Source organism: Ammodytes marinus (assembly GCF_949987685.1).
Source record: "Ammodytes marinus genome assembly, chromosome: 14".
Lineage (NCBI taxonomy): Eukaryota > Metazoa > Chordata > Actinopteri > Uranoscopiformes > Ammodytidae > Ammodytes > Ammodytes marinus.
This window is the reverse complement of record NC_137218.1, coordinates 11,871,804-12,015,982: the sequence shown is the minus strand read 5'-3', so window position 1 is coordinate 12,015,982 and position 144,179 is coordinate 11,871,804. Positions and strand designations below refer to the sequence as shown.

At 40.5% G+C, this 144,179-nt stretch overlaps 2 protein-coding genes across 2 annotated transcripts; both read left to right on the top strand.

Moving 5' to 3' along the window:
• The first annotated feature begins 28,516 nt into the window (after window positions 1–28,516).
• cpeb4b (cytoplasmic polyadenylation element binding protein 4b) lies at window positions 28,517–58,047 on the top strand. The gene is made up of 10 exons (XM_080040718.1): window positions 28,517–28,917; window positions 29,744–31,005; window positions 41,420–41,510; window positions 46,243–46,293; window positions 49,747–49,917; window positions 50,173–50,262; window positions 50,643–50,761; window positions 51,100–51,214; window positions 52,114–52,295; window positions 53,309–58,047. Exons 2-10 carry the CDS (start codon window positions 29,794–29,796, stop codon window positions 53,534–53,536), a joined length of 2,259 nt encoding a protein of 752 aa, XP_079896844.1. The 5' UTR covers window positions 28,517–28,917; window positions 29,744–29,793; the 3' UTR covers window positions 53,537–58,047.
• Window positions 58,048–61,462: 3,415 nt separating this feature from the next.
• Window positions 61,463–93,544, top strand: nsg2 (neuronal vesicle trafficking associated 2; the record flags this gene model as incomplete). Its single annotated transcript, XM_080041525.1, has 4 exons — window positions 61,463–61,591; window positions 71,425–71,535; window positions 90,390–90,500; window positions 93,347–93,544. 4 exons carry the CDS (start codon window positions 61,463–61,465, stop codon window positions 93,542–93,544), a joined length of 549 nt encoding a protein of 182 aa, XP_079897651.1.
• Window positions 93,545–144,179: the final 50,635 nt, after the last annotated feature.

Sequence of the window (144,179 nt, the reverse complement as noted above, 5' to 3'; positions counted from 1 at the left end):
CCTCTGCAGCCGCCCTGATGCTATTTATGGCACATATGCAGCAGCAGCGTGGCTGAGAGGGAGGCAGGGATTGGGAGAGCCTTGAAGGGAGGAGGAGGAAGAGGGGAGGGGTGGGAAGTGGAGGGCTGCATCAATGGAAAGCACTACGCTATACTCTGCCTGCGCACTGCCATCAATAGCTTGAATTTGGTCAGGTTATAGCAACGTTAGGGCCAAGGCCATCCCAGTTTGCTCGTTGGAGCATGTTAGGCTGGCTTTACACTGGTGCGCTAGTTCTAGATTAAGACCATTTGAATCAGGCTGAAAGAGCTCAGGCTGGTTCTAGTCTTAAATAATGTATAGTGCAAACAGGGTCAGACAACATTCCTCTGCACCACCAGTAGGACTGTCTACTGCCTAGCAAGCCACATTATCTTCACAGCTCCAGCCAGCCATGTATGTGCGGTGCCTTCACCAACCCCGGAATGGGAACAGCACTATCAGCACTTTGTCTACGCTCAGCTGCTGTGGTTGTGGGTGTGTGTTTTTGGTGTGTGTGTGTGTGTGTGTGTGTATGCGTGTGTGTGTGTAGGGGGGTTGATTGTGGGTCGACATGTTAACAAAACACCATGCATCTCCCCCTCCCTCTCTCTCTGCTCTTCTGTCTTCGCCCTCCACTCCTCTGCTGCTGCCCCGCTAGTGAGTTTGTTTGTGTCCAGCCAGCAGTCCTGAGAGTGAAAAGCTTGATCAGCTGAATTACTGGAAGTTAGCTGTCTCAATTAATTAGGTCTTCCTGGCCCGGGCAACATGGCCAGAGCTGCAGTTGCTGCCTTACATCTCCTCTCTCCTGCCATTTTGTCACCCTTTATATAGTGTGATCTCCTCTCCTTCATTGCAGCACTCCTCCCTTCGCACAACACCCTCTCTCCCCTTTCGGTTTAAGCTGCTAATCCACATACATATGCAGCAAATTACATTATCAATACACAGCACACAAGACTGTTGTTTTCGAGGACAAGCCCCGGGTACAATTTCCCTATTAGTCATCCAAACAAGTCGCAGCACATGACGAGAGAAGGGTGGAAAGAGGAAGGAGCAAAGGAGCAGAGGGAGAGAAGTGTATGGCAGGGACGAGGAGACCCTGAGGTCCCGAGATAAGCAGTGATCCCTTTCTTTCATTCTTCACATCCTCTATGAGCGCTCTGAGGATCCTCACAAGGGCAGTGTCAGCCACACTATCACACACACACACACACACGCACGCGCGCACACACACACACACACACACACACACACACACACACACACACATGCACAAACGCACATACAGTATACACACAATCCTGCAGCTACACCCTATCATGTGGTTATTCTAAAGACTAACGTTGTGCTGCTGCCTCCTGACTCAAACGTTTTTCCCTACATCGCACAAAATTTGCACTGGGCTTGAACACAAATGAATAGATAATGAATAAGAGAATCAGTAGAAGCACACAGCACTGTGCAAGTGTATGGTATGACCCATTTACAGGTTTTAAACTCTTAAAGCTCAGCCTTAAACCTGCAGGAATGCATTTTTCATTAACTCACCCAGTGTGCATTTTGGAAAGAAATTGCAACACAAAAGGATGAGTATATGAGGAGCCAACACACATGAAACAAATAAAGCCCTGACCGTGTCACTCAGCTCCAAGTTTAAGCCCCCCAATGAGTACACAAACAGCACAAGTGTGAAGAAAAAAAAAAGTTTGTAGTTGAGAAAAAGCGTATGGCATTCATACACAAACACAACAGAGGCTGCTGCCACACAGTGTCCTTATATTATTAGGTTACATATTAACAGTATATGGACTGTATCATACCAAATACCCCAGATATGTGTAGTAAAGTTACAAATGTATCAACTAAGCAGGACACAACAATATTTTCAAAAACAACAGAAGGTAAACTTTTTTCTTATATTTACTTTAAAGAAATATATAGAGAGCTGGAACTTCTGTCTAAAGTATTGGATGTCCTCCATTTTCCTCTAAGACAAAAATAAACTAAGACGTTTTGTTCCTTTTCATTTGTAACATTTAGTCACGTTGATTCGAGCCGTTGTGCTGCTAATCCACCGTTCTTCGTCATTAAACCTTAGGCTCCTTTCACAAATTAGTTGGCACGAACATTGGACTATGTCAGCCTGCAGATGGACATACTGTATAACTGTGTGTTACTTTGTATTCCTGAGTTATTTGCATTTGGTTTGAGCAATATGTTCGCTATCATACTTTATTTCAGAATCTATCCCTATGTCCCTAGCAGGGCGATGAAATTCCTCATCACACATGACTTTTAGGTTGATCGAATTGTGTTTGCAAATAGTCACTTGGCTTGTTTCCAAGACAACGCTGCGCTTATATCAGCTGTCATTGCCGAGGTAACTTAATTTATTATGCATTGAGATGGCATGCAGGTTGGTCATGTGATCAGGGTCACGTGCATCTCAAAGTTTAGTCTGATTCATGGTACATAATATGTTTTACTCTCTGCCTGTGTTAAGTTAAAGCACTGTTGAGTATAGCTGTATCAGATGTTCTGTATCTTCAAGCCTGTATCTATGCAGATGTGCCAGAGAGAGAGAGAGAGAGAGAGAGAGAGAGAGAGAGAGGTCATATGGTTAAGGTCACATGGGCTCACCATGTGCTGCTGCTTGGGGCCTGGTGAACTGGCTTCACACAACAATCCTCTTGCTGTTTTTCTGTGTGTCAGTGTGTGATTGTGCTGATAAAAAAATGGCACAAGGCCTTCAGTATGTCTTGTTCGAATGATAAGGTCTCTTTGATGTTTGTCTGAGGGTAAGGGTTGACTGTGAAACAGGCGTTATGTGTCATTTTGTTATGCTCAATTGAAAACAAAGTGTTAACTTTATACCAGGCTACATACAGTTTTTTACGATTGCTAAACCACAGTGGGCACAACTGGAACGACAAGTGCAAAACTCTAACAACAGTATGCAGAGCAGCGGTTCATTCGGACCAAACTGTAGCTCGTTTTAGCTCGTTTTTCATTGCTTATACACAACGTTCAAAACTCTACACACCTATCTCATGGCTTAACCACAGCCTGCACAACACTGTGGATTTCCAGCACTTTTTTCAAATGCTAACACACTGCTGCCACAACTATAAACCACACATTCAAAACAGAATGAATCCCTTTTAAACACTGCAGATTGCAATTTCAACTCAAACACTAAGATGTCTTTTTTAGACTTGTTAGTGAACATATATACAGTATAAAGGGAAAGCTCAAAAATATATATATATTTTTGGAAATGGACCCAGGAAGACAGGTTGTTGGAGGTAGAAGAGTGGCAGTGAGAGTGTGGATGTGTGGAGGAAGACCTAGAAGACATAGAGCTGTAATGTCTGATGAAATACAGTAAGCGCTACACTGATAGACCCTGTTGTGAATCATGGTCTCTCATTGGCCCTCATTTATCAATTTTGCGTGGAAACTGGTGCAGATTCTGGCGCAAATACCTCCCTACGCCAGGTGTCGCGTGGGATTTATCAAACAGGCGTATCTCGCCAATCTCAGCGTACGCCAGGCCATTATTGATAAATGCGGCGGATGAAAACTAGCGTATCACGCCCCTATATTTTCTCAGTTTAGAGGCCTCGCCCAGAGGTTTTACGACATGGATATGCGCAATACGGCACTTCCCAGAAGTAGAAATTGACAGAATAACAGCGAAAGTAGAAGAAAAAAAGAGTTTCATTTCGGAGCATTAGCCTACATTAGCATCAAAGAACGACAGAAGGCAGCAGTTAGGAAGGAAATAACTGCTGCGGTCAACAGCGTTGGTGTTGACTCAAAATCGCCACTAAAAAAAGCGTGTTGCTGTTCTGAAATGCAACCAACTGGTGGTGCGGGGCTGCGGGCATAATATAAGTGGTGGAGGAGAAAAAGACGCACCAACTGTCCGATAATGGTCCCCATAAAATAAATAGGCTACACGTCTGCAGAGATTTGAATGATTAGAATGTATTGGCCCTTTTAGATAGCACTATTCAAAAGGGTTTTAAAAACTAAAAATAACACATTTAGCGTTTTACTGTATGACAGCATGCGCTTGGCACGAGTGGTCAGCCCGGCCGTCAGCTGCACAAGCCGACCCGGCAGCGATCAGCTGTGAGAGCGCACCGTCCTGCTCCACCAGCAGATAGGAACAACGTGCCGGTTAACGGTGGAAATAAATCGCTCGCTTTAGCATTAATGACACATTAAAAGAGGAACTAACATCTACAAAGTGCGTCAAATAAATAAAATGTTAAGCTGAATGTTGTGCCGTGTATTTTTTTGTATCATAAAGAGCAGTGTATGTCTTCTACATATTTAATACTTAGGCTAACATTTTGAATGAATGCAGCCCCCGTGCCTCAGTGTCCCCCCAGCTGCTCCAAGACGGAGACAACTGCCCATACGCAGTCCCATGCAGCCCTCCTAAGTGGCCGGTGTGCGCACTATTGAATCAGCTCTCCTACTCAGTTGCACACCACAAGCTGCTCATTTTTAAGTGATTAATATCTTTATTTCGGTCTTATTTGCACTGCATTTGTATTATCTTCTAATAATTGTCCAACAAAGTCATCGGCTACCCGGCACAGCCTGCACTGCGAGTCCAAGCTGTTTTCAAATTTGCGTACACGAGCTGATAGCTGGCGTGGGATTTGAGCGTACCCTACGCTCACGTCCATATTGATAAATGCCGAGATTTGCGTGGAAATGTACGTACACCCATTTTTCTGGTCTACGCAAGATTGATAAATGAGGGCCAATGAGAGAGGCAGGGTTGAGAGTGCAACCCAATCTGCAAAAATCTAAAGTTGCATCTGTAATACGAATTTTCCAGCAAACAAACAGCTTAGAGTTGCATCCTTACAGTAAATGACAACATTACAGGAATTGATTTCTGTATTACAATTTTAGAATATTTACACAGATAAATACTACATTTGGAAATGTTTTCAATAAAGTATACAAAATGTGTATCTATTGAAGAAAACTTCTGATTTTCATTTCTTTTTGTTTTCCTAAAAAAAATGGTATGTTATAAAATAAACAATTTCATGTGAAAGAATTTCACCCTTTCATCAAAGAAAATATTACGTAATTTGTGTGAAATAACTCATATTATTCAAACTGTAAAGATTAAAAGTTTGTAATTTGTGTATTGGGGTTTGATGCTAGTGTTTATACTCTGAGCAGGTTCTGAGTGACAGAGTGTTATCTCAATGAGGCTGGCTCATAGTGTTTGCTGCACTGAACCTGTTTTGCAGGTGAAGTGAACTGTTCAGCTCCAATGACTGTTGGTAGTGCAGACTGTAGTTATAGTTTTGCACATTGAGCTACAGTTGTGCCCACTGTGGTTTAGCGATCGAAAAAAACTGTAATAACAGCCCAAAAGAAAGCCCCCTAAAAAGGTGGCTGAATCATTTGTTTCTGCAAAGTTCAAGACATCATTGATAAAACAAGATATGATCCCACACACTATAATTGAAAAAAATGTTGAGACATCAACAAGTATCCTGACGTCACTGTAGATAATCTCATTCTCAAGTCATTTTAGGCTGTGGATAATGATTTTAAGGTGTGCCATAACCAGTCTTTCTGGGCACTTCATGAAGTTTAGAATGAGTGCAAGACCTCACAGTGATGAAGACAACTTATTCTTCGTCTTGGTCATGTAGTTTTTTTCATTTTTAAAATGAATAGAAAGGCAGCTATTTACCTTTTTACATGCAACACCATGTCAAGTCTCTTGTGTCTTTTTGTCACTGCAATGAAGTTTCATCGAGTCTGATTCAAACGGCTTCAGATAATGATTTCTATCGGACAAAACAGATTTATCTTGAACTATTCACATATTTTTTTATACTGTATGTCTCAGGAGAAGCTTGCCCTCCTGCCTGTTTCTCTGTCATGGTTCTTTGTCCATCTTTCCACACCGCTGTGTTCCTCGCTCTCATCTGACTCCAGCTACAGTGACCACAGAGAAGAGGGCGAGGGAACATGGAATGTACAGAGACAAGGGAGGTGGGCAGACAGGCAGTCAGAGGCCAAGAGGGACCTGAGGCAAGTGAAAGTAGGGGAAGGTCACAGGTTTGAAGCAACAGCCTCTCTGAGTCACAGTGTTCAATCAGTGGTTGGAGCTGAGAGACAGAATGTGGTTGATTGATAGAATAGTACTCAATACCACACTCTTTCACTGTATTGGTTTTTTTTCAGCAAATGTTCCTCTCTTCTTATTAAGGCGTAAATAACAAATAACATGTAGCAGCAGCTCTTTGCATGTTTTTTATGTAAATGTGTGTGTGGTGACTTTTAGTCATTTATTGTCACGAGTGGGCCGACATTTATAAACGTGTTAGCCAACAATTGCTTCAGCGGTTAAATGCTACACTATGTTCAACAGCTAGTCGCTTCCTTTCTCCGACTGCCATTTGGTGTTGTGCAAGAAACATAGTGTTGGTTATTTCAGCTCCCTCATCAGAACAAATGGCACCTTTCACATACAAGTAGCTACATGCGCCATTGTTAATTTAAAAAAACGCTTGATTAAGGCGTTTTTAAAGTAGGCTACTATATAATACTACCCTGAATTTACTCATTGCACATGTTGTCCTTACTACTGCAATAATAACTTAGTATATTATTACGCTTTTTAGAGATAACATATGACACTTTGTTCCTGCAGATAATTAGAAGAACAGGTGGTGTGTAGTCGCCAGGCTTAGAATCAATCAGTGTTCTGCCTATATGTTTGTGAATATTTGTGCTTCTGTGTGTTTGTGTTTGTGTGTGTGTGTGTTTGTGTGGGCCTTTGTTGTTTCCCTCAGCTGCTTTGTGGTGTCCTAATGGAGCAGGAATAACTACATGAGATCAAAAACAGCAGCTGTGCCCGGTCAGACCACACAGTGCAGTAAAAAACCAGCAAAATCCACTCTAAGGTGACAGAGTGCTGGAGGGGGTGACACAGGACATGATGAAAGCTATGGGAGTGGGTTATATGGCATACATTGCATAGATGCATTATACAGAATTTTGAGCCACACCAGTGCATACTGGTTGCCATATCTTTGGGTCGGCTGGTCGGTCCAATTGGAAATATCTCAGCAAACAATAAGTGGATAGCAATGAAATTTGATGGAGAAATATAGATATTCATGGTCCCCATAAAAATGAATACATCAATCCTTATCCTGCATCTACCGATCCCGTGGAATATTGTAACTACTACTAACTAGATGGATTAGCATTACAATCTCTCCTTTTCTCACTCTCCCCCTTTCTGAAACCCCCACCCCTCCCCCCCAATATACTCCAGTCAGAATTCTCCTCGTTTCTGACCTCACAAACTGGAAAGCCAGAAGCTTCCACTGTGCAGCCCACACCCCTATTTCTTATTGGTCCACGGCCCTGACAGACAGAGGGCGAGGCGTATCTGGCTTCGCTTCCGGACAGGGGGCGGGGGGAGCTCAAAGATTGTATATTTACGAGGGGAGCTGCAGCTCTTTTTAAAAAATAGGCCATTGTGAGATTGGCTGAACATCAGCATAGTACAATAAATTATCTGAAAGTTTTTTTCAGCAAACAATTAAAGAAAAACGTATTAGGGACCACTAAGACCATATAATATGGTGTATAATAGAACCGAAAAGTGTATAATATGGGAGCTTTAAATTGTCTCAACAGCTTTTGGATGCATTTCTATGAAATTTGATGTCTTTGTTCTCCCCTCTTTTGTACTAACTTTGGTGATTTACCAACAGGTAATGCTAGCAGTATCATTGAACTGAAATCACTACTGATGTGTAGAGAGCAAGAGAGAGCTGGCTTTCCAAACTTTTGAAAAGAAGAAGATTAAAGATGCGGTAGCTCTTTTATGAAGGCACCTTTTCTGTCCTTCTTGGATAAATCAGACAGTGTTATCAGTGCAGCTGTAATTGGTTCAGTCTGAAAACAGACAGACTATAAAAGGCTGTTGAAATGCTATATTCTTCTTACTGTCAACAAACCCCGTGAAGAGATGAAAAGAAAAACTATCTGTCCGCACTCAAGCGCATTGGTATCTCGACTGAAGATGTAAATCTCTGAAAACAAATCATGGATGTATACATTCATGTTCAGTCTGAGAGGAAGGCGTGAAAAAATAAAAGCATTTGGTACTTGGCAGAGCTCTACAAAAATCTGAGGAAGTGAGATCCACACATTGATTGATTAAAAACATCGGGAGCTACTGTATTAGTGCAGTGTGTGGATCTTTGGTCTGGTTTCTGCCTTTGGTGCACATTCTCAGTGGCATGTCTGATTTAATGTTTTGAAATTTTACACAATGCATACGATTGTGTGATCCCATTTATTTTCCGTTCTCTGTTTATTTTCCCTATTCTGCCCTTATTAAGAACATGTTAATATATTTACACAGCTTATGGAATCAGAAGAGATGAGGAAAACCGGCCTCATCACCCTGCTGGTACTGGCAATTAAAAACGCTGGCACATGGTGGCACAAAAGTATTCATGAAGTTGTTTTCTTTAATCTTTAAGCATATTCTAATTAGCCTGGCCGAAAAAAGACAAAACCAACAAGGAATCCTTACTCTTTTCATGCAGAGAGTGACAGAATCGAAGTGCCAGTTTGAAATAGATAAAGGGAGGATAGTGCGGGGTCAGGAGAGTTAATGGAAAGCATAAAAAGCAAGATTGTGCCGATAGGGCGGGATTAACTGTCCAAACCAGGCTGTCATCATCAACACAGATACATGCAGCATTAGCTTTCGTTGCTACGACAACAGTAACCAGAGATACCAGTGTTAGTGGTTCAATCGCACGGTGAGGTCACCCATTGTCCTGGGGAATCAGATCACCCATTACAGGCTGCCCTATGTGATTTGGAGCATGTATAAATCAAACTGGGAAACCAAAAAAAAAAGAAGGAAATAGCAGCCCGCAGTTTCTCAATGCTTTTATATTGTAGAGCCACAAGTCTTAGACTTTTGTAATGTGTTTTTAAGGGAATTTGAAGACAAATTAAGGAAATGTGAGGAAAACATCCTTCAATACTGTCAAAACCGCAGCAGAAACAGTCAAGTGTCCTGAGAGACAACCTATATATTCAATTACACTACCTAAATATACATGGCGATCCATTCATTTTGGTGTGACTGGCGTAAACAAGAGGACTAAGCCACTGCAAAGTGAGATTAGGAAACTAAAGCCTAATGCCATTAGGGAAGGTGTTGTCGGCTGCATGGGTCCACAGCGGTCTTTGTTCAGTTAGTCATTGTCAGCCCACAGAGAAATAAAAGGTGCCTTTATGACTCCACATTAGAGCAAAGGAAAATAGACCCAATCAGTAGAGTAGTTAATGACAAGGAGCCGTGTCAGGCAGCACAGCAGCATCCCAGATATCAGTGCGGGGTCAAGCACAGACTGTGTTGTTCCTCAGAGCAAGATGTATGTTATGGAGGCAGGATATTAAAAGCGAGCCATGACACTGGAGTCAGGAGAAGATCCTAATGGTAGAAATTACTGTGAAATTAGGCTACATGAAAGGGGGGTGACATCAGGAAGAGAAAAATATACATTTCAAGCTCTTTATTTGCATTTAACCCTATGTCACATGAGATGTAGAAATGTGTCCTCTTAACGTGGTTCAGGGAGTCTGTGAAAGGGCCCATATGTATAAACAAGATTATTTTATTTATTTATTTGATGAGAAACTGACACGTTAAACGCCCTACAGTAGGAGAAATTGTTGGCACCATGCAGGGATGAAAGATGGACTACCTGGGGGGCAGAGAATGGGGCTGGGGGGGGGGGGCACCATGAATTGCACCATCCCCCTGTCTCTCTTGGTTTTTCCCAACTGCAGGGAAGAAAAGTGTGGGAGATTGTATATTATTATTTTCGACATTATGCACTTTCTTTCCCGAGTGTGAGCTGTAACGGAAGCGTTTTCGCACTTCTGTTTATGCATGAGAAAAAAAACTGTGCGTAAATAATTCAGCATCAGAGGTGTAGTTAGGTGTAGTGTTGAATTTAAGGCAAAACAAGCGCCCACTCCAGCACTGTAGTCCTCACACTTGAAAAGAAAAGAAGAAAGAAAGAAGCATTGTTTCCGAAAATGTGAAACTATTCTTTTAAAATAACAACTCTAATGTATTATTTTATTGTCAAAAACTACATATCTCTAAAAAAAAATCAGGAAGCACAATGCTTTCCTCTCTTCTCCTCATCCTCGTCGCCCAGTACCAGATGTGACCTATCACATGCCCCATCTGTCTAATGCACCTCATATATCCATTGATGCCCTCTCCTTCCAACAAAGCAGGCTTATCTTTCTCTCTCGTACACACAGACCACACACTTACAGTGACCAAATTTGCTACTGATTACCTCCTCACTATCTGCTGTATCTCAGCTGTCGTACGTTCAACTTCTCCAGGCTATGCACAACATCTGCCTCGATCACCACATGTCCATTTGTCAATAAAATGTCTGTGAGGACATCACTTGTGTATACAGTATGTCCAAGTACAGTGCAGAGGGATTTCATATTTACAGGGTTTTCACTGTGAAGCTGGCTTCATTATTTATTTATATGCTAAACTCAACCCCAGATTAGGACTGACCTACTTATCTTTTTCGGGTATACCAAAGCTGGCGTTTCCCCCTCAATATTTTACCTCAAGCAGAGGACTGTTTCATCAACCACTCTCTCCATCCCTCAGCTCTCTGTCTTCTCTCCTGCCTGCTTCTCATCCCCCTGTCTCTCTTGTCTCCTTCTGCAGGCTGTCAGGCAGTAGCTTCTGTTTTCAAAAATGGAGGACTGCATTTGCGAGACCTTGCACCGCAGAAGCCAGAAAGCAAAATGCTAGGATAATGGTGATGATGGCGATGAACAGGAAGTGGAATACAAAAGGAAAAATTGCGATATGAGACAGCAGGAGGGGAGGAAACCGCGGGAAGAGATAGAAAGGTCAAGGAAATGAAGTCAGATATACTGTATATAGTTGCAAAAATGGTAGACTTTGAATATTAGTGTTAAAGACGACAGTTTGGTCCAACTCACCTAAATCTAAAAATCAGTGTGGGGAAACTGAATGAGTAGGGCTCCCCTCTCCCTCGAAAACCTGCTGACAAGGTGCCCTTGAGCAAGGCGTTCAACCCATAGATAGGTTCAACCCCACTGAGTGTGACATCTTGTCAGCAACAATGTGAATCAGGGTAAAGCTAGAAGAACAAAAAAACAATGTTCAATCATTTAGGCTACCTAAAAAATAATATAAATACAGTATATACACACACACTACGTATTTCTGTGCTAGATAGGCCTAAGGCTTAACTCTCTCAGCTCTAACAGTGAACATAGATGCATATATACAGTACATGCATGATTTCATGTTGATAAGCATTTGTACTGTTCTTTTCTCAGTGATTCAACACTACCATCAAGTTGGTCGCTGCAAACTGTATGACCTCAAAAACAAAGCAAGGTTTCTCCCTCATGTTGTCACGCTAATCTCATCATCTTATTTTGTGCTGCATGGCAATGGGTGGCATCATGACATAAAAAAAGACAGAGAGAAAAAAGAGAGGTGGAGAGAGTGAGTGAGAAGATAAGAGCGGGTGTGTCAGGAAAATGCATGCTTGTAATTAAAATTGCAACTGCTTAAATTGAAATTTAAGCAGTTTCTTATTGTGTATACATTTCAAGAGATAGGCACAAATGCTTTCAATAAAAAATATTTGAAACGAGAATGAGAGAGATGGGCATGCTGATAGACAATTTTGTGCCTCTACATTTACATGGGTACTGACCCTTGTGCTGCTGAAACAAAACGGCTGCTCTGTTGTTGGAGTGATGGGGCACCTTCTCTTTAACTGAGGGTTCTTCTGAAGAACTCCCTTGAAAATGAGGATGCGTGTATACCATCTAAGGTATCTAAATATATTGTATATACTATCTATCTATGGTGTTTACTGACAGTGCAGTTATATTGTTGGTACTGGCCTGTTCTTCCCTTTGTCTCTGCCTTCAGCTCTCTGCCTGTGTCTATGGTCTAGTTTTTAGGGGCCTCGGAGACATTTCTGTCAGGTGCCTATGTGGGACAATAAACCTTAGATTGGGCCTTTTTAGGTGACCACACACACACACACACACACACACACACACACCCACACACATACACACACATGGATATGAATTGGAGTGGAACAGCAAGGTCACCGTTTTTTCTCCACGACACCCTTTGCCAGAAGATGATAAAATAGAGAGAAAAAGCGGGAGGTGGATGTTTCTTCATAAATGATGAGTTCTCCTTGACCCCAATTATAACAGCAGGATCAGGTGATCATCATTTTTCAAGAAAAAAAATAGAGTTGGACATCTACTCTGTTGTGAGGGGTTGCAGGCAAAGGGGAATATTAACTGACTGAATACTAAATAGCACATTTAAAGAAGAAATAAAATGCAAATTCTTCCAAACTGAGGCAATACACTTTTCCTGTCAAGTGCCCTTGTGCATGACACTCAAGAGCCAATGTTATGTGTCTTACTGGCAGCAAATCTCAAGTGAATGCCCAAAATAAAACTGCCCATATATGGTTTGAATGGGGTAAATAATACTATATCACAAGTATATTTCACAGTTCTCAGATAATAGCCGAATATACAACTGTATATATTGGGCCCTGCTAGAGGCTGCAAAATACATTCCATAATACAGTATGTCGGTTGAATGGTGATGAAACTAAACAACGTATTTGCTGTTTTGGTACTTTTACAGCCTTATAAATAGCAAAGCATCCAATAGCTGCCAAGACATTTCCCTCTGAACCCAAAATCTCAACCTGCTGATGGCACTGGGGGGAAAAGTGAGGAATTACCAAATTAATCGCAATGTATTGCCTGAAAACCACAAGTGTTTGTATTTTTTTTTACAGCAACCAATCAAATGGTTCGTCAATATCTGTGTCTGGACAAAAGTGGTGGACTGACTAATGGACCGTTACATATTGTACAACATGAATAAAAACTTTCGAAAAAAAAAAGTTTGGAGTTATGTGGGTACCATTTGGAGATAGGAAAGGAACAAAGGAACTTCTTGCTAAGTTCCCCAAATGACCAATGATGAAAATGTTTGCTACATCAACCTGTAAACTCAGATTGATGTTGATGAAACTCACTCATCACCTCGAGCCTCCACACAAAGAAGCTTGTTGAAGTGTTTCTGCATTCTTTCGTCATCCCTTGGAGGAGTGCTGTTGACTTGTGCTATTCCTGCAAGAGCTGCACCATTTATCTTTTTTAAGGAGTAGCAGAGGAAAACCGGTCCAAATAACTGCTTTATAGTGCTAATATTCATTATTTATTTGTTTACTATGGCTGAGAGGAGGCAGGAGATACAAATAAGCCAACAGGTAAACCCTGAGTGTATTCTTTGCTCCAACAAAGGACAACGCTTCTAAGGAAAAAGAACACTGTCTGACATTCATTGTCATTGGATGATGAATCCTACACACTTTGATGATCCAACACTTTCGTTTGTGACCAAATATCATGAAAGCTAGTGGAATTCCAGTCAGCCTCCTGCAGCTATACTTTGTGTTTAGTGCCTGCTAACATGCTACACTAAGATGATGCACATGGTAAGCTTTATCCCTGCTTACCATCAGTGGTTTAATACTGTCACTGTGAGCATCTTAGCATTCTGACATTAGCATTTAGCTCAAAGCATTACCATTAAGTATAACCTCACTGAGCTGCTAGCGTAGCTGTAGAGTGAAAAAGGAAAATATAACACGTAGCCTACAATGGATGGCTTTGCATCGCTCCTACTATACGTTAGCCTTCTGATTTTTTGTTGTTAAATATTTACAGAACAAATACACAAGCTTTTTTCTAAATTAACATCACAGACACAAAAGGTTTCCAGTTAATTGCCTTTTCACGTGTGCCTTGTCTCTGCATTTCTCTCTCCCCATGAATTGTCTGCATGCGTGTTGGTGGTGGTTAAATGGCTGCCTACCTTGGCAGAACTGTGTTGGGAGCTCACTATGCATCTCAATGATGGCAGGCACGCTGCAGAATGAGTCAAGCACTGTCAACACTCGGAGAGCATTCAGACTCACCACTGGCTCTGGGTTACAGTTTCTAAGTGCAAAGTTACGTGTGTGTGTGTGTGTGTGTGTGTGTGGAAGAGAAAGAGAGAGGGGAAAAAATGAAAAAAATAAACATCTTGTTACTGTGACCTCTGTGTCATCTTGTGCCTGACCTATCCTGGTGATTTGCAGTGTCATTATGGGTAATTACCAGTTTCAAAACAAAAATTGGCATGGTGACTCACACAGCTTTTTATAGTCCGAGGTGTGACAAAAAGCAGCGAAAAGTGGATGAGTAATTGAATCCATGCGTGTGTGAGCAGGCATAGGTTTTCTATGTTCATGCAGGGCTTCGGTCTGTTCATACTTTGACTCCTACACTGTGCTCTTCTAAAGCTCTTCAAATGCCTACAGCCTGTAAACAAAGAGTAATGTATACGATTTCATACATACACAACTGTGAGATTATGCAGCAGCCAGCCTGTATACTACCAGTGTTTGTTACTCTCAGTGGACAACATTTTATGACTGATAGTAAACTTTTGCAGACTCAAGGGCAATCAATTTTCTATTAATAAAACTTTAAAGCTACACTATTTACAGTTTTTTCCGATTGCTAAAGCACAGTGGGCACAACTAAAACCACATGTGCAAAACTCTTAACACAGTGTGCACTACAGAAGTCCATGTGTTCCAAACTGTGTTTCATTTTTCATTCATTTCACACAAAATGCATTCAGTAACCACATTTACCAAAACTCAAGAGCTCTTCTCCCATTCATAGACAACAACCTGCAAAACACTGTGTATTTCTGGCAACATGTTCAATTGCTAAGACACTGTTTTCAAATCTCTTAGGAACTCATTCAAAACAAATATTGGATTCTACATTTACCTTATTGAAGTTGTGGAAGAATATTACCAATAATATGACTAATATGTCAAATAAATTGCTTATTGAATTTCAGCTAAAAGCACGAAACTTGAAAATAAAATATTACAATTATTTATTTTACGTAATTGTTCTGCCAGGATAGAAATCGAAGGGCAAGAAACTCTCCTGTTTTTGTAGTTGTCAGGGATAATGTGGCTTTCCACTGAATCTCAGACTGGTTTGCTGCATAACTCCATACAGAGAAAAAGAAAATACACGTACAATACGATGTTTATCACTGTAAAATTTGAGGCTCAATGCTGAAGATAGGGAGGAACCTAGTTCTCACCCCCTCTGTATGAGAGATTATACTCTATTTCATTTTTTTTGTCGTATGTATTACAGCCCTGGAAAAAGGAAACTATTGAAACCAAACCTAACAATCATTTTCCAAAACAGTTTTTAGCATCAAGATGATACACACATGCACCATTTGAATTACTCTTTCAAAGCAGCAACAGCACGTGGATGTGCTTTATGCAAAACACAGATGTTTTTAGAACTTTGTAAGGTTTTTGAATTTAAAAATATCATACAGACTTTTTGAAATATTGATATACTTGCCTACAGTAAAGTTCTTCTAGACACATGAAAATAAAAATAGAAAAGCTTCAAAAAGCACATTGCCTTATCCGGTTGCAACCCGGTCCTCTGACTAGCAAGTGGAAAAATATTGCCTGTTGTCCAGTCCAAATGTCCTAGTTATGGAGCTACTGTGTAGTAAGTCAAGTTGGACTCACTCAGGCCATGAGATACTGAATCAAATTGCTCTGTTTTTTCATTTACTCTTTTTTTACCTAAACAATATGGTACGGTCAAATTAAAATATGTTACTCTTACAGTATTTTCTAATGAAAGTGTTTTATTTGAAACCACTCATTTATACTTCAAATATTTTCAATATCAAAAGTTCATATTTTATGTTTTGCTGCTTGTTAGTGTTTTGTAGGTCTGTGTGTTGTGTGCCAATGTGTGTTTTTCATTGTAACATGTTGCCAGTGTTTGCACCAGTGAGCTTGTTTTGAGACATGTATGAAGAGTTTTGTTGCTGTGAGTGACTTTTGGAGGCAAAATGAACTGAATTGCACAGGTGCATTTTAGTGATGCACACTGTGTTAAGAGTTTTGCACATGTGGTTTCAGTTGTGCCCACTGCTTTAGCAATCGAAAAAAACTGTAAGTGTAAACACACCCTCTCATCAAAGCTGCAGTAAAAAAGGCTCCAGTCTCCAAATAGATATGTTTACCTAAATTAGAACTGATGTGTTGGTTACATATACTCATTCATCCAAACTATATCATATCAAAAGATAGAAGTAAAAAAAAAAGAAAAGAAGGCATGAGCATGTTGTGGGCCAATTCTCAAAATCCCATTACATAATAGTGGAGTACAACTTTTTCAAACAGCACAACTTTTGTTGCATCTTCAGAGACACTAAAGCATATTTTTTTTGGAATAAAATCTCCACTCACATTGCTGCACACACAACATCCTCATTAATTCCTTCATTAAATGTTTGATCATTTTCATATTGTAGTATGTGTTCCTATCCCACGATAAGCTCCACTAGGCGATGCTCCAGAATTTAAAGGCAGCTTTTCTCCACCGAGGTACAGTACATTTTACCAAAATCCTGTGCAATAATTACTCAGCATAAAATTCCCAGAATATCACTGCCTCGTTTTCATCCATCATCATTAGTGTGGCTCTGTATACTAGCTCACTGTAATGACACCCCACTTGTGTGTTAGACACAGGAATGAATTATAAAACGTGGTGTTCCAGGACGGGGTCCATTCATTCAAGCAAAAGTTGCTTACCCAGTGCACAAGCCTGGTTTACTTCCTCAGTCCTACACATGCAGGGAAGTGTCTCCTCTCGGAAGGCCATCCCATGAATTCTGGATTGAGATGACGTTCAGAATGTTCAAGAGAGTTTGGCCACAACAACTGTAGACAGCAGGGCTGACTAACTGCACCATGTCCAGTTCTCTTAAACAGTCACTCCACCAATTTTACACGTGACACATGACTACAGCACATCCTCTTTTATTTATCTGGTTCTCACAAGCCACCATGCTTTACACCGTGGTTTAGGTGGTAGAGCGGGTTGGCCAATGATCCAAGGGTTGGCGGTTCGATCCCCACTCTGCCACCTGTGTCATGGTTGTTGTGTCCTTGGGCAAGTCACTTCACCCACCTTGCCTGGTGTGAATGTGTATGACTGCTGTATGTTTGAGGTGGTGGTCGGAGGGGCCGTAGGCGCTGAATGGCAGCCACGCTTCCGTCAGTCTGCCCCAGGGCAGCTGTGGCTACTATCGTAGTTTACCACCAAAGCTATTCATTTCACTCTAATAGTGGCTAAAATATACCGTTAATTTAATACATACTTTTGAGGCTATTTGTGGTTAGACCTATATGTTATAGAGATTTGGACAGTTCTCTTTGACCAGTCATCATATCAGATTCTTAAAAGCTCTAGAACAAATCAAGCCAAACTGAAAGTGAGGGATTTGACTCACTGTTGCAAGAGCTACAACGTAGGTTGAACATACATTGTAATCTTATGATCAAAACCAGGGATTTAATCATGCCAGCCTGTCACGATTCCTAAGGTCACTTTCAAAGAGAGGAGAATCAAAATACAGATTCATGATGAGAAAAGCAGCGAGCACAACTTAGTTGAATATGCAGCCAGACTGACTGCTAGATGGTTGTCATCGAAGTGGCCGTGGTTGACTTGGCAACCAATTCTCTGTGGGGTTGATAAAAACAGACCGATCATTATTACGATTTTTTTTAAACATGTTTCTATTTGTCTCTGTGTTAATTTGCCTGTCTGTGTGTATGACCTGTGTTCTTCTGCCTGGACTGCAGCCTACAAAATGATATTTTTCTGACCAAAAGAAATCACTGCGTGGAAACGTCGAAAAACTACAAATTATGTTCGGCTAGGTAGCGTTTTTCAGTTCAGCTCAGCGTGTAGGATTTTTCTTTTTTAAAGGCTGAACCTGAAGATACATACATTTTTTTATTTTATTCTGCAAGTCATGTTTTATCCATGTGAAAGAGTTTGCTGCATATCAGCATCATCATCATCCAGCGGATGCTTGTTGTTTCATTGGAAAAGCCTGAAGGACACTGTAGCATGACAGCGATGCAGCTGCCCATTTTACTTCCTGTGTGCCTTCTCCACCTCTCTCCTCCTCCCCCTCTTTCTCCCCCGCCTGCTAATCATCTGTTTTACTCTCTTCCCATCCTCCTCGACACTGTCATCCTCCTCCTCCACCTCTAACTCTCTCTCTCCCTTGACTCATCATCCTTGTCCTCCCTTCTTCTCTATCGTCCCTTTTTTTTGTCGGAGATAAAGGACCTTGGGGACTCAAGGCTGCAATAAAACAAGCCTGATGGATTCAGTATGGCCGGATGGAAGTCCTTGAGCAAAATTCTCAACGATGTACCGTAAACACGCCGTTAAGCTGAAGTATCTCTAAGCATGTGGGATTTTGCTTGAAACAAATCCAGTGGGTCATTGTTGATGAAATAATACACTTCTGCCAAAGCTCCATCAAACTCTTAATAAAAAAAATATATATAGACTAGGCTATATATTTAATTCTGAACTTGCGCATAAGGCAGGTGTGTGCTTGTGTGTGTGTGTGTGTGTGTGTGCGCGTGGGGGGGTGGTAAGGGTAGACCTCTCTGATGTCAGGGAGTGAGTGCGATGAGGCTTGTGTCTGTGAGGTTGTAAATGTTTGATGGGGTTTGATCCGACCATCTGTCCACTATACTGCTGGCTAAGAGGAAGGAGAGAAACAGAGAGACTATAGGGTTACAATATAAAGCACGGACACTGACAAATGATGTTAAAAGAGATAGGGATAAAATGTAATTGTGTAAGAAGCATTACAGTAAACTAACCACTCATCTTCAATATGGAATGTTTGTGTGACACGACAAATACATAATCTAGAATCTATTTGAGAAAGTGGTGTATAAATGGCAGAAGAGTTAATACCCCTATCTTAGTTTAACATTTTAAAATTGTGACCTGCTAGTGGCACAACATGGAATGTCAGGATTTCCCTAGTTGGATTAACCAAACTCTCTTAACTTAATTTGTTGTTACCTACTTGTTTTCGCCTGATGGATGCCACTTGGCCATGAGGGCTTCAATGTGTCCAGTAGTTGTTAGGATATATTGGTACTGGACCTTGCCAACCCTATAGCCAATGCAGCTATAGGATGCCTAATAAATAAAATAGTGTCATGGAAGAGAGAATATACCGTGACATTTGCTTTCCATTCATCTGCTTCAAAGAGTTCCTCCAAGGGGAAACTTGCAGATGATCAAAGAATATGCAAAACAGGATATGGATTTTGTGAGCTATTGATTGTTTTGTGCCATGACATTTGTGAGTGTGTGTGTGTGTGTGTACACAGAGTATACATAGCATGTTCGTGATTAATGTATGTTAACAGAGTGCATACGCTGCGTGTGTCATGAATGTATGATGAACAAGAAATGCATTAATGTGCACAAAATCCTCTTTGGTTTGCAAGCAAGCAGAGACCCACACCCCCCTCTCTCCCCCGGCCCCTGGACAGTTACGTTGCTGTGCGAAACCAAGAGGCTGGTGACTGGCTGAGCTCCCAGCCAGTGTGATTTTAACAGATTGATCATCTATGTGTTATACTCCAATCAATGTCCTCGTAACTCTGCAAACTGAGGTCAATAAACACAACAGATCCAGGGGGACCCTGAGGGGTTGGGATGTGCAGGGGGGGGGGGTCAGGGGAGGATCAATCTCTATACTAAAGGCCGTCGCCTCGCACTGTCGCTCACTGGAAAGGTCACACAGTCTTTCTGTTTGATAATAATGCTAACGCAGCTCGTACAGCAATCATCACCCTCCCAGCCATCAAATAGGATTAATGAAATCCTGTAAGTCCGGTGACCTCTTGTGCAGCTGTGACCTAGGCTTTACAGTAGCCCTCCCTCAGACATGTCTGAAAGTCCTGAGAATTTTGATCATGTTGTATAACTTTGCCCTTTTATTCAGCAACCAGCAAAGTAAGTTAATGCCCTTTTGGTGCAAACCCAGGCAAAAATTATTAGTGATTGTCAAGTGTGCATAAAGTAAGGCTTGAATCGTGCTTTGAACAGTTTGATTTTTATGAAGTTCACCCTATTTAGTCTCCTTCCAAGGTTCCCAACTCCCACTGATTCCTCATTTAGAAGATTGTGCCAAATGAGCCTGATAAAAACCCATCACGTTGAAATTTCTAGGCAGAGTTGCAAAAAGCACAATATTGATTTGAACTTCAATGAACTTTGATTGATTTATGTTCTGTCAGATTTCCACATGCCACATAAGACAGGAGGGCATTTGTCAAAAATGCTCTTCAATACATTGAAATACATATCCTCACCTACATGTTTGGGTGCCTTAAAATTATAAGTTTGTTATTTTGGGAAATGCACTTACTTGCTTTTTCTAGGTTTAGATGAAAGGATCAATACCACTTTCATTCCTCTGGTGGTAAATATATAAATATAACAGGGCCAGTAGCTTCCTGGAGTCTCCAGTGATTACCAACGGATGTCATCCATGGAATAGTACTGCACGAAATACTCACAACTACAAACTGTATTATAATCAGCACAATTGCAAATCAGCCTTGAAACGCTGAAACATTTTCTGCCATTGACATTTTTCTGGTTCATGGCCTAGTTTATTCTTAAGAGAAACTGCTTCTTTTTAAATTACATGAAATACCTCAGGATCTGTGGACCTGCATCTGTCTTCCTCCCTTTTATAATTTCTTGGTAGCGTTATATCAAGAAGAAGGTTTTTACATCAGAAAGGATTTTTTTAAACTTCTTTAAAATGATAATTTTGCAGTTTCATGCGTTAGTATATCCTTGAAGAAATGAATTCCCTTGATATACATGTAACACATATATGTTGTCCTCACTTTCTCCCTTTACACCGCAGCTACAGATCAGAATACACTTCCTCATGCTCAAATCTTTCATCCCATCCCCCTTAATGAAAGCCTATATGGAAGTCAACTCATGCGATGATAAGAATGTGATGATCCAAACGATTATATCTAAAAAAAGTAAAGAATAGACGCATTTGGTGCATAGGTTCTGAAAAAAACAAGTGGATTCAATGAACCGAAAAGCTTATCTGTAAGTATACGGAGCCCTCTGAATCCAAGCAGCTTCTTATTTACTGCACCACATTTACCCCTAAGACTGAGCACATCAAGGACATTAATCTCACACATTTGCATACTCTCCAAAACAACTCATCCTTGAAAGGAATTTCAAAGACCTATGGTAAGAGGAAGAAACATAAGGGGCAGAGTTGTTAGAACATTTTCTCTGAAGTCTCCAAACTGACAGAACAAAAAAAATCGAAATAATTCAACCAACCCTAGTGCCAATGGGAAGAAACATCAGCATCAAGAATCTGTATTACCTACAAAACAAGAAAGGTTGGTTATATGACCATGACACACCACCCATGTGGTGACATTTTAATGAGTGAGATATTTTGTTCACTTAAAGAGCTGATTATTAAATGCATGAGCTCCATCGAGAAGAATGATGGAACCAGTCCATTTACAAGACACTTCATTGAAATGCAACATTTAATAAGCAAAGTGCTTAAGCTTATAGCCTAAAAGGTCACAATGGCAATGTCCTCAGAGAGAAAAGAGAGGCATTGTGAATTGTTTTTCATCTGGGGACACAAATAAGGACCTCTCAGTGAATTAGTGCCCATAAAGGTGCCTAATGAGTTCTTCAACGCCTGAGGGAGTAACGTATAGTCATGTCTGAATACAGTACTTCTGACTGGCTAGTCACAGTGTTGGGCTTCCTCATCCACACTGGCTCTCACTACATCTGCCGGCAAACACACACACATCGCGGTACATCACGTATCCTCGGAGGCACATCTGTGTCAACTGATAAGAGACACTTGGAGCTCCACCTCACAGTTAAAGTGATCTGTATGTACTATTAGCCTAGCCATTTCTGTTATAGCCCCACCACACACACACACACACACACACACACACACACACACACACACACACACACACACACACACACACACACACACACACACACACACAGAGACACACATAGACACACCAAAATATCAGTGACTTTCAGGGCTTTAAGGATGACTTTCCATTATTGATGAGGCCACATGCTCTGTACCTTTATTGGGGCAGGGGTGGCTCAGGGCTGCTTGACTCAGCATTCCTCTGTCCATTGCTCTGTCTTTTAGCCTCGGTCAGCATTGTGTGTGTGTGTGTGTGTGTGTGTGCACGCATCTGTACAGAGGAAAGAGAAAACAAGAGAAAGACAAACACAGACACTGAACCCCACACAGACAAGACCTTGCAAGAGGCAGCCCAAGTCGGTGTACAACTAGCAGGTCATAGGAAGACAAACAGACATTACCAACCACAATTTGCAGGGGCTTCATGGAAATCAAAGGTTATCCATGGCAAACATCTGGTGTTGTTGTAAGACCCTCAGCATCGGAGGGTGAAGACTCACAAGAACACCAATTTGTTCACCAACTGCCAACTACTTCAATGCATCTTGGGCTTTGAGACGAGTGGCTGCGGTCATTAATATGACAACCAGGGTGGCTATCAGCTCAGTGGGAATGTCAGCCTTGTTATTTCAAGTCAGAGATTTGAAAAAGTTCTTCAAGCAGAACAAGTACTGTATCTCCTGCATGGTGAAAAAAACTACACAAATGTCCAAACGGGGGTAAAATGACTGCAAATCAGCCTTCGCTGGCAGTAAGATTGAAACAAAATCCAACATCAACACTAAAATCAAGTGAGCTAATTGTCACTAACAAATGTCTGATTCAGGCTTTAATCTTCATTTATCTCGACAACGAGTCAAGATTACATGGCATTACATTGAGCTAAATGCTCACGTAGGACACACTTATGTGTACAGCAAATGTCTGCTAGCATGCTGCTAGCTGAAAATCAGTCTGGGAAACAAAGGAAGTGACTAAATTAAAAAGAAGTGGACAACGGTGTATTAAGGAAATGGGATTACACCGTAATATAACATAGTGTGGATGTTTTTAAGCCATATTAAAACACTTTCTGAGAAAGACTTGAAAATCATAAATAGGCTAGTTTTTTTTTATTATGGTACCTAAACCATCCAGCTGCTGTTGCCCTGGCTCCTTTGAGCCTCATCAGCCAGCCAGACTCATCAGCCATGGAGAAGTGGCCACAAGGTATATAATGAAACCACTCCTACTTCAGTTCCTCAATTTATTTCAAAGGCGCACTCACGTCTCACACATTCTTTATTATACTCTATAACAACACACACACACACACACACACACACACAGCCCTTTTTGCAAATCGATCTTGTGTTGATTAATGCAAATAGATGAAAGTAAGCAGCATCAGAATCTCTTTCTGTATGTCACCAACAGTGAACAGATGAACAAGTAGCCACATATTTGACATCGCCATGGCAACTACAAATTCACACATTGCAGACTACCGTACATAATATATAATCCACTCAAGATCCAGGGATGTAGTGGAAGAGGTTGGTACGTTAGAAAAACACAATTATGCGCTACATCCTTGACCCTGTTTCCCCACTGGGAGAGATCAATACCATTTGGGCTAAACCAAGACCCTGTTTGGAGTGTCAGTTTGTGTTTAAGGTAAAATATACATTCACATTGTTCTTAGTGAAAATATTAGGGATAAATGTGTGCAGCCCACATCTGATTATCCCACCACCTGGACAAATGGATAGTTCACTTATTGTGTATGCTGGTTGTAGTAATTATGGTAATGTTGCCAATTTATCCCTGAAGATGGTTTCTCTCTAAAATAAATTCATTAAATTTTTAGCACTTTATGAATTGACAAACAAAGGCAGTGTTTGTCCCCTTTCCTTAATATTAGGCAATAGGTTACATAAGTTACGCTATGATATGTCTGGTTTTCCAGCTTATATACGGGGCGAAATGTTGAATATGCTTTAACTAACTTATCTTCATATTTGTTCACACACACACACACACACACACACATTGACACCCACATCACAGACGACCCCCAGCTGCTGCTCTGTTGTAATTTATTATCCCTCCTGTACCCAGTGGAGTCATGAAATCACCCAGGCCTTTGTGACACACACACACACACACACACACACACACACACACACACACACACACACTCTCTCTCTCTCAATCCACGTGTCTTTTTTTTTCTTACAGTCATTGTGACCCGCCCACTATCCGGCAGAGACCTCTTTGGCTTAATTAGTAGAGTCCCCGGGGAGAGCACAACAGGGAAAACTACACTGGACTGATGAAGGATGTGAAATGTAATGAAAAAAACTGAGTTGTTTTCTGTTGTATTTCTAAAATAAGACCTTTTCGATTTAGGGCATTTTCGTTCATGTAGATTGTTATTAGTATTTGCATCTATCCGTGATCCTTTTGTGCCACAGCTCTTCAATCCCTCCATCCTCCTCTGACACACATACACACACACATGCACACCCCACCTTGTACCCAGAGGCCCTTGTGTGTGTGTTCCAAAGCCACCCAGGAGCACGTCCACACCATTTTGTTAGCAACATACACTCTCTGAATATTTCATAGGGCACAAACACAAACCTAGAACAGCACATCACAAGGCTTTGTTACATCGTTCCCAAACCATCCATCTTCCTCTCAGCACATGCAAACATCTACCTTATTTACATAAATACAATTGCTGTCAGGTAAACTCCATGTATTTCCCAAATGTCAACATGAAAAACAGACAATTTATTTTGGGGATAGAGTGGACTCAACAAGCCCAAGCCAAGCGAGCTGCAGAATTTTCTTAACCATTACAGTAGAAGGAAATTGTTCAAATTTGAGATTTTAAGATATTAATCATCAACATTGGAGTTGCGCACTTAGCACTTAGTAGTATGTCCAAACGTACAAATGCACACCACGCACTCACCACATGCACTCTTGGAAGAATTGCACCATAATTACGCCTAAGGTAAAAAGGCGATTAATTTTTTAATGGATTCAATGTTTTATTCATAGCGCCTATCCAGTCCTGGCCATGGCAGAGAACACACAAAACCGCTGCCAGGAAAAGAACACATAGTTAAACTGTATATATTTTAACAGTGGACAAATTGCATATCTCTATATGTACGCTTTTTCATGTGTGTGTGTGTGTGTGTGTGTCTTTGTCTGTGACAGAGAGGTAAAGTCAGTTGGAGAAAAGGACAGAAGGAGGAGAGGGTGTTGACTCCTATAAGGCCAGTAAGACCGGTTATTCTGTCCTGGAAATCCATTTACTGTACTGAGCACTCGGCCTAATCATCCAACCCAACTGCGAGAGGAATACTCTGATCGTGTAAAGCCGGAGCACATTTAGGACTCTCAAACATTACTAACCCTCCCTCCGCACGCTGATTCTCGCCCTAAAGTGTATTATTAAGACATTTTTATTTGTGGAGCAGAACGAATATTAGAAAATGAGGATAGTAAAATGGAGGGCTCGATAACAAATGGAAACACAAGATACAAGTGTTCATGTGTGGAGCCACCGTACTGTACTGGTACTATTACACTGATTGAAAAGCTATGTGGGAAAAATGAGAAGATGGCTGCTGCCTTATTGCATCATTATCATTAGACAATTAAGACTAATTATGACATGCCAAATAATAAGAAAAGAGGACAGAATATTTCGCATTTTAAATCCGGACGGAGGAATATTTTTCAGATGATGAACATCAATGGCAAGTGCCTCATGTTACATTTAGAAGGGACGGACAAATTGATGTGGAAGTCTTCTGTTTTATCTGGAAGTAGTGATAGAGCTTTTGAGCTGGCGCTGCTCCATTTTCAATAATAATCATAATCAGTTGGGTTCCCTATTGGGGCCAACACATTTGCATACATTTAAATCTCTCACAGTTACCCGCACTGTGGTTAAAGGAATGGTCTCAAGGAACAGTCAAAAGTTTGACATTTGTCTTCTCTTTAAGGTCGGTGTGGAGCTTGCGTTTAAAAAAATTATCCAGCCTCAAATTGTGTCTTTGAGAAATAAAGGATTAAAATTCTCCTTTGAGGTTATTTGCATCCAAATTGTATCGCATGCGAGAGGATTGGCGCAGCTCACACCAATTCGCAAACCGTGAATTGTGTTACTATCAGACATCTGTAGTGTGTATTTTTAACCGGATTTGAGTCGGCCCACACTTTACCATGCTAATACCTGCCATGCACCTCCCATGGCCTGCTCATCCCTTAAGTGTAATGTAAAACGCTGCAGTTTTCTCTAGTTTATCACTCTCTCGCAGTAGTGACAGTTTGTTAGATAGCCATGTGCTGCCGCATGTAACATGACTGACAGAGTCAAAGCCGAATGATGACCTCTAGGTGATAATGACCGCACAGGAGAGAAGGACAGAGGGGGAGATGAAGGGATGGAGGCAATGGTGTGGGCGGATGAAGGGAAAAGGATAGAATGGTCAGACATCTGGCAGAGCAGAGAAGAGGAAAACACATCTTTTTGATGGGCTGAAAATAGTGTCATATACTGTACAGAAAACAAAAAAAGATTATGATTCAAATTATTGTATCAGATAGAATCCTGTGCAGGCAGGGAATAGATGTAATGCTTATAGTTCCTAAATAGAAGAGGTTCATTCTTTAAAAGAAAAGTTTTTGTGGCATTATGGCAAATACTGGGGTTGTCTATGGTTGCCTCCTAACCTCACAATGACAACACTACGCTCAACCAGGAAGTCATCCAGCTTTACACTTCAGTCTTTGTGAAAATGTAACAAATTAGATATATTAACATTTGTCAACTATAGAGATGCTGCTCAGGAGATTTTATTTCTTACTGTGGGCTGGTCAAGGCTACCTGTTTCCCCCTGCTTCCGGTCCTGATGCAAAGCTACTCGTCTTCTGGCTGTAGCGTAATACTTAAAGGGATGCGTATATATTCAAACGTCAAACTTTTCGGGGATCCCGAAATTAATATCCAATCACAAGAGAGAACGCTACAAACCGACACCCGTCTCACTGCCGGTGCATGTGCAGAGCAACAGACGGTTGAATGTGTATGCGCCTACAATGGCGGAGCAGGTAAAAATACTTATCTGAGATGGTGGTAGATAACTCACTGTTTGAAGACCGCAGTGCATTAATGTGGTGACGTGGGGACGAGGGAGGGGACTGCTAACAGCAGTCAGTGACAGGAAGTTAGCTAAACTGACCATTCCACTTACTGAACCTTTAAATAATGCCACCCTAAAGACATTATAGCACTACAAATATACAATAAACAAATCAAATAAAAGGATGTGTTAATGTATACTAAATGAAACATATTTCACACATTCGTCATATACAGTATGGAATATTCACTTGTGATAAATTCACACGTTTGACGATGTTTGCATGAGATTAATTCAAGTGACATGATGTCATTTACATATATTTCACATGTAAAATAGGTGTGATTAATTCATATAGGCACGTATGGTTTTCAGGGAGATCTACTTACATATAACTACGGTCCTACACACAATATTGTTAAACATGTGTGAACATAGGCTAATGTGTAGGCTATGTGTGATTTCAATAATGCTATACAATAGCTGTTTTAAAAGGCGCACTTGTACATCCAAAACTAATAAAACAGTCTTTCCACAATATCTAGTGTTCATTTTTGTGTTGACATTGTCGAACATGTGTTTAATTAGGCTAAATAATGTTAGGCCTACTACCTTACTGGGTTCATAGTTACTGTTGGTGTTGTAGCCTACTTGATAGGCTACTTACTACATGATGAATTGGTAAAACACCTCTGAATAAAAATAATGTAGTCCACATACCCTAGCCTAGGCCTATATAACGTAGTAGGCCTATATGTAGGCTATATAGGCTAGGCTATATGCTATATTCAATGGTACAGTAGGCTATATGGACAATGAAAAAGATGGGCCAAGGATTCTCTTTTTCGGAGGCATCTTATCTTATCATATAAGGGGTTGGGTTTCTCATTTTTCTCACGACCTGATACCGGCTGCGTCGTGAAAGGACAGGACCATGCTGGGAGGATTTTCTTTTTCCTTTTTTTTTAATCAGTTCTGACCTCAGTGGGCAGTTCTTACGGGTGACTTGGCTGTATCATTGGTGCATGGCCGTTGATTGTCGTAGAGGCAAAACAGAGACTGGGAGAGGCTGCCGATCGTCTGGCCAATGGCGTACCGAGGTGTGGCCCTCGGAGGGAGTGGTGACGGAGGGAAGGGCGGCGCTAGAAGCGGAAGTGAGTTTCGGCTGATCTCTCGCTGTCATTCGGCCACGGTCGGTTCCAAGAGATAGGGGCAGCCAAGAAGCACATAGGAATCGGCTGGCTCTGTAGGAAAGACAGTTAGCGAGAAAAATATATTGAAATCAAACGAACAATGAAACACATCGACTTTGGCTTTTAAAAGAACCGCGGCCGAACATTTTGAGCAAACTGCCACGTTAACAAAGCTCTTTGATTACACAGTCCAGATTAGAGGCAGCGGACAGAGAGCTGTGTCATTGAGCAGGCAGGACACGTCAGGAGAAGGGAGAGGAAAAAAAAAAAGCTGACCGACTGCACTGTACTCTACTGTCAGCTATCACACCGCCTCTGAAAAGCTTTACCTGACGTTTTTTATCCAAGGACATCAACTCGCTTCACACCCCGGGGAAGGATCTCGACAAAGACATCGCCGAGGTCGAAAGGTGCTGAGCAGAAGGTGAAAAAGAGACATTTTATTCCCCTGTCCAGCTAGCTAGCATTTGCGCTAACGGTTGATAGCTAGCTAGCTAATGTTAGCAACGTTAGCTGGACAGCTATCATTTCCAGTTGATCTAAACCACCTGCCTCGTCAGACTGATACCTCGAGTGTAAAAATAAATAAATCAACGAAGGATAATGTGTGACACTATTCACCGAACAAAATAAACCAGTGTATGACCTATGTGTGATACATTTAGAGGTTGGACTCTCAAAATACTCCTGACAGCTGTCAAACAAGGTCGAAGGTTTTTTTTTCTGAACGTTACGTCGGCTAATTGTTTATAATATTTCCAACACAAATTGATATAGTGTACTACTTTGTTTTATAAAAGGTTATTCTGCGGGTATTTAATTGTCTGTCTGTCAGTTGGGTTTGCTTCAGGTAAAACGTCTCCAAATGGAGATTGGGTCGGCTCCACACAGCTATATAGCGGTGGCTGCCAGCAGCTCAGCTGTAGACTTACGAGCTGGCAACGTCACGGGGTTATAATTAGCTAAAGATGTAACGTTAACTGGTTGGCTGTTTTCAGCTGGCCAGAGTAATAAGGGCAGATTGTTCGACGCAAGAATGAGCTCATTCATGACGCTGATGTGATTATCATATGCCTAGGCATTTTCTGAGGGAGCAAAACATAAAACAAAACAAAATCTTTTATGTCAATAGAAAATGTCTGTGGCCATCACCTAGTCGTTTGTAAATCCCTTGATCTATAGTGGAGTGTGAGTGAAGGCCGACTGCTAACTCAGTGCATGCCATCCTGTGTGTGCTCTTCTCTCAATAGGACCAAACGATCACGGAGATAGCATTTGTGTGTGTGGGGGGAGCAAACAAATGGGGGATTACGGGTTTGGAGTCCTAGTTCAAAACAACACTGGCAACAAGTCTGCATTCCCGGTCCGAATCCACCCGCACCTGCAGCCCCCACACCACCACCAGAATGTGTCGCAGAGCCCCGCCGCTTTCATAAACGGCAGCACGGCCGCGGGGAATGGCACCGCGGGAGGCTCCCCCTGGCTCTTCCCCGCCTCTGCCACCCACAGCAACGTGCAAGACGAAATCCTGGGGGGCTCGGAGAAGCCCAAAGCACAGCAGCAACAGGAAATGCAAGAAACGCAAGAAAAGCAACAGCAGCAGTTGTCCCCCGGGAGTCACCAGGAGGGTGGAGGAGGAGGAGGTGGCGGCGGTGGGATCATTTCAGAACTGGAAAAGGCCCGGTCAGAGGACGCCAAGACAGACAACGGCGTGTCCGAAGGAAGCAACGGAAAGGAGAAGCAGCTGCGCCTGGAGTCTCCTGTCCTGACGGGCTTTGACTACCAAGACACGACCGGTCTGGGAGGTTCTTGCCCGGTCCAGTCCAGCAACAACTCCTCGTCACTCACCGGCTTCAACAACTGGTCGGCCGCCATCCCGCCGGCGCCGTCAACCATCATCAACGAGGACGTGAGCTTCTTCAACCCGGCCTCGGCCAACAACGGGCCCCTGCTGTTCCAGAACTTCTCGCACCACGTCAGCCCGGGCTTCGGCGGGAACTTCTCCCCCCAGATCGGACCTGCGGCGGCCCTGTCCCAGCACCACCCGGCTCCTCCGCCTCACCCCCACTTCCAGCATCCCCACAGCCAGCACCAGCAGCACCGGCGCTCCCCGGCCTCGCCGCACCCTCCGCCGCCCTTCCCGCACAGGAACCCGGCGTTCGGCCAGTTGCCACACCTGTCCAACACCCTGAACAAGCCCCCATCCCCCTGGGGTCCGGCCAGCTACCAGAGCCCCTCCCCTTCCCCCGGCTCCTCCACCTCCTGGAGCCCTGGAGGAGGAGGCTACGGCAGTGGGGGTGGCGGCGGCTGGGGAGGGTCCCAGGGCAGAGATTATCGCCGAGGGATGAACGGTGGCATGACCCCCATCAACTCCATCTCCCCGCTGAAGAAAACCTTCCCCAACAACCACGTGGCGTCCCAGAAGTATCCGCGAAACAGTCCGGCGGGCTTCAACCCCAAGTCCTGGATGGATGACGGAGTGGGCCGCAGCGATAACATCTTCCCCTTTCAGGTCAGTTTTGGTCTCATTGTATGATTTCGCAATCAGTGTGGCATAAACACTGACTACATTTTTTTTTCCAGTGGGCATTGTGTGGGTCGATACTTTTGTACGTTCCAGCAGTGGCGGCCTGCTGCTTGAATGATTAAACATCATGGTGTCATTTATGTTAGCTGTTCATTTTTATTACAGTATGTGGTATAGCTGCTATTCTTAGACATGGAGAGGGGGGGGGGAAGGCATGGATTTACGTCAGGCATTTATCTCGTGCGTTAGCTTAAAAATCAGTCGTAGATGGGCTTGGTTCTTCCACAGCTGTATGTTCCCTGATGATGACTAATGTGGCTCTGTCACTGCAGTGGTGTGTGTTAGTGTGTGTGTGCCTCATACTTATGCTTGGGGGACTGGAGTGGGGGAGGGAGGAGTGGGGTGGGGTGGGGTGGGGTGGATGGAGCGGAAAAAGATGCGGAGAAGGATATGGAAACGAGAGAGTGAGAGTGAGGTTAGAAACGGGGGAGAGCAAGAGAGAATGTTTGAGGAGACCGGTCGGCAGAATTAACAACAGACGACTGAGAATGACGATGTCTAAATACGATACACCAGTGAACATGAAGAAATGACATGGGATTTAATATTCCATCCAGAAACAATGAAGTAAATACATTACAGCGTCATTACTGTGGATTGATGGCCCGAGCTTAAATGCCTAATGATTTTTTTCAGGATTACTGCTTTATTAATCACGCAGGTCATGGCTGCCAAAGCCAGGCAACTCGTTTTCAAAATGCCAGCCCTATTCATAGAGTTATTTTGATAGCCGGGGTCGACACACAACGAAGATGGCTCCAATAATTGTATTACCACATGTAGAGAACAGCTGATAGGATTGATGGAAAGAGGTAGAAGGGGACACGAGATAAATTCATTTTATTGATCCAGCTGGTGATTGATTGTGTCAGTCGTTAGGAGGAGGCGGGGTGAAGAGAGGAAGGTCACTAAAGGCCCAGCTAGGCCTGATGAAAGGTTTCTCTAAGTGCTGTCTACATCCTTTTGCCATCTTACCTCTTTTCTTGCTCCCTTTGCTCTGTCAAATTTGGTTCCCTATGTCATCTCTGATGGTGAAGAATGTATTAAATTGTCTGAATGATTGCTTGTCTTTGCTGTCTCAGCTGTTTGTCGATAGCCTAACAGCATTACTAATTGGCTTTACAGACCACCAGTGAGCTCATCCACGGGGCAAGTCTAAGATATAATCTTTTGCCCTGAGACATTTTATTAAGGAATGAATTAGAAATACTCCAAACATTCAACTTTTAACTTTAATATTAAATGTAGCAAGTGATGCTTGCTGTGACGTTTCCAGGTATTTCCTCGTCTCCACGTGTATTAATGACTCACAGTGCACCACAAGCCAAACAGTAAGGTTGTTGTACTGACATGTCTTGACATGTTATTTTTGCTGAATAAGTAGCAAAGCTTACCTCTGAGCAGCTATTTACAGCTAACAGCCTTCTGTAGGTTGTCACTGGGTCAGGTTTATGTGACCAGCTTGAAATCACAAGTCATCCTATTTTGGAGTCATATTATGGCAAATTAATTAACAACATTTTATGGTTGTAGATGCTAAATAGAAATGGTCATAGATGGATCTAGCGCCTCTGTTCTGTTAACAGATTCTCTTTCATCTTCATGCGTCCATTTTGAACTGTGGCTTCTGTTACATCCCCATGTCAGGTTTGTGCTAAAGCTAGCATTACTCGCTCTGCAGTGTGTTGCTCTGCCTTGTGGTTGAATTAGATCAGCCAAAGTAGCATTGTCCTCCTGCTGCAAGGGCAGATGGAGGATGGGCATAGAATGGTCTTAGTGTGTGTGGTCTTAGTGTGTGAGTGTATGTGTGGGTGAGTGTGTCTGTCTCGGCTTTTCCTCCTGAACTTCTCCTCTCTGCTCCTGTATCGATGCATTTAGGTAATAGTAGGTCTTTGTCGCAAAAGTTACCACTCGTTCAACAATTTAGGGCCTCACTTTGTGCTTCTAAATGCGGATCTGAATCATCTTGCCTACGTTCACATCTTTTTCTGACGTCTGTATAATTTTTACTCATAAATATCGCTTAATGTTGTGTATAATGCAACTGCTAGGAAGCATTTACCACCTCTCCTTTTGAAAATTAGGTTTGGTCTATATAAGGTGTTAGTTTCCTGCTCGTAAAATAATATTGTAAGTATATCAAGTTATGAACCATACATCATGTGTTCCTCCAAATGGTATTGTTACACCCCAGTCAATGAGAAAATGTGTGATTTTGGGCTGAGCTCATGTTGCAGCACAGACCAAAATTGAAGCTGTCACTATGGAAACCCCTGTTAAATTATTACAGACAAGTGTCAAGTTTATTCCTCAGGGGCCTCCGTAGTGTAGTTCGGGAGACATTAGGCCAGTGTCTTTTCAATCACTACAATTGTATTGCCTCTGCTGAAGAATTGCTTCAACTGAGACCAGTAGATCTGTTTTGGAATTTAAAAACTTTACTCAAAATGGTGCTTGTCAGTGCTTGTCGATATCATAGACTGTTCAGATGACTGATGACACATGTTGCCTTACACAAGGCGCCCCAAGGTTTGGGTTAGTGAAATACCGTAGCGCCTATAGCTCTAAACTAAACAGACACTGTTCACTATAAGCCATCTCCAACTGCCTCACATAGCTTCCATTTTATCACTGACACGACAGATGAAAGATTAGTGGCTTATGCTCTGGATTTCCCATTGTTCTGGCTGTGTGCAATCAAAGTAAGTTTGTCATTGTGTCAGTTGCTTTGTCACTTTTGGATTAGACTTCATTGCAACACACAACATACATTTGAAAGCTATATCAGATTTGCCTCAACGTGAGTACCAAAAAATGAAAGAAATCAGATTTATGACACTGGTCAGGTATGGCTGGCTGCTAAAGAAAGAAATTCCTAATTCTGTCCAGTTTTTAGCATGTAAGCAACTGTGTATATGCAAATGTATAATTTTAGAACAAGGTCATTTGCCACTCCATGGATGTTTTATCCAAAACATTTTATCCTAGCCTGGCATTCCCAGACCTGCCACTAAGCGCTGGCAAATTAAATTTGCTGCGCCTGTTGGTCTGGAAACTCTCCGTTGAAGCTTTTTCAAAAAGACCAGAAATCCGGGCTCACGTTTCAATTGGTTCTGTCTAATATGGGCGCGCCAGAGCCCTTTGTATGGTGCTCTGGGGCGGACGTAACCGGATGACGACAGTGACGTGCATGCGCCGTCGAAGCCGTGATAGTAAACATCAAAGATGGCTGCGGATATGTTGTGTGAGTTTGAGACTGCTTTGGCCTCGACCCTTTACGATTTGGAAGACGGCACTCAAATCTTTCATTAGCAAGTAAGTGGAATGTTCTGTTTTGCCGACCAACCACGGCAAACGTTTAATTTAACAGTTTAACAGCTGTTCGCTAAACGAATGGGGCTTACGTCACCTTGTGCATCGCTCTGATTGGTTGTAGTGCTATCCAACTGCGTGCAGTGGCATTTGAAATGCACGAGTAGGAGCCGCCCCTTGAGTTGGAAATTACTATTGATCGTGGCAAGACCCTCTATCGTTCAAGATATCAGGGTCTGGATTTCCAGGCTAATTGTATCCATCAAGACAGAAAGGGAGAAAATGTTCCAACATTTTGGGTGTTGCTGCAGAGCAGCGTTAGTATCTGGGCTGGGCTACAGGCCAGGTGCTAACTGCTAGTACTGTACACTGGTTAGCTACTTGCCTTGGACCATAAATGTGTACCGGTATTTGAGTTCCCAAATATCCTATGGGAAGCAAACTGAGAACCTGGAGAAAACTTTGGCAAATGTTCTTTCTTTCTTTGATCCTTAATTCCTCACCTGCTGTTGTGTCAGGTGCGCTGTACTGATTCGGATTGGTAAATTTGGCCAGTGACCTGCAGGGCATGCAGGGCCAGAAGGCGAGTAAGCTGGGACAGGATATTGTCTCAGTAAGCCACTTGGGTAACTGTTGGTTACAGCTCCTCCCTCACTGTTTGTGTAGCTTAAATATACTGCATCCTCTAACAGTGCAGTCATATGAAGGTATGTTATTAAATAACCTCCTCAGGAAACAAATGTTGAGCATCTGTTGTGTGATTTCAACTTAGAGCCTCTTTTCAGATGAATTAATTAGACAACATAAGAAAGCATACCAGGATTGTGGGTACCATGTTTTCGCGATGAGACTTCCATGATGAGGACAGGACCATGTTTAGGCTGACGGGTTCACTTTAAAGAAAGAAGCTTTGTTCTTCCCAGGCATCCATCCCTCCCATATTCATGATGTGTGCATGCAAATCCTCTTGCATGTGCTTACAAACACTCCGAGCCATTAAGCTGTAGGAGCCCAAGGTTTAAGCCATTACACCCGGTCCTTGTGACATTGGTGTTAAATGAGAGAAATGTTTTTAGACTAATGAGAGGCCTGAGCTGGGCTGGCAAGCGCATAACTCTGCTGCTCATACAGCCTCATACAGCCTCATTGTGCCTCATTGTGCCCTTCTCACACCCTTGACGGACGCTCAGAAAACGGAAAGAAAGACAGCTTGTATGTATGTGCACAATGTGTGCACAAGCCCTAATGTGTCCCTGGCCTATGTCTTCTTCATATGTGTGACTTTAACAAAGTAAGAAGACAAAGTAGAGTGTATGTCGAAGTGTCACATTGTATTTAGAGTAGAGGGTTCACTTTGAGCCCATAGCGGCTCAAATACTGCAGGAAACCCCTGCCTGTGGCACTCCTGTTAAAACCCCAAATGTACACACACACACGCACACACACACACACACACACACACACACACACACACCATTTAGCCAACACTGGTTAACAGGTTGTTTTTGACACTCAGGGGTATTTAATGTCATAGCAGACCTTTGAAATACTTCGACCAGGAAGAAACATAATCTCAAGCACCAAAAGCTCAACCTGCTTCCCTTTCCTGCCCTCCGTCCTTTCTTCTTTCTTTTTTTTACCTGGCCCCTTACCCTCACTACTCACTTTCACCATCTCCATCTTCCACTTTCTTTCATCTGCCATTTTCCCCTTCCTTTCTTTGCTTCAGGCTTCCTCCCTCTGCATGCTGGAGGCACACAAAAATAATGGACAAACTGGCCACTTTCCCACCAATTAATTCAGAAATGGATGTCGAAAGTAATCTCTATCTTGTAAAATCATTAGAACTTATACTGCACCCATAGAATCGTATTCGCGTACCCTGTTTCTTTCTCCACTCTTTTCACCCTCCCTCAAATTCCATTTTTCATTAACAGGCAGGTGACACGGCTAATGTCTAAATTAATCACCCACAGCATGGTGGATTTAATCATTCTTTACTTCCCTACATGTAATCAAACTGTGGCCGAGGTTGCGCGGTTGTTCTGGTGCTTAAGATAAAAACCCATTATGAGCTGAGAGGCCGTGTTAGTTATGATTCAGGCAATCGGGGCCATTTTGTTATTTCGACCCATTTTTATTCACTTTTAAGGTTTCATCTAGTGAATGTTTAGGTACAGTTGCACAATACTACCTAATGTTGCTGATGTGTGACAGCTGACCAATTTGTGTTATGCGCATCTGTGTTATGTTGTGAGCTGCCCTGCACATTGAGTTTATGTTATTATTCTATTGCAGGGTCACCTATACCACCCCTTATTAATATTTAGTAATCTTCAGGCTTCAGGCAGCTAAGCTACTAAATTAGCATCTACCGTGGACTGCCTCGTGATGAACCAGTTAAGGCCCGTGTCCACCTAACGCCTTTTTCCAGCGTTAAACGCTGGCTGTGCGCTCGGGAGTGTGTCTACTGGGCGTTTTTTCAAGCGTTTTATGCGCTGGGAGAGAGAACGCTGTGAGCGGGGGAGAGAAAAAGTTGATCGTCATCTGTCACTGTCAGACCTATGATCAACACTGGTTTAACTGTTTAGGCTGGCTGTTTTCTATTTAAAATCGTTACATTTTAATATGAGTAGTCTTATGAAACAGAGAATACTTTCCCGATCCTCTGTTTGGATAAGGAGTTATCGCGGCTCCTGCAAACACACACGGAGCAAGTTGTAGACTGATGTGTGCGCATGAAACGATCCGTAGGAGATCAAAATACAGCGAATCAAGTGTCCGCCTAATCTTCTCCCACAAACGGGCTCTCCTCCCTCTGTTGTGGTAAAGTCACTATTTTCGTACAGTTTCGGGTAAACAGAGACGGAAAAAAGCAGTTTCTCTTACGTCTCTTTGGTTGCCAAGGCGACGAGTCCCAATGATCTACTATCTGATTGGCCCGTTGAAAAAAGCGGTGGTGACATCCCCACCGCTTTTCTGAAAAATTGAGCTTTTTTCAACTGGAAAAGCTCGAAGCGGCCGCACAAAAAGGCAAACACGCTCGGGGAAAAAAACGCTGGGCGCTGCGCCTTTTCTCTGAGCGCTTCTCATTTGGAATCAATTGAAAAAAGGCGCTTGCGGTCGGAAAAAGGCGTCAGGTGGACACGGGCCCTTAGTGTCTTCATAAAGTGACATGATGTTATTTTCCATTTATCCGAATACACTAGGCTACATGACACTGTTGCCTGCACATAATAGAGTATGTCATTCCATGTCTTCTGTGTATGTAGCTTTGGCCTTGGGTTAGCGTGGGCAAGCTTTTATTGATACACTGACGTGGAGTGCACTATGAATTGTTTGCGTCTTGCTTGCGGCAAATCTGTGTGTGTTTGTGTGTGTTTGTGGGCCCTGTTAACTGCCAGGGGTGATTACTTTACTGGCCAGTTTTTAAGAGCGAAGGATACACGGACGTGATGATTAATCACTGTCTGCACCTATCCGGGCTAATGCCTAGCAACTGCAGAACACCAGAAGCCAGGCCACAAAATGAATTCCTATTCTCCTAAAACGATCTTAACAGGATTTACAATGCATTACTACTGTGCATCAGCCACAATATACTTGTACAGAGGGGATGTTGAAATTAAGGATAACTATACCCAGTGAAATCATTCTATTTTTGAAGCTTTTAAGGCACAAAAATAGGAAGAGCTTCAGCTTACTGCTTCTGCTCAATCATCATATGACACAGAATTAAGATAACACTTAAGAAATGCAGCAGCAGCTCCTAGATATACTTCACTTTGCCGCTACCTATCTGTTTGTTGCCTAAGTTAGGATATATTCACCGTCTGCCAGTGGTAAACTTCCCACTAGGGCGGCAAAAAAACAACTATTTTGATAGTTGATGTAATCTATCGATTATTGAAACGATTAGTCGACTATCGGATCATGAATAGCAAAATTACTCAATAGTTCTTAAACAGCAGTCAGCCTACTAAATGAATTGCCAAACTATTAAGTTGATTAGTTGTCGATTAGTCAGTTAGTTGTTGTACCCTTAATTACCACAGTAACCAGTCTCTCACTTTTGTCTGCCTCCACTGTCTTTTCTTCTGCTTGGTTTTTTTATCTGACCTAGAGCAATAGCCTCGGTCCACATCAGATACTGAGGCGGATATGAGAAAATAGTAGACGCAGTCTGGCCCGTATCCCTGTGTTGATATTTGTTTTGAGGGAGAGCGCGTCCACTGGGTGTGTTCTTCTTTAACATGTTGTCTCTGTTGTATTTATCTTCTTTCAGTCTGTGTTGAACATCTACACCAGCCAGAAAGCTTCATGGTAAGATTTCTTTGGCTGGTTAACCAGCCCGCGTGGCAGACATCCAACCACGCTCTCTGGCTGATCACAAAGTAAAAGCAGCTATAACATTTTTGGTAAAGCCTGCAGACACCAGACAGTAGATAAAAAAAAAAGTGAGCTGCCTGCCTGCCCCGACCGCTTGGTCACATGGTTCACTGAGGCAAGTTTGTTTTTCTGAACCCTTTAGCATTTGACCCCAGCGGAGTTCATATGCGTAACATATGCTTTGAGCTTTTCCTCCCGAGGAGGTACTGCCTGCAGGCTGTCCCCCCACCCCCCACCCCCCACAGACATTGGAAAACAGTTTTTTCAACAAGTTGTGACCTGGTTCTTGGATAAATGAGCACACAATAAAGAGGTTGAGCCACAGATTCCTTTTGTTTGCAAAGACAAAGTGGTGAATGGAGAGAGTGACTTACAGGTTGACAGACACCTTGGGTAATTCTTGTTGTGCAAAGCTTTTATCTGTCAAGTCGAGGGCAGAGCTGAGCGTTGATGACAGGGAAGCCTTTTTCTGACTTTTGAAGATGGTTGAATTTGACATAAAAGCTACGCACTCAACTGTTTTATTTTGTGACATGATTGTACATTTTCTTTTGACCTCTTACAGCTTTAATTAACAGGCCTCAAGTGTTGTTTTTAACCTGCCCACAATTTTCACTTTGTGTTTCCCTGTGACCAATGTGATCTCGCAGGCTGTATAATAATAGCCCCTCTTTTTACACTCAGACCTCTATGTAAACTGTTGCTACAAATATTGGATGAACAGAAAACTTGCTGAGCAGACCCTGGTCTTTGCTTAGTTTTTTAATAAAAACAAAAAACAAACATGCATTTGCTTTCAAGATTAGTCCACAAAAAAAGGCTGTGCAGCTGCAGAGTGAATCTTAATTACATCATGAAATACTTTTAACGTCAAAGGCTGTGAGTCATGTCATCGTATAAAAAGAGTTCCCTGATTTGTCCTTCTGTCAGCATCTTGTCAGGCTCAATCAGCTGTAAGTGGAAGATTTCTGGAAATTATATTTTATGACCATGTAATATTCTAGCTCCACTTATCCATATGCCAGCTCTTCAATTTTTTACTCTATCAAATGGCACGTGTGTATTTTTTACAAATGACTACAGATACAGCTCAAACTGTACAGCATGTTTAGTTTGACAGTATTTCAGCAAAAGGTCATGGAAAGTCATGGATTTTGCAATTGATATTCATCTATTTCATTAGGTTTTGCAATTGCAGTTGATGCAATAAATATGCTGTAGGGAAAGGATTATTTCAGTCATCACCAGACAGCTCAGAAGAATATACTCGTGACTAAACATTTTATTCACGATGTGCAGCCTTTTAGACAACAATGCAGAGCGAGCTCTCTGACGCATATGTTTTTTTTAAAGGTCTTCCTGCTTTTTAAGATGGCAGGCATTGGAGTATGACTGGAAATATTGAGGAAGAGATGAGTTGACGACAGTCACATGATGCCCTGACCTTTAGCAGCAAGTGTACATGTAAACAAGAAGGATATGGATTTCACATCGTGGTCCTTGGCAGCGTTGTCTTTTTGAGTTGTGCTTGTCCTAGATAGAAGGAAGCCCAAAGAGTTTATCAGCGTGTCAACAAGTTGTTGTCTGTGGCTGCATATTTAGTTTGGTTGAGGTGGAGTCAAGACAGAAGCCTTATCAGCATGGTACTTTGACTGTTTGGCTGTTTGTGTATGGGTACATATCATTGATGGGTGTGTGTTTATATGTTTGTCTGCACATACAAATATTTCCAGTATGGTTGGTATGCCAAGGATGGCCTTGTTGTAGGTGACAAAGCTGTCTCTCAAGAATTGGCTGGTCTACTGCTTGGTTCTACCGCTCGTGTTGCTGTTCACTTTCCATGGCGCTGCCCGGCTGAATGAGTGAGAGTACTGCTTAGTTAGTTGTTCCGTTAACTTTTTACAAGATACTTAGCAGTTAAACCCAAAATAAGCACATGAAGTGGGGTAGGAAATAAGACCAGGAGGGGTCAAACACAGACAGAAAGCAGATTGATCCAACACAGGAGTGTCCTATTTCACAAACAAACAAACAAGGAGAAAAAACACTGATAATGTAAAATATTTTGAATAAGTTGATCTTCACCTCCTTTTTTAACTTTTAGTTTTTACTAGAATTTACTAGTGAATCTCTTCAGATTCCATCTTTGTTCATCATTCCTCCTATTTAGGGCCAGTGCCAAGTGTGTCAGAATCTGCAGTGACGAGAGAGACCATCATGCAATTTTAAATCCTCATATCTTTCTATGGCATTTATTAAAGCATGTTTGAAAATGAAATATGTATCGACTCAAGTGAATCTCCGTATTTTTCTCTTTAATAAGCTCCAGCTAAAGCGAGAAGGAAGTGAGAATCCTTCACTAATAAGTGGTAAAGCATCTGGCTGCTCCCTTTTTATTAATAGCTTACCTTCGGCCCTGAATGTCCAGTCTATGTTTAGAGTGTGGAGCGGTGACATTGCAAAACGTAACATTTCTTGTGTAAGCTATCACGAATGCTGACTTTATCCTCTCGAGTGTGTAACTCTTGGGTTGATTGGGGTAACATTAAAAGATAATGATCGGTGGAAAAACAGCATGACTTCGAAGCAGGGAAAGAAAAGTAAACAAGTGTTTCTCCTCTTCCTCCCCTCTCTATAGGAACGCACCAGGTCATTCGACAGCTTCAACATGAACACGCTGGAGAGCTCCCTGATCGACATCATGAGAGCTGAGCAGGACACCCTGAAAGGTGAAACAGCCAGCTGTCAATCAAGAAGATGAAACGCTAAGCACACAAGCAGAAATACCTGTGTTTTCTTTATTTTGCACGTTGTTAAGTAAGGGGTAATGTATAGCGCGTCGGGCTCCTGTTCACATTGTCGGCCTTTATTTCTCCAGAGTGACCCATTCGCTATACATTATCACGCTTATAGCAGGGCTACAGACTAAATTAATTCATTCATTGAAGCAAAATATTGTTTGGTTTGATTGATTTGAAATGCCTTTTGGTACAACAAATAGTCTTCTACTGTCAGAACTTTGTCCATAGCAAAGGTAACTACGTAAATTGGTGGCCAAACTTACTCACATAGTCAAGACTGGAGTCTTTTTAGACATTAACAATGACCCTGAAGTTCCCTGCTATCCAGATACATTTAAATTCACGTTGAAAAATGATTTTATTTTACTTTTATTCATTTTTTAAGATATTTTTTGGCATTTTTAAGCTTTATTGACAGTGTAGAGACAGAGTTGAAATTGGGCAGAGAGGGGAGTGACATGCAGAGAACGACCGCGGGCTGGAATCGAACCCGGGTCTGCTGCTGGCCGAGGCCCATGGGGGGGACGCCCTACCAACTGAGCTAAGGACGCCTCCCCCCATTTTATTGTTTTTTTGAAGGAAAGTTAGTCTACCTATTTTTAGACGTCCGTCTACAGATTGAAATGGCAGGAAGTGATGCGGTGAATTATCCTTTACAATGGGCATTATAGAAAAAATAAATTGCCCGCAGAATGCCGTGATTAACCAATCAGAACACAGCATTTATCAGTGCCGTGTAATAACATGAGAGAATCCCTCTGTGTACTTTATGATCACCTCTTGCACACTCAAAAATATGACATATTTCCCCACATAACTTTAACATGAATATAAATACTCTTGCTGCACGTATTGCTTTGTGAGTAGGCCTACATGGCTAGTGCACAAGTGCACACTTACTGACCAATTTAACACAACTCTTAGAGACGTTTCACTTCCTCCACAAGTCTAGACATTGTGTTTTGTTTTTGTTGTGCAGATGAACATATAATAAGATTGTCAGCCTGTGTATCAGTCAGCTCATGACTCTGCGCTCTAGTTCCTCCTCTTTCCTTTTAACATTGTTTTGAAGAAAAAGAAACTGGTGAAAAAAGGGTTTTTAACTTGTGAGAACAATTATTTTGGTAACATGTGTGACTGAGCGTGGTGCAGTGAGTGTGACCTCCTTTTTGGTTTTTCTCATGCATATTGAGAAGGAGATGCAAAGAGAGCACGGCGCTGCTGGAAGTGTAGGCTTTGTATTTAAGATGGGATTTGGGAGAGAGATGGAAAGACTCCGACTGAGCTCAACTGAAGTTGTTGGCCATCATTAGTTTTTAATGATCACAGCCTTACATGTGTCTGTGGGATGATAACAAAGACAACGCACAGTTGTTGAATCCAAAAACCTCTATACTGTTACCATGAGTGTGAAACAGATGGTTTTATCTAAGTCAAATCAGAATGACCACATGGTGCCATTGCGAGAGAAGTACATTTTTGGTTTGCAAGTACAGTATAGACACTCCGTTGCCAGGATATCACGTAAACCTGGCTAAAGCAATTGCATTCTAATACAGCACAAAGAGAAATCATTCTTTGTAAATTGGACTCTGACTTTGGTTATTGATTAATAGAGACAAAAGCCAATGTCTATTATTGACTGAATGATGCACAACATTGGCCAATGGTAACCCAGAACAGGGTTATAGAATACAGCAGGTAGCCAGTGTTGTTTATTCTTCCAAAGGGTGTAGCCGACAGTAATTATAGACAAGGAGTGCCTAGCTAACGAAAATGACTCGCCGAGAGGGAGTAGGTTGTATGAATAGTTCAAGTAATGATCATTGTTTGAAAGGAAACACCTTTTTAAAAGGTATCACTGGGGCTTGATTGATCGGAAACCAGAGTTTAGCATGTCTGCCACATTACTTTTTTTTATCCAACCAATGCTTCATCCTAGATATGGACCACTACCCAACCATCTTTTTAAAACGTTTTTTTATTTAAGGTCACTGCAGTCTAATGGTCTGATTAAGTCTAATCAAGTGAAACGTACTAAAATACCTCAAAATAGCATGCGACAAGATTTGTCTTTTCAGTAATGTAACACACACACACACATACACACACGCACACCAGCTTCACTGCTGCACGAATAACAAGATGAGTGGAAAAACTCGGAGCCCCAGACACTTCACTCTCAGCTCTTATTTATCTCAGCCTCACACCCACTGAGCTCAGCCACCTCCAGCTGTGTTCTAATGCTCTGCTGTCAAACCTTAGTAAATCCTCCCTCAATATTAAGAGGGGGAACACTGGAAGGTTATCTCATTAAGCATGTTGCGCAGTCTTAGCGCAGATTCCTTGGACTGTGAGAGATCCAGGAGCATGGCACCAGAAGACAAAACAAGTTCCCCTCTAAATGAAAAAGCATAAGCTACAGCTTCATTAAGAAATCAAACCCATGCAGGGTTAAGACATTATGATGAAATGAAATGTAGTTTAGCAGAAGTAGTGTTGATCCCAACTTCCTCTTCGTAGATGACAGTGTATGCTCTGTAATTCAGCAAATGAATCGTCGGATGCCTTGTCCAGTATCTCGTATGGCAACATGTATATCTTTCCTCTCAGTCCTCTCTTTGACCTGCTTTCTCTCCATCTATCTTCAGCCGCCCTCTTCACGTTTGTTTCTTATACAGTGGTCCATTCTTCACTGCTTTCACATGATGCATCACACCACATCCCGCCCCATAATCCTTATCTTCCTTCGTCTCGTGGCCCCCTTGGCCTGCAACAAAATATTATTACATTAATTCCATGTTTTCACAATTACATTCCAGGCTTGTACAGTGTCGTGCCAAGTGTAGCAGTGACTAAAGTGAGTCCTTTCCTTTTTCCCTCTCAGCAAAGTAAGAAGAAAACATAATTACAGCATATTTTCTCCGAGTGCTGACTCCTCTCCAGGCCAACTATCTCCTGCTATCCCTTGCTCTCTGTCACACGCACATACATGCACTTTCACACAAATGTAACCAACACGGACATGATTGCGCACACACTTCGAGCACATTTGAACACGCATACGCAGAGCGCACATTTCTCATTCCAGCAGAGCATATTGAACAAAGTGAGAGTGACGAAGCCGGGGAAACGGGCGAAGCAAAATGTCCACAGTTAGAAGTGGCTTTGAATCGCTTCCAGCATTGTCCCGGCTGACAGAAAGGATCCCTCTGTTCAGCCATTACACACAACACACAACACACACACGCATGCACACACGCACACACACATGCACACACACACGCACACACACACACGCACACATCAACCACTGCCATGTGGTGTTTGCTCGTACATGCATGTGCTTTAGCTGTTACTGTGCTGTACATGTAGGCAGCCAGCAAGCATGCTAATGAGGTTCACAGAGCGGGCACACACCACCCTGCAGACACACAGGGATGTGGTGTGTGTACGTGCCTGCACACTTGCTCCTCAGAGAATACTAAAGGCTCTCAAAATCCAATATGACGGTGGTTGTGCTCGGGTGGACTTTGATTTTGGGTTGGCGAAGGTGCACCTATCAGCACATATATGACCGGGTTAAATTACAGGGGGAGATAAACTGCTGAAGTGTAAAGGACTTGAGGTTGTCTGTGTGATATTGGTTGGCACTTGCCACTTGCCACCTCTGATTTGATGTATTTTTGATGCCGATAATGTCCGGACTGAAATGACTGGGCTTGTGCATATGGAAAATCCCTGATATAGTAGTAGTAGTAGTAGTAGTTCCCCTGAGTCCACGGGTGGTCCGCCCTGGTTTCTGTGGTCCGCAATTTCTAGTTTTCTGTTCCATGCACCACATCTACTGCGTACTGAGGGGCTCAATAGGCGAGCTGTGGGGGAGGGGCTTGCCGATTTCCATGTGACCGTGGCATTGGAATGCACCAATCACAGGGCGGTCCGTACCCGCAAAACAATGGTTGTACTATTTGAGCTCTTTCATCTCATTATCCTCTCTGCAGCGAGAGGGCCGTGCATAACTTTGGAGCTTGTTTGGCATCATAACATGTATTTGTGTGGGTGCGGGTGTGTATGCGTGTGTCTATGCATGCGTGTGAGACGGGCCTGGAAAATAGCTCAATGTAAAATGTGTGATATGAGGCTCAGAGAGAGAGAGAAACAAACATAGGGAAATGGAAGTTGAGGTAGAAAGATGGTAGGTGTCCCACAGATTCACTCTGTAATGAGATTGATGTGGAAGCAACACTTGTTCTCATATCTGTTGTGGCCTATTCTTTGTGTGCACTGTTCATGAACTGACTGAGGCACAGAATTTTTAATACCATATTCTGTACAGATCGGTTCAGTTTTCAAAGCAACATTTTGCACTTTAAAAAAAAAATTGGAACATGTCGTACATTTTGTGCAGAACTGTCAATAAAAAGTTGCATCTAGCAATAATGAGTAATCTTATTAGGTGACAGGCTTTTATGCCGTCAAATATCTTTCTGGTAAATCTCAATAAAATACAGAATAATGATTATAACTTACCCCATTCCTAGACAAACTGGCATATAAGTAATGCCAAAACTTCCGGATTTCTTTTCGATTATTTGAAAACTCTTTATCCCTTTTTAATGTGATGTTGAATGTTTCTGTTCTGTGTCTCCTTGTTCAGGTCGTCTAGGCTTCCCCCATCCAGGAGGGGACAACCCACTGCCCCTCAATGGTACGTACGGCAACCTACAAAGGTTTTCAAGGGCCCACTAAAGCAAAAAAAAAATATATAGAATTATAGTAGTTCTTTAAATAACCTTTTCATCTTGTCCCTCCAAACAAATACATTTGACGAATAATTGAATTGAAAAGGAAAAGGTAGATGGAGAGAGGACGTAGTGTTTGTTTTTTTGTTTTTTTTACACAATGGAAATAAATGGACGGTTGGAGGGTTAGTTTGAATTAAAAACAAATAGTTCCTAGTACCCGAAACTTAATTTTAAATTTCTCTTTCTCAGTATATGGTTTAGTGTTTGTGGTGGATTTTTTCCATATTAGCATTTTGCCTTTTGTTTTCATAGATAACAGTAGAGACAGACAATAAATATTGGGGTCGACTTGCCGTATTAAAAGCGGGGATGTTGTTGTGTTTATATGGTATGCGTGTTAGATCAATAGGCTGTCATGATATCCTTGATTTTAGTGTTTTGGTACAACATTTTAGTGTCTTTTTTAAAATAAAAAAAAAACATGAATTGATATATAGAAAGTTGATTTTAAATTTGGAACAGGATATAAAACAGCATAGAGGGCCAGTAGTTTCCTCACAAGATCGCACGTAGGTCACGTGTTGAGATCACATGTTCCGGAGCTGTCATCAAGCCCTGAGACAGATGGTGCCAGCGGATAGGCAGGATTCAGATTTAGAGGTTGCACACCAGCGCTCTCTCTCACTCTCTTTGTCTCTGTCTCTTTTTGTCTCATAAGCGTACACAGATTGCATTCCCCATTCTCTTGATCTCTCTTGCTCGCTCTCATTTTCTGTCACTCCCTCACGGCCTTTTTCATCAGCTTCTCTCTTTATTTCCTCCAGTCTCCCCCCCCTCTTTCACACACACACATCTTTTTATAGCTCTCTCTCTCTATATCTCTCTCTCTCTTTCTAACCCCCCTTCCTCCCCCCTCTCGAGCTGTGTCCATCTGGGTCGGAAAGTCCACTGAGGGAGCCGAGGATTATTGCTTGTGTGTTCTGGCCACTTCTTCTTCATCGACTCTGTGTTCTTAACTGTATTCTTCAGTATTTTCCAGTTGGCGCATTAAATGGAATGAGTAAAAAAAGAGCACCATCTCATTTGTACACACACAGGACAGTGCACCACATTGAAGGCTGATGGTTCTAAAGGGGGACACAAGAAATTAGATTTATTTGGACTGAATTGAAAATGCATACAGGTACAGCATCCTGTAATCACAGTACATATAAAATTCAATTTTTTTTTCTTAGATTCAATGCTGTCCATGGTTTTGGAAAATGTTACTGTGCTTTCAAAAAGTCAGCAGTTTTACGGTATTTATTCCCTTTGTTGCCATGGTCACACAGCCAGCACACAGCAGCTAGCTACCTGTAAAAGTTAGACTATTATCAACTGAGGCACACAGATCTCTGCTTGGTGCCACTGTTGCCTCCCCTTGCCGCAGGGCTGCTAATGTTATTTACGTTGGAAACGATTGAGGTATGGTAATGGTAATAGTGAGCTCTCTGTCATAGATGAGGTTTTGTTTACAAGTCGAAGGCACGACTGTTAGGAGAGGAAATCACATATTGTGGACTGGCCATATCCAGAATACACTCACTGGCAACTGCTGTGCTATTACTTCTGGTGCTTTCATTTGGTTCATTGTGAAAGAAAGCTTCACCCCCCCCCCCCCCCACCCCCCCACCATAGCCTAGCCACACTGGTGTTTCTTCTGTACTGGTACCAGCAGCAACAGGCTCTTACAAAACCTCTGCCGCTAGGAAAGCCATGGATTCTAGTGACACAGACTTGATGAATTGCAGTGTTGTCAGTGAGACTGTGTGGACTGTTATCGGGCATGCGCTTGGATCTTGTTTCAATTCTAATGCAGATGTTAGTGCCACAGCAACTTGACCGTGATGAAACGCCTTGCTTCATTGACTGAAGCAGTGTTCCGTCCGTGGGCAATTCAGTATGATTGTGTTTTCACTTTTCATTGGTACAGTGTTTTATGCATCTTTTTGTAATTCAAGCTCCTCTTTGATTTGTCCTTATTCCACACGCAGCCAGGAATTATAGCAGGAGACGAGGTAAAAATATAATCATGATTTTACTGTGTCACTTTTCAAGCTTAAATGGTCAGTCTCAATATTTTGACGTTTTTTTGTTGTGACATTATTAATAGGATTTTATTGGTTCTGGGGCGTTGGTTTGTGAAGTGAATGCTGAAATAAGTGCTGAATGACTCTGCACTTTGTGTCCGTACAGTGGCATGTTTGTCTGCATGACTATGTCCATGTGTGGAGCCTTGCTTGGAGCTTGTCAAGTGATCTTATGCATCTTTCATCCTTTTGTGTGTGTGTGTGTGTGTGTGTGTCTTTCCTTGTGCTTGACTCAATGTGTGCTTTATTAAATTTTTATTTTAAACGTATTTCCACACAGTTTGCGAGATTGTTCATTCGGACAACAGCTGTTAGCGGGAGGTTAATGAGACAGAGAGAGAAATATGAAAGTGCAGTATGTGATTCACACACTGATACGCACGCGCACGCTCGCACACACACAATGCAACAAAAGCACATAGACATTGTGAGGCACAGGGCTGGACAACACACACACATACACTCACTCACACACACAGCACTGTGAGCTCAGGCTAACTCCCTTGCATAAATCTTTATAAAGTAGCTCAGGGCAGGTTGTAAAGGAGCAGGAGTAGGCCAGGGAGGGCTTAACCTTTACAACACACCCACATGCACAAACATGCACGTCCACTGTGAAACTATTTATCCTTGACACTGCGTTGGTTTGAGGGAACCTGCCTGCATGCTCAGTCCCCCATGGACATTACTGTTGCTGAACATGTGTGTGTCATGGTAACTTATCAACAAGTGTCCCGTGAGATTGAAAGTACATTTGTTACTTTTTGTGTTTTTTCGTTCAGTCCAATCCGTTTGGATATGACTCTGGTTACGTACTGTCAAACTGCATCTCCTAACATCTCCATGCTATATGTTGGAATGAACTCATCACCAGTTGACTTCATTATGTTTTTTTTCCTTATTTTATTTTAGTTTACAATGATCCCCTACTAACCCTTTGTTTGCTGCATGCTCCCCTCCACTGCTGAGGTTTTCAACCTGTTTGCAGATGTTGGAGGGGTTTTGAAATATCTGTAAGATTCCATTCAGAATCGGAAGGTGTTGAGGCCACACGGCACCCAAGAAAATGAAGATGTTTTGAATGTTTCCCAGAAAGTGTGTCCATTTGTCGAAAAGTCGTCTGAAATAAGAAATAAAGATTGCTAATGCACAGTAGTCATAACTGCCGTAGTGTTGTAACCATGACAACAGTGACCCCTCCTGTAAAATGTACTCCTCGGTATCTCTGCTCCTGAAATAACCTTTTCCTTCTCTTTTCCTCTCTCTCTCTCTCTCTCTCTCTCTCAGGCCACTCCTCTCTCTTCCCCATGGAGGACGGTTTCCCTGACGATGAGCGTGGTGATCAGGGTCTGGCGGGCCTGGGCTCTCAACATTGCTTCCCACACCAGAACGGCGAGCGCGTGGAGCGCTACTCACGCAAGGTCTTTGTGGGAGGACTGCCCCCGGACATAGATGAAGGTAAAAGCACATCTACATCAAAAGGATGTTTAGCTCTGGGCCAGCTTTCGGTCATTTGCGGTTTAGATTGAAACAATGGGATCTCAAGGGAAAGGCAACCATAAGAAAAACCCACCTGCAACACAAACAGCAAGTGTACACTGTGGATCATCTCACAGTGAAACAGGAAGGGTCATCATCTTCTTGAGCATTTTCTTCTTAAGCAAACCCCTTGCAGACTGCTAATTAGTATGTATTCTGTCCGCTTTATTTCAGATGAGATAACAGCCAGTTTCCGGCGTTTTGGACACCTGTTTGTGGACTGGCCTCACAAAGCGGAGAGCAAATCCTACTTTCCTCCCAAAGGTATTCATCCCAGATTCTTCTTTCTTGTCGTGCTGTTTTAAAGTCTTATCTTGAAAGTCTAGCCTTTCTGCATGGGAAAAAACAGGCACATATGTATTTTGGTAACTGATCCTTTGGTGCTGCTTTGTATGGATGCACTATCACTATGAATATGTAAGCATCTGTGCAGTCTTTGTTTTGTCTTTAGTCTGTTGTGTGAAACATTTTGCAACCGTGCCTGGACTGTTTGTCTGTTTGTAAAAGCTTACAAGCACCTCCTGTGAAGGCAGGATGTCGCGATCAGACATGCAGTCGCGGCAATCAAATTCCAACATGACGCTGTGTCAACACTTGGCGTCCCCGAGCAGCACCTGTCATAACCCTGCTGTATGTCTGTGTAGGCTACGCCTTCCTGCTGTTCCAGGACGAGAGCTCAGTGCAAGCTTTGATCGACGCCTGCATCGAGGAGGACGGCAAGCTGTACCTCTGTGTGTCCAGCCCCACCATCAAAGACAAACCGGTAAGTGGGAACACACACACACACACACACACACACACACACACACACACACACACACACACACACACACACACACACACACACCTCTGCTCAAATCTCACACAGACTCTGCTCAAATCACACACAGAATCCTATACACACACATCTATACACACACACACACACACACACACACACACACACCTATACCTATACACACACACACCTACACCTACACACACACACACACACACACGCACACACCTCTGCTCAAATCTCTCGCTGCCTCCTGGGTTAAACTGTTTCTTCAGGGCAATTTATTTGTGGAGCTGAAACCTGTTGGTTTTTGTGTGTGACAGGTCCAGATCCGCCCGTGGAACCTGAATGACAGCGATTTTGTGATGGATGGATCTCAGCCTCTGGACCCAAGGAAAACTATCTTTGTGGGTGGTGTCCCTCGCCCCCTCCGTGCAGGTATCCTACATTCTCATTGTTGTTATGTCAACATTTCAGAACATCTCTGCATTTCAGTCTTTTGCCCATGCTTGGACTGTAAACCAGAAATCAGTAAACCACCCTTCACTTCCCATGCTCAATTTCTTCCCAGTCTTATTAATGGCAGCTTTGAGAAACCTTCTCCTCTCTGTAAGACACTGCAGTGTGATCATCTTGTGTTCATAATAAACTGATGGTAATGCTAAAAGAGGCACTGTGCAATGGGCTTTGACCTACACCGCTCCTTTCAGGAAGTAAACACTGTGGCACGCTGTGCTGTGTGAAATATGAAATTCTTTCTCCTCCTGATCACAATGGCATGTCTGCTGTGTGCACTGCTGGTAGCTGTGTTTTTTTTCTTTTAGTTTTTTTAAGACAACTGCGCTGTAGTCGTTGTAATTAAAAAGGTCATAAGGCCCTGTGTTGCATTAAATGTTTAATGACCCTGTGTAATATGTGGGTCGATATTAACATCTGCATATTAAAAAAACTGCCATTTGACTTTGTTTTTAATGTTTAAACAAGCAAAGCTGCATTGTAAATTTGCAGTATCTCCCAATGCTGTTAAAAAGACATCTATTGCAGCCAATTTGGCAGCTGAAACTTTTTTTATATTTTCCCCATCGAGCTCAGCTGAATTTGAATCCCTGCTTACTGGCTTCACTCTCTTATATTAGCAACCCGCATCAACACGTGTGCTTGTGTTCATTTGCTACGTGGCATGAGTTTTTTTATTTTTGTGTGTGTGTGTGTGTCTGCGCGCGTGTGTGGTTGGGGAAGATTTAGCTAGAATGTTATTGGTTTCATGTATTTTGCTTCTGTGTGTCACACTTTCTCTATGTTTTGTGTTTTTTTTTCTCTCTCTCCCCACATTGCAGTTGAGCTGGCTATGATCATGGACCGCCTGTATGGCGGTGTTTGCTACGCTGGCATTGACACAGACCCCGAGCTGAAGTACCCCAAGGGAGCGGGGCGGGTCGCCTTCTCTAATCAGCAGAGCTACATTGCTGCTATCAGTGCTCGCTTTGTACAGCTGCAGCATGGAGAAATCGATAAACGGGTGAGTGGGAAAGTGAAGAGCTCTGTGTTTTTCGACTCCCTTCCCACTCTCTGCCCCCTCCTTTCCTCAATTGTCTCCCTACACCTCACTTTCTGTTCTGCTTCTCTCAAGAAAGAGCAGCAAAAGTCCAACAGAGATGTCCAGGGAAGAGTTATCATCATAACATAAAAGGCTGGAATAATATTAGCCTACGCTCATTTGTAAAACCGGTGTGCACATTTTGTTGACTGATTGCCTTAGTAACATTCACTTGCTAAAAGCACAATCCTTCATTAATTAGTGGATACAAAGCAAGTATATGGTTTGGAAAGGGAGTTTGAAATCCACAAGTTTCAACTATTGGAGCCTGTCACATGGGATTCTTCATCAAACAGCTCACTGTGATGGATCTTTCCTGTTCCAAAATAGTGTGTGGCCTTTTCATATAAATGTATGTTGGTAACATTCAAGCCATTGCCAAATTAGTTGAGTATCATTTTTTTTTACCTTTTTCTAATCGTCCTGAAATTATACACCAGTAGGCTACGCGGAATTACCTTTGTGTAATTGCGTTGGTCGTTTTTTTTTAATTTATTTTTCTTCTATTTACTAATTCAGCAGCAGCTGTAGCCTTTTTGTTTTTATTCTGCCTAACACTTCATTTTACAGGAACACATTGAACTAATCATGATGAGCTATCCTTTCTCCGCCAAACACTGCGGTGGTGTTAATGTCTTTACTTTAACCCGACTATACACTTAAACTGGGTGCATGAGGCACTTAAACGCCAACTAACAAAAAAATAATTAAATAATGGAATACGGGATTGATCTACCTGGCCGGATCTCAATCTACCTGGTTGGGCCACCCAAGTAGAGCCTATGTTTGGGAAACATTGGTATATTTCTGTATCTCTGCCATAAACATATGGCAGAGACTTGGGATAAATGAAGCAACAGCAGCATACGGAAACACAAATTGTTAAGAGTTTTGACATTTGACAATTTTTTTCATTATCACTTCTGTGATTTCAGGTGGAAGTGAAGCCATACGTGCTGGATGACCAGCTGTGCGATGAGTGCCAGGGAACTCGCTGCGGCGGCAAGTTTGCACCGTTCTTCTGCGCTAATGTCACCTGTCTGCAGTACTACTGCGAGTACTGCTGGGCCGCCATCCACTCACGCGCCGGCCGCGAGTTTCACAAACCCCTTGTGAAGGAGGGAGGAGACCGGCCCCGGCACATCTCCTTCCGCTGGAACTGAGCGGACCAACGGAGATAGGGGGGCAAGGCAACAGGGGAGAAAGGAGGGCAGGTAGTGCAGGAGTCGCAAATCATTATACAAATAAATGCACTTTTCTGTTGCTGGTTCCTTTTTGCTCTAATTTTCACTGAACCTTTTTTTTTTTTTTTTTTTTTTCTTTAAGTTAATATATATCTATATTTTGAAGATAGAAAAGAAAAAATACTGGAATTATATATCCAAATATGTCCAGCCAGGCAAAAGATGTGTAACATAATTTTTTTATTTATGCGTTTGATTTTTTTAAATATTTTTATTAGTTCTCAAAAAAAAAAATAACATATATGAAAGTTTGAGGTGTGATATGGTACTCTGCTAGTTATTAATTGGCATATTTTTTCTAAACATTGTCTTTTGATTTTTTAGTGTTGAGACAAGAGGCCCCAAAACAAATACACTTTATTTGACATTTGATTGACTTGTTTTGTAGCAGAGCTGTTGCTTTTTTATTTCGTATTGAGTCTCCAGAGCAAATGCTGTTGAAACAGAACACCATTGGCCTTTTTGTTCCTGAGAGGTGCGTTTTATGTTTTCTATTTGATGCAAGAGGCGCCAGAGCAAATGTGATTTGAAAAAAGGTGTTGCTAAAGAAGAGTGCACTTATTTCCAATTTTTAAAAGAGTGCAGATCCAGTACATGAGACCCTTAGTAGTCAACCAAAGCTGAATCTTAATTAACTAAGAGAGGGCCCACTGCATAACGAAATGGATTCTTTTCCCTCCCAGATCAAAATGTCTGAACCCTCTCTCTTTCTCTCTTTATTTTTTCCCAGATCACACAAATGCTTTGATGTTACTTGAATTCACGACAAAATTTTTAGCAAAAACATATTTGGGTTTTTGATCCTCCATTTTGACATGCAAAAACTAATACCTCAAAACTCAGCTGCTAATGTGCCGAATACAGTTAAAAAAAGAAAGAAAGCAAGAACCTGCTGGTGTTTCTCCTTTCCTTTTTAGAACTATAATCAAAGGGAAGTGATAAAACCGGCACAGTTTTGTACTCACTTGCTTCATCGCCTCCTTATTTTTGTAATCACACCCAGAGTTGTGCTAGGGACAGAGCAGAGCATGGTGCAGTATGCAGTGTATTAGGGGAATGTAATGGCGTAGGGAGGAGAGACAGAAAAGGCTTTCTGCTACAGAGATAAGTCCAGCCCGCTCCCCCCACTCCTCATGTCTGCCCACCATGGCCTCTGCTGCTAAGCTAGTTGCTAGCATGAGGGTAAAGGCCTCATTCATGCATCAGAACTTGCTTTCTGTGTATGTACACGGTGAGGGGCAGGGAGGGGGCTTGGATCCAGATCTTTCAGGACTGAGGCTAAAAGGTAACTCCTCCAGAGAAGGCTGGTCAAGTGGCCGCCTGTTTTTATTGCAGTTTTTTGACGGGGCTACCACCGATGCCTGTGTTTGTTAGGTCTTTATATTTTCTCAAACACATCTGTGCAATTCTCCCAAGTCTTGAAAATGAGAAAAGAAAAACAAAGTTCTACTTTGCATCCAAGAGTCAGCTACGTTTAAATGAAAGAAGCAATTTTTTTTTTCTGATTTCCGAAATCGTCAGCACACATTTGAGTCGTGGAGGGATCTGCTCTCTCGGCGAACCCCCTCTATCCTTTCTCCTGCGAAGCTTATCCAACTCAGCATCCATTGTTTTTGAAGCATAAATGAAGATAGTCTCTGCAGTGTGCTCTACTACTACACACTTGTTACCCACAATGCAGTTTGCACTCGATCAGTCGGTTGTACCCAGTGGCTTTTGGGAACCAAAGATGACTGTGCAGTAGTGGGTCATACTGTAGCTCATTTCTTGTTTTTTTTTAGACGTTTTTTATTCTTATTTTCGTTTTTTTCTTGTATATTTTCTAAAAAACAATCTGTCACTTCTACCCAGTTTTGCTTAACTGTCAAGCCCAGCAAACCAAAGATTGGCCTTGAACATAATATATTTATATATCTATATATTTGACAGTGCAGTCAGACCCCATTAGAACACCAGTGGAAAGACAACAGGGCTTGCAGACAGACAGACACACACACACACACACACACACACACACACACACACATACACACACACACTTAAACTTACACACACACACTTACACACTTACACACACACACACACCTCACACTCTCCATAGCTCAAAGTGGAGGTGCATGCTGGTTGGCACTAGTTCTTCTATCTCCAAGTAGGTCTGCGTGTAAATGTAACACAAAGCGCACATTAACACAGCGAAATAAAAACTAGATCCTCACATTTGTTTAACGTCGGCGGTAACCTACTAGCCGAGCATTTAATTATGTCAGGGAGTTAGTACACACTTGATTAATACACACTAGTGAGAAATGTATCCTCATATTTGCGTGGTGTCGTCGCACCAGTTTTGCACCCTGGACGTTAGTTTTGTGGGTGTGGTGGGTGAGCATTTTAGAAGTTAAAACACTTTGTGAAAAATTTGCTGTTAAATGAGATGAAAAAAAAAAAGTTATTTTATACATGGCCTGCTGATTTTTGGTACAGTGTTTTCTAGCTAAATTATTTTGTCATGCACATATAAACATTTATTATGCACTACTTTTCTAAATATTTTTTCTTTTTCCAACAGTCATTTTAGGCACATTTTTCACAAATGGGGAAACTCCTTTTTGCAATACCTCAATTTTTCACATTGTGAAAGGTAGCTTTTGTACTTTTGTTACTGAGAGGTCTGCATATATGGAAATGTTCATTTAAAAAAAAAAAAAAAAGTTGAGTGATTTCAATATATATTATTTTCAATTATGCTTTTTATACATTTCAGTGCTGAGGAAACTTTACAACTAAGTGCACACTTGTGTTGATGCGACTTCAGATCTGCAAAGGAGAGACCAAAGTGTACCGCTCTCTTGGTCTTAGGTTTTTATTACATTAGATATTTTCCAGTCAATCTGGTCAATAACAGCATGGCGAACATATATTAGAAAAAGAAAAAAAAATACAAGTTGTCATTTGAAATTGATGTTAATGTCACTAAACATGGCTATACTAGTTGGACAATGGTAACTTCTGTCTTGGTTTCCTCTCCATAGATGGAGTATAACTTATTATAAGGAGAATGCAAAATTTGGTTCACGCTTACAGCTGAATCTCGTATCACAAGAATGGATGTTTGGTGTTTAGATATTTTAATATTTGAAAAAAAAAAAAGTATATATATATATATTCTTGAACTTGCCAACTAGCACCTATTGTAATCATTAGCATGCATGACAAAAAAAGAGAAAATGACAAGTACATGAATTAGCTATTAAAATTAATTGTTGTGGTGTGCACCAAATGTTTCTCAACTATTAAGTTGTTAAGGACACCCCAAACCCACTCTCTCACCCCACTTCAGCCTCTCCCCACCACCCTCTCCCGTCCCCTGCGTGTTGATCTCCTCGCTTCCCCATTCGCAGACCTCTGCAGAGATAAGACGAGAAACAAGACAGAAAACTAACTTTAAAAATCAGATTTTTGGCAGTGCAGTGACTTTGAGCATCCTTTATATAGAACACTGTTTAAAAAGACTTGAGAAAATCATCCCCGCTGTCTGTCGAGGTGATCTTATATTGACCTATCTGGAGGAAGGGGAGCTTAAAGACTTGAATGTGGTAAATGTTGCAAGTTAACTTCAAGTTGTTATGTGCAATACTTCTTTTGAACCTTTTTCCAGATAAAGACTCTTTGCAATGTAATTCTTTAATGCCATTTTTAATTGCAGACATTTTAATTAAAGATGTTAATATGTTTTTCACAGTCATTTTCTACTGTTTATTGTAATCCTTTTCATGCTGGTGTTTGTAAAAAAGAAAAGAAATCAAACTATTTGTACTAATATAAATAATTGAAGTTATTTTTAAAACATTTAAAGGTTTTGTGCTCATTTGCTTATTTTGTTTATTTTAAGCTACTGTGATTGATTGCATTGTAATTATTAGGTCAACAATGTATCTAGCTGTTTATTGGTATATTTTTAATTGGAATGTATAATTGATTTTTATAATTTTGATCAGATTTTTGTTATATTTTTGAGGTGAAGCTTTTAATATGTTAAAGTGTCTAGTTTTTACTAATTGCTATATTGTGCTCCACAATATATGGTTCACATTTTCTGAAGGAAAATAAATATTTAAATATTTGTCTGTTAATGATGTTACTTAATGGCAAGATTTCAATAGTTTTTAACTGTGTATGGGAAGGTTGTTGTATTTATTAATAGCATTTTTTACTTAAGATATCACCTTAATTTTTATTGTCATTTCACTTTATAAGTTCCTATTTTTGTATTTTCCTTTCTAATTAAGTTATGTAATACGGATATGTCCATATTTCTAGGAGTTGGTCTGTAGAAGTGCTAGTGAAACGAAAAAGAAAAATCTAATGTTATTTAATTGTTTGCAGCCAACTATTTATAACAGTATGCATAATTTTTAAATATTTGTAATGTGAAATGTTGAATGAAATAAATCTTAACTGTGATGAATATATATGTGCTTGGTGTGCTTATTTATGTGAAGTCTTGGACATTTAAAGCTTTTATGGGCTCTCTGGCATTTTAAAAAGCAAATGGGGAGCCGGTTAGTGTATGGGCACTAACAGTTTGTTTAAAATTGCCTCTGTTGCAGGTGTTTGGTGACTAATTAAAGAGTAACTTAGCAACAGGCTGAAAGGTGGTGTTTTACTGCCTTGTGCCTCTCCTACCACACCCAGCATTGATGCCACCACACCCTCTATACACTTTTACATCACTGCAGCAATTTGAGAAGTTAAACCTCTGAAGGTCCGCAATAATAACATTCTCTGCCGGCAAAGTTCCTCATTAAAAACTGACGTCAATGAATGATCAGCTGCTTTAGTGAAATACCAGTGTGTTCAGCCCACATCAGCAGAATGTGTTTGGCTGAGCTTATGGCTTATCCACCTCAGATGTGTGTAGTTTAAAAATAAATACTTATCTGGATCGAATATGTCAACATCTTTCTCAACTCTTACCCCTTTTTAGTTCATATTTATGTGTGAAAGGATTGTGTGGCCCACTGATTGGAGTAAAGTATGAACTGACCATCTCCCCTCCTTCCTTGTCCTGTGGAGAAAAGTTCTACACAAGGACTCATGATAAACGCTCAACAGTAAATGGCTCATGTTCCAAATGACACATTCACACACATCATTTACTTTCTGGATCCAGTCCATGAAACACTACACTGCATGAACTTGCTGAGGGCTTAGTGACACCACCAGCTGGCGGCATCATGCACTGTAAAGTAAGCCCTCAAAATAGTGTGATCCTTACTCTCTGAAATGTCAGTCAGTTTGCTGGCAAGGGTTTATTCCATTACATAGGCAGCAGAGGTCTTCATGTATAAAGTACCACTTTAAGTCAGAACTGAAGATAATTTGTTGAAGTAACATGTTGCTACAGGCATAATGTGCAGGTTATATAATGACCCACATTTAAAAAAGACCAAAAAGGAAGTAGAATACTATATACACCTTTTTAGGTGAGATGAAAGTGGTTCATTTAAAAAGAAAGACAAGAATGAATGGTTAATTATCAGGGACGTATGGATGCTGGAATACTCTTGGTTATAGGACAACTGATAGCCAAGAGAGAGGATAAAGAAGACAGTCAACAATAAAGGTTTTTTGGGGCGCCCTTAGGTCAGTTGGTAGGGCGTCCCCCCAGCAACGGACCCGGGTTCGATTCCAGCCCGCGGTCGTTCTCTGCATGTCACTCCCCTCTCTGCCCCATTTCAACTCTGTCTCTACACTATCAATAAAGCATAAAAAAAAAAAGCCAAAAAATATCTTAAAAAAAAAAGTTTGACTGTGTCCCTGTTGAACATATGATTAAAAGAGATCTAAAGACTAAACAAAGGGTGTGCTTCATGTCTGTAGGGGCAATATTTGTTTATTTAAATTCATCAGTCATTTGAACTTTTGTTAGTTTTGCTTGAAATGTAATGCACTTGTCTTTTTGATGTTTGCCTCATTTACTTAGTTCCATGGCTGATCCGTTTAATTACCAGACATATTTGCCAAATAACTACTTCTAAGAAACAACTTATCATGTTACTCTTTAAAACCACCAGATGGAGCCATAGGACCAAAATGACTGATTTGAACTGCACATGGTTTATGCTGCTTTCTAGCACTGTGGGAAATATTGGTAGATGCGTAACAAGTTATCACAAGACAATTGGCACATCTTATGACATCATATCGAATCATTCTTCATATCAACTCATTATACTAATAGTTTGTGAATTACATTATTTGAATCTTCTTAAATTGGCAATTTTTTGAATGGTTAGCCTATCTTTGAGTGGTCTCAGGCTGGGACACAGACACATTAAGTCACTCGATCGCAACATCAACTTGCTGTTATTCATTTATATAATATCAAGTTAAACAGACTTATAATGCTTTAGGATTCACTCACATGATCACTGATTAATGATTTCAAGTCGGATTATGTTGTTGTTGTTGCATATTCTGTTCAACAATGGGCCTAAGTCAAGATTCAAGATATCGTCATATAGGCTATTCATCGTCAGTTGCACTGTACTCTGTTCTCCTACACACTTGGAATAATAAAACTAACAAAATGTATTAGCCTATGGATTGAAAATAAACTAGGCTATACATGTAGGCTAGTATGAGTAGGCTATGATTGTATAGGCTAAATATAGGCTATAGAAGTAGCCTATGAATGAGAATAAATAAATAGCCTACAACTTATAAAATGAATGTAACAGTATGACCTCACCTGTGTAGCCTACATACATAGGCTAAGGAGCCTATTATTCAGGCATTTAAATGCAATGGATGTGCTTCTTCCACCTTACCAGCTCGGATGCAGGTGTTGAGGTGGAGCCCTGAAAGGCAAACATTAATTCGGCTTCCACTTTGGCCAAACAAACGAGACTCCCTTAAGGGGCGAATAAAAGAGAGAAGAGAGAAGAGAGAAGAGAGAGAGAGAGAGAGAGAGAGAGAGAGAGAGAGAGAGAGAGAGAGAGAGAGAGAGAGAGAGAGAGAGAGAGAGAGAGAGAGAGAGAGAAGACAAATCCCCCTAGTGGCAGCTCTAGCGGCTGGGTGTAGGTGCGCGGTGAGGAAGAGGTTGTTTTGGATTAGGGGGTTGGGCTGCCTGCTGGTCGGAAACCTGCCGCCAGACATCCACTTTGTCTCCGGCGGTGCAGCGTCGCTTTCCCGCAGCATCAGCAGCAGCCACACCGCAGCGCAGCCTCCAGCTAGCCTCACCCGCTCTCAGTCTGCTCTTTCCTCCGCCTCTGTCCTTAAACAGATACAGACACACTCACACACACAGACAGACACTGCTGCAGCACAAAGACGGACGGACAAGGACGATCAACGGTAAGTAACAGCTTTTACTGCTTTTTTCGCGGAGAGGGTCATTATTTTTTGGGGTGATGGAGAAAGGTGTGGAATGGGCATGATGCTATTGGCAGACGTTTGTTTTTTCTCTGTGTGGGGGTGTCCGAGATACAATTACAAAATTACCTTGTTTTCCTTATAGTTTTGTTCCTCTTATCATGAACTATCATACATCTCTGAGATTTATGGACTGAACAGTCATTTGACTTTTATTCATTCATATTGATTGCGTGGGCTACTCTATCACTTTGCGGTCATCAAGTTAAAAACTCACCAGTATTTTTTAATCTTCTGTTCCACTGGAATCTTTTCCATCACATAGCCAAATGTGTCTTGTGCCAACGTTTGACCTGAAAGGCTGTAAGGTAACAGAAGAAAAAAACAATAATAATAATATCCGTTTTCCAACACCCTGTCCTTTCAGGAGTAGTCTTCAGGGAAATAAGGGAATATACAAGTGCGGTAAAGATGGTGAAACTAGGGAGTAATCTTCAAGACAAAGGGGCCAAACCTGTGAGCGTGGAGGACGGCTTCCAGAATGTGCCACTCATCACTCCACTTGATGTTGGCAGCCTCCAGAGCCAAGCACCTGACAAGGTGAGGGACCACATGTCTGATCGTGTGTGTATGTGTTTGTGTGTGTGTATGTGTTTGTGTGTGTGTATGTGTGTGTGTGTTAAACACAGAGTTTCCCTGCTTGTTTGTGCATCAGTCTGTTTTTCTAAATTTCCTTCTGTTTCTATTAACTCAGCGTCCTTAAACTACCGTTGTGCACAAGCCCCTCTTATGCTGAATAACATACACATGCACACACAGACAGACACAGACGCACACGCACACACACGCACGCACACACACGCACACACACACACACACACACACACACACACACACACACACACACACACACACACACACACACACACACACACACACACACACACACACACACACACACACACACACACCCTTTTGATTCATTCACACATTAATTCATCTCAGCTGTCACCCAGCCATGTCCTTTGTTTTTCTGCTGAGATTAGTTGACAGATTCGGTGCCAGACAGACCGTCATTTGTCATCTCGACATCCCATAGTAACTGCACCCGCCACTCGTTAATCCAGTTACCATGGTGGCAGAGCGGATTGGTGTTTCCAGTGGGTAGGGACAGTGAGCGGAGCTGATTGCACCTTATGAAAATAATTGTTATTAGACTATAGGCAAGCTCATTGACATATGGAATCTTAATATGCACCCATTACCTGGCAGTGTTTCAAAGTATGGTTTCGTGTGCAAAGATGATTCAATTTAGCAGCTGAATGAATCCATATTTCTACTCTGAACTACTGATCAAATCTTTATCATAACATCTGTTTTATAAAATTAATTTCACCAGTTTATCCCATATCAGATATAATACTGGCACACAACATAATTTGAACCAGTATTCCCAGACTGGAATCTTAATAGGGCAAATCAATCCCGTTTTAAATGGGAACACAGTTAATTAGCTACTTCATATAAATGCTAAACAACATGGATTTCTTTTGGGAATTCCAACCCACATGCTGAATCTCCAGCAATCAGCCTTTCGTTGTAGGCTACTACCTTTGTAACCAGCCAGCATCATCTGTGGTTTCAATGGAATATCCTTCTTGTCTGCGTAGGGACAAGATTAGAGTAATGAGAATTGACTTTTGATATAAACCTAAAACTGCACTCTCTGGAAAACATCACTGGTCCTGCACAAGGAGGCGCAGAAAAAGTCTGCAACCAATGAGTGATTGGTGTGTGTGTGTCTGTGTGTGTGTGCGTGCACGTGCGTGCACGTGCGTGCGTGCACGTGCGTGCGTGTGAATGAGTGACAAGTTGGTTCTGTCAGCCACCAGTTTGTAACTAACATGAAATGCATAGACCTGTCAGTCATTTGACACTGATTAAGTCAGACCCACTAGACTGGAGGACATAGATACAGTACATACTGTAGTCAAAGCATTACTGCATGATTGCTCAAGTGTGTGTTGGTTTGATAACCTGAACAGGTAGAATAACATGGGTGGAGTCTGAGCTCCTACGCCATAGCAGAGGGTTATTGTTGTTGACATTTAAAAAGGGAAAGAGGTCAGAGAAGAAGGATTGTTGATTTGTTGTCAGTGAATTTTCACATGCCTCGGGAGACACAGGGGCACACATTGCTGCTTTTAGATACAGTACTGATGCAGATTTTGTAGGCTGCTCACGCGCTCACAGGACTGAGAAAACTGTTAGTTCAGCCACTGCATAAGCCAGTTTAAGTTGACCATACTTACAGGCGTTAAGCGAAAGGGTATTTATTTTATTATAGATCATTATGCAAATGCATAATGAATCCATTTGTTTTTACATGGGACAGTGTGGGAGTTTTAAAGGTCAATTTGCTGCTAAATCTTTGAATGTGTCTGGAGCTGTAAGTGTGAGCATTTGTCTTCCTGGCAAGTGAAGCATGAACGCGACAGAGGCCACGAGAACTAATAATGAATTCTGTAATGAGACGTCAGAGCGAGCTGCTGATGATGGCTATCACAGTTCTTTTAATGGGAATTCTACCCACTGTACTTTATCCCCTAGTGCATGATCAAACTCTGCTCTCTTTTTAAAGTGCCATGTGGCAGTATGTTGTTGTCCATCTGATGCCGGTTTTCAGTTTTCCTTTGTATTCCTGCGTTTTAGTCATAAACCTTAAACCAGTAAGAGTTAAATCTGCAAGAACTCATTTTTTTGTCGGCTTTCTCGGACTCCACCAAATACATGATTATTTAAGATTTGACTGATATTGATATTTGACACTTTTATTTTCTTGACACAACCCATTACATAAATACAATTACAAACATTCTATAATAAGGTATTCTTAAAATTGAAATTTTTAGAATCACAATTATAATATTATTTTGAGTTTGCTTTTTACAATAGCAACATAGACAAATATTGACACTGAAACACAAAAAATTTGGCATTTATGTGTGACTACGAGACTTACTTTTTCAAGTTCCTCATTTGAAAGTATTCACTATTCATGATTAGTCTTATAATGGAAATTCACTGTGATCAATATGTTGTTTGTGTGTGTGTACATGCGATTTGCGCTAAAATGTTATGTTGTCCTTTCCCTATGCTCCACTTCATGAATAGTATTGTTTTGCATTCAACAGCCTAACAATGAACGGAGATTTGCGGCAAAACTGAAGGGAACTGCAGATTAGGGTGACAGTCATACGAGCTCACCCCTTTCACACGTATTAACACATGTTATTATTTTTATTTTTTTTACATGTTCTTATGTTACATATCCACATTAGCTGAAAAATAGTATTTGTCTCGATTTCTACCCTTACATCTCAAAACGGGTAACACCAATAATTTGTCTGTGATTACAAACTCTATAATCTCGCTGAATTTAAGGTTGTTGTTTTTGCCACACGCCCTACCTAATACTTTATCCTAATCAGCTTATATCTGCCATTCAGAATGTGATCTGTGAACCCTTTTTTTTCTCCGTCCTTTGAAGCCAAAGCCAGGTTTTATCGGGTCATGTGATGTGACCTGGCTTGTACCCCAGTTAAGCAGCGCAGTTGTGAGCAGTTCTACAAAAACGACCCCAGCTGTTTTCACCCTGATCCTGTCATAGTGACTGTGTGAACTCTCCGGCTACAGGGTTGGCCAAGGATATTTTCAGGCGCGGTGTGCAGTCACAACAAAGTACATCCTTGTACAGACGCACGCACGCACGCACGCACGCACGCACGCACGCACGCACGCACGCACGCACGCACACACACACACACACACACACACACACACACACACACACACAGCCTACAGAGGCTGAGGTATTAGAGAGGTATTAGATTTGATTCCATCTGGGCAGAGATGCATCACAGCCGCCGCTGGGTCACCTATATTTTGATTGGATTGCTGGTAGGTCATTTGAAAAAAGCAAAAACAAGTAACAACAACAATCAGAGGAGGGTAAAGGGACAACGTCAAAGGTACTTTGACTTACAGAGAAAGACAGACGTGTCATTAATCTGAGAACAAAGCTCAGATACAAAGACCTGCTTCAAAGGCTGTGACAAACCTAAAAGCATTCTCTTTTTGTGTCCGACATTTACACATTATACATCGTCATCCTTTTCTTGGTTTCTCTCCTCTTTTGGAATAGCTTTTTGGTCTCCTAAATTAGAGAGGAATTTGTGGGAGCAGGAATCCCCAGTCAGCATTTTAAATCAGTAAGAGATCGATGCTTTCTTATGTGTTGTTGGAGATGTGAGGCCCCTTAACCAGATGAACCACCATCCAAATTCAATTTGACAAATGATATGACAATTGAAGCATATGCAACTTTCAATAAGCGATGTTACTTTTCAAAAGTCAGTCAACTTAATAACGGTGCTGTAAACCCATGTATGGAAATTAGTTTTCAGCTAAATAGGGCCAACCCCTTGCAGAAACGTTGAAAAATAAATAATTTTGCCTTCCTTAATATGAAATATCTGCAACAAGGGAAATATTAACATATTTTGTATTAAGAGTGATTAAAATCGTGCCTGCATCTTGTACCTTCAATAGTCATATTATTGATTTCAAGCATTTTTAACAGCCAACCTCAGCCACTGTGTATGTTAAATCCAACTGTACTGCAGTGCTGCCTGTTGGTTGTACCAGCGGTTTTTAGTCTTGGGTCCTGCTGCTTTTTATTCTAGCTGCGTAGATATAGCGATCGATTTACGCGTCGGATGCCAGGGGAATGCAAATATCTACTTACCTGGATGAATAGAAAGCCAGCAGTGCTCTCTCAGGGAGTCCCACTGTTGCTTTCATGACTGAAGTCTGTGATTTATGCCTTATTTCCAGTCCAGTGGTGTAAAAGCTTTTATTTTTTAAGCTGCTAAAATCAATACTTTTGTACAAGCAAGGGATCGAATCACTTTATTTTTCTGAAGGGATAGTCATTGTGACAAACCCACAGAGAGGTATCACCGCACTCTACACTTCCTCTCACCTCTACTGAGCATTTTAGAGTTTAACTTTGAGCTTTTTTTCAGTCAGCAGCAAGCTGCTTATTTTGCAAAAACACTCTTAAATGCAACTTTATCCTAACTGTTCATCACCACATGGCAGACAGACACAATTAGCAATTGCTGGTGAAAATAGTAAAACGTTTAGCAGCTAAAGAGACAGATATTTCTTCTTATTTTGAGTTTGTCGAGACCACAAACAGAGCTAAAAGGGATATTGTGAATATTAGACTTAAGCCAGGTGGCAGAAAAAAACAAGACTTCAAACAAGTATTGGTCTTTAACAGATGGATGTGTAACTAGGCAGCTGTTTGCTACAGAGTTGCCAAAATAAAATTACAAAGGTTGTCAAATTGTTACTGCTCCTGCCAAGCAGTCGGAACAATACTTTCTTTTTAAGGTTTAAAAAAAAGCTATGAAGTTAATGATCAACACACATCATTTTACTTTCCAATACTTTGTGAATACGATGTCTTTGTAAAACCTATTCTTTCTAAACTAGACCCGTGTTACAACAGAATTCAGATTTTCCAAATGGCGCATATGTTATGTGATGATCACTTCTCATTTGTGTTTTGTGTCTGCGGTGGTGTCAAAATTTAAATCAACTGAATACACGAACACTAACAGGAGAGTTGATTAAACATTGATCCCCTCTGATTTGTATCATTGTGTTAAAACTGGTGTTGAACAAATAGAGCTGCCTGCTTCTCATGTGTATTTCATTCACCATTTTATTCACAAGGAAAGGCTAGAAATCAAATATGCCGAAAAATGACTGCAGCTGCACTCCACTCAGAAATTCCACTTAAGGCCTTCTCTCTCGCAGCTCAGTCTTTGGGGAGAAAAAATTAAATGGCAATCATAGTGATAACAGGTCTATAGAATAACATACTGTGGTAGAGTGAAAGCTTTGACAGGTTATCCACAGACAATATCAAACCTAAAAAAAAAATAATACTTGAAGACGGAACGTTGGAGAGACAGAAATTTAGAGCAGCTGGCAGAGTTTGACGAGCTAAAACCCCTCTATTTTCTGTTATTCTACTTGTGTCACTCAAACTCTTGTGTATTGACTCAAATGTAAAAATGCCCCCTATAAAAGTACTGTTGACTTCAGGTTGTGTGACCGGAGTTCATTCAAATAGTGACTCTGTGTCAGTCATGGAGATACTGTATGAAAAGGTCACAGAGCCTCAAGACGTTTGCATTAAATAAACATGACTAATATTGAATGTCTGTACACAGATTCTCACAGGAATTTGCGTCGGAGGCTGCGCTGGAATCATTTACCTTCCCCAATACTGGTGCTGAAGTCCCTATCAGTCCTATTTCCATACTAAAAGGTCAAGAGATGAGTTATAAATTAAAACCAGTCCACAGCCATGAGCCATTTCCCTGTGTTAAAGAAAACCAAATAAAAATAAAAATTAATAAAAGTTGAAATGGAAAGTCAAACCTACCCATTGGTTTTCAGCACAGAAACTGAAGTTTGGGTAAATCATGTTGACACCACGTATGTTTTATTATTACATTACATGTCATTTAGCACACGCTTTTATCCAAAGTGACTTACAACTGGAGAACACATTCATACATCGATAGCAGCAGCTACCACGCAGGGTGATGGCTAACTATCAGGAGACATTTTAGGGTTCAGTGTCTTGCTCAGGGACACTTGGACATGTGGCGGAGACTGTAGATCGAACCACCAACCCTATAGTTGTGGGTCCACCACCCTATCCACTTCGCCACATTACTTATGAAAGTAATCATGGTATAACCGGTTTCATATTTACAATATGCTACTTAAAGTAAGTAGACGAAAGGGGCCTTCAAGGCCAACAATCCAAATGCCCGACATTGCCATCGCTGCCATACCAATGCTGCCGTTGTAGCTCAAGAATAAATTACACATGACCACTTTAATACACATAAATGTATTCTCAAAAGAAATCACAAATCAGAAAACCAGGTGCTACCTCTGTGGAATAACTTAGTAGGCAAATTGAAATTATGTTTTCATTCTTCCTGGCAAGACGTGTTCATGCTGCCTCATTTATATTATTATTATAGATTGAATTGTTCATATATTAATGGTTTCCCAGTGAGCATTGGTAGCTTTCTAATCATTGAAGTTGGCACTTTCTTCAATAGATTCCTATGAGCCGCCGCTGATAGCTTAAGAGCTGTGTTAATGAAGGGACGTTGATTGATAGCCACTTCATAAGTTGGTATGAAATAAAGGAGAGGGAGGTGTGGGAGGGCTAGGGGGAGAGAGAGTAATGAAGCAACATAAAGGAGCGCAGCTTCGTTTGAAAAGCAGAGGCCCCTGAGCATGATATTGTGAAATGAGTCAGAGAATGAGAAAGTTGAGGCAAAAATTGAGACGATTAGTTTAGGGCTATGACAGGCCTGACGTCTGGTGCAGCTGCACTGTGTGTACGCCAAGAGGCTCCGGAGCCTCAGGGGTCCAATCAATTCCGCTGTGTTCAAACACACCTACTGCGGCCTTCAACTCTTTAGATAAGAGCTTTTCTAGAGCCAACTGACAGCGTTGTTATTCAGATAGCGGTTTGTGTGCACAGCAGTTTCTGGCTTTGTCTCAAAGTGACGGAGAGCGGCTCAGAAGCAGCAGCGCAATTAGCCACAAGGACACCGCGACATTGTTCACTCTTTTCTCTGCGTCCAGCGCCTTCTCTGCCTTGTCATTTGTATACCTTCCCTCTGTATGTTGCCCCCAGTGCTCTGCTGCTGCACATTAATATACAATGAACGCACAACACCGTGGGGACCCTTTCTTTTTTTAGTAAGTGTATAGCAAGGTAGTGAAACTTGGTAAAAGCAATTATTATGCTCAATTAAGTCAATGCCGCACAAGAGCAGATGATGCTATAGCTGAGAGGACAAGTTACTAAAGGTTTAAGATTAGGATTGTGGATTTTGGCAATTGTTGTGAGGATAACACAGATAGTTAATAGTAGATATTATACATTTGGAAATCATTGAATGTATTTATTCTGTCAGGGAATACTTGTGCTGTGCATAGCTGAAGTTCATGACTGTGATGTGCTGAACAGACCTATTATTAGTATCATTATTATTACGCAGAGTGTGTTTGTAGACAATGCATACATGTGATCAGAATGAGGAGTTATTTTTTCTGGAAATCTCTTTAAACATATGTTGAGCATGCATTTAGCCTTTGCTTGATGCTTTGGACTGCAACAGAAGTAAAGCAGAATTCACGAAAACCTGGGTCTTGAGATAATTGTGCTGATCAAGGTAGTGGCAGAGAAAGAAAAAACGAAGGCAAATTATAACCCACACGCACAAGAAAGGAACAACCCCGTGACGGGAGACATGATTCCTGCTGCTGCTGGAAGGCTTTGTCACTGTGTACACAAACACATTTAGCGTTCATGTATTTGATGAAAAAGTCACGTTTTTGTTAAGCAACTCTATTAGGAGGAAAGGGAGGTTGATGCCTTGCTCAAGGGAACCTGAGCTGTAGTGGCTAAACGAACTGAAAAATTCCATCCACCTCCCCCATTCAACGTCTTTCAACTAGCTTCTTCCACAACCCAACTGAGAGTTGAAGAGGAAACGTATCAAAGAGTGCAAGGAGAGTTCACTGTGTCTGTTTTCCCCCTGTGTCCTCCTCAGCCCTCTAAACCTGCCTGCATGAGGACTGTTAGACTGAGTGCTAGGGCAGAGATGGCAGGGCCGGGCCTGGCTTTTTTTTCTTATTTTTTTTTCTAACTATAGCTGCCGGCACAAAGCACAGTGTTTTCCCTTCTGATGAGAGATCTTGGGGTCTTGGATTCTGGGCACTGCGCCTTATCAACCAACGTACAGTAGAGCTCAGAAGAACAGAAGGCTGGCACCGAAATTAATTTCACTAAACCGTGTCTGTTTGCGTCTGTAGCTTTCTCTTATACAAACATCTTTAACGGCCATGATCCCAATCTTATCTTATATCACCAAGTGGCAAAGTTGCGTGATGATATCTACTGTGTAAGTTAAATTTGTGTTCCTTATTCGCCTGCAGTGTTTCGCCTTAATAATAATTATCTTTATTTATATAGCGCTTATCAAACAAAGTACAACGTGCTTCACAGGAATACAATTACAGTCAATTCAACTACACAGAAATAATAGAAGAAAACATAAAAACATAAAATATAGAATAATAAAATAACTATAAACCCAAATGGTAAAAGATGATAAAATCAGGGTAGGCTCTCCGAAAAAAGGCTATTACATAATCAGGACGTGTATAAATAAATGCATGAATAACTGTCCCTGCATCTCTAAAATTTAAATAGATCTTATATTTGAAATGTTTCTAAAATTATAAAAACATGACTGAACTTGCCTTAAAGGAATACTTCACCCATACGGAACGGGCGTTCTATCATTTTTAAATCGCTATTATAATATAATGAATGAGGTTTTTCTTCCCTCAGTCTTTCCTCATTCTTCCCTTGGCCCAGCTGTCCTGTTAATCATAACCCTAAATGTTTACTAGTGTGATGTCACACTAGTAAAATGTAGGGCTAGACAGTGAGACCATAAAACACTTTTTCTGCCTTTTCTTAGGCTAGGATGAACCGATTTCAAAATTTTTTGCACATTTATACTACATAGGATCTCAGAGTTCAATACACCTTCATATTCCCACCGGTGAAGAATTAAGGTCTTCAAGGATGGAGGAGTCCAAGGATTCACTGCTGATACAATACACTGCACTGTACAGTATACTGGCATCATCGTGCTATGATATGTGTTACCTGTGTATTCTTTTTTTTCTCTACATCCAGTATCTATAGCAACCTACACATCTGTCCCTCGCTCACACTGTTGGGTATTGAGCGGTAAACACATCTCAACCTTTAAAATGACTTTTGTTATATCATTTCTGCTTTATTAGAACACACACTGTGGAAATATGTCTGGCCTCTTCATCTGCTTCCGGAGATATCTATTCTTTTGTAACCCTACGGCGATGTGTATTATTCACGTTCTTAAAATGGAAGCAGTGCACACATTTTAGGTCCAAATTGAAATATCTGTAGATAATATAACTGTACAAACAAATACACTGAATAAGTCAGTATGTCCAAGATAATGCCTCAGTCATTCATAAGTCAACTGGTAGAAATAAGTACATTGATTCATTATGAAACTTTATAGCTTTCTACTTCCTTCTTGTATGTTAATGTGAAGTGTGTTAAGAACTTGGTGGTGATTTTTTTCCTTTTTTAGGATGTGGCTTTACAATTCCTTTTTACAACACCATCCATCCACCCTTAACTGCCTTGAGCGTCGCTGAGTGTGTAAAGGGCTCTAACGGTTTCTCTTTCCCCCCAGGTGGTGGTGAAAACTCGCACAGAGTACCAGACAGAAAAGAAGAGGCTGAAGGTGCCCAAGGTGGAGGAGTTCACCATCAGCTTTACTGACGGTGTGTCTGAGAGACTTAAGGTAAGCATTTGTCAACTTGGGATGTATGAAAACTAGGCATGTATAGACCTTCTGATTGGATACTCTGTCTCTGTATATCTCCACTGATCCTGCCCTTATTAAGCTGATGGGGGATTAGCCATGACATAAGTACTGTCACTTGCAATCATTAAGCACTTGGTTATCGAACCGTTGCGCGATATTGGCTAATATACCCTTACTTCGGTATCGAGAGGGAAATGGATTGGATTATTTAGCTCCTAACGAAAACACACAGTTCTTGATTCCTTGTTGTTTTTCTATGTGTGGGTTGAGGTAATATTTGTCATCATGAGTCAAAGTAGAAGCAGGATATTTATCCATCTGACATTTATGACCTTGTAGAATTGCTACTTTTTAGTCGGTACCTCTTTCATCACTAGTCATCCCTGACAAGGAGTAGTGCAGATGACTTCAGCTGTGTGAGTTACATTTCCAAAAACATCTCCATCGCCCGGGCTCTGTCTGCTCCAGTTTTCTGTCGTCAGGGGAGACCAAAGAGAATGCACGTTGTCATGGCAGCAAAGATAACCTCCCTCCATGGCAACCCTGACAGAGAGCGAGAGATGGAGAGAGAGAGAGAGAGAGAGAGAGAGAGAAAGAGAGAGAGAGTGAGGAAGCAGAGGTGTTCAAATTTCGAAGTGAAGGTGTGGGTGTAAATGAGAGTTGTTACTGTTGTCTGAAAGGTCCTTCACACCAGAAGAGAACAGAATTAAACATCGGACACTGATAGAGGCTGTGAAAGCGGCAGTGTGTACACACATGCGCACACATAAACATAGACACATACACACACACACACACACTCTACATTCACACGTTGCTAAGCCGTGTCAGAGCCCGCCACAAGGTTAAGTAGAAAACTGCAGTCCCTGGGGCATTTACAGCTATCCACTGAGATGCGATGAGCCCAGTGTCTTGAAAATGCATCAGTGGAAAAGCATGTTACAAATCTTCCATGTGGAAATAAAATGAAGACCTTATTGATTTCAAATACGGCCATGTAAAGATAAGGAAGTTATCAAACCTATTATGAGCTACATGTGATGTTACATCATAGAGGTTAGGCAGGGAATGTGAGGATGATATGGATAAAATCTCCCACAGTAATATTTATATATTTCTTGTTTATTCACAATATCGATTGGCCGATATACAGTATAATGATCAGTTTAATGAATAATCTTTTAAATGTAGGCTAGTTATTTTAAACATCGATTTTCGTCATAGAACAACTAGTAAAAGGACAGGGGAGAAAGATGAAGGCACATTGATATGTCTGCTGAGGCAACTTTTAAGAGATTGTTGCCGATCAGAGTTGCCCGAAATGTTTCTGCAGACTTAACTGTCGTCGCCGGCTTGCAACACCATGTCAGCTTCTGTTGGGCAGAAATGCTTTTCAGCCAGTGTGATTTTGTGCAATGTCAGTTGGTTTTGGGTGCTCAACTGAACCTCTTTCTTTGCTTGACTGACACACACACACACACACACACACACACACACACACACACACACACACACACACACACACACACACACACACACACACACACACACACACACACACACACACACACACACACACACACACGCTGGATGAAAAGCTTGCACATCTCTTCCCTCTTCAAAGCTTTGCAGATTGTGTTGATGGATGAAGAGCTCAGAGTGTAAAATGCTCACTAATCTGCCCACCCTCACCACCGCCGCGCTGCTGCTGCTGCCTACCCTCTCTCCATCCTCTTCTCCCCGCTTGCTTTCTTCCCTTCTCTTTGCATGTTTTTGCTTACTGCGTTGCTTTATCCTTTTTTTGATTTAAGCTGCCTCATTTAATTATTTATTTTCAAAATGCAGCACAGCTTGTTTTTCATAAAGGACTAGTGTTACGGTGAGTTGCAACCCTTCACACCACAGTGACAGTGTGGCTGTGAACACATCAGAATGATCCATATCAGAGGGAGGTAGACCGAAGTAGGAGAAACTGAGGAAAATTAATTTTTGTTTAGACATTTTAATACCCACAATGCATTATTACCTACCAGATAAAGCATCGATAACAGAAGTTACAGCTTTAATTTGGTGGGAATAGCCTATAGGAGCTGATATACGATGATGGTTTCTTAAAAAAGCACCATCCTTTTGCTGCCTCTCCTTGCTTCTCTCATACACCCCTCTATGTCATTAAGACTTCTTCCTTCAGACCAGGTTCATGTGTCACTGCTTCCTGTGTGCAAGTCCCCTCCCTCCCTTCCTCTCTCCCTCCTTCCTCTCTCCTCCTCTCTCATTCTCTCTCATTCTCTTCTCGGTCTTTCTGATTACTCCCTGCAGACATGAGATACAGTGTACTCCCTCCCTGCAGTTGTTTTGTTCCATGAACGAGTAGGTTGAGTTTTCTGCCCTCATTAAATAGATAAAATAAAGCCAGAGTGCAAGTCCCTCCTGCTTTCACTGCAAACTGGTCTCAGTGAGGGAGAGACCCCTCATGTAGTTTGCATCACATAGAGTGAAAAAATAATCATGGTAAGACAAATCAATACGTAAGTTAGCACGCACAGATGAATTAGCCATTTTTGACAGACTTTCTATTTCAAGCTTGCCCGCACCACACACTACCTAATTTAATGTGTTTATTTAGTGTGAATCCTGTGCTTTGTACAGACACCATCCACCCTGACCAACTCCTTATTACTGTCTGGTATAAGATACAAACCCGTCCCCCCGGAATTCAAGTTTGCATTTTAAATAGTTTTCTAATTATGGTGTGGACGCAAATGTAATTGCTGGCTAGGTTATCCTCAGAGGCCATTTTTTTTAGGAGTGAACTAAGCACTACATTCATCTTCAATATAAATTAGCTATACTAGAAAAGCTTTAATAATGCCGTAATCACAACAAGCAGATGATGCATGCATGGCAGGATCTGATACATTGGTGGAAAATCAATTAAATGTGTTGTCAGTGCACATTTCACTGATACGTTTAGTATCAATACTTTTGCCTTTTCCACGTAGCTTAATTCAACATTTCCTCTTCATGTAAATAGACAATGTCATTTTGTTTCCTGTATAATGTAGCTAGTAGCTACTATTTGACATGAGTTGCAAAGTTATCTCGAAAAGACATGATTCAAATGCAACTCTTCCAGCCTGATAGAAAGTGGTGTTAACGCAAAACGATTTAGTGTGAAATACTGTAAATGTAATTTATTTTTAGGTTTCCTCGTCAATATTATGTGTTCTGTCAGAAAAGTATTGGTCAAGATCTATCCATCAAAATCACGTTGGATTCGAAACCCCAATATTGGTCGAGGTCTAATAAGAGAGGCGAAATTGAGTATGGAGAAACAACTGTTATTTTGTAGCGGTGCTTTTGATTTACAGTATATTCAGCTCATGACCTTCGCTGCTAAATATCTATCCTGTTTCTCTTTGGTTTTTGTCAGACTTTCCAATATAAAGACATGTAAAGAGGAAAAGGATATGTCTGCAGTGACAGAGGGATGCAGGTATAGAGACTGAAGAAAGGGAGATTTAATAACACGCACTCACACCCCACTCCTACTGGACTGACACTCTCACACTCCCAGATGAATGTCAAGACAAACAGCATAAAGCACACACACACATGCAGACATGCAGACATGCAGTCCCCCCTGCCTATGACAGCCCGAACCACCTCGCTGCCAGCAGATTAGCAGAGGTAGCCACGGGAGATGCAGCCACAATCCAAAACAATGTTCCCATTATTACCTCCACACTTTCCCTTCTGATTAAAGCTTTGCTGCAATCTACTGCCTCCACAGAAGGCCTTCACTGTGTGTCAGCTTGGAGGTAATTACTGCTGTTGTTCCAAACTGTGCCCAGTCTCTTGCTCCACGTATTGTTCTGCCTTGTTTTGTATGGATGACTAATTAGTAGGTATGCTGATTGTAGGGAGTGTTCAAAGCCATCGTCTGCCCTCAGTTAAACACCCACCCACCCACAAACACACACTCACACACACACACACACACACACACACACACACACACACACACACACACACACACACACACACACACACACACACACACACACACACACACACACACACACACACACATACACACACACACACACACACACAAACACACACACACACACACACACACACATGCATGCACGCACCCAAACACATGCTCACATTTACCTTCACCACTATTATACTCTGAAACGCAGATGAACTTCAGAGGGAGTAAGAGAAGAGGGCAGATGCTTCTTTTTGCTGATGTGGGAGCACGAGTTCAGTGGGAATTATGAAAGGAGAGATAATAATGTGCTTCTATACAACCGTCAACATCTGCTAAAACAAATCAAATTAAAAAAAAATATATATTTTAAACTACTGTACTGTAAGCTACTGAGTATATGGTTCCAGAAATAGAGAGGGAAGAGGAAAATGGGGTTAAAATGTGAACAAGCTGATTATCACCAGAGTCCCTATAAGGACGTAAAGAAACAATAAATATTGAATTTCCGTGCTCCAAATTGTACTTTTAAAAACTGATCTTCTCTTCAAATATTTAACCTTAGTATTGCAATTTCATACTTTCAACTTGCCTTGCCTATGCTCTTAAAAACAATAGGAGTCATCTAAAGCCACATTGGTGCCTCTGTGAGATGATAGTTTGGCAACGTGGTGCCTATAGCTAAATGCTCATTTTTGCAGAAGAACAATGCTAACATGTTGATGAACAGCAGGCATGATGTTTACTGTGTTCACCATTTTGGTTTGGCATGATAGCAAACCAAAGTGCTGGAAAGATTTTGACCGGATGATGGTGATGGTTGAAGATTATTGGTAGGCTATTGCTAAAGTTTTTACACTTCCTCCTCAGGGGGTCATGGATGCTTGAATGCTTCTTGCAGATATTTCAGTAACACACTGTAGGAGAGGCTTTGAGGGACTACCTTTATGGGCTGACAACCTAAGGCATATGTGCCTAAGGGCAATCTATTTATACTTGAAATTATTTTCATGTTGTCCTGAGCTAAATTGGATTTAGCCTAGTAAATGTCCTTCAGCATTATTATCTGCACCTCAGCAGCTGTGGTTTTGCCCAACGGCAGCTCGAAAGATATCGGTAACAGAAGTGAGGGTTTCCTTAACCCGTTCAGGGATTCAGCATGACGACCTCACTGCATGGCTACTTAACCTTGTTTGGGTTGTCTTCATCTTTTGGTCCATTCCTTTCCCTCTCTCCATCTCGTATCTTATTCTTTGCCTCCTTTGACACTCCTCTTCCTCCGTTTTTACTGTAAGTCACTAATCAAACTCAGTTTTGGGAAATATTTTACAACACAAAAAACACACACACACACACACACACACACACACACACACACACACACACTCACGGTTCCTGTTACAACCATGACAGCTGCTATTGGCAAATATTCGCAGACATCCAATTCTTTTCCAAAATTGGCTTTTGATGAAATGAACTAGACAGATATGATCCAAAGATCCTAGAATCTTGGTGTGCGTACACACACTGGACACACACACACGCACGCACGCACGCACACACACACACACACACACACACACACACACACACACACACACACAGACACACACAGACACACACACACACACACACACACTTGGAGTAGCTGACTGTCATTGCTAAATGATGAATCCCGTCGGGCTGCCTTGTTCAGTTTAAGTTAAGGCCTGGGCTGAATATGATGCTTGTATATTGGCTTCACGCGGGCGAGGAAGTCACTTATCAGTTTAAAACAGAAAGGACGAGGATGCTGTTAACAGGCACAGATAGATGCTGCCGTACACAACAAGCCTTCACGCTCCACTGAAGCACAAAGACAGTCCTGGTTAGGTCAGCCCGCCATCCCAAATGGCCTTAAAAATGCCGTCTGAAGTCAGAGTCATTTGTCAGCGCAAAGAGAGGTCCCCTATGTCAGCTGCCATACGAGACACAGACACTTGGACATGCAGGACAGACAGACAGAAAACTCGCAATCTTCAGGGCCAGATATGAAAAAAAGGCGGAGGGACAGTTAACATAGACAGGCATCGCTGCTGTGGGTGGAATATTTGGGATGATTTATAAGGCCAGATGGCTTCCGTTCTGCTCTGCTTCCCGTCTCAGATCCCCTATCAACTCGAAAGGACAGCAGACTTCAATCACCATCTCTCTATCAATATCAGCACATGTGAATACATACTATATATCAATCTCTCTTACCTTTTCAAGACATGGGGAACACTTGAATACAATTCTATCTGCATGTCCTACTTTATATCAAAGGTCAAGCCAAAGAAAAAAGAAAGAAAGAATTAGCCATTGCAGAAATATGTACCCTGAATCCATTTGAGACTGACCCTCCACTGTTGTTTTTATGTGACGGCACAGTGGTGGCTGCATTCAAATTCTATTGTTGGACTTCCTAACTCAGCTGTCAAGGGTTGCCAAGACTAAAAAGCATTTCTGAGACCAATCGATCGGCTTACAAGTCCATGCATTCTGACAGCAATAAATCCCTTGGCACACAAATTCATACGCAGTCGGATTCCAGGAGGAGAATGATAGCTGTCCATGATGTTTTTGTGTTTTTTCCATCACAACCCCATTTATTTTACCAGGCAATTATTGAGGGATCAAATCGATTCACAGGTCTTCATTATGTGGTTGCCTGTGAACACCTCTATATGCATTTTCTTTCCATAAAGCCAGAAGGATATCTCTAAAACTTCCTTAGCATAATTCAATAAAATTGGAATAAAATCTGGCCATTGCCCCAGGAAAAAGTAATACGTGTCTGGTGCTGCAATGTATTGTGTATGTGACAAATAAAATCTGAATCTGAATCTGAATCTGCTGATCTAGCAATATACTCAAAGGACTGCTGATCATTGCAAAATGGGCCATTTCCAAAAAAATAAAAGCTTAAATGTCTTATTAGATAAATTAATGGTTAAGATGAGTGCAGACTGTTGCTAAGCTGGGTTGTTTGCTCCCTGAGTGCTTTCCAGTTTAATGGGGTAGGTATATGGAGCCAACAAGGTTTTGACATAGTTTACAGAAGTACTTTTGCACAAAAGCCAAAAAAAAAGATACAGAAACAGATTTAAAGTGAAAATATTTAAAAGGATAGCTACAAACATTTAGACATTACTAGGTAGATACCCTTCTGTTATGTTTACCGGATTAGAACCAGGTGTCATTAGCATTACCTTTCGAGACATTCATCCCAATCCTTCACAGATCCAACATTTCTCTCCAGTCACGATGGTAGAAAAGAAAGAAAAGAAAATGCCCATTCTAAGAACCAATCCTATACAATGCTCTCCTTTTTTCAAAAATAAAAAGATGTAGCCTATTTTGTGGTTTATTCTCAGGGACGTGTTGTGACCTTCAGTCTCTTCCATGATATGTGTGGCATTGAAATGTTATATTTTAGTTGAAGCCCTTTTGCAGATATTGTCGATTTAAAGGCAGATGTGACACAAATAACAAATTCCTACTGCATCTCAACTGCCTTGACAACAGAGCTTGGATGTTCAGTTCATGGCCAATCGATATCTATTCCTTCTGCCACAAGAGGAATGGAGACGTGACCCCTCCCCCCCTCAAAATGATGTTGATGATGTTTCCATGTTGCTGCCTGTCAATGTGCCAGAGTCCTTCACTTTGCCGCTGTCTTTCTGACAAGTTGAGCCATGGGAGAAATTAGACAGACACACTGACTGCATGACTAGCCTGACCCTCCACTTTTTCTCACTCCCCTGTTGGTCCTCTCTCTTTAACACCTGTCCTTGAAATCGATCCACCGATCTCCACCATGTGTTTGTCATGCCATGTGTGTTTGCAGTCCAGACACTGGCACTATCATCATAATTTATTAACCAGATATTATTTAGGCAGATATAACCTACATTTCGGAACATCATTTTCTCAGTTAAGTGTGTTGGCTGACACACTTGACTCTTGGAACTGGAATGGTAAAAATAGTGCAGTGACCTTCCAACCAAGATTAGGGCGACAGGCAGCTTATAGTCTGGCCCCATCATCATCTTTTTTTTTTTCTTTTTTTTTTTACCTCTAAAGCTCTTTTCTTGGAGAGAAATCCTCTCAATCCTCTTCCCTGCAGAATCATATCCCTCTCCAAAACCTCCCCATCTACTCACTCTGAAATACAGATGTCCTTTTCATCTGTATCTTCAACTATTATTTCTCACATTTCTTCCTCAGAACTTTCTCTGGCATTTAGGGAAGCACTTACAAAATAATGCAACCAGTCACATAATGATTAAGAAAATAATATACAACAAATGAAATTACTTTGAATGGTAAGAAATTGTCTTACCATTCAAAAATCACCATTTCCAGTCATTACAAGAGTTCCAATAATAAACAAATGAATAAATACTGAATTTTAAGTGCACATTTAAATTAAGAGATTAAGTTGCAACCCATTACATTTACTTACAAACACATGTGCTAACACCATATATAGTATATAAAATGAATGTAGCATTCGGGCTGATCTCAGTTGTTCCAACTGCACCCAATCGTCCTGGCGATCCAAATGCACTAAATTCTCCTAACTATGTTATTTCAGTCCAGGCAAATGTTCTAGACTGTTAAAAGCAGTTTTTTCAACTAAGTTTTAATATATTTATGAACATTTAATTTCAAATCAGATTTTTTTTAAGTTTATTGAGACACCCAACTTGATATCATATATTGATTTTTACTAGACCAGGTTTACAGAGGCTTAAACTGTGATTTTAAATATAGTTGGGGAAAATATATTTTAGCATAATCTTGACTAAAACAACCAGATTTTATGCAAGTACACTTGGCAAATTGCTCATAGCACACATTCTACTGCAGGGGTACTGAGGCCACGCCCCCTACATGCTCTTTGCATTCCTCCATCAAATGGGGGGCATTTTACTTTATTTATTGAATGGGTTGGGTCAGACAGATGCGTAATATTTTACTCAACATTCATCTTTTTGTTGTTCAGTGAAATTATGGATTGTTCATAAAATAATCAAAACTTGATAAAGTTCTTCTTACAAATACATTTGTTCAAATGTAATGTTTTTTAATTGTATTATTTTGCATGGATGTCTGCCTATGACCAAACATAGTGTTTAAATTAAAAAAATAATAATTTAAATTACCGCCATTTAGTTAATTCCTATAATTTCCTATTTTGAATATTCCCAAAATTCCCGAGCGAAAGTTCCCGTGGAAAGTTTCCAGAAACTTTCCGGTAATTTACCGGAAACTTTCCACCCCTTTGCAACCCTACTTCCAATAGAATAAAAACTAGTCTGGTCCCAAAAAATCTCCACTCCAACACTGAGGGGGGTGACTTGGGTTGGAGTGGAGATGTGACCTAAACATACAGACTAGAATGTTTTTTTGTACCAGGACTTAAATATGTTTAATAATGATGTGAAAACGGCATATTTAACATGGGAGTCAATGAGAAATTGCTCTGTTTTGGTACCTGCCCTTAGTGACTGCATTTTCTGTCACTTCCACATTGGATGCTGGTAGAACTCGCTGTGGTTGGGGCTTGGCTAACACACACACATGCACGCACGCACACAAACACACACACACACACACACACACACACACACACACACACACACACACACACACACACACACACACACACACACACACATACACACATACACACACACACAGCTGTCTACATGGTGAACATACCCATGCACATAAAGAACACCCAGGAGAGCTGGGATACATTAAAGTAATGAACATTGTCTTGTGATGCAAACAACTGTTTAGAGGTGTGCAAAGTGCTCTGAGTGTGCCGTGTGTGTGTGTTGAGATGCAGGCAGCATCATTAATAATATCTCCTCTCCTCTCAACATCTTTATCTAGCGGGGTAGATGCTGATTAGCAAGTCTTATCCAGATGTTAAGTGACTCCTCAGAGACCTTTTTCTGATTCATAAGCAGAGTCTGTTTGACTGTGTTCACATCAATGAGGAGGTTTTCTAATGTGTTTTATCTGTTATTAATTAGCATTGTCAATTTCAACATTGCACCTGTTTGATAGGTGTAAGGGGGACCAGTGAATTGTGGTCAAATGTTTTCATGTTTCAGGATTAAAAGAATGTCAGGAGTGCAGTGCATGTGATATCATTAAGTACGGGTCCCCAGTGTAACTGGGGATCCGTAATTATTACTCTCCACCATACTTATTCTTCTTCTTCTGACTTCTGACTTCTTATTCTGCCTCAAATTTCTAGCTGCTTCTCCTCCTACACCGTAACACGCAGACATGCCAAAATTTCACACAACGTGCGTCCCCACCCCCCGGGGTGTGCTATTATACAGTTTTTCCGAATTCCGCTAGGGGGCGCTGTAATGAAGTCCCGACTGAAAGAACTTTGAGAGGCCACGCCCCGCACGCCGTAACTCCGATTGACTTGAAATTTCTCACACAGGTGTATGTTAGGGTGCTCTACGAAAAAGCCTCTGGGACCATAAAAATTCTTCAGGGAATATTTCCCGCTAATTAGCATAAAGTGAAAAACAGCGTGTTATCCAGAACTTTCTGACATTTGACTGTATCAACACCAAATTTCTTGTGAAGCCCCGGGGGACTACAATAAACATACCCGTAAAAGATTAGTAGGACAACTTGAAAAACATGGCCGCCATTGACCAAAACGTTTACGCAGGGGCGGGGCATAATAACACGTTGGCCATAACTCCTTAACCATAGGTCCTATCATCATGAAACTTGCTGGGTATGTGCAGAAGTCATGTGGTAGCATGTCCATCGAAGCATATCGAGATTAACCCAAAGGGGGCGCCACAAATGGGCGGGGCTTCATAACACGTTGGCCATAACTCCTTAACCGTAGGTCCTATCATCATCAAACTTGCTGGGTATGTGCAGAAGTCATGTGGTTGCATGTCCATCGAAGCTTATCGAGATCAACCCATAGGGGGCGCCACCAATGGGCGGGGCTTAATAACACGATGGCCATAACTCCTTAACCGTAGGTCCTATCATCATCAAACTTGCTGGGTATGTGCAGAAGTCATGTAGTAGTATGTCCTGCTAAGCTTATCGCGATTTAACCATAGGGGGCGCCACAGGGGCGGGGCCTATCCACAAATTGGCTATAACTCCTTAACAATAGGTTCTATCATCATCAAACTTGCTGGGTGAGTGCAGAAGTCATGTGGTAGCATGTCCCTCGAAGCTTATCGCGATTAACCCATAGGGGGCGCCACAGGGGCGGGGCCTATCCACAAATTGGCCATAACTCCTTAACCATAGGTCCTATCATCATGAAACTTGCTGGGTATGTGCAGAAGTCATGTGGTAGCATGTCCCTAGAAGCTTATCGCGATTAACCCATAGGGGGCGCCACAAAAGTCACCCGACTCCGATTGACTTGAAATTGATTGCACATGTACAGGTCATGGTGCTCTACAATATAGCCTCTCAGAATTTTTTTGTAATTTCCGCTAGGGGGCGCTATAATTAAACCCAGACTGAAGAAAGTTTGAGAGGCCACGCCCCGCACATCGTAAGTCCGATTGACTTGAAATTTCTCACACAGGTGTATGTTACGGTGATCTACAAAAAAGCCTCTTGGACCATAAAAGTCAACCTGGAAATATTTTCGGCTAATTAGCATACACTGAAAAACAGGGTTTTAACCACAACTTTTTCCAGTTTTACTCTATCGACACCAAATTTCTCACGAAGGCCCGGGGGACTATGACGCACGTCTGCGAAAAATATCAGTAGGATAGCTTGGAAAACATGGCCGCCATTGACTAAAACGTTTACGCAGGGGCGGGGCTTAATTACAAATTGGCCATAACTCGTTGCCCGTAGGTCCTATCGTCGTGAAACTCGCGGGATACGTGCGGAAGACATGCGGTAGCGTGTCCCTCTAAGCTCGTCGAGGTTAACCCACAGGGGGCGCCGCAAATGCGAAAACCGTCATTCGCCGACGCGATGTTTGCCGGGCCACGCCCCTTTCCCCCCGACTCCGATCGACTCGTCGTTTGTCGGACGCGCGCGGCCCGCGTCGCTCTACGGTAAAGCCTCTGGGACCGCGGGGGTCGGCCGCGATTTTTTCCCTTCCCCGATTCGCGCGGGGGCGGCCCGTACTTTCCAAATCTCCGCGGGATTTCTAGTTCCATTTTGCACCTGTTGTTATGTATTTTCTGACCCTTTTAGTGGCACATTTCTTGTCACATAAAGCCCACCTGCTCTTTGCCTCGGAGTCTACACCCCCAAAAGCAATTTTTTCCTCCGAGCGGCGTCTCTAACCAATATGACAGTGTGCTCCGACAAAGCCTTTGAAGTTTAGTCTCCATAGAGACCCTGCTTAATTGGGATACATTAGCATAATTAGCATCTATCTCCCGTTAAACATGCACTGTCTCACTGGGTATTGAACTGGTGGAGGCTGCGTGCATGCGAGAGAAAGACTTTTGATGTTCTTTAATGACATCTTAATACGAAAACAGTAGGGAAGTAATATTTCACAATAATGCTCCCTTTACACACACACACGCATGCACACACACACACAAACACACGCACGCACACACACACACACACACACACACACACACACACACACACACACACACACACACACACACACACACACACACACACACACACACACACACACACACACACACACACACACACACACACACAGAAGGCCTTTAATACTCCAATACAGGCATTCCCTCTCATTATACAGTAAACATTTAGCCTCATGTAGCCCCCAAACATTTCTAAAAAGCATTATTCCTGAGAAAGGGCCTGATCTTCCCTTAAACAACTGGAAATACAAAACATGAAGCTGATTAAAATCCAGAAAAACAGTTTGAGATACTGTAAAGATCCTGCGTTGCTCTCTGAAAAATAGGCCAAGTCGCCACAGAAAGTCATCCTGTTATCTTAGTGGGCACGATTTAAATCTCTAGTCTCCCAGCCAAGCATTCGAGCAGCGGGATCCTTCGTGATTACATCAGAAACGTTTGATTTTGTTTGAGTGGAAATTACTAATACGAATGTGATCCCGTTGTTTAAGATGATTCAAAAGTGAAGATTTGGAACAGCACTGATGGTGTTGCAGCGGTTATGGTTTTGTTCCTAACTAGTGTATCTCCCTTTTAGCCTCGCACAGAGCACTTCTCGCAAGCCAGTGCAATGCCCAACATGGTCTGGTTAAAAAGAAAATTCAGCACCTTCTACTGCAAAGGATGTTCAAGTACAAGGAGTTTGTTATTCATTCACATCTGAGTGTGCAAAGTCATAGAGGAAGTGTACAGTATGCAATGCTTGTATTAGTTCATAAAATCATTTTATAGTTCAAGTGTTTTGTTTTAACCTCATGCAATTTTGTGTTTTTGTTGAAATAAAATTCAACCTTTGAATTAGGTGATCCAAGACCGCTGTCATCAACATACACACCCTGTAGCAGCTTCCCGGAATGTGTGTGTTTTTTTTTAAATCACATCCAAATGACCTTTAGAAGGATAGATCTCTTATAAAATCCCATCACATAAAAATAAAAATGGCACAAGCATTGAACAAGTTTCCACTTAGCCTATGTTCTTTTTAAATGATTATTAATTTTTTTTGGTTGAACATATTGATCAATGTAGCTTGTTGACCTCACTAGACAAATGCTCAAGAAAGCCTCCTGCAAAGCGCTGAGGGAGATGTCCAGAGCTGACCTGAGATCAGAAGAATATCCTGAGTTTGGTCAGATTGGCATTTCAAGCGTTTGTGCTTCCATACAAGAAGTGATGCATCTCAACAGTGGAGTGTTTGTACTTTGTTTGCCACACTACTGTGAGCGTGCTCGTCTCAACTGGATAGCCATTCGTCGAGAGCCCAAATCCCCGTACTACTGTACACGTACACCGTCTCCTTGACATCCCTCTGCCATGTCTCAGATACTGCGCTCTTATGAAGCTTGCTCCCTGATGATCCCTGCTTTGAGAGTTGTCTTTGTTCCCCCTTAAGAAACAAAAGAGAACTCTGCACTTAGTTGCTTTTGGAGGGGAAAGAATTGCATCCTGGAGGAGAGTCAGTGGAAAAAATATGTCCTTGTTCACATACAGCCGAAATGGCAACTACAGAAATGGTCTTTTACATGTTATCCAACTTTGCACTGCATTTGACAGTACTTTTAAATGTACTACATCAATGGTAAAGCTACAGTTATCAATTCCTTTTCATATTAAGATTTAAATAGTAAACCTGTATTCCCCAGCATTAAAGGCGTGTTCACCTTAACAAAATAAAGCAAGGTTTTATTTGGATTTGGACATTTTAGATGTCTATGAGTTATTAGCAGTTCCTCTGAAAGGAAATGTCCCCTCGAAACCTCTCCTGATGATTTCATTGAAATAATGGTTCTCAAAGGGGTCAAGTTATTCAATATTTCCCTGGTAAATATTTGAAAAAACTTCCAAGATGTGAACACAAAGTTGTTTGGCAGAATTTATTTTCTTATTAATCATTTCATGCCTTTATGGGGCACAGTATTGAGGAGGCGTCAGAGGGGGTGGGCTAATAGGGAGATGGTTGAAAAATGCCCTTTTCAGTGGTTTATGCATCAACAGATATTCAATTGTTTTTGCAGCCCACATGCCTGTCTGTCTGTCTGTATGTCTGTCTGCCTCATGCCACATGCTAGCCTACCAAGAGAGCCACCACCAACGATATTCTCCATCTGCCCCCCAGATCGCTATCGTTCGCTCTCTGCCTGCCGCTGCTTTATTGTCTCTGTCATCTCCTCCTTTATTTCTCACTTTGCTCCCTCTGTCCCTCTGTTATCCATTTTTATCGGCATCATTTTTCTCTCGCATCCCCCGCACCTGTCACACACCCAGCCCCCCCTCTCTCTTCCACTCATACTCACTTACGTATTCTCCTCTTTTCCTGGAGTGAGGACAAGGTGTCTGGTGCTCCCCCATATGGTTCGTCAAGTTCCGGCAGTGAGAGCGTGGGCGGCGTGTTGCATTCTAACATGGCATTTATATATATATATATATATATATATATATATATATATATATATATATATATATATATATATATATATATATATATATATATACTGTACAACCAAGAATAACTAAAGGGGAGTGTATTTTGTGGAGAATGTCTGACTTAGAGTTTGTGTTAGAGAAAATATCGCACAGGTAGTGTGCGTTATGCAAGATGAGGGTAAACATAAATAATAGGTGGGCTGTTAGGCCACATGCTTATTCTGCAGTCAGAGATGAGAGCAGAGGATATTTCATAAGATGGTTTAAATTGTTTGTCTAGCTCCGTAGTACACAACTGTTTATAGTTACAACAGCCTGCTGTTTCACTGACAGGACAACAGGTTCACCTGTGCAGCAAAAACACAGTAGGCTATGGTGAATTCCACTGACAGAAAAAAATAGTCTGCAACACTTTTTGATGATCAATAGTCTTTAAAAATGTTAAATAAAATTTCGCTAGTCGCTAGTTCCACCTCTTCAACTGTAAAGATTAGACACTTATCTTTAACCATTTGTATTTTGACACCAAATGACATTTAGCATACCTGGCATAATACGTAGGTGGGCGGTGTCAGGCTTTTGTGTTATCCCTTCACAGCATAAAATATACAGCCAAGGTATAGAGGCAAGATATGAGTCTGAATCGTTTTTGTTGAGTTTTGTGGGTGTTTGGTTTTTATTTGGCTCTTAAAGTGTGTGTTTGTCCATTCCAGTTTTGCGTGGGCAAAACAGTGTTAGCTCAGAGGAAGACCAGGATGCTGGTATAATGAAAAACCAAAAGGGATGTTTTTATGTATTGAATGTGTGAATAGAAACATGGGGTTTCTATCGGCCCCGGGTGGATTCAGTAAAAGATTAGATTTACTGACAATTAATTGAAGCAAGTACCCAATACTCTTGGTCCCAATCATAGCAGCATGCTGTGCTTCGACCTGCATCCGAGGAAAACAAATGTCTGTTGGGTCGCACAGCAAACCGAATAATGGTTGTGTTGGTGGTGATAGTTGCGTGGGAAGGCACATACTGGAGAGCTAATGACATAACAGCCGTATCGACTGTTTTCCAAAGGAAATTAGATGATGTTTATGTGGGTGGGAGAGGCTGTCATGTTGGAGATCTCCTACTCTGGCATTGACCAACAAAAAAAACGTATTTTATTATTTTTTAAATTTGCTATATTTCTTTATATTCTGCTCTTTGTATGTGCGCATCATGCTAACCTTTGGCACAGATTCAGCTGAACTCAGATGAATGAGTATAAGAGCATTAGCTTTTCCTAGAGGAGTATATATATATTTTTTTCTCCCTCTGACGACCTCCTAATGTTTACTGCAGAGTTCAGCTATAGATTATGAATAATGGAGAAAGGTCAGGATGGATTTTTAATGGAGTTATAGAGCACAAAACAGCCTCTACATCAACAGGGATTTTTTTTCTCAAGGCGATAGTTTCTATTATCGAGGGCGGGGTTATTTTTATTCTGAAAGGTTGCTTTGACTCCTGCTGCTTTTGTTGCTGCTATGTCTGTAGCAGCCAGGTGTGTACCACCTGTTTTGTAATACATTTACTCTCTTATTACACTCTGTTATTTGCATTTCCACATGTTGCTAATATTGTGATATGTATGGTATCTAAAAGTATTTAGTTCTTTCTAAGCCAATGCTATGAGCTATCCAGGCCTGTATGCGCCCTAGCCAGAAATCTATATTATTTACTATCATTGTATAATTAAGTGGGTAGTACTAAAGAGGCAAATAATTCAAATACATGTAGTTTGCAAATCTCTTCTGTCATTAGCGACTTAAGTTATTCATGTTTCAAAGTGTCTGTGATAAGTTGGGTGTCCATATGCACAAAACACTCATTGCTTGCTCCATGATATGAGGAGCTTTACAGTAATCCGCCTTCTTAATAAGCCGTTTCATGTGCATCTCTATTCAAAAAAGGGTTGAACTTAATCAGTCGTCCTCCGTCTGTTGCCGCTCCGGCGGGTCGCCATGACTTTTAAATGTGTCCTTTGAATGTTTTTTTGCTGTGCGTGATGCGGGAGATGTGATTCACTGAAAGTGTCAGTGGCAACCAAGGCTGAGAGTCTTCTCCCCCGGTTGACACGGAGTAAACACAGTCACTTAGCTTGCGTGTCCCTGTCCACACACACAAGGCTGATGGATACTAATGATCACACCCATGTGTAATTGCTCTGCCATCTCACTTTGACAGATCATATAGGGAGCGATAAATCGGAAATGGGGTTTGAATGTCTGTCCAGAAATGGACACAGGAAATTAGAACGATCTTTCCATTGTGGAAGGGTGTATGCTGTCAGGCTTTTTTAAATGACAAAACTGACACATTCAGACAAGCATACACAGGCATATGCATGCATGATGCACCACACGCATAGACTTGGCAGGCCATGCAATTTTTTAAACACAGCTATCCTTTGCACTTGTTATGAATAATTCTAATTAAATACTCGGTCAGAAGCATCCAATATTTGTGTCAAGCAGAAAGCAGGAGGAAACAAATCCTGTTATATGTTAATCTGCTTTACCACGATAATGTCTAGCCTTCCAGGGTAATGAATATTTTACAGCTCTTACTACAGACACATCTTCTTGCATCAGTACTCCGACAATACTAGTGTTCATTGCTATCCTTTTAGATTAGCTCATGCTTTAGGCTGTTATTAAGCATGTTTCACACTACAGATGTATTTTGATTCAGCCCAAGCATAAACTATTTTGTAGTTATTTGTTTAAAGAAAAATAACAAAGCAATTGAGTTGATTCTATTTTTGAAATGCTTTATTTACACACTTGGCACCCCACAGCTGCTTGAGGTTTCAGAAAATACAAATTATGTATTTCATTAACACATACTGTAGGTGCTCACATCATATGGCAAAACCTTGCTGTCTGCATAACAGTCTTTGAGGATTACAAGTAGATTTTGTTTAATCCAGGACCATTTAGCAGTAGCTTTGATCTCTCACTTCTACAGTACATTTTTAATTTATGAGGAAGAAAAGCATGGAATGCACTTTTCCTCCTTCAACTTTACTTATTAGCCAACCTAATTAAAGTTTAGATTTACAATCATCCCTTTTAAACAAATACATTTGGACCAAGTCATGGTAGCAAAAGTACAGGTTTAAATAAAGGTGTTTATGAAGGCTGTCTTTCTGTCTCTCAGGCTACGGTAGTCTATATACAGCACATGTGTCATATAGAAAGACGTATGCTTGTTTGTCATTTTTCTCATGTTACTGAGTTATACAGTATCACTGACCTGATGTGGTGTTTTCATCCACACTGTAGTGTCACATACACCACACTAGTAATCCATCACAAAACAGGAACATCTTGCCTTGAGGAGCCATTGACCTCAGTCAGTGGCATCTTACTCCATTTATTATGACTTCACAACACACACTAGTGAACATACACCAACCCTGTTTCTCTCTGTCTAACCTTTGCCCCCACATACAACCCAAAGCACATACTCACAATCCTCCTCTATTTGCTCCAGCACACACACACTCTCTCTCTCTCACACACACACACACACACGCACACGCACACGCACACGCACACGCACACGTACACGTACACTCACACTCACACACACACACACACACACACACACACACACACACACACACACACACACACACACACACACACACACACACACACATACACACACTGACCGGCGTTTGTCCTCCCGTCCTCCAGGTAACCATTCTGATCATCCTGGCCCTGGCCTTCCTCGCCTGCATTGTGTTCCTGGTGGTTTATAAAGCCTTCACCTATGACCACGCCTGCCCAGATGGATTCATTTATAAGGTGAGACCCATGAGTGGCTTGTAAATCATTTTATAGCATTACAACACAACTATCCACAGCACAGAAAAATCACAAGTTGGTTGTAACTGGAAAGCAGGAATGTGTAAGTTTGCCTCCCCGTGACGAGTTACAGTAAGTAATTGCTGCAACTTACGATAATTTTCATTAACAATCAAACTTTTTGGAAAAATTCTTATTTTTTGTTAAATGATTAGTCTTTAATATATATATATATATATATATAAAAAAAATGGGAACAAATGTCCGTCATGATTTCCAACAGCTCAATGTTTTCTCAAACCAAAGAGCAACAAATATTTAACTTGTAATTATATGAAAAAGAAAAAAGATTCTTGGAATCGTAGTATTTTTGTTAGGGAAGTTACTGTAAGGGTTAATAAACTAAAATCTGTCTCCTCCTTATTTTCTGGCAATTAGAGCAACACTTTGACATTTTGGGAGATGGGCTTATTTACCTTCTGGTAGAGGGTTAGATGAGAAGAAAGATGTCTCGCTCTCATCTGCCTTTGGAATATAAAGCTGCAGCCAGAAGATGGTTAGCCTAGCTTTGTTTGGTGTAAAGATCGGAAACAGGGTGAAATTAGAGACAAACGTCACCTACCAACAACTCTCAAACTCGCCCATTAACATGCTATGTGTCATTTGTTTAATCCAAGAGTAAGAACCACAATTCACAATGTTTCTAGGGGATATGTGCCGAACTATTTCTTGGCTGCAACTACAGTAGTTACTGGCAACTGCTCAGACACAATAAATACATCCTGTCAAACCACTACTTAAACTACAGATTTAGTACATCATACTGGATATAAAGTGTTAATTAGTTTAAAGGCTTTAGTGGTGCTGGTAGGCAGATTTTGTTATCTTTAGTCAGAGCTAGTTTAGTTCATTCTAAGCTAAGCCGTTACTGACATACAGTAACGTCTATATGAGTGATATACAGTATCTGTCTTCTCAAAACAAATAAGCGTATTTCCCAGAAATGTAGAACTATTCCTTTTAGGTCACTGATCAATCAGCTTTTTAAAGTGATATATTCACTGTGCCAAAGCACTGTGTTGTCTCTGACCTTCATCATCTCCCTCTATACTTATCTTTCAGATCTAAATAAAGAATTAAAGGCGACTGCACCGCCCTGTCTCCTGTGGGAGAAGAAAATAAATGAAATACTCCCTTCCCACTTTGACTAATTTCTTAGGTCATGTGAGAAGAAGAGGCTAACAAGGCTTATTGGTCTGGCAATCATCAATCAGTGTTGTGAGTGATTTTGTTGTGACCAGTGTAATCAAGTGTAATTGTATGCTTTTATTCCTTGACACAGAAGCCAAATAAAGACACTCCATTAAAGCTGCTCTCATATGTCATTACCCGTGTCGACTATTACATGCAAATTAGACTTACTGCCAATGTTATAATAATTACCACATTATGATCACTAACTCTAAATTCATGTGGCTGAGATTGTAAAAAACTAAAAAGTCTCATGCAGCCATCCTTATCCAAAGTCAGCTGTACGGAAAGGTATCATTGTTACATTTTTAAAATGTTGTAGTATGTGGATGCAGACAGCCTCTACTTTCCTCTGTTCACCCTGGTACTTATGTTATAAGTGCAGCACATAGGAAATCTATAAGTTTCACAGTAGTTTGGCATGAAGTCACCTTGAAAGTCTGTGTCTCAGGACAGATCTGGTCTTTTTAGGGTGGAATAAATTAAGTATGAGGCCCCCAGCCTCTGCAGGGGCTCTGCCTGCAGTCTGTAGAGGTTATTATTAGAAGTGTCACACGCAAGTTCAACTGGTGCAAGCGTGTCGATAGGAAAAATGAACACATGCGCGCGCATTATGGCGCATACAATACATAGCTGCACCCAACGTTGTTCGTGTATACACAACCGAGCACGTTCATTCTTTGTGGACTTACACTACAGTATACACTTATAAAGACATACACTCAATGACAGTATTAAGGCCTGGGAGCCTTCTTACCCTCTATATAATTCCCTACAAAAAATAAGAATGAATACATAATATTATAGCAGTATAAGTATCATAGTGATAATAAGGTAATAAAATAAATAAAAATAAACACTTTTCTTTTAGAAAGCAACAAGAACAGTTTTCTTCTAATCAAAAAGCTATTCATGCTGCTCAGTCTATTTAAATTATTAAGAGACATATTTGTTCGTTAGCCATTATTTGGTTTCATTTACAATAAAAAAAATTATTGTGTTTTATTTCTCCGCTGAAGAATCATTTTCTCTTTTAACACTAGCAACAAAGCAGCTCAGCCCCACAGTCTATGAAGTTAATGTTACACTACTGTGTACAGAAAAACTATAGACTTGTCATTTAAGTTACAATACAAAATAAATGCAATTTCATCATAATAGCAGTAATGGTAAAAAAATCGCAAATCGTTTAGCCTTATCAAATGGGTAATTTTATTTTATCTTAGATCAGAATCATAAATAATATGAAATACTTCATTGATCCCCAGGGGGACTTTTGGTTTGTTACAGTTGCTCCAATTGAGAAAAGAAACCTGTGAAAAGAACAAGTGTAAGAATATTTGCTTAATGCAACAATGTATATAACCTAACAATAAAATATAACAATATTAATATAAGAATAAGTAAACAAGTATGGACATTATACTAACATAATTACACAATGTAAGTACTGGAACTTGCATATGAGGTATGTAATAATATGTACAAATACTGCCATCAGGAGTGTGAAAGCTTAAATGCTACACATAGCACCTCTAACAGCAAATTAAATGACACACGTTCTGACCCTTCACTGCTCTCTTTCTCCCTCACAGCACAAGCGATGTATCCCAGCCTCACTGGAGGCCTACTACGCTGCCCAGGACGCCAACTCGAGGGGCCGCTTCTACACCGTGATCAGCCACTACAGCATGGCCAAGCAGACCACCTCGCACTCTGTCTCCCCCTGGCTGCCTGGAGGGGCGGCGGGCCAGCAGCACGACGCCAAACCCCCTAGCGGCGAGGGCCACTGAGTTAGCTGAGCGGCTACTGACACACGCAGACAAGACACAGGCATATTATACAGTACACACATACACACACTGAAGTAAATACGTGTGCACATTCATGCTTAAGCACATGTACAAAAGGCATACAAGCAGACACAGACACACACAGACACAGACACAGACACACACAGACACAGACACAGACAGACACACACACACCCACACACACACACACACACACACACACACACACACAGACACATACATGCACACACACACACACACACACACACACACACACACACACACACACACACACACACACACACACACACACACACACACACGTAGGGGAATATGTAGAAATATAGACAACAAAGAGGAACATTAACACAACATTTGCATATGTAATGCCAGTGTAGAGTGAAAGCATGCATGCAGACATAAAAACCACCCAAGCACATGCTGGATCATTTTCTGATTTACCTTGATGCCCCATTTCCCATTCAACCTTTGCTCTCTGGGGATTATCATCGTCTGCTGATACACACTCACACACACACTCACACACACACACACACACACGCACACGCACACGCACACACACACACACACACACACAGTCAGTGCTCTAATTACCATGCTAACTCCCTTTCTCTTCTTCTTATTTATTGACTGTCATGATACTTTTATTTTTTACTGTAATGTACGGATGATTCGTATGTGTCCAACAGGCAACTCTTTGTACAAAAAAGGCACAAATCAGTGCTGAATTTCAAGCTTCTTCCTTGTGTGATTCTCTGGAGTTTGGAATTTTATTGTTTATTTCTTTTAGCGTGTTTACTGTAGTTACTATATATTCATTCACGCCTCTTTTTTAAATTTGAGCTTTTTTGCCTTTCTCATTCAAGCTGTGTAACCTGCGGCAAGTCCGTCAAGCACTGAACACACACAGATTGCTTCTTATTCATACGTCTTGTACTGCTGTGACACAATTTCAAATCCCTATACAGAAACTACAGCTGTACTGTCTGAGGAAGGGTAGTTGCCAGTGTCCACATCCGCAATGCGTCCTGAGTTAATGGAATGATTTTTTTTCCCATCATGGTAGTTTGATAGCTCACATACAGTGACATTTCAGTGTGCTGTGCTGTACATTTTAAATCCTCAAATCTCCCAGTGACCCAAGCTGTACATACAACTGTGTGTTAAGGCTAGTTTTTTTGTGGGTGTATGCTCTGTAGTAGTTTTTATTAGGATTTTTATTTTTTTCACAGACCAACAATTCTCGACTCGCAGTCACTAACATATTGCTTCTGCTTCCACTCTTGTTGCAGAAGGGAGAGAAAATATTGTGCATTTTACTGTCTATTGCCAAAATTCTTTATTCTCCACTGTATTTTCTTATATTCATCAATGGGCTTCGACTGCTGCCAAGATTGGTTCCTTCTTCTGTTCTTTTTCATTTTGTAACATTAGATCTGTTGTTTACGAGTGCATTTACGAGATATTGTGATGTTGTTAGTTGATATGTAGCGAAACTTGATGTAATTTATCAGTGTGCCTCCTTGTTCCCTCCTCTCTTGGTTTGAATTCGAAAAAATAAAACAAGCTGTGACCTGTGCCGAGTGTGTCTGTCAGTCCCACTTACCACTGTGTCTCTTCAGTGCTCACCCAGCGTCTGATTCGCCCCGAGGAAGTGCAGTGTGAATGACAGTGACAGCTTTTCACACAGCACACTACATTATTCAGATGTTCTGACTCCGACTCAAATTCACAATTCATTACATATGTATTCTGCTGTCCACGTATAGAACCTGCCACAGCAGAGAGCAGATTTGTTGTGTACTGATGAGCGCCTGTGATTGACAGGAAAAAGTTCCAAAGGAATACCTGTATCTGTAATGGATACATTATTTGGCTACAGAGTCCTCTGTGAATGGCAGATTACGCCTCTGTTTTTCTTGTGTGCAGCACTTACAACATATTCCTCACTGAGTGACAAGGATAGCTGCTCTTCTAATTAGAGGCTTGTATTCTAATCAACCTGTCAGCGGTCTGACACCCCCACTGAATGCAAAGAGAAAAGGAGAGAAGAAAACACAAAAAGTCGAGAAATTAAATATAGTCATGTACATACGGTACAATTCCACATTTCCAATGTCCAGGCAGTTGGCCTCAAATAGCAATGAGTAAGATCATAATCTATCAACTATCAATGATGCACCAAATGATAGAATTAGAAAGTGTAACAACAAAGCCTGAAGGTTTCAACCTTGTGTTGAGGCATTTCCATCAACCCCAAATAAATGAAATGCCACAACATTTAAAAAATGCATCCGTGGTAATGTCTGAGATGTAAGATTCAAATAAAATGCAAATCAGTGTAATTCATATCTCCAAGACACAGTAACAGCAATAACATATAGTTTAGGTTTTATTTTATTGTCTTACTATTGTTGATGTCCTCCTATTTCAATATTAGATTACACTTTATTGCTTTGGGGCACAACCAGAAACCATTGCACGCAGTCAGAAGAAGTTTGTTGTCATTTGGTGTAGAAACCAAAGTGTCTCCAAAGGACAGATGATTCTCTAAAACTAAATGTTCCCATATTTAGACTCATCTCATGACCATGTTTCTCCAAAATTGGCCATTGACAGCCTCATAAGAGATAATTTTTCTCTAGAAAAGCCTCCTTTTATATCTTAACATTATGGTGATGTGGTACTTGTTGCACCGACCAACAGATCATCATTGCCATAGTTTTAGAAGCGGCTTTAATTGGACATTTAAACCTTTATTGGAATGAACAGGGAAATTAGTTGTTGTGCTGCCAACATAGTTTCTCTTAAGTACTAACTAAACAGTTGCTAAAAAACACAAAAAAACTCATAATGGTTAAGTTGTTCAGCTTAAATGGAGACATAAAGGCTGACAGTTGATAATGAAATATGGTGTTCCGGATGTTTACCGTTTAACTTTACTCCCACGTGGAAACACAACAGAACTGACTAAGAGTATGCACTGGGCAGATTGGTGCTTTTGCAGTAATCACACAGCACTCTCGGCTATTTCCTTCAAGGCCAACAAAGGGTCAAAAACAAAAATAACAAGGTATGGTGAATCAGCAATGACTAAACCGAGAAGCAAAAAAGTTTAAAATATACATATAGAAAATAACACATACAACCTCATTTACATACACTCATCCCATTTTGACACCTTTATGCATACTTTTTGAAGCTCGCTGATTTTAGCAGAACGGCTTAAAGTGAGATCCATTCCTCCTCTTCGCACTGCGGAAGCACACAATATTCACCAAGCTTATTAGACCATTAATTTAAAAAGATCTTATGGCCCTGATTACTTACTAGGGGACAATTGGCAATCTGATATGAGATGAACTGTGGCTTAATCCAGTCTCTGGCTCTATAATTATAACGGCCAATAGCTTCCAGTGGTATAATTCATGCCAAATTCTTGCCAGCGCAGGGTATCAGATATTGATGCGATGGACGACTGATTGTTGCAGACAGGTCATCGGAGTTTTCTCAAAGTAGAGAGGGAAGTTGGATGAAGGTGAGGGGGGGGGGGGGGGGTAGAAAAAAGAGAGAGAAAAGAAAGGCTGACTGTTGATTGTCGCAGAGGGAAATTAGGCCTGGAAATAAATTGCCATATAGTGGTCTCCCAACACAGGAAGAATAAAGGATGGGCTTTGAATTATCCTGAAGATTTGGAGGTGGTGTATTTGTACCCAGTACAGAATCAATAGACTAGAGAATTATAACACACAATTCATTTCTGAATTGAAACAAGTCTTATAACCAAGGCTAAGTCTGCTAACTGAATCTCTCTGCTCCTGTCAATATACACATTTGAATGGAAAACCTTTATTTTGCTCACATTTGAAACAACTGGAGGGAACTATTTGGGTACACAAAATTGTAGTGCATTACCTACTACATAAGTTTTATTTAGATTTTTTTTTAGTAACTACTACATTTTTAAAAAAGTCTTGTGTTTTTCTTTTTACGCCCTCTTTTCCGTCCCTCTTTAACTCCACAACCACACAAAAGGTGGCACACACTTATCGAAAAATAAGATTATCTAAAAATCACATGCGCTCAAACATACACACATATTTGCATCAGCCCTACAACTATACACACCAAAGGATTTGATTATAGGATGAAGAGAAATAGATTTTCATAACCCTAAATCAACCCTAACCCTGGGCTATTTACATTGACCTCCACTCATTTCCTGAAGTGCTAGGGTTAGGCTAAGGTCGCTATCTCCCACTAGGAAAGTCTTACATACATGAAACTTACCCCACCTATAGCATCAGCCCTACAACTATACACACAAAAGGATTTGATTATAGGATGAAGAGAAATAGATTTTCATAACCCTAAATCAACCCTAACCCTGGGCTATTTACATTGACCTCCATTAATTTCCTGAAGTGCTAGGGTTAGGATAGGGTCGCTATCTTCCATTAGGAAAGTCTTACATACATGAAACTTACCCATATTCCGCCCTTCAAAGGAAGAAGGCAGTAACTCCTGAGTTTTCCTCTTGTCCAGCCACAATAGTTGCAGGCAGATCATTGAATATGTGGCCATTCCTTAGCTTTATATAAAGTTATTTTTTCTACATATTAATATTTACCTCTGATTTGACCATTGACCCTTGGTAGTTACTGTATTCCTCCTTTGTATAGCTTACAAAAACAAACTGTGTCATACACAGCAAAAGGCAGTTACTTCCATTTTATATGGAAACCTTAGCTTTAAAATGCAGTTTAATGAATAAATGTGAATAAATCTTTAGTTTGATAATGATAGGCCTATATTGTACAATACAATTGTAGGCTATATTTTACTGTTATTTTTTACGTTATTGTTACTATTGATATTATTTATTTACACAATGTATTATTATATTATAGCATTATTGTACACTTTATTTGTGTCAAAGTAACTTTTCAAATCAAATTATATCAAGGTTTTTAGGAGGTTTTTGAGCATTTTGAAACTACTAATATTTATTTAAAATAAAATGTGTTGAGAGGGTGGGCTTTGCCTTATAACTCGAGAATATTTAAAAAAGATTATCTATCAACCTTGACAGTGAAAACAAAAGTTTAGTAACCCCTCTGAAGTCCTAAATGAAACTGATTTAACAGGAATATGTAAAGGGATGTTGTCTGCTGTCTGACATTAGCTTGGTGCTCTCTGTTTAATCGTAAGCAAAGGTAACGTTAGGTTAGGCTTAGCTAGCTAGCTAGCTAGCAAGCGAGATAGTGCCTTGATCGGAGATACAATTTTAGAAACTTGATTTCTGTATAGAACTGAGAGGGATAGTAGTCAGAAATACAGGAATAAATCAATGTTAAAATGTTGAAAAACAGTAATATCCTTTTTAAGTGAGGCAAAACAAAAGGTGAAGTAAAGTAACTCTTGCTTCAGCACTGCAAAACAAAGGAAGAATACAGTAACTCTGAGTTACTGTTTTTTTACCTTGGTTTCAATAGGGCTTTTTGAAGTTACTGTAATAACGACCCCCTATTTTCTCCAAAAAAGAACACATTTGAGAAAAGATATTTGTCCACATGACAAAGGATGTCTTCAATGACACAACAGTGATAATAACTCATATAATAACTAATAAAAATAAAAAAATCAGAATAGCCATCTGTGAAATTCGTGCTCTACACCTCCATTTCTCTCTCTCCCCTCAGCCATCTCCCCCTGCTGTCAGGGAAAGGCTGCTTTCTCAGCGGTTGGCCCTCCGAGTTGTGGAGGAGGAATACAGAAGGGAAGAGAGGGAGATAAAATAGCAGAAGAGGGGTACAGACCGAGGGAGGGAAATTACAGGAAGTGGTGGGGAGTCAGGTAAACAGTGCCTAGAGCAGCATCATAGCCGCAGTAGACAAACCTCATTGGCAGGCAGGCCCGGTTCTAGACAGTTAGATTTGGGTGGGCCTGTAGAAATTTTAGGTGGGCACACTGGGCAGAGAGACCGAAGATGCGAGCGCACGAAGCAGCGGGCGAGCAGAAATTTTTAGCCCTTGCAAGATCTCTGCGTCTGCTTTTTGGCACATTTACTGTGAATTGTGTAGAACACAATATGCAAATAAACTTTGAGTGTTGCTGTGTGGGAGATTTGATTCTCGTATGTTTTTTTCCCCAAATGTTTATGAATAACATATAATATACATTATATACAACATAAAGTATCTTTTTTTTAATTGTAGGCAGCCTGAGCTGATTGAAGAGAAAGCTTTGGGACTGGACAACCTGGATGGTGGTAGTCCAGAGCTATATACTATACAAACTACTTTCCACTATTGCCTCTGATGTCCAGCTGGGTGAAGATAGTAGCCAGCCGAGGTCACGACCCTGCTAGGGGGGTCCGGGGGTATGTCCCCCGGGAGTTTTTTTTTACCTTTTTAAAGTGAAATGCATGAATCTGGTGCACTTTGAGAGGAAAATTAAGAGGCTAAATCTGAGGAATTTTGTGTGAACAAATAATTTGGAGACACTGGGTCGGATGGATTAGAAGCTATTGAAGAAAGACACATGGATTTTCCATAGAAATATAAATTAGAAATAAAATATTATGCAGGGTCCTCTGGGATGGGCTTGGAGCTCTTTTTCTTTTACGGGACATATTTTTCTGTAATATAATGAATTAATTTAAATGCAGTGAGAGGAACGAAGCATAAGAACTCAGTTGTCCTGTTATCTTTTTTTCCACAGACGAGGCTGAAATACTAACCCTGTGTAGGCCAACTGAGGGCAGCCCCATTTTCAAATATTTTTAAATAAACTCAATACACACTGTGCATGCCATGGACTTGATCGTGACGTGATCAGTTAACCTCGGATTACCTCCCAGATGAACTGATTAAATTATTAAAATATTAACTATCTACCAAAACATTGTATTCCTTTTATTGTATGATAATTCACATAATATGATGTTGATATCAAACACACAAACTAAAAAAAAAACTAAATAAAAAAAAATTGGGGGGGCCCCCCTGGCAGTCGGGACCCTAAGCAACCGCTCATTTTGCTTATTAAGCGGGTGGGTAACTTGGAGGCAGGCTGTCCTGCCCACCCAATAATACAATTAGAAGCAATGCATGGTAATGGTATATTCTTTAGTATTAATTAATTGTCTGAATTTTATTTGACATTTTCTTGGAAAGCGAATGAACAGGTCCGCCCGATTTTTTTTTTAATATTTTTGGGTGGGCACGGCCCACCCTGGCCCCTGGCTACCGCCAGCCCTGTTGGCAGGTTTGATTCGTTTTCCTTTTCGATCAATATTCATGATAAGATAATAAAGTGAAAACTGCACAATGTTTCACTCCTTCAAGTTGATTTCAATAGATCTGCCATGATCCTTAAAAGGAAAGAATAAATAAAACGGTCCTCTTTCTGTCCATCCTTTCGTCATTCCGTGTACAGTATACAACTACACACATTAGAACAAGTTATCACATTGTGGAAGAATGCTAAAATGCAGTGTTCAATATTGAATAAGACACAGTTGAGCTGTGAAATAGGCTGGAGTCAAATCAAATTATTGTTTTGAATACAAATCTACAGGGAGCTTGGTGTTATCACCAGCTTTAACCTCAAATCTTATTGGAGAGCTAACCTGTCTGCTGGTCTGCTGATGATGTTAAAGGGGTAGTTCAGGATTTTGGACATAGGGCCTGATTCCCAAGTTAGCCTTGGTGTTCTTTATCAGTGGAGACAGTTTTCAACACATTTAATTCTGTCCTTCTAGTTGCAGAGTTTGCTCGTGCTAGGCTAGCGCACGGCATTGGGGGGATACCTAGCCTGAGGCTAATCAATTATAACGCCAGACTATCGATGTAAATGTCTGTTGATAGAATAATTTTAGAAATAAAACCAACCTTGCATCGCATGAATTATCGCATTTTGAGGGACTACTTTCTCAGCAGCAGCGGACTTTTACTTTGCTGTGTAACCGAATTACTACAGCAGAAAGTAAACAGAGCAGCGTGCTACAGCACCTGAAACGAACGACTAGGCAACATGGTGCGTCAGTGTGCATTTAGGAATTGTACAAATAAACCCTACAGATGGACACCACAAAGTTTTCACCAATTTCCAGTGCGAGATCCAGAAAGGACTCAAATATGGCTTGTTGCTGCTGGCTTGGACATCAACACACCGGCCGAAACTGTTCGCAAACGGAGTATTTGTAGCGATCATTTCAGACTGGACGACTTCGAGAAACCCCGCAATCTAAAGAGCAAGAAATCACTGAAAACGAATGCGGTGCCATCCGTCTTTTCAGATGCACCAACAGCCACTGATGAACAGGTAATAACTTTTGCTAGGCTACTAGCTAATAAAGCGTGCCCCTTTCATAATGTTAGCCTACTGATAGATTGATGATGACATGCATTTTGGAGAGTGACAACGTTAGCTAATGGTAGGCTATAGCTACACACTTGGTACCTGGCTGGGCTAATTGCTTTCTCTTTCTGCCCTTTGAGCATCCATCTCTCTCAGTTCTTCATCAGTGTATTCCGGCTCGTACAGGTACGGTTCGGTGGTGGATACAACAAATTCCTCATAATCGTCTTCAAAAGCAGACGCATCGCTAAGTCCTCCAAACGTGGCCATATCTTGTTTATTGAATAGGCTAATAAAATTCCTTCGTGCACTGTACTCTGCGTCTTAGCTATGACAGCAGCAGGTAAACAAACTATTATAGATCCGGTAACCTGGGTATTAGTCCGCCGCTGCCTAGCAGGAATACACACTGCTGCTGAGACACAGCAAGTCCCTCAAAATGCAATATGTGAGGTTAGTTTTATTTCTAAAATAATTCTATCAACACAGACATTTACATCGATAGTCTGGCGTTATAATTGATTAGCCTTGGGTGTACTGTGGAGTGGGTAAGACTGTTTTAGTAGCAGGCTAGGTATCCCCCCAATGCCGTGCGCTAGCCTAGCACGAGCAAACTCTGCAACTAGAAGGACTGAATTAAATGTGTTGAAAACTGTCTCCACTGATAAAGAACACCAAGGCTAATTTGGGAATCAGGCCCTATGTCCAAAATCCTGAACTACCCCTTTAAGTGAGTAGTATGTGTTGAGCAGCTAGCCACAAAATACTTGAGAAAATAAACAGTAGGCTACTTGGCAAGAGCATACAATATTTAAAACAATCCACACTTTGCATTAAAAATGTAAGGTTCCTCTCCTCTACCATTACAGGCAATGTTCTTGGGTGTGTTAATAACGTATTTTAAAATAATTTAAAATGCCAAAGGAAGGGGGTGCCTTTAGCTCAGTTGGTAAGGTGTCCCCCTTCCGGGCCGGGTCCAGCAGCAGACCCAGGTTCGGTTCCCGCCCGCGGTCGTTCTCTGCATGTCACTCCCCTCTCTGCCCCATTTCACCTCTGTCTCTCTGCACTATCAATAAAGCATAAAAATGCCCAAAAAATATCTTAAAAAAAAAATGCCAAAGGAACTGTTTAGTTATGCTTTATGAAATGGTGCGTCATTTCAATTCATTGCATCACTCAAATGGACCCTCTGTCACTCTTTGTGTGTGTGTGTGTGTGGTTATTTTATATCTATTATGTTTAATTGGACTCATACTGACAGCGTATTTTGTTAATCATCATATACTGTACATATTAAAGTGATAATGTATCTGAGTGCTTGTGTCCTTATGTAAGTCCCTTTTTTCTGGCCTAGTTTCTCTCAAGTCTATGAACCGTTGCTGCTGCTGCTGCTACCATCCTCCTTCTGAGTTTGGTACATATAATATTCTAAAATACTGAGCACAGTTCAATTATTTAGAACAAAATGTCTGGGTTAAGAGATGAAAGTCTTGTCCTACTGTTAGGGAGCAGCCACATGGGCATAATAATCTGGCTGTCTGCAGCATTTGTTAATGCACAAAATATGGCTCAACATTGTGCTTGACCGGGGTAATTGTTTATTTCTTATAGGTTAATACAAGGGATTAGATTATAGGTCTGCAAAAAATATTTAAAAAAATGTGCACACATGCTCACATACTCAAAGCAGACATCTGTGTATGATGATTTTATGATAAACATATGCTCACGCGGACTGAAGTAAATACGTGTGTACATTCATGCTTAAGCACATGTAAAAAAGGCATACAAACACACACATACACAGCTTTTTACGAAACAGTGTTGCTTCCTCGCCAATCCAAGTGAAACTGGGGCGATGGGATAATCCATGGTCAGATGTCAGTCATATTTAGGAATGGATGCCAATACACTGTGTGCTGCAGACAGCAAATTGTGCTCCGTAAGAGCAGGGATTACTAAGAGATGATGTTAAATACCAGCCTGGATGGATTCTGTGTACACTTGCTGGCTACAAGTGTGTGTTGATGTTGTGACGTTGTGATTCATTTTCTTCTAAAGAGGCTGGACCTGCCAACTAGGACGGTATACTAATAACTTGTAGTCATGACATCAAAGCTCTGCCCCAGTGATTGGTCACAGCACTCTGCTGGAAAACTAGCTCCAGCGGTATCCATCCAATGTAACTCATTTGCATTTCTAGGTTCTTTAAACCATTTGCTGAAATAAAATATAGTGCAAACCAAAGTGGTTGTTGAAAATGAAAGGAATAATTCTTAATTTAATTACGACATTGGCATACCTTTGCCAGGTTATTGAGGCATTTATTTTAGAATTGGACCTAACAAAGATTTTTTTCATGACATTGATAGTGGCCACATTTTAAAGTGACCAAGTAATGAAACTAGCTTTGAGTCTTGGCCCGGTGCTCATTAAAAGTCAGACCGAGCCGTGTTCACAACTTTCCTCTGTCCTCTATTCTTCTTCTCTCATCCCTTCATTTCCCTCTGTAATTATCCTGTAATTGGGCCTTCATTCACCCGCATAGCTGTCTCAACACACCATCACCTGAACCATCACATTCAAACCTAATCAGAGAGCATCAAAGACGGAGAGAAATAGCCAGCTGTGTTATCCTTTCCCTACTGATATGCGGCTGAACTGCAGAAACAACTGTATGCATTCTTCTTGTCTTTTAATTTTTAAAGGTGCACTATGCAGTTACAGATGAGGGAGTTCATTTTTTATTTATTTTATTTTAATTTCTTTTACATTTGCTGGTCCTGCAGCTAGTTTGCAAAATATATTTACTCTACAGTACATGTAATTGTGAATGAAAACAAAATTATTGAGAGGTATCTGGAACTAAACATAAGACTAGAATATGTTTGTAAATAAAACTGTTGGCCCTGCTGCTGTAAACAACAACAGTGAAACAGAAAATATTCACATAGCTTTCTAACTTCAACAGTGTTCTAACTTTCCTGTGAGTAATTTTGTTTTATTCAGTTATGAGAATTTACATTAGAACACTTTCAATTCTCTGACACACCCAACGTTATATAGTGTGCCTTTAAATAAACTCCAAAGAGAAAACGGATGAATTAATTGCATTTAAGATGTCAGAAAGAATTTGGATTTGTGAGGGTGAGTCATAGAACTACAAAAGGTTACCACTGAGGAAGGGAGATAATTGCAGTATGAGGGCGTTGTGTTTTTTTTGCCAAATAAAAGGATAAAGGAAAAGGGCAATGTGATCACTTGTTGCTGAAAAGTTTTCTCCTGCACACAAAGCTGGTGTTTTTTTCACCCAAGAGGATACAAAACAAAGCAGAGGAAGAAATGTAAGAGCCAACATCTGTCTCAACAGGCATTGGAAAGCATAGTTGTGTCGGTGCGCTTATGTGTATGTGTGTATGTGTTGGTATCTGTTTATAATCTTTATATGAGAAAGATCAAAATTGATGCATCAGTACTGGAGATTTCATCTTTTTCATTCCGTGCAGAGATTTTGAGCAAGCTAACAGAGATGACACTCAAGTGACAACCCTTAGGGCAATTTTATCACACTTCCCGCAGCGACCTCTGGAGACAAAAAAAAATGCTTTATGCATAATTTTTCAAGTATATAGTATCTCCCAATATGTCTAGACAGACTTTGACGTGAAAATCAATGGATACCCCATTAAGCCCTGCTGCCTGTTATTCCAATTGCTAGGAAATTACCGAGCAACAGCATGGAGACAACATTGAGTCTGAGTGTTTTGAACAATGGTAGGACAGCCGTTCCCAGTAAACCTGTTTCACAATGATGTAATCAAATGGAGATCAAAGATGTAACATTTCAATCTATGTTTTATAATTATTTTTAAAATAACACTTAAATAAATAATATGCATATGATGCCAATTGTTTAGTTGTGTTGTATTTTAAGTATTGAACAAACAATATATATGTCCATTGTTGGCAATGCTTCATTGTTTTACACATTGCTGATCCTAAAAAAAACACAATTGAACAGCTCTTTCAGAAATAAATGACACTTTGTGCAGAAAATAAAGACTAAAGGAGCATGGGAGATGTAAATTACAGTAAAAGACAAATGAACATCAATTTACCATATTCAATGTTTAGGGCAACTACAAATGTAACACACAAGAGGGTAACCTGTAGTTTATGCATCAGCTTTGTGGGTTATCCTCATGACTGTCACCAATGTAATATTGGAAATGGTTATACACGGTATATTTATCTTTCTAAACCAAATGTTGTTTCAGTTATAACCGGGAACCAACAGTTGTTCCATCAACATTCAGGGGAAAGAATGAAGTTGTTCTTCATGGAGTAACAAAAGCAATAAAAACATTTCATTAAAGCCCAGCAGTCTGTGATGAGATGAAATGAAACGTGACAAAATCTATGAGCGTGTCAGGCACTCGGCTATCAGCGTGTTCGCACCTAGGAGAGAGACAAAGAGAGAGAGAAAAATCATTAACAGTTACCTGACAATAATACAGAGTGTGTTAATGACACACATCCTTTCTAGTGATGGTTTGTCAACACATCCTATGCCTCAACACATGAGGAACTAAATTAAAAACCAGACACTCAGAATGCCAGACTTCTACTTTGTTTTTCTCTTTGGGAAATGTGCTCATTCCGCAATCATTCAGATGCAGAGGACAGCATTTCGAGCTAAATTGCACTTTGAATGGGGCTGACATTTCTGATAGCGTTTTAGGGAAACTGAACGTATCAAATTATTTGTGGCATTTAATCACATCTGCCTTAAGGAACATTACGCTTCCTGTTTCCTTTTTCAGCCCATTTGCTTAATCTGTTAAGTTAGCCTGAATTTACTTCGCTGAAAAAGTCAAACACGAGGCACAAAAAAAGCTGAAATTTACCAGTGTTAATGATTATTAATAAGAAAATACTGTGCCATGTCCCACGTGGTGACCTAATAAAAAGTGTGTTACCCTTATGGTTTGGCAGTCAATTCTGCATTGTGTTCATATATGTTCATATGGCGTTACAGCTTTTACCAAATGTGATGGTGCAGTTAAGCTACTGTACCAGTCATGTAGTGAGATTTGTTAATTAACCAGCAGGTCACATGGTACAGTAGATGGCACATGGTATATACATCCAGAGAGCTCTCTCCTTCTCCCTCTCTCGACCTATCCAGCAAATTTCGTACTCGTCGCACGTCACGTTTGCTTCATCGAATCAAGATCATACCCTGACAGCCACCGTAACATGCAGTGGATACAGATATGTTCTGATTTGCACACAACACACACACACACACACACACACACACACACACACACACACACACACACACACACACACACACACACACACACACACACACACACACACACACACACACACACACACACACACACACACTCACTCACTCAGGTCTCAGGAACCACTCTGTCTGGCTGCCTCCTTCTCTACCTCTAACACACACACACACACACACACACACACACACACACACACACACACACACACACACACACACACACGCACACACACACGCACACACACACAAAGTACCGTTGTCTGTCTCACAGTCCTGAGGCTGATGTGACTGGCTAGATGGGTGCATCCAAGAGAGAATTTAAAACTTGAACAAACTCAATCCCGGGCCGAAGCGTCTCACGCCTCAGGTAGGAGACGAGAAAAAAATAAATATCCATCCTCTTTTCCCTCTTCCAGCAACTTCAATTTTTAACCATTGTTCATTCGATCAAACAGTTAGATGGAATTTGTCTGCTGAAATCCAATGTTCTGTCTGTACACAGTGCGGTTCTCTCTCACAATAACTATAGTGAGTGGAAAGTACAATCAGATTCTCGAGGCAGAAGTTCACCACGTTGACTCCTTCACAAAACAGTCCTGTCACTTTGTGTTAGATGTCATATGTCGAGGACAGACAATCTCACAGAGGTCAAGACATTCAGAACCAATACTTCATACTGCTTCTCCCGAAACAAGACTCACTGTCTTCCCTTTCCCTCCTGAAAATGTCAAGACAGAAGACAGGAGAGGAAATGTTTGCCCACGTCTCCCCATACACCAAACCAAACGCTGTGGCTTGTAGTGCAGCTATCTTAATTGTTTCACACCTTTACAGCAAAATATACAGTAGGTACTATGAAGGAGTTTCTTATTTGGGCATGATTGTGCCTTTACATAATCTTTTCACCCTTTTTCTATTGCATTCTCTATATGTGTGTGTTTTCTTTAAGTCCAGCACATGCTCACCTTTTTGCTGACCGCAAACATGCATCTGAAAACCTACTTGTGGTACATCCTGATTCAAAATACTCACAGACACACACACACACACACACACACACACACACACACACACACACACACACACACACGCATGCACACACACACACGCACACACACACACACACACACACACACACAGACACGCACACACAGACACGCACTCACAAAGGACTGGGGTGTCTGCCTGACATCCCGAGGCTGACATAGTTGGCAGATTCTGAACTGGATGGGTGCATCCAAGGAGAAACTGCTCAGCAAACAGTCCTCCGCTGACATGTCCGACACTGAGGGAGGAATACCAGAGAAACCACTACCCATGCACTCACATGTTGCATTATTTATTCTTCTGATATTTACTCATTGTCCATCCGATCGCACATTAATTAGTTAAACAATTAGAATTGTATCATGATGATTACAGCAGCTCTGTAAAAAAAAAGCTATACAAGATAAAGATAGAACAAACCTACAGTATAATAACTCCCTTGGACACAGTTAATGAGCCTGAATAAATAATGCTCCTTAATATGATTGTGTCCATCTGCTAAAGACAAAAGCAATAATTGCTTGTATGAAATGACTCATCTGTTTGTTGTTAATTGCACCAGTAGTTCCCTTTACACCTTTTTATTCTGTAATTTGATAGAGCAACGCATATATCTAGCCTTAATGGCATAATAAGCATCATAAGTACAAAGCAGTTATTTTATATGGTACAATTGTTCTATCATAACACTTGCCTTATCACATTTCCAAGAGAAGTAAAGGAATCTACCAGCAGCCCCCAGGACACAGTGTTCAATTTCTACCAAGCTTAAGTTATTACTCAAGAATACCAACAACTATGATTTACCTCCAAAAGTGATCATCAATTATTATCCATGGAATATTATTTAGATTCTCATTAAAATTGAATGTGCACCTTATTGTTATCATTTCATTCATGATATTTATACAGCGCATTGTGCTTTTTATCCCGGACCAACACATTGATAGTGTACAGTAAATGGCCTACCTCAAAGGATTGTCATTTTCTGTTTGTAGAAATATAAAACATCCCTCAGATGCATCAGTCTAAAGGTCTTTTTCTGCCTAACAGCTGTCACTTTTGGTCTTTTTGAGTTGTTGTTTTAAAATCCACTTCTGCTTTACTCAGGATTTCTTACAACGTTGTTCCCACAAGTATGTCATCAGAGGAAAGTCTAGACAGGACCTTGAAGTGCAAAAATGTAAAGCGAAAGGTGGCGATGATGAAGGAATACAAATAAGTTCAACCTCAAAGTGAGAAAAAAACATAAGAGGTTGGAAAAAAAGGAAGTAACATTACATTGTCTGTCTACCTTTGAGTGCAAAGCAGCCCACAGCTGCACATTTAGACTGCTTAACCTTCCTCTCGTGTTAGGGTCGCCACCGACCCGTTTTGGTTTTCAAATGCATAAAAGAACCACTTACATTTTGTTTATTGCTTCAAAATTTCTTGACTTTGTCAGGAACCTCTATTTCAACAAAATAAAAAAAATAAAAAATGTTTCACTTAATTATAAAATGCTCTGGTGGAAATTATAACACTGGTGGTGTTAGGGTCGTTTTCGACCCGGTTATAGAATAAGATGTAAAAAACAATAACTAGAGCCAAAACTGAAATCTTAAGTGCACTGTCAGCCAACACAATGACAGTCAGCTCCTCTCCCAATCATGTGAGCTCTGGGGGGGTTATCATTTTGACTTTTTTTGCCCTTATACCTGCATAAAAGCGAAACAAACAGAAGGGCATATCCAGACATGTGAAGTCAATTCAGTATAGAGTGCACATCTCCTATTTGCAGTATTCAAAAATGAGGAGATATACAGTGAGCCAAGTTCTGGATCATGTTTTTGGTGAAAATGGCCAACTGATTCTAAAAATAAGAGGTGTCAGGTCTGCCGAAGCACTAAGGTCAGAAAGATAAACGGATTGTGCTTTACCTCCAAGAAATATCTCTGCAAAGAACACTAAAAGTGTTGCTTTTTGTCACACATATGTACACACACACATACACATGCACACAGTGACTTTTACTCTGTTTCTTTTTACTAGTTTTGGAGCTAGTAATTGATTTCGATTAGTTTGATTTGTTGATTGGTTGTTGTTTATTTGACCTTACAAATCTATATTTTGTGTTGTGACTTGTTCTGGTTTTCATTGTGTGTTTGTATAATGCTGAAATAAAAGTTTTTTTGCTCTTTTCTGAAATAAATATTTATGGGTCGTAATTGACCGGTAACACCATAGATGTTAAAAAGGTCAATAATATTAATATGAAAAAATAAATAAAACACATTTTGTTAAGAAATGTGTTCTCATACCCCTCAGTAATAATCAGGTAACACAACAACCAAATATTTATATATATGATTCTCTTAAGGTTCATTTTACCATTTTTTAAACTGAAATTGAGGCGCATACTGACAAAAAAAGGCCCAGCCTCCTCCACCAAAACTATTAAAAACAATATTTTCATGGATAAGGAAGCCTAACAATGTAACCAAGAGATGAGAAACAAAAAGGATGATAGATAATTGTTTTTAGTGTTTTTTACAGCTGATTTCAGACACGGGTCGAAACCGACCCGCTAACACCATGGATGGTAGCAGAAAGTTAACACAGGAGGAAGGTTAATCTTGTTATACAGCATTATAAGATGAAGCATCTTCTTGTGAAAAGAAGTAAGGTACATTGGCCCTGAAACACTGACAACTTCGAAAAGTTTTGGCCTGATATGGTTCATCAGTGCATATACAGTAGATATCAGAAACAATGTCCCTTAGACTGACAAGCAGGGGTGAAATGGGACCAGATGGTTTGCAGACAAGGACAAAGCTTTATCGACCTTATATATTTTATGGGAGTTTATGGGGGGAGTATATGCATGGTGGGTCATTCCTAATTCCCTGTACTTCTGAATTGAGAGCTGCTCTCTGCATTACGTCACATTTAAAGTGTCCTTTGTCCCCCATCAAGGGTACTTTTTCTTTTCATCTGATCGCATTCACACTTGGCGGGTATGTTGCTGAGGACCCAAGGGAGTACAATGCCAAGTGTGAAATTGTGTGGATCACCTATTCTGTCGGAAACCTCAAAATCCTGGACAAGACAGCAGGACCTTGGTGCGCATCTATCTATAATGTTATGGTACCGATGTTTGGAGTTTGAAAAAAAGGCAATACAAATATTTTGGCCAACTAAAATCCAAGCTGTGGCACTGGTCATGTCCTGAATGCACTAGTTTTGAAAATAATTAGTAAGGTCTAAATAATGATTAATGATTTCACATTATTGTCGATGTGGTAACAGTACATTTATTTTGCCAATTTTGCAAAAGTAACATTTTATCAATCAATGAATCCCCCCCCTCTCCAAATGTTTTTGATCCTCACAGTTTGAACTGATTTAAATTTCTCTTATAAGGGTTTCCTAAATTGACATAGAATCCCTCCCATACAAAATACATACATACTATATATACTCACAATACTCACTTATTCTATAGATACTGGGGTCTGCACAGTTAATAACCTCAAACTGAATGACACATTCAGGCACATTTCCATACAATACATTAGAGTGTGATTATTATGTCAGTATGTGTATGTGCACCGAGGAGCGAAGAGGAGCTTTTTAAAATCCCCCTAATCTCTCTAACACTCTGTTGGAGTAAAATTCAAAGAAGGAAATGCGGTATCAGAAGAATTCTCTCTCACATCATCCTTATGTTTGAAGACGACCACAGGCTCTTTTAGAAATGGTAATTGCTTCGGTGATAAACCTAATCTCCCCCGAACAACCAAATTCAATGTGGGAATGACATTTTTGTAAGCATTTGGTTTAAGGCGATGGATTGTGGTATATGGAAAATTCAGTGTTTGTTATTTTGTATATGAGACAAATTTAAGTGTATTTATAAATAAGCTACTCATGATATTGCTTCTACTTTTTTTTTGAAGATCTCTCCTGCCTTTCTTTTTCTAACCTTATTTCAAATGGTTGAGGGTTGAAAACTCTGTGCAAACGAAATGTAAACACATTACATAATTTGAAATTCTTATTGAGTTATATCACATTATATCATATACATATACCCACATTTGGAGGACAATCCTAAAAGAAAATTGTAAAAAAAAAATTATTTCCCATAATATTAATATACCATTGGAAAAATAAGGTTTTTTCATGATTTATTTGTAAGAACGTAGATTAAGAAACAATAAAATACATTTTGCCCATCTCGCATATATGTGCCTATTATTTAGATTTATGCTACTGCATTTTTTTGTTGGGTCCTCTCATGTTCCTCTTTCATCACCACTGTCATATCAGCTCAGCGTGACTCTTCCCTATACATCAAAACACTTTGAACAATGGTACTGTATAATGCTTTCTGAATTATCATATGAAAGACTGTTTCTAAAAGATGAGAGACCGTACTGAAAGCCATATACAAAGGCTAATACAAATGCACAGTGAAAAAAAAGTATACTCACACACACACACACACACACACACACACACACACACACACACACACACAGAAAGAGAAAACTAGACTCTCGGGAGGAAGAGATGAATGGCAGGCAGAATGGTGTTTTGAGAACTGTTCGATTAAGGGAAGTGCCAGAGGTGCAGGTAACAATAACAAAGCAAGAGATGGGAAAACGATAAATGTATTGTGAAGAGGCCTTTATTACTGTAACACCACTAGGCTGCTGGATCTCTTCTCTGTTGTTTGTGAAGTGTCTGACTCACCTACACAACAGTGCCAGAAAAGCGTGCATTACCCGATAAGGAAGCAGGACTTTGAGACTGGACTCCGAGCTAGAAGATCATCGCACTGCATGACTCACATCCTGCTGTGAGAAAAATTGTATATGCAGGAACCATGATTCCGGTCTGAAACTCATTTCAAGTTACATAATGAAACATTTCCCCCATCCCCATCTACAAGTGAGCAGCTTGTAGCTGGCTGCCGTTCCTGTTCTGTTGTTGCTATGGCCGGACATCTGCTGTTGATGCCACTAGGATGGACATAAAGAAAGTTCACAGCTGATCATTCCCACAGCAGGGGACGTACAGAGGATGTCAAAGAGGCAGGGGCAAACTCATAAAAGGTTATTTAAAAAAATCATTTTAATTAATATATGCCTGGAATGACTGCCAGCAAATGGATGTCAAATGTATCTATGTAAAAATCCATAACATTACTGATTTCATATACTGTACTGCAAAGCTCAGGGACACTGAACGACTGATCAGTTTTCTAAGATTCAGTCAAATCTTGCACACTGACATTCCCATATTCTGCTGAAATAACTTATCGTGGTCAAGTGCAGCAGTTCTGGTTATTATAGCATTACATGTTGTCGATTGATGACGTGATAGTTGAGCTCTACCCACAACAGCTATTGTCCAACCTTAGCTGAACCAATGTTTTACAGCAGGCCTGTCAAGCTTTGGATTTCTCCACATGTGAGATAGAATCCTTAAAAAAAGCTTAAGTCAGTGCAGTGTCCACACATTCACCACCGACCATTTATGATGTAGCTGTGGTGTTGAGAATATTTTTCCATTTCTTGTTTATGCCAGCAGCATACTGTATCTTTTAGTTTAAATAGCACACAGACAAACTGCCCTTATTTAAAACAACCAGAACAGGCAAATGTCTTCAGTACCAACAGTCAGGAAATTGTTCTTCCATAATTAAGGCTAGCGGCACTACATATTAATATATACTGTGTATATTTACTTTATTTTTCCACTATTGGGACTTTTATTTGCACCTGACACCTGTCACTTAACAATATCTCTGCAGAAAAACAACTCTGCCATACCACTGCTGTTATTCATGCCAGCCCATTTGAGGAGTATCATTTTCAATTTAAATGTTTTAAATGCCATTGTTGGTTTGAAATCTGCCCAAACGGCCCAAAATGTGATACATTTACTGGAAAAATGTTGCAGTAAACGTATTTATATCTACAGCGATGCACATTCAAGACAATTCTGCCAGTTATTACAATATTTTTTAGCAGGACAAAGGGGCAAATGACAGGGAGCCAATTAGTATACAAGATATGAACCCAGCATCTGAGAATAGCTACTCTGACATCTGCTCTGTGCCGCGCCGAAGATGAACTGTGTGTAAGTGGACTGAGGGAGAGAAAAGCCCAGACCCACTGAAGGCTCTGTAACCAAGATGAATATAGTCTCACAACCAACTGTTCGGCCTGCTTTTATCATATAAATTATATGCTATGGCCTCTCAGTCACCCGCTCTGCATGTAATTGGCAAATACACTTTTCTGGTATCCCACAATCTGATATCCAATCAGAAGAGAGAACGCTTCACACGGGCATGTCTCTCTGACGATGCACGCACAGAGAGCGACAAAGGGGTGAATGTTTAAGCGCCTACAATGACAGAGCAGGTAAAAATCCTTCCCAACGCCTGTTTTGATGGTTTTTTGTAATGTTTTCTCACACCTACGGATCTGAGATGATGCTAGATGACTCGCTGCTTGAAGACCGCAGTTCATTAATGTGTTGACGTAGGGATGAGGGAGGGGACTGCTAAATGCAGTCACTGAAAGGAAGTTAGCTAAAAGTACCATTTCACTTACTGAAACTTTAAGTACTGGCTGCATAACTATGTACAAAGTGATGAGCTAAAATGGTAATCCAACAAGACTGTGCCCATGGACCAGGGTCATAATTTTGACGGACAGATATTTTACATGAATTAACTCACATTAGATGTGTATAATAGGCTGAGAATGCGATAACTGACAGATTTAGCTGTCTATGAAGTCTGTCATCCAAAACATACCCAACTGTTTTCACTGAACACTGAGCCTATGGAGACCAGCAGAGTTTGCTTCCATGCCTGCAATACACAGTCCAGAATATTGCAGGCACATAGAGAACTTTCCAGAATGGAGACTGACAGCATTTCATCAGCGGGGCATTGGTGGAAGTGTTGTTTGAAGCCAGATCACTGAATGCACGGCAGCTGGCACTTCAGATGTCACTGTCACTGGTTATTGTCAGTATATTCTGTAAAAACAAAACCACTCAGTGATGTTTGCCTAAATATTTGCCTCTGTCCTTTTCTGTAACGCAACCAGGACGATCGCATTTGTTATGTTGAGAGAAATATCTTGAAAACTATTGGAATGATTGCAATCAATACAACATACACAAATTCTAGCCCAACTCAGCATGAATTGTAGCCTGGAAATCCAGACCAACATCTTGAACGATATAGGGTTTGGCCACGATCAATATACCTTCCCAACTCAAGGGGCGGCACCTACAGTACGTGTGCATTTCGAATCCCACTGCATGCAATTGGATAGCAATACAATCCATCATAGCAAGGTGACGTATTAAGCCCCGTTCATTTAGCGAACAGTGGGGTTAACTGGTAAATTTAAATTTTGCCGTTCAGCAAAAAAGAAAATTCCTCTTTCTTGCTAAGTTTCAAACTCAAACAATGTATCCGCATGAATCTTTGTTGTTTACTATCACGGCTTCAACGGTGCATGCCCAGCACTGTCGTCATCCGGTTACGTCCGCCCCCATAGGGCTCTGTCCCGCCCATATCAGATAGAACAATTTGATTGGTAAGTCAGAATTTTCCAACATAGTCAATGAGCTCCAATGGATCATGTCCAGACCAACAGGCTGAGCAAATTTAAATTTGCCAGCGGCAGGTCTGGATTTCAGGCTACATGAATTGGGATCACGTTGGTGAATTGTTATCTAGCGCCATCACCAAGTCAACTTTTTTTTTGTCATTACCTTTGTTTGAAAATATTCCTATGAAACTAAGGATGTGTCTAGCTGTACTTCAGGTTTAGTGCTAAGTAAATGATAAAGATTGGAAAGCATAACAGCTGCTTAACATCAGCATGTTAACATCGTCATGCTGATACAAAATTTAGCCCAAAGTACTGCTGTGCCTACAATTATAGTCCAGTTTTGATTTGTATGTATTAGATTTGACAAGATAGCTCAGGGCTACAACTCTCAAAGAGTTAATTATTACTTTTTATGTGATGTGACAACTGATGCTAATTCTTTTTGACACATAGTTAACAAATTTGCCAAATGAGTCTTATAAAATATATTGACACAAACTTAAAACAAAGTAAACATAAACGTGTTTTGTTAATACGACAAAGCCCAGTTATACATCCCATTAAAATACGGACAGATAATGAAAGTTGAATGTTTCTTTTCAAGTGTGGTTCAATTAATTACTTCCAAGGTCATTAAAGAGAGAAATCCGTGGGTCTGTTTCAATAGCTGGAATCAGTGTAATTATCTAAAGCTGCTGTTGTAAATGGCATAATTAGGTTGAGGTGATGAAAACCTTCTGGCCTCAAGTCTGGGTCTGAAATTAAGATCTCTTTATCTCCCTCCCCCTCTGCCTCTCTTTTGCAATCTCTCTCTAAGTCTCTCTCTCTCACTCACACACATGCACGCACGCACACACACACACACACACACACACACACACACACACACACACACACACACACACACACACACACACACACACACACACACACACACACACACACACACACACACACAGGAGCCGCAAAACAGTCTGCTAATAGTGGATCATAATTACTGGCTTTGGCCATCACATCTCCCTATTAGTTTGCATGTTTTCTCTCTTATGCTTTCTCTGTTCTCTATGTAAGCCTTTCATGGAAAGCCATGCACTTCCAAAAGAGCTGTAACATTTCAGGGGGTTTTAACTACAGCTCCAAATCATCAATGCCGTCACCATGACAAAACCTCCGGAAGCAAAATAAAGATAGCTTTAACTGTGGCAACCAGCAGTTTCTGTTAAGTATTATAATAAATCATAATGCATCCTTTGAGAGTGCTCAAACTTATTAATAAGCAAATTCCTATTTTCGATTGCTCGAAAACAAATTAAGACAGAGGGAGGAAAGTGCTGAGAGAAACTAATGAACAATAAACGTGTTTTATAAACCAAGATAGATCTCCAGTCAAGGTGTTACTGGAAAAAAATCTCCTGAACAACTCAAAAATAAAAATTCTGTCTCCTGATTTAAACTCTGCACTAGGCCTACTCTATCAAATAAAGGTTGAAAAACAACCAACAAATTATCTTAAGAAATATTGTTTTATTAAAGGTATATATTTATTTCCTTGCGCATATTTTGACCATGGATTGCAGAGAAGCGTTACAGAAACATCTGTGACACGCTGGTTTCTGAAGGGACGTAATAACATATTTTATTTGGGTTTAAGACTTGCCACCATGTTTGTCTGTGGAACCAGTAAAATACAACTTTGAGAAATGGAGTAGGAGCCCAGATGGTGCTGAGGTGGAATAACCACTTCAATACATACACATTGATGCAAGCATATGCCATTTTGACAGATGAGTACTTTCAGTATTACAAGTACCTAGTCTTATTTTATTTATGTCAAAGGTGCTGTACAAATAAAACTTATAATAATAAAACCTGCTTATGTATTTTCAGGAAAGAAAAAACGTAGCATACATTGTGGTATATGCAGTGTTTGCATATATCATTGTGTCTCAAAGTAAGGCTGGGCTCTGAAAATGGACACCCATTAATTCTTTTTTTAAAAGCGTGGGTGTGATAATTACAAGCTGCCAAACAAAGGCTGCTATTGAACAAAGACAACAGCCTAAGATTGCCTGCCACATTCCTGCTGTTTCATACTGTAGCCACATAATAAACAGCTTCCAGGATATCCGCCCTCTTTCTTTCACTCCCTTTGCTCCCCTCACTTTCCTCTTCTCCCTCCTCATGTCTTCCAAGTCTGTCTGTTCTCTCTCAGTAATTACCCCTCTACTGGCGCCAGATGTTGAAAATAGCACAGCTTATCTTCCTCCATGCCATTGTGACAGTCAGCCAAACACACACATACGCACAAATGTATTTATAAAAATGTGAGAACGCTTTTTTTCCTTCCCTTGAGATACCTGTGCAAACCTTACAGACCAAAGGTTGTAGCGTTGTCCTTTGATTTCCATCAGCTGTTGTGGACTGAATCGACCCTTTTGCTTTTGTTTTATCCTAATCAGAAAGACTAGATCAGATAAATGGATGAAATTTTAATGACTCCGGGGCAAACGGGGTCATTGAAGTAGCTGCAAAGGACAGAATATTGATGACAGAACAAAAAGGGCACAGTTTAAGGACAAATGAGAATAATAATGAAGAAATATGAAGTATTTAAGACTTAGATTCAGTGTACACTGGTTCCCATTAACATTATCATGAGATGAAAGAAAGAAAAATTATATATATCAAATGCGGTAATGATCGTGAATAACATATGCTCATTTGAACATCTATATATAGAAATGCTGTTCGTAGCTGTTCTTATAATGAAATTATATTTACCTTGGCCTGCACATTAGATTGTTTAGTACGATAGATAGATAGATAGATAGATAGATAGATAGATAGATAGATAGATAGATAGATAGATAGATAGATAGATAGATAGATAGATAGATAGATAGATAGATAGATAGATAGATAGATAGATAGATAGATAGATAGATGGCATTTGGTACAAATGAACACTTCAAGCACTCTTTTGTTTAGTTGCATCAGCCCATCAAAGAAAGGGTGGGAGGCTTTATCCAAGGTAAATGAATCATCCACCCACCTGAAGAGGCCTCCTGAGTGTCCGTGCTCGGCCCCGTGACTCAGCCAGCCTGGAGAAGACAGGACAGGTTCACTGATCTCAATTCTTCCCAGCCTGCGGTGGGGAATGTGAAGCATTTTGGATTCAGGTTTGCTCTCACAATGTCAGACTTCTGAAACGGGGCTGATGTATGCTCGCCTACAGTCTAGCTCCTAAATGATTCATCAGCTGTGCATGTTTCTCAATCCCAGACAATATTTCCAGCAACTGATTTTTAACTGCACATGGCACATTTTTTAAAAGCGTAATCAACACACATAGTTGTATAGGGATAATACTTGCTGCTGCAGTTTTGCAAAATGCAGTTGTGCATACATGAGTGCACATGCTCACCAATGCTCAAGTATAGACATCGTAGCCACATCCCAGACTGCACATCGACATGCACAATAGGGGAGATATTATCCCTGGGATTGAGTAACATTCTGTATTTGAGGTGTTTGGGCAAGTTAAATATGAACAATTACAGCGTCCATGCTGTTTAGCCATCTGATAGTATAGCAAAAGGGATTCACTGCACCTAAGGTTTATCAAATGAGACCTGCTTCGATGTGGAGCCAGATACACACACACACTCCTGCGCTTGTAAATGTATTACTATAAAATATGTTCACTTTCAGATAAAGAACTGACCTCTATTTCAAATGTACGCACAATTCCACAAGTGTTGCATTTCCAATATATATTCATTAAGGAGAGTGAATGTGGTCATAACGAATGTATAAATTGGATTACATAATACAATGACTTACAATCGTTTCAAGATCCCCATTATTTTCTCAAGTGTGAATGTATTCCATTATGCAAGTGGTCAAGGAGTGATTCACGTGGTTTAAGATATGTTTCATACCTGTATCTGTACCTGTTTAAAAACACCGTGTCCATCAAGTGTATGCGCACGAAAACAGCAACTCTAACGGATCGAGTGTTGTCATGATCTAATTTGGTTACTGTTGGTTTTATTTTGCATGCTAATTGAGCTGTGAATCATCTGTAATGACAACTGTAAGCAAACGGCCTAATTCACATGAGATTGACCTGTGTGCATTGCCTGCAGTGGCGTGTGAGTGAATTTAAAAAAAAGGCTCCAGGGTTCACTGCAGAAATGAATGCAGTCCATTTTACAGCATAAAGTTGAGTCTCAGATGTGTTTGTGCGTGCAGTGAGATGGATGGAGTCGAGGGGTTGATCACTCCATCTTAATCTAGTCTTTTAGCGAGAAAGAGACATTGACATCGAGTGGCAGAAGGTAGAGAGACACAAAATGTAAATCTCCTGCACAGTCACAGGAGAACAAGAAAACAATATTGATCTCCTTAATTAAAGAACTATGTGAGGGGAATAGGAAATGAGGCGAGCGGCATTATCTACTCTCTCTTTCTCTCTCTCTCTCTCTGAGGGCTGGAGTCTCACTGACGTCTTCCTTCCTAAGCCAGCACTTTAATTCAGAGCCATGATAATTATATTTAGTTGGTCTACTTTTTTGTTTTAAACGCATCTTGTCCAATTATTGAATGTGTTATTCATTTATTGTTTTTACTCCAGTTCCTTGCTTATGAAGGCTCCATCATTAATTTAGCAGATTCGGTGTTTTGGGAGTGCTGGCACTAACACACTGTTACACCTCACTGGGATCACTTCAATATAATTGGGCCATGGTTAATGTTATTAGCAACACCTGTGTCCTTTTCCTACTATTACAAATCAAAATGTCTGCTGTGGAAAAGGCCTGCTGAGTGAAGAAGTGAGGTAAGAATCAATGATAGTACAACAAACCACTGGTCAATGATGTATTCTGTTCATTTAAAATTATATTTAAAAAGGTGCTGTGAGGAACTTTCAGTTTGTGTTCATTCTTGCACCCCCTTTGGACAAAAGCGTTAGTATTTTTACTACTCCAGCTGTCCTGGGTGAGCGTACCCATGGCAAAGACATTAATAAAAACAATATAAAAATAACATTCTTTAAAGTGATGGTCTCGTTTGCTGTTACATGTCAAGTATGATCATCAGAGGAAAAATAAGACTGTTATAGAAATATTCCCCTGTTGCACTTTTAAACTTAGTGGCTTTATTATTGGTTTGTAAATGTGGATATTTATTTCAGAATCAAAACTTTTTGTTTGTATTATATAATTTTAGTGTGCCTCAGTAACCTGTCTTGCTCTTTTTAAGTCAAGGGACATTAACTGGAAAATAGGTCACTGAATTTCTTATTATACTTGTTCCGGTTTCACTTTTGTTTTTATTGAATTAGACCTCAAGGTTTCCTGTGTTTGCTGGGCGAAAATCAGGCCACATCACTGAACATGAGATACACCACGGAAAGAAGTAGAACACAAACAGGATATTTCTGCCCCAGGAGTATGTGCGTAAACGCTTGGTTGGTTGCTCAATTACAGTGTGAAGACTATCTTAAATATGAGTTGATTGCATAAAACTGTACTCATACCTTGTTCCTAATATAAGGAAGTAAGAGGGTCATACATTCTCAGAGAGGTAAACATGGAGCTACCAATTCTTCCTTCACTGAGACAAAGATTGACCTCAGTTTTATACGCTTTTGGAAAATCCTAAGAATGATCCATAAAATGTTTATCCCTCCCTGCAGCAGTGGCCAAATGATTTTTCATGGTCCATTGACTTTCTGTATACCGGATCATATCAAGCTATCCTCTCTCTCTGCATCAGCTGTTTGAGCTTCTTTCACATTTGAATGCACAAAGTCTGAACAGCCATCAACAGTTTCCTGTGCCTGAAGATGAATGTGCATTCAAATCTACCACACAGTGTTTGTTCTCTCCACTTTAACAAGTGACATAAGGAGCGTTAAGTTTTATTCCCACACACACACACGCACACGCACACACACACACACAGCTTGTGGGTGACAACAATTGCAAGTATTTTGTCAAAGTCACACTTGCGCATATCCATTTAGATCATCGTCATCTGTCTTGAGTGAGTTAATTCATGTATATTGCCATATGTGTGTGGAGTTTAGGTACATGACCATGAATAAGATCCCTGAAGTATACATACATCATCAGTGTTATGGTAATTATGATTTTGAACATGTTGTGATGACACCAACATCCGCAGTGGTACATAAACAAACTATACCCTCCTAAAGTAATACTAATTTGTTTATCCTCTATTATAGTCTTAGTTAAGGAATACATTTACAATAACAGGTAATCAAATACAATAGTTTTGGACCAGAAATAAAAAATGGTATACTCCCTGTAGTGTGTTTAGGGTTGAGGAACATCTTTTTGTGCGATGTATGAGGTATTCGGGGATTCTTGATGTTTGCTAGGATATAATATTTGTTTTGCAGTTATCAAAGAGGTGTTTTAGCACCATGGACAGAAAGCAACCTCCTTTAAAAGCAGTGATGGCAGGAGCAATGGACCTGATATCAAAAGAAGAACTACTCCAGGAGACATGTACAGATTATCTAGTCTGCCTAAAAATACTTGCCTTACATTCGAAGAATTTAAATGCCTTTAAAGCAATGCATTTCTGGTTAAATGCTACCAAAACAGCACAAAACAAAGACACAACAACTAAAAAACTGTATAGCTTTATCATGCTCACCTTATCATCAACATGGCTTGATAGGCCCCTCCTTTTTATACACTTACTAATCAAGAGGTTGAAATATGTCATAAGAGGGTTTGATTATTACGTCTTACTGTAGGTGGATGAACTGGTGAGAGAGGAGAGCTGTAACAAGAATAGCCAAGTGGCAGTGGTCCTCACTCAAGGTCAGTGCCGTGAAACCATCTGGAGAGCAAAATGGAGACATAATAGTCTCTATGAGTGTCAAGCTGCCGCTATGCTCACAATATGATGAGGGGAAATATATGAGAAGGGCAGAATGGCTGTGCAAAAGAGAAAAGTGGTAGCAGTTGAAAGGAGCTGTGGATGATTAAAACTGGACCTGCTGAATATACATGTCAACGTGTGAAGTTTAGGCTAACTTACTGTAACACACAGCAATTGATCATAATTGTCATAGTAACAATATAGAAGAAAGCATCACTAATAGTGCATGCATACTAAATGTGGCTTATGACCCTTTGAATATGTTCCAACATTTCTTCACAAATGTGCCTCATTACAGAACACTTCTCTCCTATCAACATTAGTCCTAGTTGAACTAATATTCCAATTAAGGAGTCACAGCAGCAATGAAAGCTAAAACAGATTTCACCATGTCGTAATCTGTGAAACGCATTTGCCTTGCTATAAAAAAAACGGCGTGACTTTCAGAATATTGCGCTTTTTGTGTAAGCCCAAACCTCTCAATCCCCCAATAATGAGAAGTCTCTCCACTCCGGGTGCAGAGTTGCTGACACAAAGCTTCAGAGTGATACATGGCTTATGAGTGTGTGACTAATAGAAATAGAGGGATAATCCCTGTCACTGCTTGGGTCTGCAACTGACTATCTTTGGAAATATAGAGGAGAGGGGCTGAAACCCTGCCTTTAAGAACCCCAAAAGATAGTCGGAGAGACAGAAGAGTAAGAAAAGGTGTAGAGGGCAAAGGAATGCAGAGTAAAAAAAAGGGAAAGAAACTCCTTGGCAGACAGTTCATATTGTAATCGCCATGGTAACGACGAGGAAGGAAACGGCAGTAGTTGGCCACTCGTTAAAGATGTTGCCTCACTCAGGGAAAAGTTGATGAAAAGGGAGAAACCTCCCAAGGAAAACAATATGGGGACTAATGTGTAAGCTACAATGTGTCAATGTAAATGCAACAATAAAAACACAAAATACCAACAAACACATAATAAGACTAAGTGGGCAGTATTGTTACATGTTTTTTTCCTTTTATGTTATTTCTTTCCTGAACCCAGTGTATAGCCTACATTTGGCCTGTTGGTACTCATTGTGAAATTGTGTCTGCGGAGACCTTATGTTTGTACTACAGCCACTGTGTCTGTGAACCTGCATGAAGGTCATTATTTACCTTAAACTATTGGTTGAACTACTGCACAAGTCAAGGGAGCAGCTTATTAAATGATTTGAATTGATGATGATGTTTGAACATACCTTACCGTAACTTCCTATACCTCTGATATTGGAATTTTTCATTTGTGATCCAAGCGCTGTTTATCTCTTTGGAGTTCTGTTGGATGGAGCCGGTGAAATGCCGCCTCAAGGCTGACAGCGGGCTGCGGGTGTCGAGCAGAACATCCGTTGCTGGAAGTCCCGGAAGGCAGGGATTGAGTCTGTGAAAGGGGGATAGAAAGTGGAAAGCCATGTACAGATTATTGGATTCAGAGAGCTACTAAGTGTGTGTGAAGACGGGCAGCGGGGTAGGCTGCTTTGATCATCGCTGCTACTAATCCCATAGACATCCCAGTAATTAAGGTGAAGTAAGATAATCTCCCTGCGACAGAGACATTAAGAAATGATTCTATGTATTTCTCCTTATTCTAGCGAACTAACCCTTTATGGGTCCTGCACACCAACACAGGTGTTTTCAATTAGCCTGGTAATCATACCTCTAATCAGGTGGAGGTCGGGTGCAGCTGTGCACAAAAAAATGATGTGACGCCACCAAACTCTATGGACTAATATGGGGTTGTTGTCAGTGTTGCGCTACTAAAATGATTGTTCATAAGTAGTAAAACATTAACATTTAAGGAATTAGAAAGGTTTACTTTAGATATGGCCCCCTTTGTAATGTAGCATTTTGCTGTAAGATGAAAATGTACTCCATATAGACACATTGCAAATGTTATTTAAAGTTAAACTGATTTTTCACTTTGCCATGCCCTCCGTCTCATCTGTCAATGTTCCATTACACCACTCAAATTAACAAAAGAATAAGCACTAAGGAAGGATATCAATGCCAAAAAACACGAGAGAAAAACTAAGAAAATACACACAGGTAGCAAGTCATAATTCAAAAGGGGGAAGAGTGCATTGTCAGATATGATCTGAAATCTCATCAATCCCAGGTTAAACAGTTTGACAGGGAAAGTAACTAGAAGCCACTCTGCCATCAAGTCACACTTCTTTAACTTACAAAACTACATTCTTCTTAATGCTTTAGTGTTTAGTTTTTCTTCTGATCCATCTGACGTTCAACGCTTCATTGCGCAATTTTGATAAGACTACACTACTGGTCTGTAAACTAAACCGCTGGTAAATTTGGTTAAAATACACATTCCTTATGCAGTCACTTTCCAAATACAAGTCATATATCAATGTCATTGTCTTTTTTTTCGGACATGTTGCAGAGAGTTACATTTATTTTTTGTTATTTTGGCCCCTGGCGTCTTACCCTCACTTTGATAACCTGCAGGAATATGTTTCTAAGTGTCATCTCTTATAATTGAAAGCTGGCAACATAACATTTTGCTGCGACACTTGCCAACATTGTTTTGTTATGTTTGGTTATTTCCGAACCAGGGCAAATAATTTATTATATATTTCTGACCTAATCTTGACGCTTCAACAAACACCTCAGTTTCACATCCTGGTAAATGTCTGTGCCACATTCCAACTTTTACATTTTCTTTCATGCAAACTACTGTAATGAGCACTCTCTATGCATTTTCATGGAGGGCAGGTCCAAAACCTGAGTCTGTAGTGCTAGGGGTGGCAGACAAATATGACATTGCCTGATCTAAATATGTGCATTTGGAGTGCTGAAAATGGATAACAATAGATCTAAAAACCATGTCAGTCAGCCTCTGCCTTTTCCATGCCTCTCGGCTTTCCATAACCTTCTAATCCCTCTCTCGTGTCCTCTAGTGTCTTTGCTTTCAACATTACATTGTTTGTGTCCATTTCTCTCTCTGTCCACCACTCTTTGTTCTCTTTCACCCTTTGTATTCACTCCCCACATGTCTCGCATGATAAAGTGATTAAGAAATCATTTAGTCAAATATCTATTCACCTTCAGCACATAAACGTAAGCAAAATGTGTGTTTGCAAATTAAATTTGTATACGATAATACTATATCATTACCCTTTAATTATGCTTCATGTTTGTGTTGCTGTAATAAGCAAAGAACACATCTCTGTGGTAAATACATTGTTTGAACTGGATCAGGTGAGTTTGTGTTGAAAGGCACAGCGAGGGACATGATGCTAATCCCATCAGCACCTGCTCTCACTCCACAATCTTCATCACCTCCTCTCTCTCTCTCTCTCTCTTTCTCTCTCTCTTTCTCTTTTGATCTCAGTCTACCCATCTTTTACACTATGTCTTTTCATTTCCGTCTGTCTGTGAAGATAGTTAACACAGGGAAGTTGATATGTATATGTAAATTATACCACCCTCCATTTGAAATAAGAAAATTTCAACTTTCTTAGAAGGTTCATCAGGAGACCATTTGTTGCAGCTACACAGGAGCTATTCTTAAGAGGATAAAGCTGAATGTTATTGATCTAGACTAGTAAAGTTATCTCGTTTTCTGTATCACACTTTGCATGAATTATCATTTGCAATGTGTGTTATTGTTCTTATTTGAATATCAAACATATTCAAAATTCATTGGTTTGAGTAGCTATCGTGAACAACCAAAACAAAAAAACTCCAAAGGGTGAGAAAATACCCCAAGACCTCTGGATACTCACTCAACAAGCTGCCAATTAGCTGGAAGTTATCAATGTGGTTGAGAACCCTGTGTGGTGTGTGTGATGAAGGTACGTCTCCGCACAGCAGTGGACAGGTTTGACATTCACTGGTGTGCATCACAGCATCAGTCCTGATCAACAAGCACAGGCAACTTGGCATATCCCTGTGCCTGGGAAACGAAGGGCTTTGGACATGCACACTTCACTGCACATATCAATTTCCCTCTAAGCTGGATTGGTCTTTTCAGTATATAAAGGCAGACCTCTATATACGTACACTGCAGTTCAAGTACCTACAACTATTACTGTAAAAACATGCAGTTGTGGTGATACACATACGTATACCAGAACAAAAAGGACATTGTTACTAAGGAGATTAATGACAGCCTTGATAAATTGAAATACATTATGCATTTCTGCAAAGCATTTATACAGTAGTACTTCTGTTATAGTGGTAACTCAGCTCCATCTTGAACAATCTTTCCACAAGTTTTACCATAAAAATCACATAACTTTAAACCGCACTTACACTGCTCTCCAATTTACTCACTGAGTTACTGCTCAATGGATCACTTACACACTTGCACTTTACATTGTCTCCACTGGATTACACTTAATACTCGTAGAGGCAATCAGTAAAGCTATGAAGAAAGAATGAAATCAATAAAAGCTTTGCCCGCAAGCGTCAATCCAATAACACTTCCATCCACCATCTCTTTCTTTTATTTTTTTTCCTATACTTCACAGTTTTTTTTCTCTCTATCTTAAGGAGAGAGAAATGTGTGTGTGTGCGTGTGTGTGTGTGTGTGTGTGTGTGTGTGTGTGTGTGTGTGTGTGTGTGTGTGTGTGTATTGCTATGGATACTGTTCCAGCAGGGGAGGGTGGATTGTGCCTCGTAGTTAATCATTTTGTACCCACTTCTTCATCACACAGTGTATGTGCATGCCCACAGCTGCATGTACTCCAATGTTATGTGTGCGATGTGTGTGTGTGTGTAATTATCATTTAAGGAACAACACAAGCACACGCGCACACACACACACACACACACACACACACACACACACACACACACACACACACACACACACACACACACACACATGCGCACGCTTACACACACAGGTCCTGCAGTCAGAGGAGAAGGAGTAAACTCTGAAGTACGTGGTCGGGGTGTGAATAACCACTGGACTGTACGGGCCCCGACTCTGGTGCATTGGTTTGACAATCTCCGCAACACAGGAGCAGGTAGACCAGACAGGATCTGGATTTCTAGAATGCAAAAAGTCCCTGTTGACCAAACACTGTATGAGTAACACATTGGTTAAGACACTATTCCACTTCAATCCTACATGCAAGAGCCATCGAAGCCTGTCTTTAATTCCTTCCCTGATCAACTCAAAAGATTTTCGTCTGCAACGTGGGATTTTTAAGCTGTGCTTCTGTTGAGAAAGAAAAACAAGAAGATAACTAACAGACATAGCTGGGGTAGCATTAAGCCTGCACAGCTCAACCCTTGGCCCAGCTTTTGAAGCAAACCCTTAATGCTCCGATGGCACAACATGTATATTCTAAGATCTGGGATTCTGTGTGATGTAATGCTGTAGAACTACATTATTACAAATGGCAAATACATTTAAAAAGAAACCTCTAGATTTCGAGTAAATTAATCCTCTTCTGGGTTTAGTTTTATCTGTCTAGCCCTCGTAATTTCCCAGAGATTCTTAGAGTTTAAGAATGAATGATAAAGCAGTGTTGGCAAAAAGAAAAACAATATTATTAAGTCAGTTCTTCATTATAACTCTTCTGTCTGTTTAATGAATAAAGTCTGGACTGTTAATGGCGTTGGTCCCTTTAAGAACCCTTCCATCTCTCATTCCCTTCAGAAGAAGCACAGTGACATCTGCTGGATCTTTATATATATTCAGATTCCAGGGCTCAAAGCTGAACATGTTCATTCGCACTTAGCTTATCCACAGCGGCTGTTGGCAAGCATAACAACAGTCTAAATAGTGACATCTGTGTGTGTGTGTGTGTGGGTGTGTGTGTGTGTGTGTGTGTGTGTGTTTGTGTGTGTGTGCGTGTGTGTGTGTGTGAGAGCGTGTGTGTGTATGTGTGTGTTTGTGTTTTAATCATTCCATTTTCCAAGAATATGTTATCATGTTCAGAACATCACTAACTTCTTCGCATACACTCAGTTGACAGTTTATTGGCTAAATCTATTCAGTGACAGTCATGTAGTTAAAAGACGTTATGAAGGTTATAATGTTCAATTTTAGTTTAGAATAATAGGCTACTGATTTATTGTATTACACAAACAGGTGTTTCTGTTATCTATGTAGCCTATATGCGTGTATGGGGAATTTATACTGCTAGTATAACACAATGCTGGGTGTAAATCACAAAGATGGACAATCCATAGATATACTGACTCTGACTGTCACCATATATTGCTTTCTATCAGTCTGTTTTCTTCTTGTCATTCCCAGGCTATGGTTCAAAATGCCTAATATATAGCTTTGTGTGTGTGTGTGTGTGTGTGTGTGTGTGTGTGCGTCTTTCTTAATATACTGTATCTGTTCCTCCCATGTCACAAGTCCACTAAATATGTACGTATACATTTATGTGACAGTTTTCTAACCCTGTCTTTTTTTCATGCTTGATTTAACAGAAAGCAGGTAGCCTTTTAAAGTAAATTCACCTTGAAATTACCGTTACCATCTGAGATTGTGAATCTGATTATTTTGCAGCATCATTTAATATACATTTCTTTTGTTCCCTAAATAGGTTACGAGGAAGCGGTAAGAGGTCCATGAATAAGTGAGATGAGAAAACCGGACATCCTCCATGTGACAGTTTCACAGTTCTCAGTATCAAACATTAAAATTATATTTACAAATTGTATTTATTACAATTATATATCTAATGAAGGATTAACAATGGTAGTTTAATTGCCCCAGAATTTATTTTTATTTTTTATGAATTCCCAAAAATTAACTGATATATATAACTGTTATTTATTCAACTGTTTCTGGAAAATATTACTATTTACAGGAAAATTACCTGCTGAACTGAATTTATCACAGGGAATAAGGAGATTATGCACTGAGTTAGAACAGTATTCTAACTGTGTTCATCAACACTCTGGAGACATTGGAGGGCATCTTTGTATACTGCAAGTGTTGTATGCTGATCTCTTATTTTATTTGTGTTTTTTTAATCTGCATGCATTGGTGTGCTTTTTTGTTGTTATTTTTGTATTGAGTCTATTTTTTATACACTGTACTATGGATCTTCATGTGTCCTGAATAAAATCATATATATATATATATATATATATATATATATATATATATATATATATATATATATATATATATATATATATATGATTATATAGTATGTGTACTTCTTATTTAAAATAACACAGGGAAACACACATGTCACACAGTCCCTATTCACCCACTGACAAACCTTGCAGAACAATTAGAAATCAACTATTCACAACTTTCTATTATACAGTAGTTCTTTGTGCCACACAATCATTATTCATTTGGGTATATTTAAAATATCTAATGATTGAAGACAGCAGAATGTAATACATTTTACTCCAAAGACACATACGTTAAGTTTTCTTGGCACTATTTGACAAACGTTGATAAGGTGGACCTAATGTCAACTTGTTTTATGACTAATGAATTACACTTGACCCACGTGAACCCCAGATATTTCATCACAAAAATTTTGGAAAGATTTCATGGTTTTTCTATACTGTATATGTATATATGTATATATTTTTTTACAACTGCACTCAAAAGCTGTCACAATGCAAACAACAATGCATACTCATCCAAACAGGAACTATAGTATAATGTGTTGTTGTGGGAATCTGGTCTTGTCACAGGGGGGAGCACTTGCACAAGATCATTTACTGCCTTCACTCTAAAAGAAGTGTTGGTGAACATATTTTATACCAGTAATAGATGCAATATATCAGTGTTTCCTTATAAGGGCTATGCATACTCCAGGAGGACCTTCTGTAGTTAGAAGTATGTACATGTAGAGACTGTGGATGCTGATATTATGATTTTGTACAATAACCAATACAACTATTCACCTTCCTAGTATTTAAATTGCATGTACTGCATTGATATAGCGCTTTATACCCAATTGAAAGTGTCTAAAAACTATTGAGACAAGAGTCGGAATACCTACGGAATAAGAAAAAAGTATAGCTTTGGCCACTTCTCAAGTGGAAGTAATACTAAACCCAAACTTACTGGGGAAAAAAGGTAAATTGGCCCTGGCCTAAGCATCAACAGTCCAATAATCACAATGCAAGAAGAAAGTACTGTTACAATCTGTATATTTTTATTTAGTTAGTAGCATGAAATTATATGGTATAGTTAAAACTGTAGCCTACTTGATATGGGCTGATCTTTACATTGGGGAATACATTGGTCACTTCAGACTACTGTGTCCCTGCAGGCCCAGTCTATTTAACAATGATATGAAAATGTTAACAAAAGAGTAGGCCTATGTTAACGAAGGGGGCCCAACGTAGTCAGCAAATTGCCAGCTAACAGAGCATAGGCTGTGTATTAACACTGGATTTTTTTTCCAGCGCTCACACACTCTACAGACAGGTAGCGGATTGTGAGGAGATATTCAATGATTTTGATGTTTTCTTTTTTTTTAACAAACTTTCTTGTTGTTAACATTGCTGACTCCCGGAATTGCTGACTCCAATGAAAACTAGAAAACAGACAATACCGGCTGTCTTTGAACAGCAGATTAAAAACCGGTCACAGGAAGAGGGCAAAGTCATTGGAGTCAAAGTCAGTAGACCAGCTGGAGGAAGATCAAGCAGGACATCACATCTGATGCCAGAGACTAGAATTATGAGGCAAGTTCCATACTATAGTAAAACAGTGACAACCAAGGAAACTTCATGTTTTTAACGAGAAAGCCTCAAATAGTCTTGTTTAAAGCTGGTAAATGGCCCACAAGCTTGTCAAAAATGTATACAATAATGGAGATGATAAAAGCTTTATGCAACATCACTAATTTATGATGTTAATTTAAATTAATCAGAATCATTTTACACAATTATCTATTCATTGATTTATAAATTATATTCCGGGGATGTTTCGCTTTACTTTAACATAAATAACTAGTATTGGAATAATGGCCTCACAAATGGCCCAGGGACTGTCCAGTAAATTGTAAAAGATACAAACAGATATTTTTAGACCTCTTTGACATCACATGAGGACAAAAAAGCCCTGCTGTACATAGTCGAAGCTTTTAAGTGTTTCATTGTACATTTAAGAGTTCCAGAGCATCAAATATTAATATATTTTTATACAGTTCCCTCTCCAACCAAAAACACTGTGAGAACGAACAAGCTTACACAAGTCAGGCCACAATTATAATCTGTTGAATTTGTATAATTTGAGGGCAAACACTAAACTGTTTGTGTCTGAATAGAGAAAACAAACAAAAGCGGGAAATACAATAAAATAAAATATGTAGAAAACAGTCTGTTTGATTCCTGGAACTTCTCAACACACACAAACACAGACACACAGACACACACACACACACACACACATGCACACACAGACACACACACACACACACACACACACACACACACACACACACACACACACACACACACACACACACACACACACACACACACACACACACACACACACACACACACACACACACACACACACACACACACACACACACACACACACAACCACACACACCCCTTGTATATATCTCTGGAGACAGTTTTAATGGGGGAAAGTGAGCAGGTAAAGTGACAGGCCTGCAAAAAAGAAAAGAAAAACAGGTTCTCCTGTTTGAAACTGAGCCACAACTTTTTTTTATAGGTGAATCCATCATAATGGAGGCAGGTAGAGTTACCTTGTTGTGTCAGAGACTCTAAACAGCACAATGAGACCAAACTGCCCTGCTGTTGGCAGCAGCTGTGAAGAGGAACACGAGGACTGTCTCCACTGTCTTTTTGATTCACAATCCATCTCTGTCCCATCGCTGGAGGGAATATGATAGCCTCCCCTCCATGCATTTAGCTCAGAAAAGCTAATGCAGTATGATGACGGATGGGAGGAGCTGAGCAGACATTTCCACAGAGGTTTGCTCACGATAAAAGAGCCCATTGAATAAAACATGACGTGACAAGAGAGCAAAACATGACGATCAATGGATTATCATCAGTTTTTTCATCACATCGCTATCGTCAATGGATGACTTCTGCCATCTATTTTTCTTTCTTTTCTTACTTTAAATGCATTACCTCATGTTTGATTGTCTCTGTAATTCGTTTGGCTCCAATAATTAAAGAGATGTATATTTGTGTTGGGTAAAATCTTTGGAGCAGAATTACTTTTTAACTACATCCTAAAAATAAATCTAATTTCCAATTGAAGCATGTGTGTAAACACTTTTTAATGCTGGCAGTGACTTCTCTACTGAAAGTCTTTCTAATCATGATGTGGTCTTTTCTTTGTAAAGTCACGAGGGGCCTTTTTCAACGGTGGCGGCTCGGTGGCTTCACACCAGCCCGTAACAGCGCTACAGTTCCCCCTCTGTGCTTGTTTATGTGAAGATGTATTTACTGAGGGGGTATTGGAAGAAAGAGGGTTATGGGGCCCTGGTTGGGCACTTTGTTATCTTTGTTCTTTGAGCATGTTATGTGTCAGCTTAACGCCACATGTACAGCTGCATGAAACCTCCATTGCAATAAGCTATAAAATGGGTGAATATCGCCATGATTCTAAACTGATTTTATGCTTTTTAAAAATTCCTAAATCAAATAAGCTTTGTTGTATTATCCCTTGTTAAAGTAGGCGATACGTGTGAGTTTTTCTGTAATTTGGTAAAGAAATTAAACACCAACGTTGCCTTGAGGACTGAAAGAAATGTGACGCTAATTACTTTTACATTCATCAAAATCTGTCAATTTATGTAATTTAAGACTTCTTTTCAAAGCAAACAACAACAGCAAAAAAAAAGTGGAAATAATTTTCTTTCTGCAAGCCCATACAAAATGTGTTATTATGGGGTGAAATTAAGACATCAAAAATAATTCTTCCTGCTCGGCTCATTGGAAGTAATTTATTTCTCTGCTTGTTGGCACTTTCAAATCCATAGCACATTTAATTAGCTACTGGCAAAGGACTGCGCATGCAACGTTAACATCTAACACTGACACATGACCTCTCCGAACGCTCCAACCATCACACTGACATAAAATATTAAGTGTTACAACTTAAAAAGAGCCAAACCGCAGGCTTTGAAGAGTAATCCTCGTTTCCCCCAGAGGTTCCCGGCGTGAAATAGGATAGGCTTTTTAAGTCCTAATAAGTTCTTAATTTAGTGGAAACACACAAGAGGGCACGCATACACATACACATACACACAGGGTCAATAGCAGCTTTCTGTCATGCTTGAGTTATCTCCCCACTACATTTTGGTTTGTGTGTGTGTGTGTGTGTGTGTGTGTGTGAGTGTGTGTGTGTGTGTGTGTGTGTGTGTGTGTGTGTGTGTGTGTGTGTGTGTGTGTGTGTGTGTGTGTGTGTGTGTGTGTGTGTGTATGTGTGTGTGTAAGAATCTGTTTTCTCTTCAGAGGTTATATAAATTCACTGGAAAGTAAAATATATGGGAATACCATTTCTTAGTAATTAATCATTTAAGTTCCATTTTAATGTATTTACAACAGCTCTTTATGCAAATGTATCCTCCTTGCAAGCTGCTTTTAGGTCAGTCAGAGTGTGCCTCAAAACCTATTAAGGTGAGTTCATTAGAGCACATGGAGACCAGGTAGGCATCCACCATTAATCAAAGCAGTTCTTCATTTAGCGACTAATAAAATGGCCCTGGTTGATTACACACTACTGCCAGGCAGCAGATGGGTAAGTCACATCATCTGATTGATAGCAGCAGTCACCACAGATCCACACTATCTATGTTGTGCTATTGAGTTTTATCAACTTGCGTAAATACTTGAAAATGAGATTCAACCTCAATCACAAACTTTTTTTTCGGGGGTGGGGCTTCTTTAGCTGTTCTTGACTTTATTTCTGCAACTTCTTCCTTAAAAGAAGAAGAACATGTCCCATCAGCTGCATTAAAAAAAATAAGAAATCTCTGTTTGGATTGTGAAAATGAGGATGGATTGAGTTGCTATGCTAAGTGAGAATGCTAACACGCTTAAATCAATAGTACAATTCAAAGCACAGCTGAGCTATAAGTTAACCTATTTTCGACATATTACAATTCAGATGGAGCAAAGTTCTTTAGGGCTGAGCCTTATGAGATTAGTTAGTCTGCTGAATGCAAACACACACCAATGTAAATATCAGACCCCTTTAACAATGCCCCGATACAATTAACACCAAGCAGAAAATAGCTAAAGTGATAATTATACGCAAATGTGAAAATGAATTATTGTCAATTCAGTTGTTGTTAAAGTATGTACGGTATGTCAGATTTCTTTTTGTGCACAACACTTGTGAGTGGGTGAATGAATGTTTCCAATTACAGTTACAAAGTGCGTACATGCAAACACTCACACCCTGCCTCCTGTTCTCTGCAGCAGACTCCGGCGTGGCTGTCTGGCATTTCTCCTTATTGACAGTTGACAGCTTTAAGCCGACATGAGGTGTTGATTTCACTGCGGCCGTGTAATTGACATCCTGTTGCTTGTCAGCCTCTTTTCTCTTTTTCGACTGTGCCTTTCGATCAGAACACTGGTGCTTCATTCTCTCACTAACAATTACAGGTCACATGATGAGGCCTGGGAAAATTAATCATTTTTTTTTTCTTCAATGCATAAGTATGACTCGTTATATATGTCTGTGTGCCTGAAAAGTGAAACACGATCCATCTGTCATATTGACAGCTCATGACAGGGTATCAATGGAAGATTTTGATGGTTACACCACCCTCATTGGATTTTCAATGTTTTAACATGCACACACAGGCAGCTTTCTTCCCTTTTTTATATTGTAAATTTAAGAATTATTTTACCGTGGAAACAGTAATACAATGGCAAATGCTAAAAATGGCAAGTTTTATAAGATGCATTTCTTTATGAACAATCAACGTCATTGATAACCTCCCTGACAAATGCGCTGTGTTTCCTTTGAGGACATACAACAAAACAACCCTGTGTTTCACAAAGCTCAGGATTTTAATGTGAACTCAGTAGTGGGAAACTAGTTCAAACTAGTTATTTTAAACAGCTCCTATACGCTGTCAGAAGAGTGAATGTCAAACAGTGATGCAGTTATCAAAGAGATATAAATCAATTAAAATCATTTTCCGTCATGGGATCTCTGTGAATTCTTCCTGCCTGTCAAAGCAATTTGAATGAAAGACTGAAATGGCGGATTCAACCACAAACAAAGAAAACAACTATGTAGAAAGGTAATCGCAGCATGTACTGTAATGTACTTAAATAGCCATTTCTGATAGAAATACAGACCATATACAGTATAGAAAACGGTGGATGATAACAGCTGTGATAATTGATCTCTTACAAGACAGTACATTTGAATTGTAAAGATAAGAGAATCAACACAGTGGCTGTATCAGCAGGCCACACTTGATAAGATCGAACCGCACTTACACATCATGTAAATCCATGCTCTGTGTGTATCCAACAGTCAGAATGACAATCATGTTGGGCAGCTAAATAATGCAGTTAAATAATGGTTAGTTAGTGTTGAGCAGCGGGGTGTCAGTTGCGAGTGCTTTATAGTCACTAATGGACACTTTGGAAACGTTTCACAAAAGGACAAAAGGCAGGGCTTTAAAAGGCCATTATATCTGGTCAAAGGCCTAGTAGTAATTATATGGTATTCGTCAGCACAGACAGATGTCAGGCCTGAATAATGAGGGTGTTACAGTCTCATCTCCTGGCTGGTGTGACAACATTTCACGTGGAAAGAAATGTTCATCTGCAGAAAATACATTACGGTATTACATGAAATATACAGTGATAAAGGATTGTTTCCTTGTTACCCATTTCTTATTTCTCTATGGATAAACTAAATGTCTTCTGTATATATGAAGCACTTTATGTACTAGCCTATAGCACTTTATGTTCCATAGTAAATGCTGTAATAAACAGTGTACATGTGTATTCTAAGAGGTATAGCTTTAAGGAAGGATAAACTATATCTGAAGAAAGATAAGGATCTTACAGTCACCTACACGTCAACATCTTTTTATGTTTTTATGCATTATTACTAATTTGTTGTAATCTCAGGTGTAATATCTCTTTAAAAAAATCTCTTATAGAAAAGAAGTCAGAAGTGCTAACAGCATTGTAAAACACAGGAACTATGAGGCTCCTGGTTTGGATACAAGAGAGGGAGAAAGAGAGAGGGGGGAGAAGAAAAAAATCAGCTAATCCGTGAACTAACCACTGCTGAGACGGCAGGCTGATCCTCAGGTATTTCATGCACTTCACAACTTCAAATTAAGAAGCAATTATATTCTCTCCCGGGTCATTACTAATCCTGCTGAGGTAATGGGGCCGCACCTACTGCCTTAATTGCAGGGATTACAACTAGAAAAGGCAAAAGTTCTTTTACCGACGCTGTCAGGACCAGAAATCTTAACAGGAAGAAAGGAGACTTTAATACCTCATTTGCTAGCACTGAGAAAACCCTGAGTGAAAGGAAACTATTTATAATCTGTCTTTGTCCTGATGCGAGTCTTTCAAGCTCACATCTGTGTCCCTATTCAATGAGTAGTATATACGCTCCTATAAGTAACACATAACATTTAAAATAAGCAAAAAAAAATTGGGTCTTGGAATTGTGGGTCCTCGGAGCTGTGAAACGAAGATTTACATAGATGAATGGATGCATTACCAAAATTAGCACCTGGGTGTTTTCCCACAACATTGCATTATGGGCCAGGACAGCAGAAAATGTACCGCTCAGTCTCAGATTTACAACTTCTTCTGCCGAGCAAAATCTCAAACCTGTGTTTGCATGCTCCTCTTTGCCTGCACAAAACCGGACGTATAGTGTTGGTGCACAGTGGTGGCTGTTTCACTTCAAAGCATTTTGCAGAGAGAGGCAGAGATTCCATAGCAGCTCTGAGTCCTGTGCAGACACAAGCCAATGAAGTTCTAATACATCACTGCTGCGACCACGCTGTCACAACAACTTGTTCAACTAGAAAACTATATATGTGTGTGTATATATATATGTATGTATATATGTATGTATGTATGTATATATATATATATACATATATAGCTATATATATATAAAAAATAATGTTTTTTGTTTGTTTTATTTTTATTTTGTAACAGTAATCTGTGTATCTGAATCCGAATTTGATGAAAATGGGGGCGGGACCTGATAAGCCTTTGGCTTCTTCCGTCTCCCTTCGGACAACACAAAGTATGATGTATGAATATTTGCAAGAGAAAATTGTGTATTGTGTGGAATTGTCCGAAAGAATACTAAATAAATAATAAATAAATAAAAGGGAGAAGATAAGAGAGCCAAAGAGAGGCAAGAGCTGCTGAGTGCAGGGGCAGAGGAACATCCCCTTCCCATTAAACAGTATTAGCCCTGACCTCGTTAAAAGAGAAACATTCCCTACTGTCACCACAATGTCTGCTGGGGGTGGAGAGTCAAACCAAACCTAATTATCCACCCTTTCTCTTGAATTATCGCCTGTCAATGCCAAGTTCCTCTGACTAACCTCTATGTATGACTATTATTGCTTTTCTAATAATCTCCACTTAACAGAACTGATACAAATGAAGTTGTAAAAATGATCACAACTAACCTGTCTTAACTTGTATTGCATGGTGTTGCATCCAAATAAAAAACTGAAATGCTGGCAGGCCTGTTACTATAAGTTCCTCTCACTTCTGTCAAAACATGAACAAATGATTTGTTCATGTTTGCACCGATTAAAAACTGTAAGACTAGTATAATTTGAAGGATGTGCCCTGAGCCACGGATCTTGGGTAGGTGTGAGTGTATATGTAATGTGGGGCTGTTGGTGCCGTGCGTGGGTCAGCATGTTCCCGGACCTTTAAATCACCTGAGTGCTGGTGTAATTATGGCTCTCTGGGACGCCACTCAACCCTCTAATACCCAGGGGGCTCTGCAGCGGCGCCACTTGTTGCGCAAGTATTCGCAGAAAAAGGAGCTGCAGGGAGGGAAACAGTGAGAGAGGGAGAGAGAGAGAGAGGGAGGCGGGGGGGAGTGGCTGAGAGGGTGGAGGCGAGTTGGGATGCCCTTTGGCAAGTTTGAGGTTAATCTTTCTAAATGTCGGCTGACAAAGCAATATTGCGGAGTGAGTGTGCGTGTGTGTGAAAGGGCAAGGGGTGGGGACCGGGGCTGTGGGAGAGAGGTTTAGGGTGGCAAAGCAAATGAGAGGGAGAAGCACTTCAATGAGGGGAGTCTCTTCACTTCAGAGACAGTAGGGGCCAAGATTTAACATTTTGTTTTTCCTTCAATCAAAACAAGTGGTTTTCTTTAAAAAAAAAAAATCCAGGAAACATTATGCTGTTCAAGCAAAGCTGCAGTGCAAGGCCCCACACATACACGAGATGCTTTGTTGAAGGATGCTACAATTTCTGCTAAAGAATTACTTTTTTGTTAACTTACTTTCCCTTTTGCTTTAAGCTAAACAATTGAGCTAACAATCTCTGGCAAGCGTCTTGGACCAACAAGTCACCTGAAGCTATGACATACTGCACTGTAGGTTCAACAACAGCTTTGTCTCCCAAACAGCCAATCCAAAATTATTTGCCAACACCATGATGCAAATTCAAAATTGGTTTTCAACTGCTGCAGTAAATTAAAGATGAAACAAATCCTGAGTTTAATTAACTATGCTGATTTATGGGGTTTGATTTTTACCAAGTGATTAGATGATGTGCTTGATCAATACATGCAGTCAGGCAGAATTAAACGAGTGGGTCCAAGCCTATAGACACGACATTTGGCGCCTTCTGTGGTAAATTATCTGTCCTTCATCCGTGAGTATGTAAGTATTTGTGGGCTGCGAGATTCATATCAAAAGCATTGTGGAGGGAAACAACTCTGTGATAATGGATTATATGCTAAACCATCAAAACGTTTTCCCCCCTTTGATAAATGCTTAAGACTAATGCCCTGGTTTCATGATAATGAAAAGGCAACAACAGCGTACAGTTGAAAATTCTCCACATCACAAACACAGAAGGAAATTTGATTTGGTGTTCTTTTATGGTGTTAAGACTTAGCGGCATGTTAAGCCCTCATGGCGCCAACGTATATTTAATGCCCAACACAGGACCTCATAGTTGCCGGAGGAAATTTTTGGTTAAGTGAAAGCCCTCTATAATCGGAACAGAACTAAACTGATAATAGATAAGTGCCCTGTGTTTAACCAATGACATACCTTGTATTATCACTGACATGACATCTTCAGAACTTATTATTTTCCAAAAAGGACAGATTCGTGTTTTGTTAAGGTGTGAAGAAATTACGAAAATATATAATTAGAGAGGCCCAGGAGGTAAAAGAAATCTGCCTTTTCCATGTGGGACTGACCATAACATTTAAAAATTATTTTTCTAAATATCATCTTATTTTTTTGTTTTAATTTTAAGGTATTTATTCCCCATCGCCATTACACCTTATTTTTCTTTTCAGCCTAAAGATTGCGGTATGATTTTCAATTATAGACAAGTTCAGTTTGTCAATTTTCTCAAACATGCATTTGTGGATGTACACACGTACCTAACACACACACACACACACACACACACACACACACACACACACACACACACACACACACACACACACACACACACACACACACACACACACACACACACACACACACACACACACACACACACACACACACACACACACACAATTATTACAGGATGAGGCAAAACATGGCTGTTTTCCATGCAATGAAGATAAAACTTAAACTGGTGCCTGCCGTTTTATTAAAGGTTAGTTCCACATCTCTACACTGTGATGATTTTGAACCTGCAGCCATGATGTATGTATGTATGTATGGTGAATGCAACAACGAAATCATTCATATTTTGATAGTCCATTTGGCACTGACTTGCAAACATGATATTAAATAATAAGCTAACTATCCAGCCATAGTGCAATTGCAGTAAGTAAGTACTGTGGGGTACCTTTTAAGTTGAAGTGGCTGACATTGCATTATAGCTACTTGACATACAGCATATGCACTCATTGGACACTCAACACAACTGCAGGTTACCTCCATGCACTCTGGCTCTTTAAACTAATACAACATTTTGGGGGAAAAGGTAAACTCTACAGTCTCACTTCACAAAAATCCATCATCACCCTCAATATGCATTCTCTGAGATCTGGATATACTCGGCACATGTTCAAAATAATTCACAAAACCATGACCTGTGGCCTAATGTCAAGTGAAAAAAATAACAATATTACTTAACTGGAAGAAAAGTCAAAAAGCTCAAGATCCCACAATTTATTTTTTTAAACCTTCATTTATACAGGTATATCCCATTGAGACCGAAGACTCTTTTACAAGGGAGACCTGTTTTCCTTTCCCACGTTACCATTCACACACACATTCATACACCGATAGCAGGCTAACTATCGACATTCACACGAGGCAAGGTGGGTGAAGTGTCTTGCCCAAGGACACAACAACCATGACACAGGAGACAGGGCGGGGATCGAACCTCCAACCCTTTGATCATCAGCCGACCCGCTCTACCAACTGAGCCAGTCGCCCCACAAAGCCAGTCGACCCACAATGCCATCGGTGTATGAGTATGTGTGTGTTATGGGTGAATGTAAAGTACTTTGGGGCTGAGAAAATCAGCTCAAAAGCGCTATATAAGTCGAGTCAATTCACCATTGTACTATAGTTAAATCTGTTAACAAAATATATCATTAGAACAAAACTATACAAAAATACCCAACTTGATCAGTTCATTAGAATACACTCAACAATCCTATAGCTGGTTTGTTGCCAGTGGGTGAACGCCCTACAACCAGTTAATACATACAGTTAATGCATACCGTTTAACTGCAAAAAAACACATCAAAACATTCAAACCACACAAGAATAAGAACTTGTATAACCAAACCCACATTATAAAACTTGCCCAAAATGTATCACAGCCCCATCTCAACCCTGTCACATGTTTTTGTCCTTTTTCTTTTCTTTTCTGTTGTTGTTGATGTTTTTGAGGTTTTGTCTAAGTAAGTCAATATGATTAGTAGTCAGTTTAGTAGCCCATCTGTCACAATGTTTACATTGTCTGTGGCTGTATTCACTCATTTGTCATTAAATCAAAAGAAAACAAGTCATTATCAGGCCACCATCCCAATCATGACATAAAAGCATCTACTATAATGTAGATAATAACTACACACACATCCAATGTCTCGTCTTTTGATTTTGAAAAAGCAACCATTTCCACCCGAAGACTACATTCAAGGGCAACAGTAAATATGCATGTATACTTATATTTGAAGCACCAGAACATTGTTCACACATTATCACATGGTAAAACATTCTTGTTTTCATGAAAACACATCGCCGCTATTTTAAGAAGTGGGTCTATTCTCTTCATGCTCACGCCCCGACACCCATCCATGCATGCCTGCTCACTGGGGCTCATACAGTCCCCTCCATAAGTATCGGAACAGTGAGGCCAATTCCTTTATATTTGCTGTAGACTGGAAACATTTGGGTTTGACACCAAAAGATGAATATGAGACAAAAGATCAACATTTCAGCTTTAATTTCCAGGTATTTACATCTGGATGATAAATAACTTAGAAGATATCATTATTTGTAAAGGAACACCACATTTTTAGGGGAGCAAAAGTATTGGAACATGTGACTGACAGGTGTGTTTTGTTGCCCAGGTGTGTCCTATTAAATTGATAATAATAAATAGCGCTGAATGTCTATGCTTAGTTTCAGATTTGGGTTTTGCCTGTGCAGACTGCAATTATTATAGTTAGAGCTGTAACCAACATGAAAACCAGAGAGCTGTCAATGGGTGAAAAAGGGGCAATTGTGAAGCTGAGAGAAGATGGAAAATCCATCAGAGCCATTGCACAATATATATATACAATATATTGGCCATAGCCAGTACAACCATTTGGAATGTCCTGAAGAAGAAAGAAACCACTGGTGTACTAGGTAACAGACGTCGAACGGGTAGACCAAGGAAAACAACAGCAGTTGACGACAGAAACATTGTGAGAGCTGTAAAGAAAGACCCTAAAACAACTGTTGTTGACATCAGCAACAACCTCCAGAGGGCAGGAGTGAAGGTATCATCATCTACTGTTCGCAGAAGACTTCATGAACAAAAGTACAGAGGCTACACCAGAAGATGCAAACCACTCAATAGCAAAAAGAATAAGAAGGCCAGGCTGGTTTTTGCCAAAAAGTACAGAGACAAGCCTAAACAATTCTGGGACAACGTTTTATGGACTGATGAGACAAAGATTAACCTTTACCAACATGATGGAAAGGCTAAAGTTTGGAGAAAGAAATAATCTGCTCATGATCCCAAACATACAAGCTCATCTGTGAAACACGGTGGAGGCAATGTCATGGCTTGGGCTTGCATGGCTTCTTCTGGGACGGGCTCATTAATCTTCATTGATGATGTAACACAGGATGGCAACAGCTAAATTAACTCAGAAGTCTACAGGAAAATGTTGTCTGCCAATTTAAAGAAAAATGCAACCAAACTGATTGGAAGATCCTCCATCATGTAGCAAGATAATGACCCAAAACACACTGCAAAAACAACAAAGGAGTTCATCAGGGGCAATAAGTGGAAGGTTTTAGACTGGCCATGTCAATCTCCAGACTTAAACCCTATAGAGCATGCATTTTACCTGCTAAAGAGGAGACTGAAGGGTGTAACCCCCCAAAACAAACAACAACTGAAAGAGGCTGCGGTGAAAGCCTGGAATAGCATCACAAAAGAAGAATGCACAAGTTTGGTGATGTCAATGGGTCACAGGCTTGAAGCAGTTATTGCAAGCAAAGGATTTGCAACAAAATATTAAGTCTTATTTACTTTAATTTATTTTAAATCTATCTGTTCCAATACTTTTGCTCGCCTAAAAATGTGGTGTTCCTTTACAAATAATGATATCTTCTAAGTTATTTATCAGATCCAGTTGTAAATACCTGGAAATGAAAGCTGAAATGTTGATCTATTGTCTCATATCTTTTGGTGTCAAACCCAAATGTTTCCAGTCTACAGCAAAAATAAAGGAATTGGCCTCACTGTTCCGATACTTATGGAGGGGACTGTACGTGCAGGGACGCATTCACTTATTAATTCTACTTCATTTACTTTTCCATCTATTTCACCTCTCACTTGCCCAGGATTTGACAGTGCTCCCAGTAGTTTGTTGGGGTAATTACCTGTAGACATGGCGGAGAACAAAGCAACCCAGGGTGGGTCCCTAAATATGCCGTCTAGACTTGGTGTCTCGCT

Excerpts from the sequence above, each read along its gene's own strand:
- cpeb4b (XM_080040718.1), top strand. The coding sequence starts at position 29,794 with ATGGGGGATTACGGGTTTGGAGTCCTAGTTCAAAACAACACTGGCAAC. Across the intron at positions 41,511-46,242 it reads TGAGCAGGACACCCTGAAAG|GTCGTCTAGGCTTCCCCCAT; the intron begins GTGAAACAGCCA and ends CTCCTTGTTCAG. Across the intron at positions 52,296-53,308 it reads ATGGAGAAATCGATAAACGG|GTGGAAGTGAAGCCATACGT; the intron begins GTGAGTGGGAAA and ends CTGTGATTTCAG.